Here is a 144,179-nt window from a genome sequence, read left to right as displayed (position 1 = left end):
GTAGGACAAAACACCTGGGGACCCACCTGTTGAGAACCACTGGTCTAGAGCAATTATGGTTCAGACTGAGCATTACCATAATCATGGACACATGTAGAGAGCTGAACCCACTGTGGTGCCATGTTTGTATCCATGTGGTCCAGCCAGGTTCATACCACATAAGCCTCACTGGACTGTCATCTCACCCTCTGTGTTGCTGCCACTGCTACTAGTTGGCCACAGTGTTTCATGTGAGCCTCTGGTCATCATTTGTCACCTCTGTGATACCATTCCTTCTTGCTGGTTATGCAAGCATCCCATTCTGATGTCACAGATGCAACCATGATGGCCAGGTACTTGGAATTAATCTCTGTGGCAGAGATGATACAGGGATGAGTAATTTCCTTCTTCTATGCTGATCAGTAGAGTGATGGTGAAAAGTCTATCTGGACAATGGATTGGGCTGAAATGGACCCAATCCAGATGTCCAGGCTGCTACATAGCCCCAGGACACTTAAGAATTTCTAATGAGCTCCAAAATATTCCTTGACTTTGCATAAAACTGGGCAAAGTCAGAGCAAAACAAGTAAACCTATGATCATAGAATAATAGAATCATAAGTTGGAGGAAACCTCAAGAGCTATTCAGTCCAACCCTCTGCCATGCAGGAACATAGAATCCAGCCTCTACTTAAAAATCTCCAGAGAAAGAGACTTCACCACTCGGAGGAAGCATATTCCACTGTTAAACAGCTGTTATCATCAGGAAGTTTTTCTTAATGCTTGGGTGGAGTCTCAGTGAAAGTTGTGTATATCGTGGGGATAATCAGTACTGGGTGTGAGATAAATCCAATTTTTTTCTTCCCCATATAGACTCACTCTAGATCTTTCACTAGCATTATGATGCCACTGAAAACAGATGCATAAACCACAAAAGACTATCACAAAAACATAGACAAGGAATGTAAGTTATACAATGACAAAATAGATTAGGGTATTATATGCAATCAATATTGATAACAAATGAATAGGAATATGTTCAGAGCTAAATAAAATACCACAACCTACAATCAAAAAGAGAGAAAAATGCAGACTACGTGAACAAAAGCAATATAATCAACATAGCAAGGAAATCAAGATACCATCTCAAAAATATAGACAAAGGATTCAATAATATAAATGAGGATCTACCTCAATTTTCTTTATACACAGTGGTTATATTTTCTGGCAGTTTCTGAGCATCCATATTCAGATAACTGTTCTGCAAATGGAATTCCACAAGGTCAACTGTTGAGAATGCTTTTGCATGTATACCTAGATGAGAAGGAAAATGTTACCACATAGGCCAGAACAGCAGACAAAGCACAAATAAATAATACACAAAAATATGTTGCCTCCATTTATTCCAAATGCAGGTAAAGCATATTTTCCATTTTTTAAACAAACCACCTTTTCACTACAGCTTCAGAGGTTGTGACCCTAACTGAAAGTCAAAATATAAATTTAAGTTGTTTTTTTTTTTAGCAAGAGAAAAAAAGCCCTGTCATTTCTGAGTCCCAGTCAGGTCTGGCCTTAGGTAATTTTCAAGTGTAAGCAAACAGTATTTTGCCCCCCCCCCCAAAAAAAAACAAAAACAAAAATCAGGTTCTAAGATATATATATCAACCTTCAGTTACCAAGAGTAAAATAAATACAAATTAAAACTTTGGAAAACAAGAGTCAATATGAAGAAACACTAATTTGGGGGGCGGGGGGACAATTAACTTTTTGAGAATGCAGTGTATTTTTTTTTGAATTGTTGTAGGTTTTTCGGGCTGTAGGTTCTTCTGGCTGTAGGTTGTGGATGCCTGCCATAGATGTGGGCAAAATGTCAGTAGAGAATGCCTCTGGAACATGACCATACAGCCTGAAAAACCTACAGCAATCAGTCGCATACAGCCGGGAATCCAGTTTAGTTGATCAATGCAAATGGGGAGAATCGGGATCCCTCTATCCCGATTGCATGGAGGAGAGATCAAGTCCCCTCCCCTCCTCCCAATCTAAGCTGATCCTTTACATGCAGCTTCCTACAAACTCCTGAGAACTCCAACAAACTCCTTAACCTAGAACAAGGTTCTGCGATTGGTGCAATTCCCCCCCTTCCAGGTTTCCAATTTGTTCCAGGATTTTCTGTATTTTCCCCCTTACAATACTGGTTTGAAACTCCAAAAAAATGTCAGTGTTGATAGATTATTATGCCTTTAATCCTCCTGTATTAAGAGCCCCACTTTCCATCTGAACTTGCTCTAAACAGGATATCCCCAAAAAGGTATACACCCTTAAAAACTGATACCTTATTTGAGGTTTGTTTTTCCCTCATGTTAAACCTGTTGGAATTAATAATGGAAATCAGGCCCCTTCTACGCTGCCTTATGTCCCAGGATCTGATTCCAGATGATCTGATTTAAAGTGGATTATATGAGTCTCCACTGCCATATAATCTGGGATAAGATCCTGGGGTATAGGGATAGTGTGGGCCTCAGGCTGGAACTACACTGCCCTATATCCCAGGATCTGATCCCAGATTATTTTATCCTGGATTATCTGGCAGGATAGACTCATATAATCCAGTTTAAAGCAGATAATATGGAATCAGATCCTGGGATATAGCAGCAGTGTGGAAGGGGACTCAGGCTGGATCTACACTGCCCTATATCCCAGGATCTGATTCCAGATTATCTTTTTATCCCAGATTATCTGGCAGGGAATCAAATCCTGGGATATAGGGGCAGTATGAAAGGGGCCTCATGATGAATTTACCCTGCTCTATATCCCAGGATCTGATTCAAGATTATCTGATTTAAACTGGATTATATGAGTCCCGACTGCCATGTAATCTGGGATAAAAAGAAAATCTGGGATTAGATCCTGGGATATAGGGCAGTGTAGATCCAGCCTCAGATTTAAGTTTTGAACAAAGGAAATTAATTTTAAAATGTGACTGGAAGTGTGAAAAGGTAGTTAAAATTGAAAGAGCGTTGATGAGGGAGTTTCAAGGAGACTTGCCATGAGTCCAGTGAGGAAGTCCGGTCCTCCAAGGTCTGAGGGATAGTGAACTGGCCCCCTGTTGAAAAAAATTGGGGACTCCTGGTGTATACAGATGGGGTTTGGGGGTGATTGCCCTTGGAATATGGGAGTTGTAGTTTGCTCTTATCTAGAGAACATTGAATTCAGCTGATAATGTATCTGGACCAAACTTGACATACAGACCAAACATGGCCAACTGTGCATACTGGCAGGGTTTGGGGAGTGATTGCCCTGGAAATCTGGGAGTTGTAGTTCACTCTTATCCAGAGAACACTGAACCCAGATGGCAATGTATTTGGACCACACTTGGCACAAAGACCCAACATGGCCAATTGTGAATCCTGGGGGAGTTTTGGGAGAGTGACCCAAGATTTTTGGGAATTGTAGTTCACCCACATCCTTATACATTTTCTCATGGGAGCAGTCATTAAAAAAAAAGATGGATTTTTTTCCTAAGACATGGTGGGTGTAACATGATATTACCTACTCTAACTTCCAAAAAACAAACAATGTCCCTTTCAAATAAATAATAATAATAATAATAATAATAATAACAACAACAACACGCAAAGATACTGTGGGACTTCCAAATCCAGACTGACAAAGTTCTGGAACACAACACACCAGACATCACAGTTGTGGAAAAGAAAAAGGTTTGGATCAATGATGTCGCCATCCCAGGTGACAGTCGCATTGATGAAAAACAACAGGAAAAATTCAGCCGCTATCAGGACCTCAAGATTGAACTTCAAAGACTCTGGCAGAAACAAGTACAGGTGATTGGCACACTGGGTGCCATGCCAAAAGATCTCAGCTGGCATTTGGAAACAATAGACATTGACAAAATCACGATCTGCCAACTGCAAAAGGCCACTCTACTTGGATCTGCGTGCATCATCTGAAAATACATCACACAGTCCTAAACGCTTGGGAAGAGTTCGACTTGTGATTTTGTGATACGAAATCCAGCATATCTGTCTTGTTTGCTGTGTCATACAATGTTATTGTGTCAATAATAATAATAACAACTTTATTTTTATATCCTGCCTCCATCTCCCTGGAGGGACGCAGGGTGCCTTACATGGGGTCGAGCCCAGGTAAATACAATAAACAAAATAAAACACATCAAATGAAAAAAAAAACATGCACAGTTTATAAAATTTTAAACATTAACATATAAAAATAAAATGGCAAGCTTAATAAAACATGATTTAAACATCAAAATAAAAATCATAAAAATGAACTGGGCAAAGTGCACCGAATGAGTTTTGTAAATAACCCAGGAATTGCCAGGTACCCAAGCTAGTTTTTAAAAAAACTGAGAATAAGAGGAGGAGAGGGTGGGCGTTAGGACCCCGAGACCTCGGCCAGGGGAAGAGGGAGATATGCAGACTCATTCACAGGGCACGAGGGAGTCAAAGGTGGGAAGGGGGAGGAACTGGGCACTGCCGCAGGAGCAAAGGCAAAGGCGGCAGCAGCAAGAGACTTTCTCCCAGGTTTGAGTGCTGCTCTCGCTCTTGAGCATCTGGCTGGGGATTTAGTCAGAGGCAGAGGCAGCTCTGAGGCAGAGAGGTAAACTTTTGTTTGCCTCTCTCTCTCTCTCTCTCTCTCTCTCTCTCTCTCTCTCTCGGCGCTGAACCGGGTGCGCCTCAACAGCGCCCCTAGAGGATTGGCGCCACCCGCAAAAGCTTCCCTTGCTTATATCTAAAGTCGCCCCTGGTCCCAGTGGCTTGTTTTCCACATTCTAGCAACGTGTCACATTCGGATATATTTCTAAGGGAATGTACTGAGCACATGAGAATACATAATAATTGCACTGGAGATTATCAAATATTATGATAGAAATCTTAATAGAGACTCAATTAACCTATAAGATGATTAACAGTATATACACACTAGGTAAGTAAAGCAAGTACATAGATTTTTTTTAAAAAACAGCTCCTTGAACCAGGCTTTTATTCAGGTAGTATAAGTATGTCAGAGAGCACAATGTTGTGGGCATGGGGTCTATGAGGATCTATAAAGCCAGGCTATAAGCCTGAGTTTTGTTTACAGGGAAGTGTAGTGGCTAAAAAAAAAATGTTGTTCTGTAACTTCTGGGAACAGAAGGGAAAGAGAAGGAAGCATATAAGGAGGGCAGAAGGGAGGGAATAGAAAATCCAGGCTTTTCTCTTCATTTTGAAGGAGAATAGAAACTGAGGCTTACCAAGGTCATCATGTAGTCAGTATGACTGTGAAAATGCTCAGGGTTAAGCATCCTTAAGGCAAGTCACCACAAGGGCAGAGTAGTGGTGGCACAATGGACTGCTGGACTGCTGGACTGCTGACCTGAAGGTAGGGTTTCTGACCAGAAGGTTTCCAATTAGAATCTGTGAGATGGGGTGAGCTCCCGACTCTTAGCTCTAGCTTGCGGAGACATGAGAGAAGCCTGCCAGGAGGATGATAACACATCCAGGCATCCCCTGGGCAACCTCTCTGTAGACGGCCAGTTCTCTCACACCAGAAGAAACTTGCAGTATGTTCTCAAGTCGCTTCTGACACGATAAAAAACCATAAGAGCAGTCCAGTCCAACCTCTACCATGCAGGAATAAACAATCAAAGCACACCTGACAGATGACTATCCAGCCTCTGTTTAAAAACCTCCAGAAAAGGAGACTCTGTCACACTTGAAGTCAGCATATTCCTCTATTGGACTGCTATTACTGTCAGGTCTTAGAAAAACTGTTGTGCTAAGAGACTTCAACATCTGCATGAAGACTGCTTTGTTAGGAGTGGCTCAGGACTTCACCTGCTCTTTGATGACCAATTTAGTCAAAAGTAATTCAGCAAGTAACCTTTTTGGACTGCAGTAACAGTAACAAATTATGATCTGTTGGATAATCAAAGAAGCACATAATGTTATGTGTTTCTTTTAAAGATTTCAAGCTCTGCTGAGAAATCCTCTGTTGAGAAACAAGCTACGCCAAAAGACCATTTTCTGTTAAAACAGACAAACGAACAAAATTTATTAATTTATAAATAACATGGGCCAGTACAACTCTGTCTAGGTTTTTCAGGCTGTTTATTTGGGCACTGATTCAGAAAATTGCATCAGCTCTAGTTTCTTAGATATAGTTATTATGATTTTCTATGGACAAGAAGATGAAGACTGGTAAATGGCATATGTTCTGCATAATATCTCAAAATCTAGAGCTGATAGGGGACTTTTTTTTTTGAATCAGGAGATCAAATATTCCCTGAAACAGGTCTAACATTTGAGGCACCAAAATGTGTGTTGGCCAGTGTAATCTTTTAGACTTTTTCCTTATATTGTTGTAAGTTACATAGATAGATAGAATTTTTCTATTTCGTTTTATATTTCCTTATATCTTTTTAATACAAAATGATCCAAAGACATTTCAATCAGACAGAAACAACTTCCAACGCAGCAAGAAGGATGTTTTGGTAGTATATTGACAGATTTTGTCTTGCATTATTAACATGCAGCTGCCATGGAAAGGTCATGGGATAACTGAGAAGGGAGATGCCAGCTAACTAACCTGGTTCTGTGCAGTGAGGTGCATAGATGTATCTGTGGAAAAAAGAAACAGCAACAAGAGCTGCAGTAGATAGCTGTGGGACATGTAAAGCAATGCTCCAGGCAGTTCTAACAATTTTGGCAGATCTGATAATTTAATACATCTCTAAAGCAATAATTCCCTTGCTTGAAATCCATGTTTATTCTTCTTAGATATTTCTTATGTCAGCCTAAAGGATAACTAAACCTTTATTAAGCAGTGATCAAAGCATACATTGTTCTTTCAAAGGATTATACGATACAGATGTTTGTGTGTAGTAATTATCTTTTCTTAATACATTTTCTTTATTCCTGTGGATTATCAACTGGATGTTGATTACCTAGTGCAGGGGTCCCCAGACCAAGGCTTGCAGGCTGGATGCAGCCCTCCAAGGTCATTTACCCAGCCCCTGCTCTCAACTTTAGACTTAGGGTTGGCCTAAGTATGAAATGACTTAAGGCAAACAAAACAACAATCCTAATTAACTTGACTATCTCTTCAGCCAAAAGCACGCCTATACTTCCCAATGAAATACTAGTAAGTTTATGTTGATTAAAATTGTTCTTCATTTGAAATATTATATTGTTCCTTCGTGGCTTTTTTTTTTTTGCACAATGAATAAGATATGTGCAGTGTGCATAGGAATTTGTTCAATTTTTTCAAATTATAGTCTCCCCTCCCCCAGCCCAACAATCTGGGGGAATGTACATTGGCCCTTACTTTACAAGGTTTGAGAACCCCTGACCTAGTGCCTCTGCTATTGTTTGCCATACAGAGCACTGATTGTTGGTGTGTGATACATGTTGACACACAAGAATGTATTTTTCTCTGTGTGTAGGTGACTGTGTTAAAGGGGCCCCTGGTGCCACAGTGTGTTAAAGCACCGAGCTGCTGAACTTGCGGACCGAAAGGTGCCAGGTTCAAATCCTGGGAATGGAATGAGTGCCCGCTGTTAGCCCCAGCTCCTGCCAACCTAGCAGTTCCAAAACATGCCAATGTGAGTAGAGCAATAGATACTGCTCCGATGGGAAGGTAATGGCGCTCCATGCAGTCATGCCGGCCACATGACCTTCGAGGTGTCTATGGACAATGCCGGCTCTTTGGCTTAGAAATGGAGATGAGCACCAACCCCCAGAGTCGGTCACAACTGGACTTAACTTCAGGGGAAACCTTTACCTTTTAGGTGACTGTGTTAAGGCAATGGTACCGCTAACTTATTTTTCCTATAATAGGGGAATGGGAATCATGGAGTATTGTAGCTGTTGTTGTATGTAACCCCAAGCATTCTTCATCATTGGCACTTTTGGCAATGGCTGTTGAGAGTCCCAGGCCTATAATATTTGAAAGACTAAATAATTTCTACTCTTGCTATAACATTTTGAGCCAACATGTCACTGGTTTCTCATCAGCCTCATCAACATTCTGAATTCTATGTTGCTGTTTTGTGTTGTATTTTGCTTCAAAAGGACATTAGGGATTGGTTAGCTTTCATTTGCATGATCTTACAAGTCTGTTACCAGATACAGTCAGTCCATATCCATGGATTCTGTATCTATGGTTTCAACCATCTATTGTTTGAAAGCATTTCAAATTCCTACAGAAAAATCACTTTCAGAAAGTTGCTTTCTCTGACTAATGGGCCATGAGAACAGTTGAGCTAGTTCCCAACTGGAACTGGCTGCAACTGCCCAGATTGACATCTTGAATCCACTGGGCTCAGGTGGCCTGAGGATATGGTGTGACAGTATTTTGTAACCCCTGCATTTCATGCAGTAGTCTTCAACTGTGATATGTCATAGTCCTTTCTCTGATGTCAGACACAGTACCAACACACTAAGAGAGAAGTGTGTGCTTGTACTTTCCTCCTCTCCCTGCTCCATTTTCTCTTGGCATGCCAGCACTTTGCCTGACAACAGGCAGGGCACTGGGAAGAAGGTAGATACAAAAGACCTCATCACATTGATGAGATCCCCCGTGCCAATTTGCCAGCCACTGTGTTGAATCAGCTGGGCAGCAGGGCAATCTTGGTGCCCTGCACTCTGGCTGGCCGGCAGCGATGCTTCCCCACCACATGTGGGGAAGCTTTGCCATGTGGCTTCCCCTCTTGGTAGCCCTGTTTTTTCTAATGGAACATGAGGAGGCTACCATGTTGCTGGCACAACATATTAGTTGAACAATGAAGTCCCACCGGAAGTGGAGCAACAGCATGTGATGGGCAGCATGAACTGGGACAGAAGCATCCTAGGACACTAAACATTCTTTGTGTGATGAGGTTCTATGTCATGACTGGAGACCACCATAACATGGGTAGCACAGTGGATATTCAGGGCAGCTGCTCAGTGGTCTAAACCATGTTTGATGCAGCTATGCAGCAGGGAGTCCTTCTCACCTCTGAGGTTGCTGAGTGAACTCCAGTGAAAACTTCTTGTGGGCCAAATCCGATGGCCAGCATGGCGAACTGGACTTACATCGGCGGTCAGTGTGGAAGGTTCCTAAAACACAAAGCCATGGATTCAAATGACAGGAAAATTCCACTTAATCTTCTGGAAAAAAAAGAGCTGTTGGGAAGTGGAATATGCTGCCTTGGAGTGTGGTGGAGGATTTTAAACAGAGCCTGGATAGCCATCTATCAGGAGTGCTCTGACTGTGTATTTCTACATGGCAAGAGGTTGGATTAGATGGCCCTTGTGGTCTCCCTTAACTCTGTGATTCTATGAAAATTTTTCGTTCTGTTGGATGTGATTAATTGTATAAATGTTAATAATAATGTATTAAATAATTATTAATTAATACATAACGTGATAAATTATTCATAAGGCTTTGAGTATCAGTGGGAGGGTGAAAATGCAGTCCTATATATGTCTCTGTGGAAGTAAATCTCATATTGTTCAACCAGGCCCACTTCAAGAAACAGGTTTAAAATTCTAGCACCTGTATTTTATCACCCAGTAATTTTGATATTATGGGACTTTTTCCAAGTTGTAGTCCAGCTAATGTTATTTTGAAATCCATGTAACTGATTGCAAGACTGGTGGCAATATAAAATTGCAAAATTGTACCTAGTCTGATCAAACTATATTTAATCGCATTAGATATTAGATGGAAAAAGGAACACATTATGTTATAACTTTGCCAAAAATGAAATATGATTATTTCTTTTAAATGTCAGTGGAGCCTACATGTAAAGATCAAAGTAAAAGCATAGCCTTTAATGAACCTTATCTGTTAAATTACATTTCTGTTTTAGCTCCCAAATGGACTTGTTCTTGGGTTAATGAGCAACAGTGTAACTTGTTCCTCTGTTATCTGGTAATCCACCTAAAGCACTAATGATGACATTCCTTATAAGCAGTAGAGATAAAATTTCATTGGAAAGAAAAACTCAGATGTTATCATACTTGAGCATTGGAGACATAGCAATGGAGAACATTATTTTTTTTTCATTTATTTAAGATATTTTTACCCCACCTTTCTCCAAAATCAGACTCAGGGTGGCTTACAACAAAATCAAAACTTACAGTACAAAGTTAAAACATGGTTAAAATCACATATTCATAAACTCGTTACCACCTCCCCTGTATAAATCCCATCAATATACAAATGATAGACCTTAAAACTCAACCCAGCCTTGACAAATACAATCTTTAGTTAAAGCCTTCTTAAATAAGAAGGTCTTTACCCCCTTCTGGAAACTTTACAGGGATGGGGCAGGTCTTAATTCTAGTGGGAGTCCCAAAGTGCCTGTGCCTGCCCTGAGAAGGAGCCTTCCTTGGTCCTACTTGAGCATATATAAGAAGGGGTCCGTGTGGAGATAAGGGCCTACCCACATGACCTCAATGCTCACCCCAGTATGTATAGGGGACACAGTGTTCCAGATAGCCTGGACCGAAGCCATTTAGGGCTTTATAGGTAAGAACCTTGAATTGGGCTCAGAATTGAATGCCCAGAGGAAGATGCATCAAGCCAATCGGGACCACCATCCATCTGGAAACCGATGTTCTCACTGTGGAAGAACATGCAGGTCAAGAACAGGGCTCCATAGTCACCTATATATCCACCGCCAGGATACTACACCTGGATGACAATCATACTTGGACAACGCGGGATCGCCTAAGTAAGTAAGGAGAAATCTCAGTAACAGAGTAGTATAATTATAGACTGCAAGTTCCAGAATGCCTCCTGCCAATGCTTCCTAGTGATTCTGGAAGTTGTAGTCCAAAAACGTAATTTCCTAAAGCTGTCATCTGAAAATAATGACAGTAGGGTAATATAACATAACATTGGGTGAGTCAGTGGGGAAGAACTAAACCAAACTCAAAACAGAATATAGCAAAAACCCACATATTTGCAAAAGATAATTCCAAGAAGGTCCGTGGTTGCTTGAAACTGCAGATAGAATTGGATGATATTAAATTAAATGACTTCTGCTGTGGAGTTGCCCTTTAGGATCCTCAGATTTTTCTGTAGGAATTTGCTAGGTTCTTCAGTGTGACTCTATAACATCTGGCAAGGTGGAGGCACACCATAGAATTGTTTGAAGGGACCTAGCAAATTCCAAGATGGACTATTTCTCCCAGGCAAGGATAAGTGAAACCATAGTACCACAGGATATTACTGTATTGAAATTGATTTCCACTCTATCTTTTTGGTTATGAGTCTGTGCAGTCCTTTTCTCTGGCAGTTATTATTCTCTTATAGGTATAGATTAGGAGGGTAAACATAGTCTTCTTGATGAATACGACTCCATGGCACTGAGTGGCATATTGTCAATAAAAACGTATCTCAGAGTGTGAAGGCAAACTATTGTTCCTTAGTTGCAACCTTCTACACACTCACTTAAGATTCTGCTGAGATTTTGGTGAGAGTGTTTCAGAAGACACAGCTTTTCCCCATGATAACACATTCAGGAATGATTTTTTCTTCCTAGAGGTAGATTTCTCTCACTTCCTGTTGTCTCATCCTCGTTCATAACTATGAGTCATTTGTAAGCCGGATGTTTGTAACTCAGGGGCTACCTGTATAGGAAACTGTAGACTGATGAGCACAGTTTAGAAAAATTACTTTTTTGGATCACAGTTTCTATCATTGCCATTGTATGGAGAAGGGCCGTAGCCAGGATTTTGATTGGGGGGGGGGGGGGGCTGAGTCTGAGTGAGAGGGGATCTACCCTAGCAGACCTTTTGTATCATTATCCCAATACCCCCATGCATATGGGATATACTGAGCATGATGATCAGATCATGATATGAATAAACATAACAGTTTAAATAATAAATGTAAGGCCTTCTCGCAGACCACCCTGAGAATTTCGGGTGGGGGGCAGAAGCCCCTCAACCCCCCCCCCCCGGCTACATGCCTGGTGTGGAGGATTCAGGGAGTTTTCGCTCAAAAATTAACAGACTAAAAAAAGCTTTGCTGATGAGTATCAGGTTAATTTGAATAAAACGACCCAGCATATTAATTCCTCCCAAAGATCTCAGACAATTTGCAAATTAATCAAAAGTCAGCTTTGGTGAGATTGCCTGTCTCTGTGACAATTGCACACATACCACAGTGATATAGGAGAAAATAATGAAAAAGCAACACTCACAGCTCAGAATGCATTTCAAGGTGGCTCTTTCTTGACCTTTGTTGCAGCGTTGGTCTAACAAACACAACACTTCAACATCTAACATTCTTATCTATAATTCCATTGCACATAAAAATCTTTCATAACTTGAGTGCATAAAAGATGAGTGTATGTAATGCAAAACGTTATTTGCAGTTCACACCTTAAAGAGTTTATATGCCCATTACTGGGAAACCAAGTAACCACTGATCCAAATTACAGTAAAACATAAACAATAAATGGATTATTTATAACAAATACTAGTGAAGCTTGTAGCTGGAGACCAACTTATTTATTGGCCTCGGCTGGGATTACATTTGCTGCATTACTCAAGTTGAATGATTAGTATACAGCCTGCTCATTTTCTATATAAATATATTCAAAACAGAATGCTACATTTCTGCACTGGATCCAGGGAAGGGGAAAACCATGTACAGAAAGTGTCTACACTATCTAATATGAAATATAGATATTTATAAAAAGAGCATTTGGTACATTAAATTCTGACGACTGAAAAACTGAATCATTAAAGGACATAAATTTTCTCTTACCAAGCCACAAGTGCATAATTTAATCTTTATAAAGACTTTTAACTTTACTGTTTAGTTCATTTAAACAGTGCATGCTGTACAAGAATCAAACTCCTTGTACAGATAATAAACACATTAATGGCTCAATTGAATGCCGAGTCAATTTCCCTCTGCCTTCTCTATCCATTTTTTCCTTTGGTGACCTCTCATTTTGCCTATATGACAGTGGACATGGAGTTACATGATTTTGCTCATCATTAGGCAAGTTGATCTAAGAAGTCATTTTAGTTAAACAGAAGATAAAAGTGCTATCAGTTAATGCTTATAGCTCATTGGAATCTCCATTTTAGAAATGGCATTTTCTAGTAACTAGATGGTAAGAAATACCCTCCCATGTGTCAAAAATTAAGCCCTACTGTCATTGAATCAGCATGTTGTAGTGGTCTAAGGACTGGGTTGTGATTTTGAAGACCAGAGTACAAATACGTGCCCAACCATAGAAACCCATTGTGTGATGTTGGTCAGGTTACAGTTTCAGCTCAGAGGAAAGCCCCTCTTTGGCTTTTCTAACTTTATCCCTACTCACACCAAAAAGTGAAAAGAATAGCCAGCATGTGTAGGGTTAAAGTTAGAAAAGCCAAAGCACAAAGCTATCTTAGGCTCATTAGAGAGGTTAAAAACAATAAAAAGCACTTTTATGTCTTTAGCAAAAGGAAGAACAAGGAAATGGTAGGGCCATTGCCTAAAGGTGATAGTGAAATGTTATCTGAGGATAGAGAAAAACAGAACTAGTCACCTTCTTTGCCTCAGTCTTCTCCCAAAAGGTTAACAGTGCTCAACTTAGGGGTAATAGAGAGGTGAATGCAATAGGGCAGTGGTTCTCAACCTGGGGTCCCCAGATGTTTTTGGCCTTCAACTCCCAGAAATCTTAACAGCTGGTAAACTGGCTGGGATTTCTGGAAGTTGTAGGCCAAAAACATCTGGGAACCCCAGGCTGAGAACCATTACAATAGGAGGAATGCAGTACAGAATAGGTAAAGAGGCTGCACAGGAATAGCTGGATAAGATAAATAAATGTAAGTCATGATCAGATGAACTACATACATGGATATTAAAAGAACAGGCAGAAGTAATTTCAGAGCCACAGGCAATCATCTTTGAGAATTCCCGGAGAACAGGAGAGGTTCCAGCAGACTGGAAGAAGGCAAACATTGTCCCCATCTTCAAAAAGGGAGGAAAAAGAACCCCCCAAATCAACCTGACATCAATAATAGGAAAAATTCTGGAGCAGATTGCAAAAGCAGTAAAGCTCTTAGCTCATTCACATTACAGATTTATTATACTGCAATTCCACTTTAACTGCTATGTTTCTATCCTATAAAATCTTGGGATTTGCAATTTACGGAGAGGCATTTAGAATTCTCAGTCAGAACACTTGTACCTCACCAGACTACCAGTCCCAAGGTCCCATAGTATGGAGCTATGTCAGTATAATACAATAATAGTACTACGTTTCGGTAGCCTCTGAGCACCAAATGCTGGGATCAAACAATAAGAAAGAAGCCTCCATATTGTACACTTCTAAAGGATGCGTTGCTGGTGCTACAGGAAACACAACACTGGATTAAATGCACTTTTGGTCTTATCTGGTTTGGTTCTTTTGTGCTCAGCTTTGAGAATCTTCTGTAATTCCTATTCTCCTCACAGAAAATTATTGTCAGGATCAATTATCTGGGGAAAAAATGCCATTAAGATCCCCAGAATGAATACAAGCACAGCATGGTTCCCCACTTTGGTGATTATACATTTTATGCAAGGAGTTATAATTAAAACCAGCTTTCAGCATGCTTGCAAGGATAATGCAAGCAGCTTGAACCCTCTGTAAAAAGCCAGGCAAAACAAAAACAATGTCAGCATCTACAATTGTGCATATTGAACTGAATAAATGGTTCAGAGTAGCAAAACTGGCTGACCTACTGCCAAGTTGGATTGTGTGGCATATGCACTGACAGACACCACTGGCTGCGCTGAATGTTTTGGCATTAAAGGTTTTGACTGGAAATATTAAGAATAAGGGAAATATTTCTGTGAGCATAAGAAATATTTAACATTGTGAGTCATATCTTGACGACTGGCTGAAAAAACTGTTTTCTTCTACTGTTGGCAGGAGCATCCACATGGAAAATCAATTGGAATAACTGAGGAATATATCCTAGGTGGTGACAGAGAAAGGAAGCAACAGAAGAGACTGTTTTGTTTTGGATCAGTCTTGGATTTTTGGGTGTTGCCAAACATATTATTCCAGTTATTCTGGAAAGGGGATTTTGGAAATCTTAGCCCAATCCCCTGCTCCCCCTGAAGCACAGATTGAGGGCACGTCTACAATGTAGTTTGATACCACTTTAACTGCTATGGCTCAATGCTATTGGAATTCTTGGATTTGTAGTTTGAGGAGGCACCACTATTGAGTTGCTGTGAGTTTTCTGGGCTGTATGGCCATGTTCCAGAAGCATTCTCTCCTGACATTTCACCCACATCTATGGCAAGCATCGTCAGAGGTTGTGAGGTTAGTTGGAAACTAGACACTTGCCTCATTTCCAATAGTTTCTGGCCATACAGCCTGTAAAATTCACAGCAACTCAGTGAACCCGGCCATGAAAGCCTTCAACAGCACCAGTATACTTTGGCAGAACAGGCAAAAAACTTTGTGAAATGGCTGGACCTGAAGGAAAACTTCCAGTCTTTCTCGCAGATCTTTCCCATCAGCTAAGAGCTCAATTTCCCTTGGTTGGTGATTCCCATCATTCCTCCAGAGCCCAAGTGAAAATGCACAGGTTTCTGGAAGGAAGATGAAGCTTGTCAGCATGTGAAAATGGTGCTGCCTGATCCATCGAGTGCCCCTTACTGCAAAATCACCTCGTAGTGTTTTGGGAAATATGCTTCTGTTCAATTTTTACATTGACATGTAATCTATGGCCTTCTAGACATCCTTTTTTGGCTGTTTTTAATCTCCTTTCCAAGGTCCTTTTAATATTGAGTGGAAAGCTGAGAGTGCTCAATGCTACAATGAATTTATGAAAACGAGGCCTTCCTAGGGAAATCTGATTAACTTCCTTGGGTAAGTGACAATAAGAACTGACAAGAAGGAGAAAATAGATAAAATCTGGTCAGACACCAAGGTTTTAATACAGTACCACATAAAAGAAAAAGGTTGTCGGCATTATCAATGGTGAAATCCTCAACTGGATACAAAACCATTTTTGAGAGCAAAGGTCTCAGGGGAGAAGGGCAAGAAATATGAAGAGAAAAAGGAGGTCAAGAGGAAAACACTGTTGATGGTTATCAGGTCAGTTGGGCAGTAATTTTGATGAAAAGGTGGTCACAGGTTCTTTAATCATAATTGGAAAAAAAGAAACACAAGATAGAATTATTTCAAAATGTCCAGGATCGCCAACCATGCAAAATAACTCAGCAGTCTAGATAGTTCATCTTTAATCTGTAATCAAAGTTTTTTACAATGCAGCAAACAACATTTGTCAAGCATTAATTTTTCAAGCAATATAGAGTAAGACAACCATTTCTATGTGACCCATACTTGTACTTTTATTTGTGACATGATACTTTCTCTAGGCATCTCCTAAGACTTCCAACACAACCTCATTTTATGCTTCCACTGGACATACAGTTTTGCATATTCATGTAAAAACCTGGAATTGATACAAATACGTTCCCACTTTTTGCTCTTCTTTAAGAGGAATATGCATAATTCTTTTTTATTCTCACATAGCTTGGCTGTTATGAAGATTAACCAGCCTGCTATTAACTCATTTTGCAATTGCAAAACCTTATTTTGAAATCCCTTTGAACTAATAACATTAAATGAGCCAAGTAGATAAAATCAGAGAGCAAGCGGGGATTCTTTGAAGAACTGCTGGACTTGCACTGGACTCTTACACATCTTTACATGCAAATTATGGCAAACTCTTTACTTTCCGATAGGGCTCACTTGTCTTTCATGGCCCCATCTGCACTGAGCATTTAACGCAATTTCAAACTGTGCAGATGATTACACAGGAAATTACACAACCAGTTTGAGACACGGATGGTGATTACATAAACCATACAGCATTGCCACACATTAAGGGCTTTCTTCCACATGGTTTTTTTTGGGAGTTTGTTGTCTAGCTGCCACAGTTTGAAGCCTGCTTTAAACTGCACTAAATGGACAGTGCAGATGGAGCCCATGTTGTGCTTCTTTCAAGACAACATAATTTGACTGGTTTATGGGACAGAAGTGTCCAAATTGATTCATGAGATTTATTTTTTGCTACCTTTCTTTGTTTCCTTTTCTGCCTCTTTAATGTAAAACCTTGAGCATGTTTCACAATTGAAAAATATGCATTACTTAAAAAAAGATACTGGTGACATCACTAGTATTGGTTGATGTTCTAATGAATGGCTCATAAATCTAGCCTGTTTCTCTTGTGGATAGCTAGACCAGGGTGTGTGTCTATATGCCTTTAATGGCTGATTTTTATTCCCAGCATTGAAGAGTCAGGATGATCTGGATGGGAACACAAGTGAAAAATGGGATAAACGAGTACATGCATTCTTTAATTCATACTTTTATATGCACAAGCACATTTTCACTGATGCATATATTTTTCACATGAAATGTGTTGTGGTTTTTACATATACAGTACAATTCTTGTATCCACATAACTGATATAACATATATACTCATTTATAGGTCAACCTCATATGGCACAAGTCAAGGGCAGGTTTTTGAGGTAAAATTATGAATATTGATATGACCCACAGATAAGCTGAGAGTGATTCAATGGAGAGGGGAAAGCACCAATGCCCCCTGGCTGTGCCTGCTATTTTCTCACCCACGCATTCAAAAAGGCCAAAAGTGATGCCCACAGTGGAGATTGTAGAGGGTTTCAGTGCTTCTTTTAATTCCCAAAGACATATGAAACTCTTGTCTTTCATCAGTCCTTGTAGAGAAGGGGATGTCTCCTTTTCTGGTAAGAGTTAAGGTACATTACTCACATAGACCTGTGTTAAGTTGAGCCACGTATTTTTGGGTGGCTATTTTGACTCAAATTTCTAGGCTTATATGGTATATGAGTAGAAAGAGTATGTGGTTTCACTTATCTACAATTTCACTTGTTCACTTAGAGTCTTCTATATAAGCTACATCCTCATTTTGGTACCTTTGACATTTGTCCCATTGAAAATAATAACGTTCACTATTATCCACAAGAAGTCTGGGATGAATCCCTCTCAGATATGGGGGTCATAAGGCACAGTGCAATCCTATTAACCTTTAGTGGGATTGCACTGTAAAGACTAGCAGCATTTTTCTAGTTCTGCACCTTTCTAAGGATAGGACTAATTCTTTGCTTATGATAGATGCATTGGTAGAACACATAATATGGTTGGCCTCTTTTTTTTTCTAAATTGGGGAACATGCCTCTATGGACCACATGCCCTACATATTCCAGTTCAATGAAGGATGCTATTCTACTGCCAACTGCAAGGATTGTCAAACTTTCTATGTAGAATGTGGGGGAGATTGCTATGTTGCCCTTTGCCTCAAGCACAATTTTTTTTATGTCTGCCAAGAGCATTCCAGATGCCTCCTGTTGACAGGCTGCATTTTAAGAGACTTGATGCTCTGAGAGGCCTCACAATTTCTTTTGCCTTTCATCCTGTTCTTGAATAAATTGTAATGGGACTTGGGGTTCTATATATTCAGAAGATATGAACTTGGCAAGCCAGAAGTATGTTCATGAGGGAAAATAAACTCTTAAAGACTATAAAAACATAGAAACATGGAAACTCTGTAAGTACACCTACACTGTATAATTCACTGCCATGGCTCAAAGCTATGTAATCCTGGAAGTTGTTTGGTGACGGACCTACACTATTTGGTAGAGAAGGCTAAAGACTTTGTAAAACTACAACTCCAATGGTTCCATAGCATTCAGCCATGGAAGTTAAACTAGTGAAATTCTTTGCCACAGGTTACAATGATGACTGCCAACTTGGGTTGCTGTAACAGGGGATTTGGCAAACCCACTGAGGTTAGAACCATCAATAGGGGTAAAGATCACGTCCAGTATCAGAATCAATGTGCCACTGTGTTTTACCAGAAATAAGATTGACAAGTTGGAACATGTCCAGAGAAGGATGACTTGTTTGATAGTTTGAAGATCTGGCCTCACCAAATAAAGAATGAACTGACTGTGGATATGGCTTTTAGCTCTGTTGTTATTGATTTGTGAAAAATGTTTTATTAGTCTTTTATTGTGATTTGTCTGATGAAGCCTCAATGCTGCTTTTTTTTCTTATTTTTAATTGTGTTTATATGGATTATTGTGTTTTACAATACATTTATTTTATTTTAGTGGTGGTTTTGTTTTAATGAAGTATTGCTTATATGTCTAATGGACTTTCTGTCCCATATGTAAGCCGCCCCGAGTCCCTTTGGGGAGAAGGTAGCAAGGTATAAAAATAAAGTTGTTGTTGTTGTTGTTGTTGTTGTTGTTGTTGTTGTTTTATTATTGAATGTGTTATACTTTTTATCTGTATTGTTTAATTTATAGGTTTTTTTCTGGCATTGAATGTTTGCCTTTTATGTTTAAGTGTCTCTGAGTCCTCATGGGAAGATGGGGAAGGATATAAATAAAGTTTGATGATGATGCTGATGACTGAGATTGTCAAATGTCTGGAAACCAATCCTTATAAGGAAATGATTTAGGGAATTTTGAGACGAGACAATTGAGAAATGGCATGAGAACCGTCTTTAAAAATCTGAGGGTATGTTGTGTAGAAGGAAGAAGTGAGCTTGTTTTCTGCTACTATAGAAACACGAACATGAACCAATACAGTAGGATCACTGTAAATAAATCCCCATATCCATGGAGAATACATTCCTGGTCTTTATCACAGAAATGTGAAACCACAAATAATTGTGAATGCTATTGAAATAATGTCTTCTGTCTTCTTCAAACACAGGTAAGTGAAATCATGGGTCCAATGGATATGAGATTCAAATTATAAGAAAAGAGATCCTACCTAAATATTAAGAAGATTTTATTTACTGTAAGGGCTATTTGAGGATGAAAGCTGGTGGAGGCCCTATTTGAAGGTCTTTCAACTGAAAGTGGATGGTCATTTTTCAAGGTTCTTTAGTGTGATGCCCCATGGGCCTCGGAGTTCTGACCCCAGCACCATCATGGATCATGATGATGAAAACATGGGATTTTTGCCGTCTCAGCAAGAGATGGAGCCATTCCAGATGCCTGTTGTGGACAATTCTTGCCAAGAACTCATTAAAACAGACCTTGAACAAGTTCTTCCCAGCGCTTCTCCCCCCTTTGCGAGAAGGGAGTTCTACGAGGCGAGCCGTTTCCAGAGAGAGCAAACAAGGAGAAGCGCGAGATTAGCAACCAGACAGGGCGCTAATTAGCTAGTTTCCCCTGGGAGCTTTCAGGGAGGAACGCATCTGGATGAAGATGTGTTTCGCTTCTTTTTCCCTTGGGAAAAGAAGCTCTGGACACCTGCTCTGCAGGAAGATTGAAGTTCTTTAAAAGTTCCCCGCACTGGTGAATCCATTGCGGAGTCAACAGATCAGCTTAAGGATTAACTTCGGTTCCAGCCAAGTGTGGACTGCGTTTGAGTCTGCAAACTCCAGTTTCTTCGTGCCTTGCCTTGCCGTGTTTCGTGACCTATCTTAACGTGTTTCCCAGCCTTGCATCTTGTGCCAAGTATCCAGTCTTGTCTCCAACTCCCTGCCTTGGACTTACTTTGAACTTCAGTAAAACTTTTGGACGCTTTCCCCACTCTAACTGTTTGAAAGTTGAGTGTGTTTCGGTTTTGGGATTACAACTTTGGACTCTAATATTATATACTGGACAATATATTTCTGGACTATATTTGACCTTCCCTGAAAGGTCTTTGGCTGTTCTACATCCTCTACTTGCTTTTATCCTACTACAATATTTCCTTAATAAAGATATTTGTGATGACTCATGGGCCTTGTAGTCCTGCTCATGACATTGTAATGCCTGATGAAGAAGAAAACTTGGGTTTTTTACCTTCCCAGTCAGAACTGGATTCTTCTCAGCCAGATCTTTCCCAGGCAGATCTGGGAACCTTGCACCTGCAAGAAAGTTATGTCCCAGAAGTATGTCAAACAAACCCTGAGCCTACATCTCCCGTGTTCTCTCGCCATGAGTTTTGTAAACAACAGAGGGGTTTGGAAGCAGCTTCGCGCAGGAGTGCGAGAATAGCAGCTAAGAATGTACCCAATTAAGTCTGTTTTTCGTGAGAATCTTTAAGGAGTCAGACATCTGGTCTCAGAGGTTAGCTTTCGTTTCTGGTTCCCAGAGAACTGCTTCGGCGGGAAAGTTAGACTCTATATAGGTGTTTTACCCGCGTAGTAACTTCGCGGAGTCAATTCGTCAGCCTCCGGAGTGAGTTGTGTCTGGACAGCGCGCTCCGATTCAAGCCTCGTTCCTGCTCAAGCCTTGCTGTCACGACCCAGGCTGCAGAGCACCAATAACCATACACAGAGGCCAGAACCTATCTAATATCTTTATTGAAGGAATATATAAAGTTAATAAAAACAAATGTAGAAAATAGTTCAGAATTAGACCTTTCAGGAAAGGTCAGAATTAGTCCAAAAAAGCAATGTCCAATAAGAAATATTAAGGTCCAAAGTTGTAATCCAATAACCGAAACACTCACTTTGCCAAGCAAAGTGAGGGGAGATGACAAGGTCCTTTAGTCCATGAAACTTGAGCGAGGCTAGGAAATAACTTGATACTTGAAACAAGGCTTGAACGTGGAACAAGGTAACTAAGAACAAGAACAAGGTCCGTGGAATAACTTGATAAATCCGTGGAACAAGGCAAGGAGTGATCCTGGGAAACAAGGCAAAGTCCGTAGATAAACAAAGGCTGGGAAGCAAGGCGAAGGCTGGATAGCTAGGCAAGGCTTGAGCAGGAGCGAGGCTTGAATCGGAGCGCGCTGTCCAGACACAACTCGCTCCGTAGGCTGACGAATTGACTCCGCGAAGTTACTACGCGGGTAAAACACCTAAATAGAGTCTAGCTTTCCCGCCGAAACAGTTCTCTGGGAATCAGAACCGAAAGCTAACTCTGAGACCAGATGTGAGACTCCCCAAAGATTCTCACGAGAAGCAGTCTTAATTGGCCACATTCTTAGCTGCAATCCTTGCACTCCTGCGCGAAGCTGAATCCAAACTTCTCTGATGTTTACAAAACTCCCGGCGCAAGAATACGGGAGAAGTAGGCTCTGGGCTTGTTTGACATACTTCTGGGAGACAACTTTCTTGCAGGTGCAAGGTTCCCAGATCTGCCTGGGAAAGATCTGGCTGAGAGGAATCCAGTTCAGACTGGGAAGGTAAAAAACCCAAGTTTTCATCTTCATCAGGAATCACAATGTCCTGAGCAGGACTACAAGGCCCATGGGTCATCACACTATCCCCCTCCTCAAGGCCCCTCCCAAACTGGGGCCCTCTCCCCGAGGCGCGAGGTCGTGGTTTGGTGGGATAGGTCTGATGAAAGCGACGGGTTAGATCAGGAGCATGGACTGTGGAGGCGTCTTCCCAAGAGCGTTCCTCAGGGCCAAAACCCACCCAGTCAATGAGATATTGTAGGCGGCGGCGGTGAAAGCGAGAATCCAAAATGTCCTCAACCTCGAACTCCTCCTCCCCATCCATCAAAACAGGAGGGGGGGCCGGTTGGTCTGTATCAGGTCGCACACCATCCGCCGGAAGGAGCAGGGAACGGTGAAACACTGGGTGAATGCGCATTGAACGCGGAAGTTGGAGTTTGAAAGTCACGGGGTTTAATTGCGCCACCACTGGATAGGGACCAATGAAACGGGCATCTAACTTCCGGCAAGGGCGGTGGGAGGGCAGAAAGCGAGTGGACAGGAAAACCCGATCTCCTACCTTGATTTCGGGGCCCGGCTGGCGATGTTTGTCAGCGTGGCGTTTATAGTCCTCCTTGGCTTGATCCAGTTGCTGGAGCAAAAGTTGTTGCACCGCTGTGAGTTCCTGCAGCCAATCCTCTGCTGCGGGAACCTCTGAAGTTTCAATGACAGGGGGGAAGAAACGTGGATGGAAGCCGTAGTTTGCAAAGAACGGCGTTTCTTTTGTAGAAGCTTGAACTCCATTGTTGTAGGCAAACTCAGACAGTGGTAACAGAGAAGCCCAATTGTCCTGTTGATAGTTTACATAACAGCGAAGATACTGCTCCAAAGTGGCATTGGTGCGCTCCGTTTGCCCATCTGTTTGGGGATGATGAGCTGAAGATAAGCGAGAGTCTATGCCCAATAGTTTCTGTAGTGCCTTCCAAAAACGAGAGGTGAATTGAGATCCACGGTCTGTGACTAAACTCTTGGGCAATCCATGTAGTCTGAAAACATGTTGAAGAAATAGATCCGCAGTTTCCTTGGCCGTGGGGAGGCCTTCGCAGGGAATGAAATGGGCTAACTTGGTGAATAGGTCCACCACCACTAAGATCGTGGTGAATCCACAGGAAGGTGGTAGGTCAGTGATGAAATCCGCGGAAATTATTTCCCATGGGCGAGATGGGGTAGGAAGGGGGTGTAAAAGCCCTGAGGGCTTCTCCCTTCGTATCTTGGAGCGCTGGCATACTGGGCAGGTGTTGACATATTTTTCCACATCCTTGCGGATCTTAGGCCACCAAAAATCCCTTAGGATCAAATGCATAGTTTTAAATAGTCCGAAGTGTCCTGCTGGTTTGCAGTCATGACACAGACGAAGCGCTTTTTCCCTGCCCGGTCCGGGTGGGATATAAACATGATTTCTATAGCAGAGCAGCCCATCTTTAAGCGAAAAGGGAAAATGCAGACCTTGGCGAAGTTGGTCCTGCGCCCAGGCATCTGCTTGCTGACTAGCCCTGATTTCTTGAGCACAGATGGGTCCTGGAGTAGGGGAAGTTGAACCAATGGGAATGGATTTGGTGTTCCCCACCGTGAGCGTGGCAAAGTTCTCAGGTTGTAGCAGTTGGGATTCAAAGGTCTCCTTGCGTCCTGCAGCGTATTCCGGTTTACGTGACAGGGCGTCTGCTTGCTTGGTTTGGGCTGGGGTCACATAATGGATCTGGAAGTTGAAACGTTCAAAGAATAAAGCCCAACGTTGCTGCCTCTGATTTAGTTTGCGGGCAGTTCTTAGATGTTCTAGATTACGATGATCAGTGTGGACTTCAATGGGAAATTTGGCCCCTTCTAGCCAATGTCTCCAAGTTTCAAAGGCTGCCTTTATGGCCAGTAGTTCTTTTTCCCAAATGGTGTAATTCCTCTCTGGTGTGGTTAGTTGACGAGAATAAAAGGCACAGGGGTGGAGGTGATCTCCCACCGGTTGTAAGAGTACAGCCCCAATTGCCACATCAGAGGCGTCCGCTTGCACCACAAAAGGGGTTCCAGGATTTGGGTGCTGTAGAATTGGCTGGGAGGTGAATAGTTTCTTTAGTTGCTGGAACCCTTTCTCTGCTTGATCAGTCCAGCGGAAAGGCTGCTTTCCACGGATGCAGCTAGTGATGGGGTCGGACCAGCGGGCAAAATCTGGAATGAACTTGCGGTAGTAGTTCGCGAACCCCAAGAAACGCTGCACCTCTTTCTTGTTAGTTGGCGCCCGCCATTCCAATACTGCTGAAACTTTGGCTGGATCCATGGAAAGCCCTAGAGGCGAGATGCGGTAACCAAGGAAATCTACCTCTTGTAGATCAAAAGCGCATTTTTCCAGCTTGGCATAAAGTCCATGATCCCGCAATCGTTGTAACACCATTTTGACGTGGTTCTCATGTTCTGATTGTGATCTGGAAAACACCAAAAAATCGTCCAGGTAGATTATCAAGAACCTGTCTAGATAGTCCTGAAAAATGTCATTGACAAAATGCTGGAACGTTGCGGGGGCTCCGCATAAACCGAAATTCATAACTCGGGACTCAAATAATCCGAATTTGGTCTGGAAGGCGGTCTTCCACTCGTCCCCTTCCCTGATGCGAACTAAGTTGTAAGCCCCCCGAAGATCCAGCTTGGTGTAAACCTTGGCTCCTCGAAGCCGATCCAGTAGATCCGAGATTAAGGGCAGGGGATAGCTGTTCCGCTTGGTGATATTGTTCAATGCTCTGTAGTCCACCACCAAGCGTAGTTCCCCTGACTTCTTCTTCACAAACATCACTGGGGAGGCGGCTGGGGATTGAGAGGGTCTGATGAATCCCTTGCGAAGGTTTGTCTCTAGGAATTCCCTGAGAGCTTCTTGCTCTGGTTCAGTCAGGGAGTAGAGATGCCCTCGCGGGATCGGGGCCCCCTCCACCAAGTCAATGGCACAGTCATAAGGTCTATGTGGGGGTAATTTTTCGGCTTCTTTCTCATTGAATACATCCCAATACTCGGAGTACTTCTTTGGCAAGGTGATGATGGGCTCGGTGTCTGTGGCATGGCATACCTTGGCTACGAGGCAATGGTTTTGGCAATACGGTGAAGTAAACTGCAGTTCTCTGTTGGACCAGGAGATGTTAGGGTCGTGGAGAGTCAGCCATGGAATTCCCAAAATCACAGGGAAATGGGGGACCTCGGTAACAAAGAAGGAAATCTCTTCCATATGTTCCCTTATCCACATCCTGGTGGGTTCCGACCACTGACTTACGGGGCCCGTCTTGAGGGGACGGCCGTCTATGGCTTGCACCACACGGGCATTCTTGAAATCATGATATTGTAATCCCAGAGAGTCGGCATACTCTCTATCGATGAAATTGTTGGTAGCTCCAGAGTCTATCATGGCGTGGATCATGACGGGTCCCCTTTTTGCTGACCATAATGTGACCACGAGAAGGAACAGGACCCCGGTTGGCGGCTCTTGGATGGATTTTTTGACCGGGTTGGCGAGCCTCTCTACACCCGGTCGTTGGCTTCCCCCGCCGGCTGTGTGCCAGTCGGCTCAGACGCCTTCGTCTCCGTGGAGGACGCCGCCGCAAGACGGGCGGCAGGCTTCCCTTTGGCTGGGCACTCTCTGGCGAAGTGGCCCCCGTTCCCGCAGTACCAGCAGAGGTTTAAGCGTTGACGACGGGCCTTCTCGGCGGCATCTAGTCTGGGACGCACATTGCCCAACTGCATCGGCACCTCCTCGCCTCCTCTGGGGTATGGGGTTGGCGGTGGGGGTCTCCACACCGGACGTGGCTGAACGCTGGCGGGAGCGGGGGGTTTTGCCCCGGCTCTACTGCCCTGGCCTCGAACCCACTGTTTCCTGTTGGCAATCATGACTTCAGCCCGTAAACATTGATCAATGAGTGCCTCGAGGGTCTGGGGAGGATCCACCTTGGAGATTTCTTCCAGCATTTCAATGTTGAGACCCTCCCGGAATTGTCCCCTGAGGGCTACATCGTTCCAGCCGGTGTTGTGGGCCAGCACTCGGAACTCGGCTATATACTGAGACATAGGTCTGTCTCCTTGGAAAAGGCGACGGAGTTTGTGACCGGCTGCCTCCAAATTGTCCTCGATTCCCCAAGTCTCCTTGAGGTGGTCCAAGAAGTGTTGCGCTGATCTTAGGTGTGGAGAGACTTGGTCGAACAGTGCCGTCGCCCAGCTGGCCGCTGGCCCGTCTAGAAGACTGTAAACCCATGCCACTTTGATGTCTTCTTGGGGAAACTCGGCAGCACGGGCCTCCAGATAAGCTTGACATTGGCGACGGAAGACATGAACCTTAGAAGCTTCTCCAGTAAACTTGGTTGGCAACGCCATGGCCGGAAGACGAACTCCGCGTTCCTTCAAACCCCTTATTTCTCCATCCTGTGCATTGAGCTTATCACGGATTCGGTCCACCTCTTCCTTGTCGATGGTGTAGGTAATCGGCTGGCCGCTCGGCCCAGGTACGACTCCGGTAGACATTCTGGCCGAGGTTAATTGGTGCTTAGGGTGGCGGAGTCAAACTGTCACGACCCAGGCTGCAGAGCACCAATAACCATACACAGAGGCCAGAACCTATCTAATATCTTTATTGAAGGAATATATAAAGTTAATAAAAACAAATGTAGAAAATAGTTCAGAATTAGACCTTTCAGGAAAGGTCAGAATTAGTCCAAAAAAGCAATGTCCAATAAGAAATATTAAGGTCCAAAGTTGTAATCCAATAACCGAAACACTCACTTTGCCAAGCAAAGTGAGGGGAGATGACAAGGTCCTTTAGTCCATGAAACTTGAGCGAGGCTAGGAAATAACTTGATACTTGAAACAAGGCTTGAACGTGGAACAAGGTAACTAAGAACAAGAACAAGGTCCGTGGAATAACTTGATAAATCCGTGGAACAAGGCAAGGAGTGATCCTGGGAAACAAGGCAAAGTCCGTAGATAAACAAAGGCTGGGAAGCAAGGCGAAGGCTGGATAGCTAGGCAAGGCTTGAGCAGGAGCGAGGCTTGAATCGGAGCGCGCTGTCCAGACACAACTCGCTCCGTAGGCTGACGAATTGACTCCGCGAAGTTACTACGCGGGTAAAACACCTAAATAGAGTCTAGCTTTCCCGCCGAAACAGTTCTCTGGGAATCAGAACCGAAAGCTAACTCTGAGACCAGATGTGAGACTCCCCAAAGATTCTCACGAGAAGCAGTCTTAATTGGCCACATTCTTAGCTGCAATCCTTGCACTCCTGCGCGAAGCTGAATCCAAACTTCTCTGATGTTTACAAAACTCCCGGCGCAAGAATACGGGAGAAGTAGGCTCTGGGCTTGTTTGACATACTTCTGGGAGACAACTTTCTTGCAGGTGCAAGGTTCCCAGATCTGCCTGGGAAAGATCTGGCTGAGAGGAATCCAGTTCAGACTGGGAAGGTAAAAAACCCAAGTTTTCATCTTCATCAGGAATCACAATGTCCTGAGCAGGACTACAAGGCCCATGGGTCATCACACTTGCCTTGTTTCCAGCCTTCGCTCCTGTTTCCCAGCCTTTGTTTACCTACGGACCTTGCCTTGTTCCCAGGACTAAACCTTGCCTTGTTTCACGGATTTTACCAAGTTATTCCACGGACCTTGTTCTTGTTCCTCGTTACCTTGTTCCACGTTTCAAGCCTTGTTTCAAGTATCAAGTTATTTCCTAGCCTTGCTCAAGTTCATGGACTAAAGGACCTTGTCATCTCCCCTCACTTTGCCTGGCAAAGTGAGTGTTTCGGTTATTGGATTACAACTTTGGACCTTAATATTTCATATTGGACATTGTTTCTTTGGACTAATTTTGACCTTTCCTGAAAGGTCTGCTTCTGGACTAACTTTTACATTTGCTTTTACTAACTTTATATATTTCCTTAATAAAGATATTAGATAGTATCTGGCCTCTGCGTATGGTTATTGGTGCTCTGTAGCCTGGGTCGTGACAGTTTGACTCCGCCACCCTAAGCACCAATTAACCTCGGCCAGAATGTCTACCGGAGCCGTACCTGGGCCGAGCGGCCAGCCGATTACCTACACCATCGACAAGGATGAGGTGGACCGAATCCGTGATAAGCTCAATGCACAGGATGGGGAAATAAAGGGTTTGAAGGAACGCGGAATCCGTCTTCCGGCCATGGCGTTGCCAACCAAGTTTACTGGAGAAGCTTCTAAGGTTCATGTTTTCCGTCGCCAATGCCAAGCTTATCTAGAGGCCCGTGATGCCGAGTTTCCCCAGGAAGACATCAAGGTGGCGTGGATTTACAGTCTCCTAGACGGGCCAGCGGCTAACTGGGCGACGGCTCTGTTCGACCAAGCCTCCCCACATCTAAGGTCAGCGCAACATTTCTTGGACCACCTTAAGGCGACCTGGGGAATCGAGGACAATTTGGAGGCCGCCGGGCACAAACTCCGCCGCCTCTTCCAAGGAGACAGACCCATGTCTCAGTACATAGCCGAGTTCCGAGTGCTGGCCCACAACACCGGCTGGAACGATGTTGCCCTCAGAGGACAATTTCGGGAGGGTCTCAACATTGAAATGCTGGAGGAAATCTCCAAGGTGGATCCTCCCCAAACGCTGGAAGCACTCATCGATCAATGTTTACGGGCTGAAGTCATGATTGCCAACAGGAAACAGTGGGTACGAGGCCAGAGCGGTAGAGCTGGGGCAAAACCCCCCGCTCCCGCCAGCGTTCAGCCGCGTCCAGTGTGGAGACCCCCACCACCATTCCCATACCCCAGAGGGAGCGAGGAGGTGCCGATGCAGTTGGGCAATGTGCGTCCCAGATTAGATGCCGCCGAGAAGGCCCGCCGCCAACGCCTAAATCTCTGCTGGTATTGTGGGAATGGGGGCCACTTCGCCAGAGAGTGCCCAGCCAAAGGGAAGCCCGCCGCCCGTCTTGCGGCGGCGTCCTCCACGGAGACGAAGGCGTCTGAGGCGGCTGGCACACAGCCGGCGGGGGAAGCCAACGACCGGGCGTAGAGAGGCTCGCCAACCCGGTCAAGAAACCCGTTCAAGAGCCGCCAACCGGGGTCCTGTTCCTTCTAGTGGTCACCTTATGGTCAGCAAAAAGGGGACCCGTCATGATCCACGCCATGATAGACTCAGGAGCTACCAACAATTTCATTGATAGAGAGTATGCCGACTCTCTGGGATTACAATATCATGACTTCAAGAATGCCCGTGTGGTGCAAGCCATCGATGGCCGCCCTCTCAAGACGGGCCCCGTAAGCCAGTGGTCGGAACCCACCAGGATGTGGATAAGGGAACATATGGAAGAGATTTCCTTCTTTGTTACTGAGGTTCCCCATTTCCCTGTGATTTTGGGGATTCCATGGCTGACACTTCACGACCCAAGCATCTCCTGGTCCAACAGAGAACTGCAGTTTGCTTCAAAGTACTGCCAAAACCATTGCCTCGTAGCCAAGGTCTGCCTTGCCACAGACACCGAGCCCATTATCACCTTGCCAAAGAAGTACTCCGAGTATTGGGATGTATTCAATGAAAAAGAAGCCGAAAAGTTACCCCCACATAGACCTTATGACTGTGCCATTGACTTGGTGGAGGGGGCCCCGATCCCGCGAGGGCATCTCTACTCCCTGACTGAACCCGAGCAAGAAGCTCTCAGGGAATTCATAGAGACAAACCTTCGCAAGGGATTCATCAGACCCTCTCAATCCCCAGCCGCCTCCCCAGTGATGTTTGTGAAGAAGAAGTCAGGGGAATTACGCTTGGTGGTGGACTACAGAGCATTGAATAATATCACCAAGCGGAACAGCTATCCCCTGCCCTTAATCTCGGATCTACTAGACCGACTTCGAGGAGCCAAGGTTTACACCAAGCTGGATCTCCGGGGAGCTTACAACTTAGTTCGCATCAGAGAAGGGGACGAGTGGAAGACTGCCTTCCAGACTAAATTCGGATTATTCGAGTCCCGAGTTATGAATTATGGATTATGCGGAGCTCCCGCAACGTTCCAGCATTTTGTCAATGACATTTTCCAGGACTATCTAGATAGGTTCTTGATAATCTACCTGGACGATTTTTTGGTGTTTTCTAGATCACAATCAGAACATGAGAACCACGTCAAAATGGTGTTACAACGATTGCGGGATCATGGACTTTATGCCAAGCTGGAAAAATGCGCTTTTGATCTACAAGAGGTAGATTTCCTTGGATACCGTATCTCGCCTCTAGGGCTCTCCATGGATCCAGCCAAGGTTTCAGCAGTATTGGAATGGCGGGCGCCAACTAACAAGAAGGAAGTGCAGCGATTCTTGGGGTTCGCGAACTATTACCGCAAGTTCATTCCAGATTTTGCCCGCTGGTCTGACCCAATCACTAGCTGCATCCGTGGAAAACAGCCCTTCCGCTGGACTGATCAAGCAGAGAAAGGGTTCCAGCAACTAAAGAAATTATTCACATCCCAGCCAATCCTTCAGCATCCAGATCCTGAAACCCTTTTTGTGGTGCAAGCGGACGCCTCTGATGTGGCAATTGGGGCTGTGCTCCTACAACCGGTGGGAGATCACCTTCATCCTTGTGCCTATTATTCTCGTCAACTAACCGCACCAGAGAGGAACTATACCATTTGGGAAAAAGAACTATTAGCCATAAAGGCAGCTTTTGAAACTTGGAGACATTGGCTAGAAGGAGCCAAATTTCCCATTGAAGTCCACACTGATCATCGGAATCTAGAACATCTAAGAACTGCCCGCAAGCTAAATCAAAGGCAGCAACGTTGGGCTTTATTCTTTGAACGTTTCAACTTCCAGATTCATTATGTGACCCCAGCCCAAACCAAGCAAGCAGACGCCCTGTCACGTAAACCGGAATACGCTGCAGGACGCAAGGAGACCTTTGAATCCCAACTACTACAACCCGAGAACTTTGCCACGCTCACAGTGGGGAACACCAAATCCACTCCCATTGATTCAACTCCCTCTACTCCAGGGCCCATCTGTGCTCAAGAAATCAGGGCTAGTCAGCAAGCAGATGCCTGGGCGCAGGACCAACTTCGTCAAGGTCTGCATTTTCCCTTTTCGCTTAAAGATGGACTGCTTTGCTATAGAAATCATGTTTATATCCCACCCGGACCGGGCAGGGAAAAAGCACTTCGTCTGTGTCATGACTGCAAACCAGCAGGGCATTTCGGACTATTTAAAACCATGCATTTGATCCTAAGAGATTTCTGGTGGCCCAAGATCCGCAAGGATGTGGAAAAATATGTTAACACCTGCCCAGTATGCCAGCGCTCCAAGATAAGAAGGGAGAAGCCCTCAGGGCTTCTACACCCCCTTCCTAACCCATCTCGCCCATGGGAAAAAATTTCTGCGGATTTTATCACTGACTTACCACCTTCCTGTGGATTCACCACGATCCTAGTGGTGGTGGACCTTTTCACCAAGTTAGCCCATTTCATTCCCTGTGAAGGTCTTCCCACGGCCCAAGAGACTGCAGATTTATTCCTCCAACATGTTTTCAGACTACATGGATTGCCCAAGAGTTTGGTCACAGACCGTGGATCCCAATTCACCTCTCGTTTCTGGAAGGCACTACAAAAACTATTGGGCATAGACTCTCGTTTATCTTCAGCTCATCATCCCCAAACGGATGGGCAAACGGAGCGCACCAATGCCACTTTGGAACAGTACCTTCGCTGTTATGTAAACTACCAGCAGGACAATTGGGCTTCTCTGTTACCACTGTCGGAATTTGCCTACAACAATGGAGTCCAGGCTTCTACAAAAGAAACGCCGTTCTTTGCAAACTACGGCTTCCATCCACGTTTCTTTCCCCCTGTCATTGAAACTTCAGAAGTTCCCGCAGCAGAAGAATGGCTGCAGGAACTCACAGCGGTGCAACAACTTTTGCTCCAGCAACTGGAACAAGCCAAGGAGGACTATAAACGTCACGCGGACAAACATCGCCAGCCGGGCCCCGAAATCAAGGTAGGAGATCGGGTTTTTCTGTCCACTCGCTTTTTGCCCTCCCATCGCCCTTGCCGGAAGTTAGATGCCCGTTTCATTGGCCCCTATCCAGTGGTGGCGCAATTAAACCCCGTGACTTTCAAACTCCAACTTCTGCGTTCAATGCGCATTCACCCAGTGTTTCACCGCTCCCTGCTCCTTCCGGCGGATGGTGTGCGGCCAGATGTAGACCGGCCGGCCCCCGTCCCTATTTTGGTGGATGGGGAGGACGAGTTCGAGGTTCAGGACATTTTGGATTCTCGCTTTCACCGCCGCCGCCTGCAATATCTCATTGACTGGGTGGGTTTTGGCCCTGAGGAACGCTCTTGGGAAGACGCCTCCACAGTCCATGCTCCTGATCTAACCCGTCGCTTTCATCAAACCTATCCCGCCAAGCCGCGACCTCGCGCCTCGGGGAGAGAGTCCCAGTTTGGGAGGGGCCTTGAGGAGGGGGATAGTGTGATGACTCATGGGCCTTGTAGTCCTGCTCATGACATTGTAATGCCTGATGAAGAAGAAAACTTGGGTTTTTTACCTTCCCAGTCAGAACTGGATTCTTCTCAGCCAGATCTTTCCCAGGCAGATCTGGGAACCTTGCACCTGCAAGAAAGTTATGTCCCAGAAGTATGTCAAACAAACCCTGAGCCTACATCTCCCGTGTTCTCTCGCCATGAGTTTTGTAAACAACAGAGGGGTTTGGAAGCAGCTTCGCGCAGGAGTGCGAGAATAGCAGCTAAGAATGTACCCAATTAAGTCTGTTTTTCGTGAGAATCTTTAAGGAGTCAGACATCTGGTCTCAGAGGTTAGCTTTCGTTTCTGGTTCCCAGAGAACTGCTTCGGCGGGAAAGTTAGACTCTATATAGGTGTTTTACCCGCGTAGTAACTTCGCGGAGTCAATTCGTCAGCCTCCGGAGTGAGTTGTGTCTGGACAGCGCGCTCCGATTCAAGCCTCGTTCCTGCTCAAGCCTTGCCTTGTTTCCAGCCTTCGCTCCTGTTTCCCAGCCTTTGTTTACCTACGGACCTTGCCTTGTTCCCAGGACTAAACCTTGCCTTGTTTCACGGATTTTACCAAGTTATTCCACGGACCTTGTTCTTGTTCCTCGTTACCTTGTTCCACGTTTCAAGCCTTGTTTCAAGTATCAAGTTATTTCCTAGCCTTGCTCAAGTTCATGGACTAAAGGACCTTGTCATCTCCCCTCACTTTGCCTGGCAAAGTGAGTGTTTCGGTTATTGGATTACAACTTTGGACCTTAATATTTCATATTGGACATTGTTTCTTTGGACTAATTTTGACCTTTCCTGAAAGGTCTGCTTCTGGACTAACTTTTACATTTGCTTTTACTAACTTTATATATTTCCTTAATAAAGATATTAGATAGTATCTGGCCTCTGCGTATGGTTATTGGTGCTCTGTAGCCTGGGTCGTGACAATATTAGATTGTTATTGGCCTCCGTGTGTTGGTTCTTAGTGCTCCGCTGCCAGGGCGTGACATTTAGTCATGTATTCCTGCATAGGAAGGGATTGGACTAATTGGACTTTATAGTATCTTTCAACTTTTGAGAGTCTATGGTTAGTTGCTGGGGAATATGGGCAGCAGTTGCATTCTTCTGTTGCTGGTGGCTTTCCCTTCTGTAACTAATTGATCACAATGTGAATAAAATGGCGGATTTTCTTAGGCTTCTGATCGAATTTAGCAAGTTCATGTTTTCTTATATTTGTACAGATTAGTGATCAAATTCATATTTTGGAACCAGGTTCATCCTGACCTCATAGACAAAAGTACAAGGTAGAAAGTGATAATAATAAGAAAAACTTCTCTTGATTGAGACTCTGGAGAGCTACTGTCAGAGTTAGGGATCTCTGAATGTATAAGCTCTGTCTTACTCAGATCTTCCTTCTTCCCCTCCAAGCTTATTCTAACTAAACTCCACATAGGACTGCAAAGCTTCTGCACACACTTTTTCAGCATGGATTCATGTTTAAGTGTGTATTTAAAATGTATCAATTTCTTCATTGACTGCATTTTGTTTATACATTTTTTTCAAATGTATGCATATTCCTTTGTGCGTTTTCTGAAGTGCACATTAAGAAAAACATGTCTGTCTGTTTCACAAATCAGTCTGGAAGCCTTGAAATTACACAGCAAGTGCAGAAATAAGTGGATTTTCTGCTGCAGATTATATTCAAATTTATGTTGATTTCTTGGGCATGGCAATTCCTGTTAAAATGTGAACCAAATAAATATCCTATGCAAAGTTAATCAACAAGTAGCCAGAACTGATATGTGATGGCTTCTTATGTTCTAATTCCCACCCTGCTTGATGGCCATGAAGGAAAGCCCAAAGAGGAAGCAAAATCCCACTGGTCAAATTAGAGTTAAAATAAATTGAACTACAACTCCCATAATGTCCTATTAATCTTGATTAGTTTGGGGATTTTTGGATCTACAGTACAAGAAGAAACACTGTCAAATAGTGGTAGAGCCCATGAATCTCATACAAAAAAATCCAGGTTCAATGTCTGGTAATAAGGGTTTCAGACAGGAGAGGTAAGGACTATAGTCTCAAGAAATAAGCATGATTGAACTAGATAAACCAGTGGTAACATATAATAAATGCAACTAGCCAGCCACACATTTTATAATGTAATGGAGATCTGAGGAGAAGAATAAACCTGGTAATCACAGGGACAGAGAAAATAGTTTAAGTCCCAATGCCAACAGTGTTCTTGCAATTAGATTTTTAACATATGTAGCAGAAAACTATTCAGTGCATGTCTCTCTTCAGAAGAAATGGCAGTGAAATATCTGTCGTAACGGGTCCCCCATGCTGTGACTTCCACCTATTCAGTTCTTCCAAAAGCTAATTTAAGACAGCCAAGGTAGAGGCAGTAATAAGAGTGGCCACAAAGGAATCTGCCTTGGCTACCAGATAACAAGGCAACTCTGTTTCTGATGCACAGTCTGTTGCTCTGCTAGAATACAGCTGTCAATCCCAGTGTTTATCACTGAAGTAGAGGAGATTGATAGTCAGATGTGGAGGTGCCACATTCTCTCCTTGGGGAGACTTACAACAGAAATTCTTCAGGTTGCATTGCACTGGTCAATTGCCAGTTGAAAATGCGAAAACAGATGAAAACAACCAATTATTTCTTTCTGAAGTTGAAGGTTTGATGCCTTCATCTACTGTATTTGTATTCACTGAACACTTTCAAAAATATTTCATAGCTCCAACTGTTGACCTTGGAATTTTTAAAATGCATGCGGTTAGTGTAAATATTGTAATGTGTGCTCAAGAGATGCCATCCCAAAGGATGAAAGGGAATTGATTGGGGATGGGTTTGTGGCAGCTTGAATGATTTTGGTAAAGTCATGGAAACAGAAGGTTGTATATGGAACACAAAACTGGCTTTGCTGAGGCTGGGATGCAACTTCAGTGCTAAAAATATTGTTTCATTTATGGATTGCCAGTTTCAAACTGAGACAAACAAGAGATTTTTAAAAATAAAAAACCATGCACAATCTGCTTGCATGAGTATAAAAATAAATGATTCCAAATTCTAAAAATGTTGTTGGTATTAAATTCTTTATAGATTAAGATGATTTTGGGAGAGCAACCAAATGCTGATGTCCTTGCCATCACATGTGGTGAACTAGACTTTAATTAAGCGTTTTTGGAGAGAAAAATAATGTACATAATTTGCATTTGCTCATTACTTTACCCTTAAGCCCACTGGATATACTACTCCAATAGCTGAATGAAACTGAATAAACCAAGTACAGTAGAGACTCACTTATCCAAGCTGCGCTTATCCATGCCTCTGGATTATCCAAGCCATTTTTGTAGCCAATGTTTTCAATATATCGTGATATTTTGGTGCTAAATTCGTAAATACAGTAATTACAACATAACATTACCTGGAATACTGCATCCAATTCTGGGCACCGCAGTTGAAGGGAGATATTGACAAGCTGGAATGCATCCAGAAGAGGGCAACTAAAATGATCAAAGGTCTGGAGAACAAGCCCTATGAGGAGCGGCTGAAAGAACTGGGCATGTTTAGCCTGCAGAAGAGAAGGCTAAGAGGAGACATGATAGCCATGTACAAATATGTGAGGGGAAGTCATAGGGAGGAGGGAGCAAGCTTGTTTTCTGCTGCCCTGCAGACTAGGACGCGGAACAATGGCTTCAAACTACAGGAAAGGAGATTCCGCCTGAACATCAGGAAGAACTTCCTCACTGTGAGGGCTGTTCGGCAGTGGAACTCTCTCTCCTGGGCCGTGGTGGAGGCTCCTTCTTTGGAGGCTTTTAAGCAGAGGCTGGATGGTCATCTGTCGGGGGTGCTTTGAATGCGATTTCCTGCTTCTTGGCAGGGGATGGATGGCCCATGAGGTCTCTTCCAACTCTACTATTCTATGATTCTATGTATTGAACTACTTTTTTCTGTCAAATTTGTTGTATAACATGTTTTGGTGCTTAATTTGTAAAAGCATAACCTAATTTGATGTTTAATAGGCTTTTCCTTAATCCCTCCTTATTATCCAAGATATTCGCTTATCCAAGCTTCTGCCGGCCCGTTAAGTGATAAGTGAGACTCTACTGTAGTATGAATTCTGGAAAATTAATGGCAGTGAAGTTACTAATCAAAAGTCATCAAGCTCTTATGCTGAAGGAATCCAAATATTTGGAGATTGGTTGGCAGGGCAAAATTGACTGGATCTGTGTGTTTAAGCAATGGCAAATAATGAACAGAGACAGATCCACAATTAGGGTTGCCCTTTATTACCTTTCATGAACCCATGGTTCACTTGATTAATATGTATTTAACATTTCCCGTGCTGTAAATTTACTTTCTTAATACAAATACATATTACATGTTACACCTAAGTGTAACTCATTTTTAAAATAAATGGAGACTCATTTAATTTATTTCAGTTTGGAGTTTTGTTTGTTTTTGAAGCAATCAATTGTTTCTAATTCTGCTGACTGTTTTTATACTTGTTGTTGCTAGCCCTAATGCAAGCCAGGCTTGCTTTTGTTGTCTTTTGAGGATGAGAGAGTGTGACTTGCAAAAGGCCACCCAGTGGGTTTACATGGACAGAGATTTGAACCTTGGTCTTTTAGTGTCTCAGTACAACTCTTAAATCATGTCACCAGGTTGGCTCTCACATTTTATACATACAATTTCAAATGTATTATTATATAGAATAGTCTTAGAGTGCCTCTATTATGATATTTGTCATATGAACAGTAGAGGGGAGGAAGTATAGCTTACCACATTTTGTGATTTTAACCTGACACATATAACCAGATTCAGTTATAATTACATGAAAGTGTCTCATTCTCAGTTTTGTTGTGTTTTCCCAAACTACACCTTAATTTTCTTTCCATTATATCTCTCCCAAATCCCTCCTTTTCAATCACCTTTTTCATTCAATATCAATCTGTAAGAATTTTGTATTTCTTTCCATTCTGAAATCATATGGGGGATTGTGTATTTTAAAAAGCATTTATTTTACATTTATTATATTTTAACTGTATTTTTAACCTAACACACAGAGAACAGTTTGTTTAATTGTTTTCTTACTTTTTGTATTTGCTTTATTTTATATTAATCAAAGTGTGTGGCTGTCAACCTCCTTGAGTCATCCCGGGGAGAAAGGCAGGGTATATCTAAAATAAATAATACAAAATAATATGGCGTTTCCTGTAGTTTTTGTATTTTTATTAATTTTATCTAATGCATGTTTAGTCATACCTACTGACTAAAACATGTTCCTTTGTATGTATGTTGTCAGCAGTTCACATACTTACCTGTTCATAGTCTGAAACATCTCAGTTGCTTAGCTTCTCCATACCAACCTTTTAAATCACCAGATTCTTCAGACAAGAATATGAACAGGTGCAAAAGGACACTTCCATTGTTGACTCTAGTGAAATTCGTATTCAGTGAAATCTTTTTCCATCGCTACTTCATTATTTTGTGAAAATCACACTTCTTTGACATATTCATTGGTGTGTTTCAATTATTTTTTCACAAACACATGTATTTATGGAAATGCATATATGCTGTACAAGTGAAATAATGTTCATACTCTGATGGGAAAACTGTTGGAATGGAATCTACTCCTTAGTAAACTTGTGTGCAGAATTCGTTTCTTCTGTTTTCTCCACTTCATTTGGTACCTTCAGTACTTCAGGAGCACGTAAAAGTAAGGGCCCTCCTGGTATGAAAACCAACCCAACATGAAAGCAGGTGGGAGCCGATCTCTGCTTCTCCTATTTGACATCTCAGTTGAATCTTTTAGATTTTCCTTTATTTTCCTGATTCTTTCTATTTAGTGGGATGACTGGGAGTTAGGAACCTGAGGGACAGTTTTCCTTCCCTTCCTCTCCTTCAGAAAATATTTCTAAAAGATAATATTAATAATGATAGTGAGTAATCCTAGCAAACAAAAAGAGAAACCTACCTTTCCTCTAGAGCAAAAAGTAGAAGCAGCTAAAGGAAGCAAAACCCCAAACGGAAAGGAGATTGCAGTCTTGCAGGCAAGACTGGGGATTTTTAAGGTAGTCCAAGAGTTCCCTGATCATCGCTCTTCCCCTGAGCCTCCTTAACATGCCTTTGAAAGCTGTGTGTGGTGTGTTGCTGTTAGTGCTGGCAATGGGAGATAAGAAAGTGCATGCCTGCCTCTCCTCTAGAGTAGAACAGGCTGGGCTGTGGCACAGGCTGGTGAGCAGCCAGCTGCCAGCTGCAACAAATCACTCTAACCAAGAGGTCATGAGTTCGAGGCCAGCTCGGAGCCTGTGTTTGTCTTTGTCTTTGTTCTATGTTTAGGCACTGAATGTTTGCCTTATATGTGTAATGTGATCTGCCCTGAGTCCCCTTCGGGTTGAGAAGGGCGGAATATAAATACTGTAAATAAATAAATAAATAAACAGCTTTAAGAAGCAGTAAACCTGGTCTCTCCTCCTCTACAAACAGAAGGGAAAGGATCCAGAAATTTAAGAGTGTTAATTCTGATGCTTCTTTAAATCCAGGTCTTAATGAAAGATAGGAAGGGGAGCCTGTGGGAAGCTCAATATAGGATGCTTTCTTAATCTTGTTGCTGAAGCCCAGGCTCCCTTGAAGGGAAGAAAGGAAAGGCTCCCAGGGGAAAGGAGAGCCTCTTAAGTTCTACATTGCTGCCTATGGGCAGAAAAGAACTGCTTTTTTCAGATGAGGAACAAAAACACCCATTCAGCAGCACACCCATTTTCAGGAGGTGCCAGAAAACAGATATGGGGGGCTTCCAGCATTCGGCAAGCAGAAACGGATAGGAATTCACCTGAAATACACAAACCTCCTTTCTAGTGACAAATAGTATTTGTTGAGGATGGTCAAATATTCGTCATTGAGCCCAACACAGCAACAGTATGTTATACTGATGATGAAAAAGAAAGAAAAAGATCTCAGTAGAGCTCAGTTGAGATTTTTGTTAAAATGTGAGAAGTGTACATGTGTGTCTGTGCAAAAGAGAGAGAGAGAGAGAGAGAGAGGGATAATGACAGTGTCAAAAACTGTATAAGCCTGTAATGTAAATCATTCAGGGCTGGCAATGAAGTTTGGAGGTATGGTATTTCATTTACTTCATTGTGTGCATCCTTATTATGTTGCCTTCTTATTCCAAACTTTAATTTTAATAGGCTTTCCCAAACCATTAATATACAATTAATTGACAATTAATGAGCTTTTTGTTCAGTAATCTTAATCCGTTAATGGGTTATGTGCCATTTCTAGGACTCAGCAGTTCTTATAGACTTAAAAGGGAGGCAGAACATTAATAATTTTAAACAACTAAAAGAATGAATGTTACCCTTTAAAGTATTCCCTGATAACTAGCACATTAAACTGATCTGATTTCTCCCCCTGTCCTTTCTAATGTATCTGAATGGTTTGAATAGCTAGAATTGCCACTATTATGTTTAGTGAACAGAGAAATAAATAAACTTTGTAATTCTATATGCACTTACTTGAAAGCAAGCCCTTCTAAACACACAATCACATGAATGGGAGCTTGATTCTTAAAAACACATTGGTATTGGAAACGTTGCAAGAAAAAAAACAGCATTATATACAGTGATTAAATATAAGATGGTTTAAATTAAACAATTGAAGTCAGAGCTATAATAGAAATATGATCAGTTAGATCATTTTTATGTTGTCAAACGAATCTGTAGCACTTTATCTATGTTTTGAGTTTACAACTTATAATGTGCACTCTGCTAATCTACTATTACAACCTCAATGTTTTTAAATTCTATGTTTTTAATAATAAGTGTGTTTTATTCTTTTTGGTTAATGTGCAAATATTACAATTGGTGCATGTTATTGTTTATTGATGTATTGTATATTGTTATTGTTTTGTATTTGATATTTCTGTGAGCTGCCCTGCGTCCCCCCCGGGGGAGATGGTGACGGGATACAAATAAACAACTTCTTCTTCTTCTTCTTCTTCTTCTTCTTCTTCTTCTTCTTCTTCTTCTTCTTCTTCTTGAAAGAAGAAAGGTTGTGTAGTGGTTTGAACATTGGTCTATAACATTGGTCAAGGCTCAACTTCCCAGCCAGCCATTGGGTGACCTGAGCAAGTCACACATTTCCAGTCCTAGAAAACCCCATGATAGATTCACCTTAGGGTTCCATAAATCAGAAAACAACTTGAAGGCACACATGTTGAAGATACGTAATACAATGACATAAGATATGAGGAACAAGTCTGATATTCATATTTTTGAAACTTAGGGCCCTTCAACACCACCATATAATCTAGAATCTCAGGGCAGAAAACCCCACAACATCAGCTTTGAACTGGGTTATTGAGTCCACACTGCCATATATTCCAGTTCAAAGCAGATAACGTGGAACTCTATTCAGCTGTGTGGAAGGGGCCTGTGTTTGCTCTTTACTGATGAATTTGTATGTCTGTTATAATCTTTTGTTGCTCAAGTGTTGCCACTGCATGCTTTTCTAAAAACACTATAAAGTGGGTTTAATTTCTTTTTCGGGCGGAATGCTGGGCCACCAAGTCAAAATCTGGTGTTGCACCATTAAATAAACTGCTGAGTTCAGTCTACTATCAGACTTTAGTCACGAACGTTGAAAGACTGAAAAAAACAACCTTCACACGTTATTTTGAGACACATTTATTGTCCCCAAGGTGAAATTCAGTGCAATTATATAACCTGCTATGGACAACATTCAACAAAAGGTTCTGAACACCCTTTTAAAGCTTCTTTTCTTTGACTTTTATTTTTTGATCTCTAAGTGCAGTCATAAGTCACTAAAATCTAGAATCATCCAGGTTGTTTGAGCTGGGGATCAGCTAGTTGTTCCTCAACTGCCCCCTACTTCAAGCAACCTGGATAGCTTTGGCAACAGAACCCCTGGGTTGAATATTGTGCTGGTGAATGTCAGCTAGAGAATAGGAAGACAGCTGTCATTCAAGACTTGGTTGGGGAAGAGTATGCCAGTCTGGAATGTATTAAAGAGGCCTGAATAGATAATATGGGAATTGGAGGGGGGGGGGTCATTCTCTTTCACACTTAGTTCACCTGGGGTCTCAGTTCAGTGGAAGGTGAGGTGTAGGGCCCTTCCACACAGCCATATAACCCAGAATATCAAAACAGAAAATTCCACAATATCTGCTTTGAACTGGGTTATTTGAGTCCACACTGCCAGAAAATCCAGTTCAATGTGGATCTTATGCAGCTGTGTGGAAGGGTGCATGTGATGGAGTTGCAGTAATCTATCAAAATTCAATTTCCCCAATCAGGTGAGGTGAAAAGCATGATGCCACAATTTAAAAAGCCAATGTGATTCTGCATCAATAGGAGTAAAGTGTGTAGAACATGACAAGTGATAGGACCACTTTATTCTGATTTGGTCTCACCTCACCTCAAATACTGTATCCAGTTCTGGGCACCATAGCTCAGAAAAGACATTGACAAGCTGAGGCCTGTCCAGAGTTTGGAGAAGCCATGCCCAATGAGGAGTGGCTTAGCGAGGTGAGTGTGTTTCATAGAATCGTAGAGTTGGAAGGGTCATCTAGGTTCATCTAGTCCACTTCCCTGCCATACAGGAACACACAATCAAAGCACTCTCAACAGATGGCCATCTAACCGGTTTAAAACCCTCCAGAGAAGGATACTCCACCATGCTCCGAGGCAGCATATTCTACTGTCAATCAGCTCTAACCAACAGGAAGTTCTTCCTAATGTTCTTCTTTAGGTAGAATCTGTTTTGATTCAGCTTGAATCCATTTCTCTGTTTAGTTTGGAGAAGAGAAAGGGTGAGAAGGGACGTGTTTCAATATTTGAAAGGATGTCACATTAAGGAGGGGGAAAGCTTCAGGACATGAAACAACTGGGTCGCAATTTGGGCTGGCTACAGGGAACTCACTTCTGGGTAGAATTTAAAGTGCAGATATTGACTATAAATCACTATACTGCTCAGGTCCAGGTTGTTTGAAAGAATGTATTTTCCCTTATGAACCACTTTGTGTATTTTAATGCTTCTGTTTTAATTTTTTGATTGTTTAATCTCAAATTAATTTTTGTATTTTATACATTTTTAATAATATATTTCAAATTTGCTGTAAGCTGCTTTTCATCTCAAATAATAACAATAATAAATTTTGATAGAAAAACCTACAACACCAAGAATAGGTTTACATAATCTCCTGAATACATTCATAATCTTATTAAAATCCTTTGAGAATAGAAAGACATTCTCTTCTGAGATTAGGCCATTGCTTTGCCACTTTTTCCAAGAAGGGATCCTTTCAATTTTTTTCAAATAATGTTGAACTTGTTGTTTTCTGAACCTTTCATTGCTCAAGTGAATGCTGCAATAAAGTCATCTGAATCCAATCTGGAAAAAAAAATCAAATTAAATGCAGTGCCCCCCATGTTATCTAATGGGGTTTGGTTCCAGGGCCCCCAATAGATACCAAAATCCATGAATGCTTAAGATTCAATAATGTAGTAAAATGCTGCTCCTTATATAAAATGGCAAACTCAAGTTTGGATTTTGAATTTTTAAAATACTTTAAAGACATGGATGGTTGAATCTATGGAAACAGAATCCATGGATACGGACGGTCAACGGTAACTATGACGTCGTTTTGGGTAAACTGTTCTAAAGTCTGCTTCTGAGCTTTGTTTACCATGCAGATACTGCCTGTTTTTTGTGTGCATGCTGTTTCTGCCTATGTATTATAAAATTTAGTCTGCCATCAGTTTTTAAAATGCATATCAAATAAAAGTAAACAAAGTACTAGGGCTGTGCGATTGATGAAAGAAATGTTTCAAAACTCATTATAAAATTAGGGGGTGTCGGCATTTCATTTCTATAGTATTTAGTAAAAACTTCGTTACTGTAACGAGAGTAAAGAAATTTTGTTACTTTTTCCATTAAGCAATTGAGCAAGTGGGGAAACTTCAGGGGCTCATTTCTCCCTCATTTTTAGAGCTATTGTGATGAAACTTATAGAATCATAGAATAGTAGAGTTGGGCGAGACCTCATGGGCCATCCAGTCCAACCCCCCACTAAGAAGCAGGAAATCGCATTCAAAGCACCCCTGACAGATGGCCATCCAGCCTCTGCTTAAAAGCCTCCAAAGAAGGAGCCTCCACCACAGCCCAGGGGAGAGAGTTCCACTGCCGAACAGCTCTCACAGTGAGGAAGTTCTTCCTGATGTTCAGGTGGAATCTCCTCTCCTGTAGTTTGCTATAATTTTACCACACATTGTCCACTATTAACCCACCAAGTTTCAGAATGTTACACTCATCCATTAAGTTTTGGGGAATTTGTGAATTTGTTACTACACACACACACACACACACACATACAGTAGAGTCTCACTTATCCAACATAAACGGGCCAGCAGAATGTTGGATAAGCAAATATGTTGGATAATAAGGAGGCATTAAGGAAAAGCCTATTACACATCAAATTAGGTTATGATTTTACAAATTAAGCACCAAAACATCATGTTTAGCAACAAATTTGACAGAAAAAGTAGTTCAATACGAAGTAATGCTATGTAGCAATTACTGTATTTACGAATTTAGCACCAAAATATCACGATGTATTGAAAACATTGACTACAAAAATGATTGGATAATCCAGAACATTGGATAAGCGAGTGTTGGATAAGTGAGACTCTACTGTATATATAAAACTATAAACGCTATTTACTTTTAAAAGCTACAAGAGCTATCTACTTGAACTTTATATGCAATGCACAATTTAACCAGGGCACCTATCCCCCCAATTTTCAGAAAGATTCACACATCTATTAATTTTGGGGATTTTTAAAAGTTTAGACAAAAACATTCCTCCCCAAAAGCCAAAACAGCAATCCCTTTGAATGTCTGTCTACTAGTTTGTCCATATGACACACAATTAACCACATAACTTCAACTAAGCACAGATTTATACTATTACTTACTTCCTTTAGCCCTCTTTGCAGATTCAATAATTTTATTTAATTTTATTTATTATTATTAGACACACTCTAAATGGCTTGCTGTTGCAGCCCTTGTTGGAGCTTTCTGATGCTAAGCACTGCATTCTGGGAAATGTAGTTTAGGGTTGCGCCTTTTGCATTCTCTGCCACAAGGGGCCTCGCCGCCCCAACTACATTTCCCAGAAGGCTGTGTTCTCAGTCTTCCACCCAGTTTTGCTTGTCCCACCTTCAACTGCCCTTCCTTATGGCGACCAGCAAAAAAAAGCAGCCTGGAGCTTAATTTAAACACAAGCAATGGCCTTTTGGTCAAAGTTGCTTAATGCTTATATTGGAAATTAAACTTACTTTGGGAGGCATCCGAATGATACAGAATCTAACAAAAAATATTGGTGAATGTTTCGATTCTAAAAAATTTCTCCCTTTCCTGCATGTTTCTAATATCAATTCATATTGCCGAATTTAACCAATTTGATCTGACTTATGAGGAGTAACGATGATTTTGCACAACCTTAATAAGTACATGTTATGAAAAACAATTGGAAGCTCATTCTTTATATATTCAAGTCACATAATAGGAAATACTGACAATATTAAACAGTGGACTTTGATGTGAAAAATGGACTTTGATGTGAAAAATGCATCTGATTTTAGAAACACTCAGAGATGTGATGAAGTGAAACCAATGTTTTTGATGCTGGGAACTTTTCTCCATCCCCAGATTTTCTATTCATGTGTTTCTTTAATTGTGTTTCCTTTCCTGATTTATATGTGTAAACAGAAATCTCTATTAAAAGTGACGCTGCTTATTCTCAAGTTCTGGATCTAATAGGTAGTTTGGAAAGAGTGACCTTCATTATGAGGTGGAGATTCTTTAGTAAAGGTAAAGGTTTCCCCTGATGTTAAGTCCAGTCATGTCTGACTCTGGAGGTAGGTGCTCATCTCCATTTCTAAGCCGAAGAGCCGGCATTGTCCGTAGACACCTCCAAATACTAACATCATTAGTATTTAAAACAATTAATGTAAATCCATAAAAACATAAAGGTATGCTTATTTTAAATAGTAAGGTGAATTGAGGGAAAGGTGATGTAATAATAAGGAAAGTGAAGGAAAAGGAGAAACAGGAGAACTGGGTTGCTGTGAGTTTTCTAGGCTGCATGGCCATGTTCCAGAAGCATTCTCTCCTTATAGTTCACCCACATCTATGCAACATTCACACTTGCCTCAAACAGACGAGTTATTTCTCCCACCCTGGCATTCTACAGATATCTAAACCCCTCTTGCCTAGTTTCCAACTGACCTAACAATCAAATTGTGAAAGCCCCAGAATAATGATCTAGCCTCATTCAGTCTTTCTATCATCGCTGTAGGGACTAATTGATTAAGTGTTTCCCTCCTGGATATATCAAAGTCACCCTTGATCACTTAGTAGTTAAAGTTTGTGGCATGAGGTTATTGACTCATTTCTAAATATACAGTTTAAACTCAACCTTTTGAGGATGGTTTAGATCAGGGGTCCCCAAACTAAGGCCCGGGGGCCAGATGCGGCCCTCCAAGGTCATTTACCTGGCCCCAGCCCTCAGTTTTATAATATAATATTTTATATCAGTTTTAATAATATAATATATTGTATATACATATAATATTGATACTAATCTTATGTTATACAATATAATACTAATAGTAATACCATGTAATAATATTAATTATATGTTATATATTACATATTATATAATAATATACTGGTATAGTTCAATATAGTAATATATAATACTAATATTGTGTTATGCTAATAATATAATATATTGTATGTACATACAGCTGCTCTGAGTCCATTTTGGGGTGAGAAGGGTGGGATATAAATGTAGTAAATAAATGCAGTAAATAAATAATTAATTTTAGACTTAGGCTCGGCCAAAGTCTGACATGACTTGAGGGCACACAACAACACAACAACAATCCTAATTAACAATCCTAATTATCTCATTGGCCAGTAGCACGCCCACACTTTCCATTGAAATCCTAATAGGTTTATGTTGGTTAAAATTGTTTTCATTTTTAAATATTGTATTGTTCTTTTGTTGTTGTTGTTGCACTACAAATAAGACATGTGCATACTGCATAGGAATTTGTTTGTATTTTTTTTTCAAATGATAATTTGGCCCCTCAACAGTCTGAAGGATTGTGGACTGGCCCTCTGCTTAAAAGGTTTGGGGACCCCTGGTCTAGATCAACATCACGTTTCTATTTTTTCTGTGAGCCGGGCCAGTATATCTGACCCCAATCTCTTTCTTTCTTTTATCAATTTCTATTGCTTTATTCTTCATAAAAATAGCATTGCTATTTCCCTGCCTTGCCATTTAGTAGTAGTAATAGTAGTAGTAGTAGTAGTAGTAGTAATAATAATAATAATTTGGAAATAATAATTTGGAAACAATAGACATTGACAAAATTATGATCTGCCAACTGCAAAAGGCCACCCTACTGGGATCTGTGTGCATCATCCGAAAATACATCACACAGTCCTAGACACTTGGGAAGTGTTCGACTTGTGATTTTGTGAAACGAAATCCAGCATATATATCTTGTTTGCTGTGTCATATAATAATAATAATAATAATAATAATAATAATAATAATAATAATAATAATAATAAAGCTTTCTTTGTATCCCGCCACCATCTCTCCGAAGGTGAGCATCACTGTCCCCCTCTACCTGGCAAGCACTAACATTCCTGAGTTTAATCTTTCTGTGTCCTTTTCAATTAATTGTCTGAGGACTATTAAACCGGACCATGTTTAAAGGATTAGATAAGTAGATATATTAACAAAGCACTTTTTCTCCTTGAAAACACACACACACACACACACACACACACACACACACATATATATATATTATATATTAGTTGTATATACTGTAACCTGTAAGAATAAAGTCTATATGTTCAAATATAGTGAGCTTGCCTGTTTAAAAGTTTAGTAAGAGCATGACACATACATTGACTATATCTGTACCACTGCTATACTAAAGCCTTCACTTAAAACTTAAATTGTTGCTATATATGGATGTTACGACTCTGTGTAAATGTAGTCATTTGCCCACAGCCTCCACTTCACGTGCCTGTTCATTTATTTCTAGCTTGAAAAGTTTCTATCTCTCGCACTCTCAAGGAGATGTGAGGCTATTCATAATATAATTTATGAATCATCTCTATTGCAGACTCGCTGAAGCTGTCATATCAGCAAGTGTTGTTGTCATCCTTAGTGTATATGGTCACGGACTCTGAAGAATAGATAGGAATTGCCAACATGTATTTGTTCCATAGGCATGTGTTTGATGAGACCATAATCTTTAAAACACAGTGGGGGATCCTGTACTCTAACTTCACTCCTTAAAAACCGGAGTGAACTATAAATGGTCAGGGTGATTGGAAAGAATATAACTCAAAATCTGCTTGTCCTCTAGTACGTTTTTTCCAACTACTGTAGTGTGTTTTACCACTCTCTTTTGGTTTTATAGGCAAAATAAAAACATCTGGTATATTATAAAATGGAGAGAGATTTCTGATTGCCACCAATAATTACAAAAATTCTTTCGTGCTTTTAAATGGTGTGGAGGGAGGATTTATAGTTGATTTGTTTGTGAAGAGCAAGATGTTTCAAAACATGTATCAAACTTTGCATGATACCCAGATTAATTCTGCTGCAAGATTTGTATTGAAACCACTGTGGCAAATGATGACTTTTGCTTTCCTGCAATGATTGTTGCCATCAGAAGCATTGGCTTTCATTTGACTGTGCTGCAATGCTTCAAGGTCATTGAACAGCAGAGAAACTTTCACTTTTTAAACAAGTGATGATTAAGAGTCATGCTAAGTAATACTACTTCACCTTTAAGTGTTTGCACACATAGTTCCAGGTCCAAAAAGATTTTAGCTGTAGTAGTACAGTTATGAACTGATACTTGTTCCATGACCAACTTCATTTGTTGGAAAATATGTTTTTGAGCTAGCAGTGATGGCTAGTTGATTCCATATTTTTGGTAGGGGGAGAATAATAATAATAACATTTTGTTTGTATTCTGCCCTATCTTCCCGAAGGGACTCAGGGCGGATTCCAATCACAAAAAGGCAAACATTCAATGTCTAAATATAATAATCAATCTTCTATTCTGCGTTCCAGATCCCAACAAAAATAGGAGTGCTGAGCTTCTTTTGGGGAGCTCCCTTACAACTAAGGCTAACATCCAGAGCAGTTCAACAGACATAGGAGCCAACCACCACTGCTGTTAATTGCCACTCTCTGGGACTGGCTACAAGTGATAGCATATGATGATGATGAGTTACAAGTAACTAAAGTATTATTCATTTCAGTCCATGATTATACTCTAAATGGGACTAATGTTAAATGAATTCCTATTGTTATTGTAAGTGCTTGCATTGAGGGTACCATAAAAATATTCCTCGTTCATCATAACCTTTCTCTTTATCAGGAATCTCATTGGCATTAACAGGCAGAACAAGGTGGATAGGGCCCTTAGCCTTGATTCAAAGGAGAACTATCTCAGGAGGGAAACTTATGACCCATCTTTTGTGGGTAACGTCAGTTCAAATGTATGCTATTTTAATATTTTATGGCTCTGTGACTGAAAGAATCGTTTTATTGTTATATGCTGCCTGTGGGTCTATTTGACAAAAAGGTGGGCAAAAGGGATAACTACTGAACTAATAATTGATAGAGCAGTTGGCGGATTTGGGGCTGACTTTAGTACATCTGACAGAGCAACAACACTTAATCCTCCCTTGTGGTGTAAAGCCCACGTATGCTTTAAAGGGACTCTCTGGATTGAAGCCAATAAGCTTTTTTTGGCTTTCATCTGCTGACTGATTAGTCCTCACAGTGGAGACTCTTTTAATATACATCATCCTCATAAATGAAAAAGAATGTAAAACAGTAACACCACGGGCCTGGTGCAAGGGAGGTATCTAAGACTGATTGCTCCCAGAATAGAATAGAGACAGATAGTGCAGAGGCACAGCTAGGGCTGTGAGTAAAGGACACTGAGTTACTAATAGATCCTCCCTGTGTCAGAAGTTTGGCAGCTGGACTGTGGCTGGGAGGATCAAATTGTTCAAGCAAGATAATTGCCATGGTTGAATAGAATCAACAGGCTCACTGTCCCAGCCCCAATATGGTACATGGTAGACAAATAGATGATGGAAAATACAGCAAGATGCTCAGCCAAGAGTTCTGAGTGGCAACTGTGAGGAGCAGGGCCTCTTTCAGGAAGATTCTAAGAGTTAAAACAGATTATGGGATCTTCTGGAGAGTTTTATTATACTCTGTGGTCTGAGGCTTCATTCCCAGCTAGCCAGCAAAGACAGTTATGGGAAAGAATGAGAGACTTCAAGAGATAACAAACAGAATGGAAAACTTAATGAATGGCCCACGGCAGCTTCAACTGTCGTGGGCTTGATGTTCACATAATCACGTAGATGACACCAGCATGTTGGGCCAAACTATTTGTAATAGAAACTGTGAAGGTGATTCTGATATGTTTTAAGTGGTCTTTCTCTTGAGTTAGAAATTTCTTGTTAGGGAATGGTATGTGGAGCTTGAAATATCAGTGCATACAATACATGTGCCTTTGTACCTTATGTACAATCAAATATGCCTTTATCATCTAGTCTAGGCTTTTATCAACATGGTTTAGCATTGTTGAGTTGTTGCAACATTTTAGGACACAGATGGACAAACTGCAGCCTCCAGATTTCATTGGATCACAATGTCAATCTCTCCTAGCAAGCATAGCCAATGGCGAGAACACTAGGAGTTGCAGTCTAAGAATTGGAAGCAAAGAGGTACTAACATTTGTATAGTAAGATTGGAGAGTAGGAGCTCTAGATTGATTGCCTACTCATTTCTCTCTACTAAAATTGATCTATGTACCAATTTTTTTCTGCTGCCTTCTGTCTGCAGATGTCTCTTTCCCCCCCTTTTCCAAAAAAGTTAGTTCTTTTATTACCCTAGTATTAAAAAGATAGCAAACAATGAGGCTCCTTTCTCAGAATGACTCATACTCACACATGAGTCAGTTTTTAGGGACTCTTATATCAAAAAATTAGCAATTCTTCTTTTCCTGACTATTTTTCTATTCCAGATGGATTTCTTGAGACAATAAACATAAGCTGAACTTTTTAAAACTTACCTGAAAAATTTGCATATCTTTTATTCTGAGCATCTTGCATATCGTCAATCCTGTTTTTTAACTTAAGATCAACTAATGCAGTGGTTATGCTGCACTCTGGCTTTGGTATAGATATACTAAATATTCCTACACTAACTAAATCTAGAATGTTGCGCTTTGTCAGATTTGAACTGGAAGGGAGCAAAATATGAAAGTTTATTTAAGGATCTCACAGGAGCCTCCTACAATAGATTTGTTCATAATGCCTGTTCATAGACCTGCTCTGAGAAGTGAATGTTGGTCTAGCTGGGCCTTTGGTTTGATTCATTGTAGTGTTTATTACATTCTTATAAATGACTCTCACTTATCCTGCTGGCCATTCACTGACTGCATCAGAAAGGTCTACGACAGGCATCCCCAACTGCGGCCATCCAACTGTTTGGGCCTCCAACTCCCAGAATTCTAGACAATTGAACAAGCTGACTAGGGCTTCTGGGAGTTGGAGGCCCAAATAGTCTGAGAGCTGCAGTTTGAGGATGCCCGGTCTACAAGAACCAAGGTTTGACCAATTTTTTTACTGGCTCTGCACTAGGCTTCTGTTTATGACCTCCAAGCTTTGGCCTAGTTCCAGGATCTTATTCAGCATTTGCATCAGTCTGAATTATTTTTAAGATGATGTTTTGTTTGTTCTTAGTTCTTGTAGACAAGACATCCTCATATTGCAGCCTGTTTTTCTATGCTGACACTTGAGTGGTGATAAACATATAAAAAAGAAATCTTTTCTGTCACCTGTAGCTTTATGCCACACTGGAGCATGCAGTTTGTTCTGACTTGATTCCTCTAAACATGTTTTGAAGTTGTCTCTATCATCTAGATTCCTCACCTAAACCACTACTGAATCAAATTGGGGAGATAGCAAACAGACCAACATATGCATACACCATTGTACCGTTGTCTCTGAGTACACCACAGAGAATCTATCTTCCTTAAACCAGGGGCTGTTGATGATGCAGTGAGTGCTTGCAATTAAGGACTTGATTGTACAAAGTGTTGAGTGCCTTCTATTGCCACTAAAGCCAATTTCCCACAGAGTGGATGTGGGTGGAATCTAAATGTAAGCTCAATGACAAATGAGTTCTTAGGAATACCTATTCTTCAATGAAAAGTGCTCATTGGTAGGGGTTTTGTAATTGCAATTACAATGATAAATGTAAAGGGGAAAATTAACCGGCTTTTATAGGGTGTCCTCCTCTCCAGGGTTATCACCAATATACAACATAGGTGATGGGAGGAGTATATGGGAGGGAAAAAAAACATTTGCATACTCAGATGGAAAACAAGTAATAGTAGGTAAAGGTTTTCCCCTGATGTTAAGTCCAGTCGTGACTGACTCTGGGGGTTGGTGCTCATCTCCATTTCTAAGCCGAAGAGCCGGCGTTATTCGTAGACACCTCCAAGGTCATGTGGCCGGCATGACTGCATGGAGTGCCGTTACCTTCCCGCCGGAGCGGTACCTATTGATCTACCCACATTTGCATGTTTTCGAACTGCTAGGTTGGCGGAAGCTGGAGCTAACATCAGGCCCTCACTCCACTCCCTGGATTTGAACCTGGGACCTTTCGGTCTGCAAGTTCAGCAGCTCAGAGCTTTAACACACTGCGCCACCACCAGTAAAAGTAGCATTTATTATAAAAAGTGAAAGAAAAGAAGAAGATAACATGAGTATTAGGGGACACTGGCAAATTTAAGAGCAACTAGTATTCAATATCTTTTCTTTGTCAGTGCACTATGAATATGTACATGGAAACGCTGTGCAGAATAAGCATAGGGTGACACTTGCTATACCAACTTGTTGGTGGTGACTGTTAGATTCAATTTGAAATGTGGTAGAGGTAAATCTATAGTATGCATTTGGCTGTAGAAACAGAAGGTTGTGTCTAGATTGTTACATGTGGAGCCAGTTTTCCTCAGTCTTCTAGATATGTTGCACTATAACTCCTGTAGTCTATTAATAGCAGCCAAATGGATGCTACACCTACCTGCTGCTGCAGTGAACTGTTCACGGTCATCATTAACTGTAATTTATTTTAGACTAGATTTTCGCAGTCACTCAGCTGTATCTTGTTTCTGTCGTAACACTTCTGCAACTATAGTTTGACTTTTAATTAGGCTCAGGTTTAGTGATAGTACTCACCAGCTTATTTATTATTGGTGAGACTAACAAAATTGCAGCCCACATGAGCCACTGAGAAAAGGTAACAGCATATGGGAGAAACATAAAGATTTTTCAAAGTAGCTCCAATGAGACTGATCATCTACTAGAATGCATGTTTTCTTTCTTGTGGAGTTGGGGAGGGGGGGATAGTCCCCTTACTGAAGATGAAGCAGTCTTTTGTTTTCTGCTGCTTCATAGGGTAAAATCCAAACTAACCCAAATCCAAACTTTAAGAAAGGGTATTCTGACTAAACATTAGGAGGAACTTTCTTACTACAAGAGCTTATCAACAGTGGGGTGAACTACCTCAGATGATGGTGCGCTCCCCATTGTTGGAAGTTCTTAAACATAAGTTGGATAACCATGTCTCATGCTGATCTTTAGATGCTGATTCATGGAATCATAAAGTTGGAAGAGACCACAAGGACCATCTAGTCCAACCCCCTGTCAAGCAGATATATAAAATTAAAGTATTCCTGACAGTGGCTATTAAATCTGTGTTTAAAATCTTCAGAGAAGGAGACTACATTACACTTCAAGGCAGCATATTCAACAACTGAACAACTCTTATTCTCAGGAAGTTCTTCCTAGCGTTTATATCAGTGGTTCTCATTTTGTGGGTCCTCAGGTGTTTTGACCTACAACTCCCAGAAATCCCAGTTAGTTTACCAGCTGTTAGGATTTCTGGGAGTTGAAGGCCAAAACATCTGGGGGCCCATAGGTTGAGAACCACTGGTTTAGACGGATCTCTTTTCCTATAGTTTGAATCTGTTGCTCTGTTTCCTAATCTCTGGAGCAGCAGAAAACAAGCTTGCTCCATTTTCAGTATGACATTCTTTCAAATATTTAACCACGTCCCTTCATACCCTTCTCTTCTCTAAGTTAAATATGCAGCTGCCTAAACTGATTCCTACATTTGTAGGATGAGTTGATCCTTGAAGGATCATCTTACAAATCTAAATTTCTGTGATTCTATGATGGAATAAAATATAATGGAAGAGGGTATGTCTAACTCAAACCCGGAATAATAATCATCCATACTGCAACATTTCATTGCAGGTCCCATTTATCTCATTCAAATACAACAATCTCAAGCCAAGACTCTTGGGAGAGCATCCTTATCAAGACTAGTGGGACGTATATTTGAATTCAGCCAAAAAGCTGCTGTTCCAGTAATTGGACTTAAGAGCTGTGCTTGTCTCTGAATACTATGGTGTTTGAACATGATTTGCTACCTGAAAAGCATGGGAGATTTTTCTATTAATATGCTCTGCTTATTGTTGCACAGTGCACCTGCTCAGATTTTACAGAGATGGCACTGATGAATGAGCACAGCAACTGCAGCCTGTCACACAGTGCCCATTGTCAGGAATCCAGACTAGTATCTTCTTTGAAACTACAAATGCCATGATCATTGCCTCTGATCATTGCCCCCCTATATTATATCCTGAGCCTTACGTTGATCCTGTATAATTTTTGCCTCTATATATATTGCACTATGCTCAGACTCATTGTACTGATATGCTGTTTTATCCTGTTATATGGTTTTATTGTTTATATTATTTATATTGATTTTAATATATGACTGTTTATTGTATGTGATATTGGGCTTGTTCCCCATGTGAGCCGCGCCGAGTCACCCTGGGGGAGATGGGAGCGGGATATAATAATAAATTATTATTATTATTATTATTATTATTATTATTAATCAGCTTTAGTAAATGTACAGGAACTACTATAGGATATAAAAGACAGGAAGTCTCAAGTACGAATATATATTGGCTAATTCTAGCTTGAAATAGTCAAGGTACATGATCTATGGATCATGGTACCAAAACCATTGATATGGGCAATAATATCACCAGATGCTCTTGATGGCACAAGAACAAATACATAGACCATTCAGAGGAGAGATAAAAAAAATAGAAAACATATTGCCTAGTTGTGATGATTCAGAAAATCAAATACACACATGAATGCAATTCATACTTATTTATTCATCTCTTGTTAACAGCTCCAATTTCTACTCTATAACTGTGGTTTCTTCTTTCTTCAGTAACATGCCTTCACCCTGGTGGTCAGCAATCTAGTATATGTTCAGTAATGTTACTGGGAAAAATAAGACTTGTGATCTTTTAATGTTTATGTAGTAGAGGGTTTAATGGTTATGAGTAGAAAGCCAGCATGGTGTAATGGCTTGAGTGTTGGACTACAACTCTGAAAGCCACTCAGCCATGACAAAATAGTGTGTGATCCTGGGCAAGTCACACACTTTAATCCCCAGAAAGTCCTGTGATAGGTTCACCTTAGGGCAGTGGTTCTCAACCTGGGGTCCCCAGATGTTTTTGGCCTACAACACCCAGAAATCCCAGCCAGTTAACCAGCTGTTAGGATTTCTGGGAGTTGAAGGCCAAAAATATCTGGGGACCCCAGGTTGAGAACCACTGCTTTAGGGTCACCATAAGTCAGATATGACTTTAGGGCACATAACAGAATCAATGACAAGCAGAAGGAATTTCAGCAGATGTTGGCCATATGATAAGGAACACTGTCTTTTATTTTACCTAGCAATCCTAAGTCAGAGAGCTGGCATGGCCCTTGCCACACAATGATCTGCTAAGTTAGATCTCACCCTTTTCAGAAGAACACAAAAAGTTAGACAACTTGGTGAGCTAGAGATACTTTTTATGAGACTAATTGGCTCTGGTTCAACTCTCACTTCAGTTGGTTGTTGTGGGCAAACCATCCTTTCTTAGCTCTGCTGGTATATAAAGCTAATAATTCTAAACTACCTGAAAGGTTTGTTGAAAGAATTATTGGACATGAATTCTCTTGAGCACCAGAAAGGGACTATAAAAATCTTAAGTATTTCTGTGGCAACCTTTTGGGACCAATTTGTAAAGCCCTTTGCAGATAAAAACTTTCCCAACCTGGGCTCTGAGTTAATTGTAAAAATGTTTTAGATACTCTGCTGATCTCTCATTTATCATGGTGAGAGGAACCCATTTAGAGTCAGGAAAAGATACTGATTTGGATATAGCTCCCAGAACCCTCAATGCTGTTTGGGAAATTCTGGGACCTGCACTCCTAAATATTTTCCACCACTTTTTGGATCGTTTTTAGCTTGTTCCTTTTGGGAATATGGGCAAGCCCCTTGTATGGGTGATATCCTACTAAGCATATACTTGCCCTTCAAGCTAATTAAAGCAGACAAATGGCCATGACCTCTCTACCTAATAATTATGCTATTTCCACATCACAGAATCATAGAATAATAAAGTTGGAAGAGACTACATGGGCTATCAATTCCAACCCGCCATGTAGGAAAAACACCTTTAGGGTTCGGTCACTTAACCAATTACAAATCCTCCTAACATTAGTATTATCTAACCCATATTTTACTAGTGTGTTTGCAAGAAGATCATGGGGGGCTTTGTCAAAGGCCTTACTGAAATCAATACTGTATATGTTACATCCATAGCATTCTCTGCATCTACCCTTCTTGCAACCCTATTAAAAAGAGGTAAGATTAGTCTGGCATGACTTGTTTTTGAGAAATTCATGTTGACTTTTAGTAATCACAGCATTCTTTTCTAAGTGACTACAGACTGTCTCTTTAATTATTTGCTCCAGAATCTTTCCTACTATTGATGTCACATTGACTGGACGGGAATTCAGTTCTCTTTTTCCCATTTTGAAGATAGGGACATTTGCCCTCCTCCAGTCTGTTGGGACTTCTGTCCTCCAAGAATTCTCAAAGCTAATTCCCTGTTTTTTTTAGATGACTTCTGCTGGTTTCTTCAGTACTCTAGGTATTCCTGGACTAATTTTTTTGCCTATTTTGGGTTGCATATCCACTATTACTTCATCCACTCCATATTGCTCAGGTTGAACACTGATCACCTTTTGTGAGAAGGCCAAGGCAAAGAAGATGTTAAGCAGCTCTGGCTTTTCTCTCTCCCTTGTTACCATTTCACCACCTTCTCCACACATACTGTTTCCTTTTTCTTCCTTTTTTTATCGACATAACAAATAAACCCTTTTTATTGTTTTTAATCTCTCTGGCAAGGTTGAGCTCATTTTGCACTTTAGCATTTTGGACCTTTTCCCTACACATGTTGGTTATTGGTTTGAAATTTTCTTTGGTGATCTCCCCGCCTCCATTTCTTGTACATGTTCCTCAGTTGAAAGCTCTTTGGATATCATTTTAGTTTCTTTAGATTTATCTTGTTTTTTCTACTTGTTAGCGTTGTTTGCATTTGTGCCTTCAGTATCTCGCTTTTAAGAAACTCCCATCCATAATTAACTCCCTTTTCTTTAAGCATTCTTATCCTATCCATGGGATCACACTCAGTATTTCCTAAGTTTCCTGAAGTCAGCTCTCCTAAAATCTAGAATGCATGTCTGACCACTCTTAGTTTCCCCTTTCCTCTATATTATAAACTCCAGGAGCACATGGTCACTCTCACCTAAAGATCCCACCATTTACCAGGTCCTCAATATTGGTTACAATTAGATCCAGAATAAATGATCCCCTTGTTGCTTCTTCCATCTTCTGGACAATAAAATTATCTGCAAGTCAAGTGAGGAATTTGTTGGACTGTATACTCTTGACAGAGTTTATTTTCCAACAAATAGCATAATAGTTTAAATCGCCCATTACAACTATATCTCTTATTTCTGCAAGTTTGCCCATCTGTTCAACTTTGAGAATAATTAATAATAATAATAATAATAATAATAATAATAATAATAATCAACTGCAGTAGTAACTCATGGCAACTACACCTATTGATAACTGGCAAATAGAAGGAGAAAACATGAAGGCAGTGACAGACTTTATATTTCTAGGCGCAAAGATCACTGCAGATGCAGACTGCAACCAGGAAATCAGAAGACGTCTACTTCTTGGGAGGAGAGCAATGGCCAACCTTGATAAAATAGTGAAGAGCAGAGACATCACACTGGCAACGAAGGTCCACATCGTCAAAGCAATGGTATTCCCCATAGTAACCTATGGATGCGAGAGCTGGACCATAAGGAAGGCTGAGCAAAGGAAGATAGACGCTTTTGAACTTTGGTGCTGGAGGAAAATTCTTAGAGTGCCTTGGACCGCAAGAAGATCCAACCAGTCCATCCTCCAGGAAATAATGTCCGGCTGCTCACTGAAGGGAAGGATATTAGAGGCAAAGCTGAAGTATTTTGGCCACATCATGAGAAGACAGGAAAGCTTGGAAAAGATCACAATGCTGGGGAAAATGGAAGGAAAAAGGAAGAGAGGCCGACCAAGGGCAAGATGGATGGACAGTATCCTTGAAGCGACTGGGTTGACCTTGAAGGAACTGGGGGCGGTGATGGCTGACAGGGAGCTCTGGCGTGGACTGGTCCATGAGGTCACGAAGAGTCGGAAACGACTAAACGACTGCATGACTGCATGGAGCGCCATTACCTTCCCACCAGAGCGATACCTATTGATCTACTCACATTTACATGTTATCGAACTGCTAGGTTGGCAGAAGCTGGGGGTAATTGTGTGAGCTCACCCTACTCCCCAGATTTGAACCACTGACCTTTTGGTCAGCAAATTCAGCAGCTCAGCAGTTTAATCTGCTGTGCCACCAGGGGCACTCTATATTTCCTTGTAGCTTATTAAAATGAATTGTTTTTAGGGATGGCAATACAAAGATCAAATTGTGATCTCCTGAACAACAGGCCACCAACCAGACTACTATGCCACATTGTTTCCTTGCCATTTCCCACCAGCTTTGCTGTGGCAAAGCAGAAATGATAAGCTCTGGAAATTGTTGGACTAGTCCAAAGTGGGCCAAAATGCCAGTTTTGGGTGCTCTTTTTTGAGGGTTGGTCCAATTGGGGGAAAATTTAAACTTTTTCCATTGTGGGAACGTTGAAATTCTTTGGGATTGAGAAATACACACAGTACCACCAATTGTGTACATTTACTTTGTTTCATCTTCCATTTACATCTATTTCACCTTATTGTGTTTCACTTTTTTGGGTTTTTTTTTGGAGGATACTCATTTATTCTTCACATACAAACACTTTTTTGTACCTTGCAATAGATTAGAATCTGATAAATACCCTCATCAAATTGTAGTGTTTTCATAGCAGTGCAAGAAGAATAAGTTTCCCTTCTTCAAGTTCTTTCTTTGTTTCTTCCACTTTAGAGCTTTGGCTTTGCTTTTAAAGTGAGCCAGCTGGATGCTTTGTTAACCATCCGACAAGACAAAGTAAGCTGGTCACATCTCTTTCTCTGTGGGAATCCATCTCTGGCTAAGTCTTAAAAGCCCAGTGGATTCACACTTCCCATGAACCTCCTGTGACAATAGGTTATCTATTCAATGGAGCCTGGAAACTGGCAAGTGCTCCATTTAAGTTAACCACCGAATGTTTGGAGCTTCAACTCAGGAGCATTGCTGACTGGGGAGAAAAGAACAGTATATGATTAAGTTTTATGCATAATCTATTCTTACAAACTTTATTTGGTTCTTAATAGCATCTCAAGAAGAATTGGTGGACTATTCTGTTCCTTCAAGTTAATTCTTCCTTAAGAAGATCCTATCACAGGACTTTTTTTGACATGCTTTATTCAGAGGGTGGTTGGGAGTCATCTTCCTTTGAAGGTGGGAGGATGAGCTTTGCCCAAGATCTCCCAGTGGGTTTCCATGGCTGAGTGGGAATTTGAACCCTGGGCTCCAGAGTCCTAGGCTGCAACTACACTGTATAATTTATTTAGTCTGACACCACTTTAACTGCCAGAGTTAAATGCTATGGAATTTGGGGTTTGCAGTTTGATGAGGTATCAGCACTGTTTGGCAGAGAAGACTAAAAACCTTGTAAAACTACAATTCCCAAAATTCCATAGCATTGAGTCATGGCAATTAAAGTCATGTTAAACTGCATTCTACAGTGTAAATGCACTCCTATCCAATACTCAAGCCACTATACCACTCTCATTCCTCATTGCTACTTAAGTCTTTCCTGCATTGATCCTTCTTTGGAGACATTATTTACAGGCTTAGTTTCTATGAGAGAAAAATGTACAGAAGTGCTATGGATTTTTGAAATGTCAGTTGATTTACAAATATAACACATTGCATACAACAGAGCAGGCAAACACTTGGATTGTGTTAGTATTTAAGTGTCCCCTTGTGTGCTTTCAGAGCCCATTAGAACAGCTGCATAACTTCTCTCTCACCAAGTCAAATGAAGCCCACCAGCTGTGTAGTGGCATCTCCTAGGTGCTTGAAACCCTCATGCTTTTGTAGCTTCAGGCAGGCAGCAATATCAGGAGATACTTCTCCATCCCAGTTGGTGGGCTTCACTCCATAGCTATTGGGCTTTGTTTGGATTGGCAGGTCACACGTGGTTCAGGCTTGAATAAAAAGTCTATTTTACTACTATTTCATCCTATACTTTTTCACAGGAGTCTGGGAAGTCTGGGTACATGTTTCTCTGCTCATATTATCCACTCAACAATGCTTAGGGAGGTTATCTGGAGGGACTAGTGACTGACCCTAGGCCACCCAGTGAATGTCATAATGGAGAAGATATTTAAGCCAATTCCAGATTGTTTTGTCTTTTGCATGAATAATAATGTTATGTTTTTCTGAGATCTTATTTCTTTCCATGTCTTTCTTTCTCTTCCCCTTGCAGTTTTTATCACAAAGCCTCAACAATTTTTCTCAAAACCACATCCACATTTGTTGTTAATTGCTGTCAAGTCAGCTTTGACTTATAATGACCTTATGAATGAGAGACCCTTCCAAGTCACCCTATCATTAACAGAGGGCTTGCTTGTTTGAGTCTATCTATCTAGAATTTAAGACCCTTCTACACTGCTATATAACCCAGATTATCAAAGCTGATAATTCACATTATCTGCTTTGAACTAGATTATATGAGTCTACACAGCCATATAATCTGGATTTTATATGGCGGTGTAGTAGGGACCACAGTCATACTCTTTTACTATTACCTTCTGCCTCACAAAATACAATTGTATTTTCTCGTCTAGTGATATGGTCAAAGTACAACTGTCTAAGTTTAATCATCTTGGCTTCTAGAGAGAGCTCATATTTTCTTTGCTGTAGGGCCCATTTTTCTTTTTAGAGTCCATGGTACCCACAGAAATTTTACCCAACATCATATTTCAAATGAATCGATTTTGCGCCTTTCAGTCTTCTTCATTTTCACAACAATATATGGAAATTGGAAATATGGCAGCATGGATTATCCTAACTTTAGTATTCAATAATATATTTTTAAGTGGACACATGTACACAGAATATATATTTTACCTTTCCAACAAATTAATATGTTCGCAAGGATTGTCAAATTGTGTGTTTTGCATTTGATATCTGCTCTTTGCATTCTTTGGGATGGAAATAAAGCAGTTCTAGCTGGGAAGGCCTTCTGTTAATTTTCCTAATTATTCCAGATATTATCATTAAATACAGCTGGCATTAACAATTGCATATTGTGTTTTGCAGATTTGTTTAAAAAGTTCTATCAAGGAATCTCTAAATCCTCAAATACAATTCCATGGATGTTAACCATAGATTTGTGCTGTAGGATCTAGAGACTCCTAGACCCTTTCTACACTGCCATATAAAATCCAGATTATATGCTTTGAACTGGATTATATGGCAGTGTAGACTCATATAATCCAGTTCAGAGCAGATAATGTGAATTATCTGCTTTGATAATCTGGGTTAAATCAAATTTGCTTGGAGACACATAATGACAAAGGTAATACATTAACTAGCCATTGATTTGTTAGCCATATTAAATATGTTTAAGAGTAGTAAAGGAGGAGGTGCCAAAAACTGCTTGCTGTTATTTCTAAATCACAGATGAGTAGCTTGGGCTCCTCAGACAGTGCAGGACTCCAACTCCTATCCATCCCAGGTAGCATAGCCATTATGAAAGGATGGTGGAAAATAATCCAACAAAATTTAGAGGGATACAAATTTGCACAATAAGACCCAAATCCTCATTAGTTCAGCCTCAAAGTTGAATCAATTGAATTTACCTATGTATCTATTCACCATCAAACAATTGATTCAATAGGTCTGCTCTAGTTGAGACTAATGACCAGAATGTCAGCCAAGAAGTGCTCTAAACTGAGCTGTAGTATTTCATAGACTGCCATGCATGTGTTTGAAGAAGAGAGAGAACAGCTGTTTTCCTGAAGCTAAATAACTTTTGAACCAGTATGTGCAACAGCATTCATAAACACATTTAAAGCCTTTGGCCGTATACTAGCAACAGAAAAGATTGCAAGTGACAGAAGGCCTCTTGAAATATATAGATATGCACCACACACACACAGAGGATATAACAAAAAGGTTCAAGGGGATGAAAAGTGCTGGGTGCAGTCCAAAGAAGAACAAGTGGATCTTAGTCTTATACTTTTGTAGATTTTGGAAAACACATTTTCACATTTTTGCTACCCCTTTATTGAAAGACACAATGCTGGTCCACCTGCATTTTCTACCCTGTTTAGTTGTAATCTTCACAGTTACCTATTCCAGGGATGCCGCATGTGAAAGGTATGGGAAACATGAGCCCTTCCAGGTGTGAAACATCAAAAATTGGAGAAACTCAATGGCTTCCAGAAGAATAGTAGACAGAGTCAGATACTGGAAAACTTACTTTTTTGGATGAAAACATCATAATCTCCTCAAATAACATGGAATTGCTCTGCTGATGGATTATGGCAGTGATCCCCAGGCTCTGGTCTCCCAGGTGGCTTGGACATCAGCTTGCAAAATCCTTGATCATTGGCCAAGACACCATATACTTCTGGCTGTTGAAGTTTTAAATACCAGGAGTACTAGAGTTTTGGAATTATGGGACTTCTATAATTTTCACCACACTGAAATCTCTGGAACTACCATGCTTGGCTAAAATGACAAAAAGTAAAATTGGGAAGCTTGTTGCTATTCATGTAAAATCTTAAAATATACCATGCAATTTTTGGCTATTGTTTCATAGGCAATACCTCTATTTTGCTTCTGAACTGAAAAAGAGCTTGTCTTTAGCATTTCTTAACTCACATTTTCATTTCAAGATGGATGATCAGTTGGAGAAACCTAGCATCAACATGATAAAAGTCTTCTGAATGCTTAACTATGACTCTAGAGACTAGGATTTGAATGCTTGCTCAACTATGGAAAACCACTGGGGCAACTCCCTCTGAAGAAATCTAGCCAAGAAAACCATACAATAAGGTTTATTTATTTTATTAATTTATTGAATTTATATGCCACTTTTCTCTCAAAGTGAGATTTAAGGCAGGAGTTTGTCTTGGGATCACCAGAAACTGGAAGCAACTTGAAAGTACACAATCACAGCAATGAGCAACAGCAGACTTGAGAGCCTTACTTTCTGTCTGGACCTTAGAGCATGGAAACATTCATTATTCAGACTATAAATTCCAGAATCCCTCAGCCAGCATGCATACTCAGCATGATAGTTGATACATTTAGCATAATGGCATCTTATATCATTTGATCTTGGACACTGAGCAGAGTTGACCTTGGTTAATACTTGAATAGGAGACTGCGAATGACCATCAGTGATGTAGGTTAGGTTTTAGAGCAGTGGTTCTCAACCTGTGGGTCCCCAGGTGTTTTGGACTACAATTCCCAGAAACCCCAGTCAGTTTACCAGCTGTTAGGATTTCTGGGAGTTGAAGACCAAAACATCTGGGGGCCCAAGGTTGAGAACCACTATTTTAGAGGAAGAAACTGATAAAACTACCTCAGTGTATTCCTACTCTATAATAGTAATGCATACTAGTGTTTGGTATGGAAATAACTCTTTGAAAGGCTTGGGATCACACCTTGTTCTGGCACTGAAAACCTTGTATAGACAACAGGATTCTAGTCAATACTTTTTTACTGGGATTAGTCTCCTATGTAGGATTAAAAATATTCTTCGAGTTGAGTCTAGATTTAGGTTGGACTCTGAACCTGAAGTTAGTTTTCTCAAATCTTTTCAATTTCTCTGTACTTTCCAACCCACTGGAAATGATGCACAGAAGGGATGACCTGTGTTGAGTAGTACAGTAACCATCATTTTACCTAATCACATCCAACAATATATGTCACTTCTAGGAATTGGCTAGGTTCTGCAGGTAATTCTATGATATGTTTCTATCAGAAGTTATCTTAGAGATGCCCTGAAGTACCCAGCAAATTCATAGATAGAGGCTTTTTCTATAGCCAGATGGTCCATATCCAGGACTGGTTATAAGTCACCTCTCTGGGAATTTTCTATATCATCCAGAGTATTTTATAGTAACGTCTGGTGGGAGTTGTACTATATGCATGGAAGGGAATCCTTGAATATCAATGGTACCTTTTGTGAGATCATTTCCATCCATGCAAAGCAGATTTTGCTTATCAATTCTATGAAGTGTAGCCCTTTTAAAAAGCCCCACACAGAAGAGGAACAGCAAGATAATAAATGCTCCCACCAGATTGGGAAGTATGAGAATAATTAAAGAATCAAGCCGCAAAGGACCAGAAGGAAGTCGATATATATATATATATATATATATATATATATATATATATATATATATATGGGTCACTGGTGGCACAGTGTGTGAAAGTGCTGAGCTGCTGAACTTGCTGACCAAAAGGTCCCAGGTTCAAATCCCGGGAGCAGAATGAGCACCCACTATTAGCCCCAGCTCCTGCCAACCTAGCAGTTCGAAACCATGCAAATGCTTCTCTGGCGGGAAGGTAACGGCGCTCCATGCAGTCATGCCTGCCACATGACCTTGGAGATGTCTATGGACAACGCCAGCTCTTCGGCCTAGAAATGGAGATGAGCACCAATCCCAAAGTCGGTCACGACTGGACTTAACATTAGGGGAAACCTTTACCCCATATATATATATATATATATATATATATATATATATATATATATATACACACACACACACACACACACTCTTTTTTATAATTTTCTCTACAATTTTTTTTCTTTCTCTTCTATACATTCTTGCCTTTCTTCACTTTCTATACTTGAAGGTTGGGTTGCTGATCTGAAGGCTGCCAGGTTCGAATCCCACCTGGGGAGAGTGCAGATGAGCTCCCTCTATCAGCTCCAGCTCCATGCAGAGACATGAGAGAAGCCTCCATACAAGGATGGTAAAACATCAAAACATCCGGGCGTCCCCTGGGCAACGTCCTTGCAGATGGCCAATTCTCTCACTCCAGAAGCAAGTGAGGTTGCTCCTGACACGAAAGCAGGTTGCTCCTGACACACACACAAAAAAACATTCTATACAAACTATGTTCTCACTCTTTCAATGTATTCAATCACAGAAACTTTAACAAAAATAAAAAAGCCCCACACACAATAACCCAATCTACTAAAAAAGTTGAAAATAACTATTCTTTATTTGATGCTCACAATAAAATTCCCATATTTATTCCCACACTGTACAATTAATGCTTCCTCTCTTAGCAATGAAGAAAATTCCTAGGAGACAAGAAACAGGCATATCAGTCTATTTCTGCTTCATGCAAATATCACATGTGTTTGTTTGCCCACTCCTTCTCATTTTTGCATTAATCAAAAATTTTAAAATGCACAAAAACCTCCCAAATTTACAGAACACACTTCAAAGGCATTTTCTGAGAAAATAAATATTGCTAATCCCCTTTTATTTCTAAGTAAATATTTCTTAACTTCTGTTACAGATAAATGCCACATGTCTTTTCCATCCATTCTTATTTTGCATTCATAGCTATTTAAAATATCTGCACTGGAAAATTCCGGAAATGGCAGTACACAGTTTGAAGACATGTTCAGAGAAAATACTGAAGGGGATTTTTACCCCTTTAAAGTTCATGAATGGCGCCTGATAGTAAATTAAAGTCAGCAGTTTATTTAAGGACACAGTGCTTGATGGCTTGGTAGTGCAAAGTTCCACTTCCAACCAGCATTTTAAACTATTTCATATAGAATTCTTTCTGATGGAGGGTGCATCTGCACTGCTGAATTAATGCAGTTTGGCATTACTTGAACTTCCATGGTTCAATGCTATAGAGGCATGGAAGTTCTAGTTCAGTGAGGCACTAGCATTCTTTGGTGTAGAATCCTGAAGACCTTGTATAACTGTAACTCCCACTTTTCTATAATATCAAGACATGGCAATTCAAGTGGTATCATACTGTATTATAATCCTATTATGTAGATCCAGCCTACATTTTCCAAAGGTTAGGAGATCAATTATGAATTAGTTTTCTGTTTTAATATTGTATGCTTCATGTCGATTTTATCGATTGTTTTACTGATAATTGAGGTTTTATTGGTATAATTATTTTATTGTTTTATGATTGATATTTGATTGTTTTATCGGGCTAGGCCCCATGTAAGCCGCCCCGAGTCCCTTCGGGGAGATGGGGCGGGGTATAAAAATAAAGTTATTATTATTATTATTATTATTATTATTATTATTATTATTATTATTATCATTATTATTATTATCATCATCATCATCAATTTTTAGCCAGGAACTGAATAATGGAGAATATTGTTTTCATCCCTAGTACAGTACAATTAGTGCAGATCAATCAACCAGTAAAGAGTTCTAAGCAGTGTGTGTTAGGAAACCATGCTAAGCAACTTGGTCAAAGAGTAGCTTCACATAGTTCAATCCCAAAGTTATCAAATCATTGATCACTATAGCCAGATGGTTCCTAATCAGGATTGGTTGTAACTGGTTTTCTTCACACTGCAAAATTATAGCCTCTTGATACCAGTATCCGCCAAGGCTGTATTCCCTGTAGTTTGTGGTTTGATAAAGCACAAGAGCTCTCTGGTTGTACATTCTGGTCCTCCCTAAATGGATTTCATTACATGGAACCATGACATTAAAGGGGTATTTTTTATAATTGTGAAGTGTGAAAGACACCATAGCTCAGGGGTCCTCAAACTTTTTAAGCAGAAGGCCAGTTCACTTTCCTTCAGATTGTTGGGGCGGCATACTATAATTCGAAGGGGAAAAAACACAACAAAAACAAATGCACACTGTATTTGTAGTGCAAAAAAAAAAAACAATGAAAGAACAATACACTATTTAAAATGAAGAACAATTTTAACCAACATAAACTTGCTACTATTTCGATAGTGTGAGCCTGCTTTTGGCTGATGAGATAGTCAAGTTAATTAGGATGTGTGCCTTCAAGTCGTTTCACACCTAGAGTGACCCTAACTCTAAAGTTAAATGGCCTTGGAGGGCTGCATCTAGCCCACTGGCCTTAGTTTGGGGACCCCTGCCATAGTTGATGCTGATGCTCTTTGCCACTAAAGTATCTCCTGGACTAGGCATATGTTCCTATAACTCCATCTGCAGAAGTCAAATTATCCAACTCCTGAATTCAGAGGCCACCTATCTACAGAGGCACCATATTTCCAGGATTAAGTCTTAACTGATTAGCTCTTTTCTAGTTCACCACTGTCCACAGTTCAGAGTCCAGGTTGTGTGTGGTCCTAATTCTCAGGTGTCTAAGAGAAGTAGAACATAAAAATCCATATGCATATTAATGACAGCCACTTCAGATTTCCCAGTGATCATTCCAACTGCTCCACTTGGATCATAGATGACATAGATGCCTATGACATTCCACAGCACAGTTGCCAAGGTGGCAAAGATTCTTTGGGATTTACTATGAAAGAACAAACAAACAGTAAAATTGTGCTCCCCACTCCAATCTCACTGAGCTGTTCTAGGATGGTACCATGACCAGCAGTATCAAAAATCTTTGAGAAATGAAGGAGAATCTACAAGATTGTTCCCCACAACTTATAAAGGTTATCTCCCAAGGCAACCAATTTCATCCCCATATTCCACATCCCAGATGTGAATACAACCTGAAATGGCTCAAGCTCAGTGATCTCCAAACTTTGGACTTCAACATCCAGAAGCCCCAGACAGCTTGCCCAACAGTCAGGAATTCTGGAAGCTGAAGTCCAATAAATCTGGAGGACCAAAATTTGGGATCCAGATAATCTATATCCTCCACCTGGAAATTCAACACTGCCCCATAGTTAAAGTGTTAAAGATGTCTTACAAACAGCAGCAGTGACAAAGTTATGTAATTTCTAGTGACTCCAGATCATCTCATTTCTAATCCAGGTATCCTAACCTCTCTGAGATATATGTAAACTGATACTCCTAGGAACTTCACACCCTTTTTTCTGCCTCCCTTATTCTCTCACTTCTACTAGAAAAGAAACTAGCTTAGTTCAGTGTTAATTTTAACACCCTTGAAAAGCTTTTCTAGCTTTAGTTCTTACAATAAAGGCTTAGTTTATTTCTTTAAGCATTGATGTCTTTACTTTTTAATCATAATGAAGCTTTGCTACCACAGACCTCTCACGTACTTTAGCCAAAAAAGGGGGGGGGATTTGTAATGGGACAGCAATATAATATAATAATAAAAGTTTATTTTTAACCTGTCCTATCTCCCTGAAGGGACTCAGTAATTGAAATAAACTAAGATGGTCTAAGATGGGCTTTTCAAAATATATGGTTATGCCTCTTTAAAGGCAGTTGGTGTAACTTCTGTGAATTATTCATTGACTTCAGAGAGAGGGGCATTGCTGGTGAGAGAAGGAATTGTCAGGGTAAAGATATTTTCAATCATATATTTAGGTTTGACATCACTTTCACTGCCATGCCTTATTGCTATGGAATCCTGGGAAATGTAGCTTGGAGTCACCAGCACTCTCTGGTAGAGAAGGCTAAAAACCTTGAAAACAATTCCCACAATTCCATAGCATTGGCCATGGCAGCTAAAGTGGTATCAAACTGCTTTAATTCTACAGTATAGATGCAACCTAAGATTCTGGAAATTAGATTCTGATTCAGTCATTGAAACCCATGGGGTGATGATAGGCATGTCTCACTCACTTCTGACCAAATCTTACTAATAAAACCCCATAATAGGTTCACCTTAAATTTGTCATAAGTTTTAACAACTCGAAGGCACACAACATCAACAACAGGGAAAGTTGCTTATAGAGGACTTTTTGCCATGCGTTTGCAGCTTTAAGGTTGAGCCAGAGTTGCAATATAGCATATGGAGAAGGGTCCTTCAGTAAAATTCTATACAGTAGAGTCTCACTTATCCAAGCTAAACGGGCCAGCAGAAGCTTGGATAAGCGAATATCTTGGATAATAAGGAGGGATTAAGGAAAAGCCTATTAAACATCAAATTAGGTTATGATTTTACAAATTAAGCACCAAAATATCATGTTATACAACAAATTTGACAGAAAAAGTAGTTCAATACGCAGTAATGTTATGTAGTAATTACTGTATTTATGAATTTAGCACCAAAATATCACAATATATTGAAAACATTCACTACAAAAATGGCTTGGATTATCCAGAGGCTTGGATAAGCGAGGCTTGGATTAGTGAGACTCTACTGTACTTGATGTATACAACTTTAGGGACAGTTATATATATAAGATATATTTTATTGCTTTGTCTAAAAATGGACTTAAACTGTGTCAGTGTTTGCAATGTTCATTTATCATTGGCTCCAGAGAACTCAGAAAGATGATCATTGGCACTTCTTTCTGGATCCACAACCCGCATAGCTAGCTCTAATATATCCAAATGAATCTGGTTCAAGAGGACATATAGTTGTGTGAGTTACTGGACATTTTGGATTGATATCCTGAAGCTGCATGTTATTCCTTTTAGATAAAGATTTGTAGAAAGATTACAGTATATGTGCAATTCTTCCAATATTGTGGTTCTCAATAATGTAGGGAAATTAATTCTGGGGTGGGTGAGGACTATGAGTAAATGAGATTCAGATCATTCTAACCTAGTATGATCCCCTTGCTTTACTATTCCTTTCTTAATTAATCCAAATTAATGAGTAGTTAACATGCATCCACAGCAATCCTTTAGGGGATCATTACTTGAGCAAAATCCATCCATTTTCAATTAACTTGAATATATGTTTGGTGATGAGAGATCATTTTCATGGGGATAAAATTAAACTGATAGAATGTCCTGGTGGAAAACTGTGGGAAGATATCTTGCAACAACTGATTTTCTAAATAAAATTTAAATATTTTTAAATATAGAAGTATACAATTTGCTTTACTAGTGCATCAATTGGGACAACTTGGAAGAATTTGAAATCACAATACATGTGCCGTCCGCCGGACAATAAAAAACTATAAAACTGAAACGTGCTGTCCTTTATCCGGGCGAACTGCAAATCCCTATAAGCTCTCCTATAGATATTGAACGACTGAGTCTGGATAACTTCAAAAAGGATGTTTATTCATACAAGGTTGTAAACCTGGCACAGATCTTAAAGTTGCAGAAAATGAAACAAATTTCTATAGGTTTTAGGTACAGAATTATCCCTGGTTCCAGAAAGCAAAGGTGATTATAAAACCACTATACCCTAATCACGCTGCCTATATTAGAAGGAGAAACTCTTTCCTTCCCTATCTTTACAGCAAAGATTAGTTCTAGAAGCGACAGAATAACCCTGCTCCTCCAACTAGATTTCCTATTCCAGATCAATATAATTCAATACTTATCTAATTTGGATAGGCTTAGATTGGCCTGGTTTTGAGGATGATTTGTCCCAGTTAGCCTTGCACAGCTCCAGCACGTTGGAAGACTATAGCCAGAATGAAGCTCTAAAATGGAGACTAGACCCTGGTAAAAAGGGCGGTCCTAAGATGTTGCACTCTTTGACCAATCACTGCAAAGAAAACTGCAGCCAGCTATTGCAGATTCCGAGCCACTTTTCCTAGGCTTTTGCAGCCAGAGGCTCAAACAAAATGCAAAGGAGGGAAAACAAACAAATGACCAATAGGTAAGGCAAACCATCGTCCTGGGGGACGGAACACTCCCCGCTAAATTCCCAGGATATGGGAATTTACCAATCAAAAACATACAAACACCTTTGTATACACAACAATACAAACACTAGAACTTTAAACATCTCCAATAAGCAACACGAGGTCACTAATTGGTCTGTCCAAAATGGACACTTTGCCTCTGTTGCAAGTCTTTAATTGAACTTTCCTGACCTTACCGTCCGGGCAAGGAAAGGTCTTTAATACAATGCCCATGGGCCATGCATGGCGGGGCAAGTCTTTGTCCTTTAACAACACAACGTTGTTAACCTCAATGTTGTCCTGTGGGCTTTGCCAGATTCTTCTAGCTTGAAGCTGGCTTAAGTACTCAGCTTTCCACCTTTTCCAAAAGTGGTTGGCCAAGGACTGCACCTGTTTCCACAGGGCACTGTGAGTTCCGTCCGGAACTGGCAACATGACGTCCTTCCATCCTGGCACCTTTTGTGTCAAAATAAGTGCAGGAGTCAGTGGTTGTAAGTTCTCAGGGTCACTGGTAAGGGGAACCAGCGGCCGGTTGTTGATAATTGCGGTAACTTCCGCCATAAGTGTCACCAAAACATCATGCGTCAATGACCTATGACTCAAAAACATGGCGTTAAGGATTTTGCGACTAATACCAATCATCCTCTCCCAAACACCACCCATGTGGGAGGCGTGAGGAACATTGAAAGTCCACATAATTTGTTCAGTATTCGTAAAGTTCTGAACCTTTGGGTCTCTCCCAAACCTAGACACACAATTGAGTTCTTTGGTCGCACCTACAAAATTGGTGCCACAGTCCGACCGAATTGACTTAATTGGCCCTCTGAGGGCTATGAACCTTTTTAATGCGTTTAAAAATGATGAAGTGTCCATCCCTTCTATGACTTCTATATGGACAGCTCGTATTACTAAACAAGTAAACAAAACTGCCCACCTCTTGTTATTTACAACACCACCCCTGGTTTTCCTAGTGACAACCTCCCAAGGACCAAACACATCGATTCCCACATGGGAAAAGGGTGGGTCTGTCAAAGTCCTATCCTGAGGTAGTTCTGCCATTAACTGACTTTGACAGTTTCGCCTAAGGCGCCTGCATTTAACACATTTGAAAATACAACTGTTGACCAACCTTTTGGCATTAACTACCCACAGACCTTCATTTCTAAGGGCTGCCTCAGTTAGAGTTCTACCCTGATGATGGATCCTTTCATGGTGATGCCGAACGAGCAGCAATGCAGTGTGACTATTAGGGGGTATGATGATGGGGTTTTTTATGCACGCCTTGAGTTTAGCTTTGGCTAACCTTCCTCCAACTCTCAAAATACCCTCCTTGTCTAGAAATGGGTTTAACTCATTTAGAAGACTTTGATTAGGGATGTTGAGCCCTTGCTCTAGCCTAGCTATTTCCTGCTTGAAAGCAGATCTCTGTACTGACTTGAATATGACGCTCTTAGCCTTTATCATATCCTGGACCTGTAAAGGCTCACTATCTTTGCAAGCTAAACGATGTATAAGCCTAGCTACTGCTCTAAGAAGACTGTGCCACTCCGAAAAACGTTCAAAACGGTGTGGTTCCAGGCAAGATCTTTGGCCCATCTTGATTTCTGTGGTTGATTTGCAGGCTTTCACCTCTGCACTTCGTGAGACTTGAGCATTCATAATGTCCGAAAACCTTTGCTCATCTTTCGAGAGCGCTGTGGCTTCGTCTCTCTCAGAGACTTTGAAAATGGAGGAATACTCTGGAGTTATTGCTTGGCAGTAGACTGAGATGTGACTTAGGCAACTGCGCACAAGTGTAGGACGTCCACCTTTAAGCACCTGTGCTTGATTGGAGTCCAACGACGATGGTGGGTGCATCTTGTTTATGCACACTGGGCCTGTAACTGTCCAGCCTAGTGGTAGCAGCTGAGCAATGGGCGCCCCTGGAGGTCCCTTAACTTGGTCGTTCACATAGAACAAGTTCGGACAGTCCGCACCAAGCAGAAGGGCAATGTCCACATCTGGACGGAAAGCAGGTAAGGCGTTCTTCAGCCTTCGCAAGTGGGGATGAGCCTCCACAACTTCTCTAGTTACAATCTGTTTTTTGTTCCGAGGGATGGAGGAACACTCAATCAGGTCTGGCAACTTGAACTGTCTCTTCTGGTCGCAAGAGGAAACAACAAAGCCGGATGCTATGCGACCCTGCAACTTCTTCTTCCCTACACAGGTGGACATGGTGTAGTCGACCGTCTGGGTTTTTATGTCAAACAGTTGGAAAAACTCTGGAGTCGCCAGGGAGGCGTCGCTTTGTGAATCCAAAGCCACGTAAAGTCTCTTTTTAAGCCAAGGTCTTCTGGCTGGATATACATCTGCTAGGCAGATGGGATGGCAGACTCTGAACTGGTGCACGTCAGAGCATAGTTCAGTGCAGGCGACCGATGGAGCATCCTCCTGCATCCGTGACGTGGCCTGCATGTTGGTGGCTTCAGTAGATGACCCTTCTTTGGAAGACGTGTCCCCTTTGGCGCGGGAGACAGCGTCAGAGTTGTGCATCGCGGTGCAATGCTTAAGGCTGTTACACCTTGCGCATTTGACGTCCTCTTTGCAGTTGGATGCAAAGTGAGGAGTTGCTCCACAGCACCTAAAACATATGCCCAGCTTCTGTACAATCTGTTGTCTTTCTTTATAAGGCTTCTTGCCAAATTCCCGGCAGTTGGCCAAACTGTGAGGCTTTTGGTGAATGGGGCAGAGCACCTCCTTCACCTCTGACTTGGATTCGTTGGCCCTGCGCTGAGTTTCAACAGCCTTAACACTAACCGGTCTTTTGGCCTCTCTGGATGGTTTTTTCTCCACTTTAGGTGCCTTCTCTGGCTGGGTCCCTTGGTATAAGGTGGGGAGGCCCGTCTGCGGATCATTCCTTTCTCTGGCCGCCCTGGTGATGAACTGGACCAAATGAGAAAATGGAGGGTATGCCTGGGAGTGGGCCTCCTTGTAGTTGAAGACCTCCTGTCCCCAGCGTTCTTGCAAAGTGAAGGGCAGCTTGGTCAAGATCTGCCTCTGGGACAGGTGCTGATCGAGGCACTTCAAACCGGGCAGTTCTGGATTCTCCTTGGCCGACTCTAATTCCGTAAGGAGATCGCTGAGGTCCCACAAGAGTTTGAAGTCTTTGAGTTTCAAAGCTGGGAACCTTTGGAGCTTGTCCATAAGAGATGCTTCAATCTCTGTGCTGGCCCCATACCTCTGCTGCAACCTGGCCCAGGCCTTTTCCAGGGCTTTGTCGGGATCGGCTACGTGGGCTGCGTAGATCTTCTTAACTTGTGAGGATGAGGCTGGGCCCAACCATGCAGCCAGAAGAGTCAGTTCTTCCTCAGGCAATAACTTTAAGTCTCTGATTGCTCTCTGGAAGGTGGCCTTCCAGAGAAGAAATTCCTCAGGCTTGTCCGAAAACTTTTCGACACCCTTGTCCTTAAGATCTCTTCTGGGGCTTCTGATGATGGAGACAAGCTGGGACTCTGGCGTCGAAGGGAACAATTGAGGAGTTTGCTGTTGTGGAGTGGACTCCCACCGTGCACCTTGCGTCAACCTTTGGCCTCTTGGAGGGATGACATCGACCACTGACGAATCGGTGGCTCCCTGTGCAGCTGTCTGTAAGGGCCAACTAGCACTTGGCCTTGAGGCCCTGATTGACTGACCTAGGGATTTAGCAGGAGGCACAGGTAGCTCGGGCAAGGGTGAGCTCCCCGCTATGACGCTCTGCTCTGCAGGAAACTCAAAAGTGACTTTGGGGCCCTGCTCTGGGTAAGGAGAGAAGTCTTCCTGTTCCTCATCCGAAAACTGGCTGTTTAAGCTATTAAGATGCACAAGCACCTTGGAAGAAGGGTCCTGCTTCGGCAACTGACTCACATTTTCTTCTGTGAGTGGCTCAATTAGGGCCTTGGCCAAAGTCTCAGCCCTTACCTTTTTGGCAGTAGCATCCATCCTTATTCTAAGCATTTCTATTTCACCTTGCCTTTGGGCCTGTTCCATTTGCATTTCGCTTTGTCTACGGGCCTGTTCTATTTGCATTTCGCTTTGTCTACGGGCCTGTTCTATTTGCAGTCGTTGCTCTTCTTCTTTAAAGGGAAGGGTGAGATCAGCTGCCTTAGCATCAGCCTCCGCCCCCGCTACCTTGCTCTTTAGCTCCAGACGTGCAGCCTCCTTAATGTGCAAGGCAGCTAGGGAAGAGATGGCACTCCCAGCAGCAGAAGACTTGCTAGAGTGGCTGTGTTTAGACGATGCACGCTCCCTTAGTTTAGATACCTGGCTAGAGCGGTTGGACTTAAGACTAAGTGCCACAGCAGGTGATTTTAAAAGATTGGTCTCATGGCTGCTTAAGGAAGACTGATTTCCTTTTGGCTCAGACCTTAGATTAACAGATGGAGAACTAAATTCCAAGGCATCTAGAATTGCCCTCACCTTATTTTCTTTCTCATTAGTGTCAGCTAAGACACTCACTATTTCTAACTCTGAATCCTTGGCGTTAATGCGCTCGAGGACCTGGACTATCTTAGACACCAAACCCCTCCAAATACCGAAGGTCTCTTCAAGGTCTGTCTGTAATATGGATGGCACCCTTGTAATACCCAAGCTCTCAATTCTGTCCATTAATGTTGTGATGCGCTCCCATGCCGAACCTAACCTCACATGGAGGAGCTCCTTTTCGTCTATTAGATGGGCTAGCATTTTGGCTGAAGGGTGCTTTATCCTTTGGGGCCTTTCATTCCTACCTTCAGCCTCAGAAGGAGGTATACCATCTGTATCATCTTGAAATTGCATAGACATTATGTATTCTTAATAGCAAGTAAATTTACAACAAAGGCAAATGCAATATACCTGCAAGTAAATTTACAATAAAAGCAAATTCAATATATAATACAATTCACAGCACTTAACCATAGCAATATATATCACTAAGTAACTATACTTTACAAAGATTGTGACCTTTGGCGCCAGACTTTGGTGGGCAAGCTGCAAAATGTCAACTGACAGCAACTTGCCACTTGATACCTCCCTTGCCCGAGTGATGTAAACTGCCAAAATGGCGACTTCGCCAAATTTTCAAGCACCTCGTGCTCTGCGGCTCGAGGCCTGCCGCCGAAGGAGCACCGAGGCTGGCTTTGGAAAGGAGGAGAGAAAAGACGCCTCCTCCCCGCTGTGAAGGGAGGTCACCACCGCAGGACGATGAAGCAGGTCACCACCGCAGGACGATGAGGCAGGTCACCACCGCAGGACGATGAGGCAGGTCACCACCGCAGGACGATGAGGCAGGTCACCACCGCCAGGCGATGAGGCAGGTCACCACCGCAGGACGATGAGGCAGGTCACCACCGCAGGACGATGAGGTAGGTCGAAGCCGGCCGAGTGCTCCGGCCGAACTCGCAGCAGCGTTGCCAGGCCTGTCCAGGTTCTAGCCTGGTTCTGGTGGGCTTCACGCCTCAGAGCCAGCCAAAGAACTGTCGCTGGTGCTCCGCGGCTCGAGGTCTACCGCCGAGGGAGCCCTGGACGTTGCTGGGAACTGCACAGCCTGTGCAAACCCAGAAAGCCACTGGGCCACGTGCGCACACGCGAGCCAAATAGCAAGGAAATAGAGCCCCACTATTTGACTCCTTCAGGTCTGAGAGCGGGCTCCACTGCCTCAGACGCTGGTAGAGTCTTTAGGTATGCAGACTGAGCTCAGGCGGAAAAGCCGCGGCCTAAACTAAACTTCCTAAACTATAAAAAACTATAAGCCGTGCAAGCTAGCTCAAGCGGAAAAACCGCTGATCTACCTCAAAACTGTGCCGTCCGCCGGACAATAAAAAACTATAAAACTGAAACGTGCTGTCCTTTATCCGGGCGAACTGCAAATCCCTATAAGCTCTCCTATAGATATTGAACGACTGAGTCTGGATAACTTCAAAAAGGATGTTTATTCATACAAGGTTGTAAACCTGGCACAGATCTTAAAGTTGCAGAAAATGAAACAAATTTCTATAGGTTTTAGGTACAGAATTATCCCTGGTTCCAGAAAGCAAAGGTGATTATAAAACCACTATACCCTAATCACGCTGCCTATATTAGAAGGAGAAACTCTTTCCTTCCCTATCTTTACAGCAAAGATTAGTTCTAGAAGCGACAGAATAACCCTGCTCCTCCAACTAGATTTCCTATTCCAGATCAATATAATTCAATACTTATCTAATTTGGATAGGCTTAGATTGGCCTGGTTTTGAGGATGATTTGTCCCAGTTAGCCTTGCACAGCTCCAGCACGTTGGAAGACTATAGCCAGAATGAAGCTCTAAAATGGAGACTAGACCCTGGTAAAAAGGGCGGTCCTAAGATGTTGCACTCTTTGACCAATCACTGCAAAGAAAACTGCAGCCAGCTATTGCAGATTCCAAGCCACTTTTCCTAGGCTTTTGCAGCCAGAGGCTCAAACAAAATGCAAAGGAGGGAAAACAAACAAATGACCAATAGGTAAGGCAAACCATCGTCCTGGGGGACGGAACAATACAACTTTAAAAATACATGTGTGTGTGTGTATACATAATCAACACATACACCCCTGCAAATTGAATCAGAGACAACAAATAGAACAACCTTAAAGCAAAGTGAAAACGTTGTAGTCAAACGTTTTTCAGAATATAAATACTTTCACCAATTGGTGAAAGACACCTAGAAAGAGGATTATTCACATTTCAATATTAAATATTTGCCATTACAGTGTTCCCTTGCTTATCGTGGGGGTTAGGTTCCAGGACCATCCGCAATAAGTGAAAATCCACACAGTAGGGATGCTATATATTTATACATTGTTTAGTATTTATACACTATTTTAAGTCTTTATCATTTGTGTGTTGATAAATTGTCTATTTCTCCTCCCGTTGCTGCTTGGGCTCCTTTTCTCTCCCTTGGGCTTCTCCTTCCTCCCTTCCTTAGGCTGTAAATTGTAATTTTTTATGATTTATAATATTCTTTTAGAGTTTATTGAAAAACCGCAAAACAGCGAATCCTCAAAAAGTGAACCACAAAGTAGTGAGGGAACACTGTATTATGTTATCAGCTACCCTGAGTATCCCTGGAGAGATAAGGTGGGCTACAAGTAAAGCATTTTTATTGTATAGGCTAATATTGTCTGCAATACAAGGGCAATCACTGAGAAGGCTCTGCCCATCATTATCACCAACCAAGCTTCCTTCCTACCAAGAACACAGAGCGACTCTTTCTGGTTTTATGGCAACAGCAGATTGATCCAAAACAGCACAATATTTCTAGTGTCTCAGTTGGAATTGTAAAAATTATCAACCCTTTGCATCGAGCTTGGTAGTAAAATATCCATGGTTCAATAAATTTCTACAGGGGTGGGCAATTATGTAGGAAAATGTAGGAGTCCTTTGATTGAGAATTTTAGATACATCCACAAAAACTGTATATTCCAAGGATTCCATGGAACAGAATGACAACAGTTAAAGAAAAGTTACAGCAATTAAAGCAGAATCATAATGCTGTGTTTGTGTAGGTCACTATTCCTACTTTCTCCTACAGTGCTCATGCTGCTTCTGCCTGGTGAGGAGATGAATCAAGAGAAAGAGGAAAGGATAAATGTGCCTTTTAAAAAAGTCTTTAAAACAGAGGAGTTTTGCTGCCCATTGAGAAATCTTTTTTTAAAAATCAGATCAAACATTTAATCCCTTTTAGATGCCTGAAGAGCACTAGGGTGGGCAAATGGTGCTATCAGACAGCAGGGTAGAATGGGAGAAAGCTAAGAGGGTGGTAAAACTAGTGCTTGAAAGCAGAACCTCTCCTTAATTTACTATCTCTTCCTTCTCCACCCACCATAGATAGTATAAACTGTGAGCTTCAAGTGTCAGCACTTTGTTCTAAAGCACACCCACACATCCAGGTACAGGTTGGCACATTTTTCATCAAGCTAAAAATAACCTTGGAGCTCACTGGTATATTCTCTAAAAACACTGATGGAAAGGTTACTGCTGCTTTCCTAGAAGGTGGCACACTTTCATGGAACCTGATAGCTTTTTGGGATACATTGCTTGGTATTATATCTGGAGATGCCACATTGTCATGTTAGAGCACTATATTTCACTTTAGCTGCCAGAGCAACATCATATGGAATCCTAGCTTTCAGAAGGGGCATTTAGGATTCGCAGCCAGAAAGCTCTTAGGCTTCACTAAACTACAAACCCCAGAAGTCTCTGGGCTGCAGCTGTGGCAATGGAATAAGAGCACTTATTGGTGATGCTTTCACTGGAGATCCTGCACTTGAGCAGGGGATTTGATTAGATAACCCATGAAGCCCCTTACAACTCTACAACTCTTTACTGGATAGAACCACTCAATTCTTTGATTGAGATAATAATTTTGGAACTGACTGAAATGTTCTCCAACAGGACACCTTCCTAGAACTGTCCTAAGACATTTTGCTTCCTGAAGTAAAGTAGCAAGTGGCATACAAACACACACAATTGAGGTATTTGGTATCTAAGATGAGTTGGTTTTGCACCTGAGCCATTCATGTAACTTTTTTTCCTTGACACAACAATATTAAATTACACAATCATTTGCTGCCCTTTCATGACAACAGAGATTAATAGCTTGAGCCAGCTGAGCCCCTCTGCCTAGTGGGCCATCAAATTTATTGTTGTTGTTATAGCTGCTGCTAATTGTCAAGCTGGTTTTGACTTATAGTAACTCTAGGAATGAGAGAGCTTCAAGATATTCTATTGGCAATACCTCTACTCAATTCTATAGAATTGGAAGAGATCACAAGGGCCATCCAGTCCAACCCCTTCCATTGCACAAATACACAATCAAAGCTCTCCCAACACATGGTCACCCAGCCTGCAATTTAAAATCTCCAGAAAAGGGGACTCCACCACACTCTGAAGCAGTATATTTCACTACCAAGCAGATCTAATTGCCAGGAAGCACTTAGTAATGTTTAGGTGGAATTTGTTTTCCTGCAGAATCCATTGCTCTGTGCCTTAGAAAACAAGCTTGCTCCCTTCTTGATGTGACATCCTCTAAAATATTTAAACATGACTATCCTGTCCTCTCTCTGTCTTCTCCAAGCTAAACATACACAGCTCCCTATATTGCTCTTCATAGGGCTTGACTTCCACACCTTTGACCATTTAAAATATATCAACATGTTGGTATTTGCTAAAGGCCTCAGTCAACCAACTCATACACATGTGAATCTTACTTAGTTCTGTCATAGCTCTCCTGCCAAGTCATCTTCTGATTTCTCAACTACAGCCTTCCTTACTTATGTTCCTAATTTATGTTCACAACATTAATGTCTTATTTTCCAGGGTTCTGAATCATTCAGACAACCTCCATGAAGAAGAGAGATTCTTTCCTCAAGAAAATTGCTCTCCACATATAGAGGATGATCAAAATGCAGCAGAAATGATGGAGCTAGCATGCTCCCCTTCCTTGAGCATTTGATATGTGAACGTATCATATGTGGCTTCTGCAGTGGTACAATCCCATGAAGACTATGCCACATCACTTTTCTCAATGTTTGAATTGATTTTTTACTTTCCACTTCTTACCTAAGCATTATATCCTCATCAATGATGTAGATGAGCCAGATCTCAAAAGATTGAAGCTGTGGAAACCTTTGAGGAGATGGGATTATAACATCTATCATACCTCTGATTCCATTGTTTCTTTTGAGTTTAGCTGCAATCTCCACAGTAACTGAAGAGGAAATGGATTTTCCCATCAGAAATGTATTGTCCAACCCCTGATTTCATTTATTTGAGAATGGCTTTACAAAAGAACTGTGCCCAGTAGTGATGAACTCTAGTTCAACTCATGAGCAGGCGATCAAAGAAGATGAAGGGGCAAGATCTCAACTTATCCAGAAATCATTACACCAAACCACTAGTCCAGATAATGGGGCGAGACAAAGGGTGTGCCTACACTGACCCCATATCTTAAAAATGGGAGCAAATAATCTCCATGGCTGCTGCATGATCCACAGAGCTAATTCAGATGAACATGTGCCAAGGCCAGTTAACATGGTCTTGAACAATGTTAACCTTCTGTACCTTTGGTATAGTAGAGTCTCACTAATCCAAGTCTCACTTATCCAAGCCTCTGGATAATCCAAGCCATTTTTGTAGTCAATGTTTTCAATATATCGTGATATTTTGGTGCTAAATTCGTAAATACAGTAATTACAACATAACATTACTGCGTATTGAACTACTTTTTCTGTCAAATTTGTTGTAAAACATGATGTTTTGGTGCTTAATTTGTAAAATCATAACCTAATTTGATGTTTAATAGGCTTTTCCTTAATCCCTCCTTATTATCCAAGATATTCGCTTATCCAAGCTTCTGCCAGCCTGTTTAGCTTGGATAAGTGAGACTCTACTGTACTTTGAGTGCTCATAATGGTAAAAGCCCTCCCAGTACAAAAGACCGCCTGACACATAGAATCATAGAATAGTAGAGTTGGAAGAGACCACATGGGCCATCTAGTCCAACCCCCTGCTAAGAAGCAAGTGCGAACCGATCCTGGCTCCTCCTCCCCATCACAGTTGAATCATTTTGATTTCCCTTTATTTTCCTGATTCTTTTTATTTAGTGAGACTGATTGGGAGTTGGGAACCTGAGGGACAGTGGGTGGGGTGCGCACGCATGTTTGGGAGCTTTAGCTACTTTTCTACTTCCATTCCTATCCTTCAGAAAATACTTCTAAAAGATAATAATAATAGTAATCCCAGCAAACAAAAGAGAATTCTACCTCTCCTCTAGAGTAGAAAGTAGAAACAGCTTTAAGGAAGCAAAACCCTAAGCAGAAAGGAGATTGCCTTGCAGGCAAGTGAGGGGATTTTTAAGGTAATCCAGGGAGTACACAGCACTACTGAGCTTCCAGGTCATCACACTTCCCCTGGGCCTCCTTAAAATGCCTTGGAAAGCTGTGTGTGGGGTATATGGAAGGGGAGACTGTGGGAAGTCCCCTCCCCCCACAATGGGTTGGATATAGGGTGCTTTCTTAACTCCATTGCTGAAGCTGAGGCTCCCTTGAAGGGAAGAAAGAAAAGGCTCCCAGAGGAAAGGGGAACCTCATAAGTTTTCCATTGCTGTCAATGGGCCGAAAAGACCAGCTTTTTCAGATGAGGAACAAAAACACCAATTCAGCAGTGTGCCCATTTTCAGGAGTCACTGAAAAATGAATTTGGGGTCTTCCGGTATCCGACAAGTAGAAATGGATAGGGATTTAGCTGAAATGCACAAGCCTATTAGCTGGTATGACTGGACAATTAGAGAAGAGAGCAGGGAAAGGTGGGGTGATTCTTTCTCTCCCACATCATATTTCTGCCTCAACAAATATCATTCCAGGTGATAAGCTGTGATGCCTCATGGGCCTTGTAGTCCTGTTCCTAGTACTATTGTGGCAGATGAAGATGAAAACATGGGGTTTTCGCCGGTTCAACAAGAGCTGGAGTCTCTTCACCTGCCGGATGTTGACGTTTGCCCTCAAGAATTCAGTAAACCAGGCCTTGGGCAGTACTCCCCTCCGTTTCCCAGGAAGGAATCTTATTCTAAAGACAGGGGAGTCAGAGAAGCTAATCGGAGAAGTCTAAGAATCACTGCCAAACAAATGGCTGATTAGGTCTGCTTCCCTTGGGAAATTCTAAGGAGTGTTGCATATGGACAGAGTTGGGTTTCGCTTCTCGTTCTCTAGGGAAAGAGATTGTTGGCGGGAAAACGAGACCCAATATAGGGGTTTGGCGCGAGAGATTCCTTGCGGAGTCAATTGATCAGCTTCAGGAGAGAGATCGTGTGTGGACTTCGTAATCCCAGTTCCTTGCTTCCCGGATCGAGTTTCAAGCCTTGCCCAGCCTTGCTGTTTAACCACGGACCCTGCTCCATGCTTCACGTTTTGCCTTGTCTCCAGTCTCGGACCTAGCCAAGAATCAAGTTTATTTCCAGCCTTGTTGTCAAGTTTCAATGGACTTCTAAGACTCTGACATTTCCCCACACTATTGCTTGGCAAGAGTGTGTGTTTTGGTCAAGTGGATTAAAACTTTGAACTCTAATATCATTTATTGGACAATACATTTTTGGACTATATTTGACCTCTTTTGAAAGGTCTGTTTCTGAACTATATTCTTCACTTGTTTTTATTGATTTTATATATTTCTTTAATAAAGATATTAGATAGAGACTGGCCTCTGTGTAAGGTTATTGGTGCCCAGCTGCCAGGGTTCTGACATAAGCCATAGACAATAGTCATGTCACATCCACTGACAATGAGATTGGGAGGGAGATTTTAAGTGTTCAGCATCACTGGATGGTCAAGACTCCCTTCCCCTGCAGTGCCTGGGAGGGTGTGTGTGTGGTTAAACCCATCCTGTGGACAATCCAGCATTTACCACTCAAAATTGGCCCTAAGATAAAGGGTCTATGTAGGTTTCATTAAATGTAGCCATCCAGAAGTAAAGAATTCCAAGAAATGCATGAATGCTGAAAGCACTGATTGAAGGTTTATGAGCAAAGTGGACTCCCAGCACCACCTAGGAGATTTATAGGTGGCTGCCTCTGGATGCCAGTACCTTGATGGATCAGTGTTTCCTATTTTAACAGATTCCAATAAGGCATTTCTTTCTCTCTCTCCCCAGACTCCAAAAGCTGGGGTGTTTCTTCACAGTTTTTCAGTTCTGTTGAAAAGCCCCTTAGTTGCTCCAGCCATTAGCTGCTCAGATTTGAAAAAGGAGCCTTCAATTCTCACAATCCATCTCCTCTATTTTAAATTCCTCTGATTCCAAAGGATGAGCTATGAGGAGATATCACAGGCTGTTTCAGAAACCATCAAATCTTCAAGACTCCCCAGACCACCATTTTATTTGGTTAAAAAAGCGAATTACTTCTCCTGTAAACCACCAGGAGCAACAATTCATCTCTCAAATAGGGCACAGCTGTTGAACATGAAAAATACTCAATTCCCCTAACCAGAAGTGAGTATTGTTTGTTTTACATCAGTGAGTGTGTGCACACTATTTTGTTGGCAGTTCACGTGCCCAAAGATAGGGAGTTCCCAGAGCTGTTGCCATTGCCCAGTGCCCACCCCTGCTATAAAATATATACCATAAAAAGGATTTACAGTTGTGAAAATTCTTGGTTTTTTCCCATTGTTCCCTTCCCACACTTCATCATCTTTCCCCAGTGTGGTTTCTACATGGCATTTTTTTCCTTGTGAAAAGTACCATTTGCAAGTTTGAACATAATTCACACTGCCAGGACCCATCCTTTGGTAAACCAAACCAGTATGCTTATAAACATGTACAAACAGGAGTGAGAGGTATATATTTTGAGTCTAACATTACACTTTATAAAAAATGAAGGTAAAACATGCTTAAACAAGCCATTATTTCTGAAGCAGAATTGCACAGCCTGCCATGTTAACTCTCAAGAAAGAACAACATTGTGACTTAACAGTAAATGAAGAAAAGATGTCGTGACTTGAGTAGAATGGCATTTAAAGAAAAAGGTTATTGTATCAATCAATCAAGCTCTGTATTTAAATCCTGCCTTTTCCCTGAGACTGGGACCCAAAGCAGCTTACAGTTAAAAAGACATCTAAGTAAAACCATATACTGTGTTTCTTCAATCATAAGATGCCATTGATTGTAAGACACCCACTAATTTCAGCACCACCACCACCACCAAAAATGCATAAGACACACCTGCAGATCTAAGATGCACCCTATTTTTAGAGATGTTTATAGAGGGGGAAAGTGCATCTTAGAATTGAAGAAATGCAGTATACAATAATAGAGATTAAAGCATTACCAAACTATCTGTGCAATGGAAACCATTTAAGACTATACCCTATAAGGCCAGAAAGTATGTCTTCTTCCCCCCCTTTTTTGAAGCAATACTATATTAGCCATGTTCAGTAAGACTGTAAGACGACCTTTGCTGAATGAAACCAAACAATCATCTGGATTCTAGGACAGATTTTTGCTTTGTCTCATTCAGTCAGTTGCTCTTTTATCCATCTTTAGCAATTTCAAGTTTTCTGTCCCACTTAAAACAAATGTGTTAATCCAAATAAGTTGCAAGATGGAAATTCATGCCACCTCTACTGAACACATGGAACATATGCAGCTGCTTAGATAAAATTAAAGAAATATCATGGTGTATTGGTTTGAAAATTGGATTCTGACGATCAGGGTTTGAATCCCCACTTAACTATAAAACCCACTGGGTGACCTCGGGCATGTGACATTCTCTGAGCATCAGAAAATGGCAATGGCAAACTTCTCTTGAAAAAATTGTGTATTGGGGGGATCGCTGTATGGTTGTCATAATGACTTGAAGGCAAACAACAAAATGTATTGATTCTGATAAAGATACAATTTGTAAGTTGATTATCTTTTTGATTTTTAGAATTGTACAAAAGTAAACAGTAGTCAAAAGTATTACAGAATTAAGCACTAAATCAGAATATACTAAATCAAGATTTCCACAGAGGCAGTTTTCACTGGAGGAAAAGAAGCATGGGAAGAAGGAATTTAGCAACTCCTTTGAGATTACCTAATACATTTCTGCATATGATTTTCTGGACTTATGGATAGTCTCAACCAGTCTCCTTCTTTCAAGGTTTTTAAGCAGAGACTTGGTGGTTACCTGTCAGGGCTGTTTTGATTGTGCTTTTCCTACATGGCCGGGGGTTGGACTGGGTGGCTTTGTGGTCTCTTCCAACTTTGTTTCACTTATAGGTCTAAGCTTATGGGGGATGCTGCTGATAATGATGGCCATCATCATAAAATGTATTTATATCCTTTCTTTTCCATGAAATTAAGGCTCAAGGCAACTTATAAATTAAAAAAAATGCAAGGTCATTCAAATCTATATCATGTATCACAATATATGCTACTTTTCTATTACTCTTTCTTTGGAAAATCCAATAATATATGGATAAAGGAGCAGAAGGTATGCAATTGCTTCCTATATCAGTGGGGTGGCAAATCCACTTTAAGTTCATTGTTTGAATCGCCTCCCCACTCTTTCCCTTTTCCATAGAAAGTAGCTGTAAGGACCCCTTCCATGGATATGGATATGATGATGAGGACGACGACAATAATGAAAACCTGTTTAAGCAGCTATATAGTATGGTTCTAGTTAACATTCTGGCAGTAACTCTTTGCACCAACTGAAGTTTCCAAACACTCTTCAAAGGTAACTCCATGTTGCAGTAGTCTAAACAGAATATAACTAAGGCATATACCACTGTGACCTAATCCACCATCTCAAGGAAGAGGCATGTTGATGCACAAACTTTGATTGTGTGAAAATACTGCTGGTCATCACAGAAATCTGGGCCTCCAAGTTCAAATTTGAGTCTTGGAGTTCAACCTAACCTATGTATTGAATTTATATCTGGCCTTTCTCTCAAGATGGGATTCAAGGATGACTTAAAATAAATAAAAATAACATTAGATTATTAATTTGCAGAAATTAGGAGAGAATTAAACAAAAATATTATTTTAGAAACAGTGAAAACCTATAATAGAATTTCTAAGATAAGATTAAAATACAGCATACCACTTTGTGGATGTGTGGGCACACACATGCACATTATTGTCCCATAATTAAAATTCAAAGGCTTGCCTCATCTTAATCTTCTGGCAGAAAGAGAGCAGGAGGGAAGCTGGAGACAGCTCTCTTCCAAGTCCTCACCAAATGCACCTGCGAAGATGGTAGGACTGAGAGAAAGTAATCCCCTGCAGATCTTAAAGCTCACATTGGCTTGAATAAGGCGAGATGGTATTTTAGATAATCAGGACCCAAGCTGTGCAGGACTTTGAAGGTTAAAAACAACACTTGGATTGGATTGACAGCAGCTGGGCATTGGAAGGTTTCCAGATGGAGTGCAAGGGTAAGAAAATAGCTGCCTGCACTCTGTTCAAAGGGATTTATGTGCACATAAGAGATGTTTAAAGTTTTAGACTAAACTTTAGGCTAAATTGATGTGGGAAGTTTAGACTAAACATTCCACATCAACTTTCCAGTGTGCCTGATATATGAAAACAAAAGTCCCCTAACATTTGCTCCCCCACCCCAAAAGTGTGACTGTTTTCTTTATTTCAGTTCCTTTTGTCCTTCAGGAGAAGATTGTGAAGAAATTTCAACCAGTGCTTTAAAATACTAATCAACAGAGTGAATTGACATACATGGCCTTAATTTGGCAGGAGGGCTAAATACTTTGGTTGAATTCCCTATAAGGGGATAATGGGGATTAAACCCAAAACAAATGTGAAGTCTTGGCATAGGGAATTGGCAAAAGCTTCATGCAAATCTGGAAGGGACTATGGACAGATTTTTAATTTAGACACGACCAATTTTTAATGGAAAATCCTAGTTCATGAAGTATTAGTAGATCATATTATAATGCTGTAGAATGTTTAGCCTTACATATCTTTTGAAAAACTACTCACACATTTGTTACCATTATATTTCTTAGCAAGTGGCTCTTAAAATTAGAGTCAGTTAATACTTTTTCATATATTAAATATTCATGCCATCCATATCTTAAATCATGTCCTTCAAATGTCAGTAATCTTTTATTATCTAGATTTTTCCATTCTTTCATCCAAACTATGAAGCTGCAGCTTCATGGTATAGCTTAACATTTGGTAGAGCCATACACCCTCTGACTTTGGCAATGATTTCATCTTAATTCTTCATTTTTTGTCATCTGCAAAGAGCCTCAACTTGATGGTTTCTTTTTTATTTTAGAACCTCCCAAAAGAGCTGTTTCGAGTGGTCAGGGGACTCTTAAATCCTGCTCAACCAGGGATCCCCAATCAATCAGCAGCCCATTTTGAGGAGTTTGCAAGGTTCTTTGCAGATAAAGTCACTCAGATCCGTTCTGATTTAGACATCAGTGTTGATGCAGTCTCTGTGAATGTGGCTGAGGCATCTGCTTGTCATTGTTTATTTGATTCCTTTGAACTTGTGCAGCCCGAGGACGTGAACAAGATATTGGGAGAAATGAAAGCGACCACTTGCTCTTTAGACCCTTGCCCATCCTGGCTCATAAAATGGGCCAGAGGGGGGTTAGCAGGGTGGGTGAAGGTGCTGGTAAATGCTTCCTCAACTCAAGGCCTAATGCCAAGTATTTTCAAGGAGGCAGGAGTACGACCTCTTTTGAAGAAACCGGCACTGGATCCCACCCAACTTAACAACTATAGGCCAGTGTCAAACCTTTCTGGGCAAGGTTCTGGAGAAGGTGGTAGCCTCACAATTCCAAAGATTCTTGGAAGACACTGATTTTCTGGATCCATCTCAATCTGGTTTCAGGCCTGGCTACGAGACAGAAACCCTGTCCAGTTCAATACCAGCCATTTCCTCTGTTCTATCAAGGATTCTAGCCACAACTTCCATTAACATCCCCCCCCCCACTCTTCCTGATGTTTTTCCCCACTTTTGCCTACTTTCCTCCTTTTGTCCAACACTCCAGCCACTACACTACATTGGCTGTCTTCTTGGGGTACAGTGGGATATTTACATGGACTACTTGTAACTGCTGTTCCCTCAACAGAGGAGGTCCACTGGAAGTGTCATCTGACCAAGAATCCTGAAAGTGAGCTTTGATAGTAAAATTTGGCATCAGAATATTTTACATTCCCTTTTCTCATTCTACAGTTACTAAAAGCAGCAGAACAGCAATGATTAAAGACACTGGGTTGTGTTAAAGTGGGGAGGTGCATCACTACCATCTCCCTCGCTGTCTCCTATCACTTTCCCACTTGCTGCTGCTTACCCTGCCTGATAAAAAGAAAAATGAAGATGGCCTTTGTAGCTTTGTAGTATTAGCAGAGTCACAAATCCTGGGAAATTCTGGCCACATGACCTGGTTATGACATCATCTTAGAATTAGGCATCTGGGACATAGATTGCTTTAGAATGGGAAGGCAGCTCCTAATACAAGTGTTTCTGTTTATTAGGGTTTGTTGCTCCTAAAGTTTTTAAGGCAGCCACCACACTTTACCTCATGGATTGACTGGTCATCACTTTAAATGAAACAAAGTTCTACAGCTGGTTCAGAGAGAAAAATGAACTATATTTTGAAAGTAGACAAACTATATCTTTGGCAGCAGCTGTTTTTTAATTGAAAGAAAGAGCCATGTTTGACTGGAACATTCATATGGGAAGGAATCTTATAGCACCTTACAGACTAACAAAAAAGATAAAACTGGTTGCATACTCTTTTGAAGACTATGTGTCCATCAGATGGTCCATGCTGCTGAGGAAGTAGACTTAACCTACAAATCTTATGCTATCAATGTAATTCCCTCACTTAGTATCTAAGGTGCAACAAGATCATTTGCCTATATAATTACTATCACATCAGGTTTGGCCCATTTCCTCTACTGTCAAGTGGAAAGAATTGGCACACTCATCTGCTGTCAATATTTAGTAAATAGACTGTGTGGTGGAATGGGCATCTGTATTTACCCTCAGCCTTAGAAGGCCCACAACTGAAATATTCATCAGTTGGATGGCTCCTTAGGAAATACTGACTGTTTTAAAGCATTGCATGTTATATTAGAAGATATATATTTATTGTAACCTTATTTCTAGCCTTTACTCCTTCAAGTTGCATTTCTTTTATTTAATACATAAGCTGAGTGGGAGATATATTTCAGAAAAAGCCTTCCTGCTTCATTTTACAAAAGTTTTTTTTATGTTTTTGTGCCACCAGTTTGATGGATGAATACATTTATGTATAGCTTAAGAACATGCACACATTCTGTGAGAAGAATAAAGAACTATTTGATGCTGGGTTTCTGTTTCCTTCTCAACTGCCTGCTTTTTGTGGCAGGATCAATGTTATTAAGCATTTTGGATCCTGCACATCAACTAGTCTTCAGGAAAAAGTGTTATAGATTATGAAGTTATGGGCAATGAAGGCGGTGGAGAAGCTGCAATGTGAAATTCCGTTTGAACGCTTGTCTGAAATATTTTCCACTGTACTGTGAAGAAGAAACGAATCACTGGGAACTGAAATTTTGCTAAGCGAATCAATTATTGACACAGGCATTGGATGAATGGGGCAGGGGTGGTGGAGGGCGATATGCACCTGCTGTTAAAAGACCCTCTGTGCAACAGAAGGCATAAAGCTGGAAGTGCTATGTGTCTCATATTTAATGGATGACTGGGAACCTATTAAAAATACATACAAACATTTTTGAAAACAAGAATGGGATAGCATCAAGAGAATCCATGACATGCTTCTGTGTGTGATGCTGCTCAAGCTAACATACTCAACAGAGAACTGGAAGATGTGCTATGAGCCTAAGATTGGGGAAAATTGCACTGGAGGCATGGTTCTCAATTAAAGTATCCACTTCTAATTTTCCTGCAACTTGTTGGGAGACAAAGATAACCTTGACTCAGAAATTTTATTGCTTGCAAAAGCTTGTGCATATCTTATTTAGATATTAAATAAGGTATGTCCAATCTGAAAAGGGCACATAAAATGCATTGATCAACAGGACAAAATGTTGCAGCCAGAGTGCAAACCAAGGTTGGTTACCAGCGACAGATAATAACTGCCCTGTTGCAACAGTCTCATTGGCAACTAGTCTGTTTTGAGAAAGATCTCATAGTGCTGGTTATTAGGGTGTGCATAGTGCTATTTTCAAAACAGAATCCAGGAAATTCAACTGATTTGGCAACTGAATGTCTAAAAATTAGGTGGGCAACTGGGCTTGAATTAATTCGGTTGAAACAGACTATGTGGTGGCTGATAACACCTGCGACATGGCAGCAATCCTATGTGAATGGGAGTTTTCCCCCTTAGCCTTGCCTGAGCCAATCTGAGCAAGAAAGCGGATCGTGTGTCTTTTTTTTTTTGCCAAGCTGGTCTATACATACCAGGGCAAGCTCCTCTATTTTCCTGTGGTGTCCTAGCTTCTGAGAGAGAGAGGGAGAGAGGGAGAAAGAGAGAGGTCATGTACTAGCCAGCTCCGTCTTCTGTCTCAGTGCCACTGCTGTTTACGATTGCTTGCTTTTAGATGAAATTTCAATGTTTTCCTTTGGTAATATAATTATTATTTTTTTTAGTTTAATATTTTTCAGTCTTTCCTTTTTAAACTTTTTCACTAAGGAAGTGAGGGTGGATTGCATTTGGGGGGGACGACTGTGAAATGGAGGTGTTTGTTTAAATACTTTTTACCTTTGTGGGGTGTGGTTTAGTGAAGAGAGGGGATGGCCTGACTCCCATGGGGAGAATTCAATCCCACCGAGTCCTATCTATCTTCTTGCTTGTGTACTCTGTCCTGCACTTTCCTTCCCCCTAAATTTTTGAAAAATGTATTACAAAATGCCCTTTCTTCTCGTTCACCTCTTTGACTGACTCATTTATTCTCCTCTCCCCCCCCACTTGTGTGGCTTGTGTGTACTCCTACCCCAGTTCACCTAGCTCATGTGCTCCTTCTCTCACATAAGAAGCCTGAGCCTATCCCCCCCACCACCACAATATAAAAAGTAATAACTAGAAATATATAATAAAACTTTGAAATTTTCCTATACAGTGTGAGATGTGTGGACCTTTATGACAGTTGGTAGGAATGATGCCCTGCTGCTAGAGAAATTCCAGGGGATACCTTTTGGGGTTTTTAAAAGGGGGATTTTATTTCTTATAAATTTAAGAATTCCCTAAATATTAGTGGATGATGCAAATGTTCTGAAACTTGGTGGGCTTGTGGTGGTAAATGTGTCCTTCAAGTGTGGCAATCTTTGTCCCAATAGCCCTAAAACTGATAGAAAAGGGAGCTATGGAAGTCCCTCCTACTGCCTCCAATGTAGCAGATCTTCCAAAATCTTCTGGCTGCTGGATCAAAAAATAGCATTTTGTCCTCCTAAATTCTGGCAGCTCCTGAAAAAAATGAAACAGGGAAAGCTGAAAATTGAACATCAAAAACGGCATGGAATTTACCCAGATTGCAAACCCCTGCTCATTATGGCTGGCAAAACTCAGTCATAACCAACTTAAGTTCATGCTGAAAAACTTTACAGTAGACCTGTGTATTATGGGTATATTCAAAAACCCATTTCATGGATGAAGGCGAGGGCAGCAGGGGACCAGGTTGCCTGTTCTGAGCTATTGAAAGCAGTTTTCCCCAAACTGTTGGGATGCCCAAGAGTATTTCTCTCCTTCCTCTATGTAGAGAAGCAACAGAAGCCTAGTTGTGCTTCTCTCAGTAGTGGAAAAACTTCATCTCTTTTCTGTGAGAAGTGACACAATCATGACTACTCTTCTCCTGGCAGAAGAAGAAAATGAAATCTTTCCTCTGTCAAGAGAAGCACATTTGAGCTTCCTATTGGATTTGGCACCTGGGGAGGGGGTTGCTTTTGAGAGCTCAGTGTGGGCAGCCTGCAACCCAACATGCGAGACTTCCCATTGGCTACTCTCCCCTCGATGGGCCAGAAAGTGAGTGGGGTGATGTGGGGAATATTTTGAGAACATACCATAATTTCAGCTTCCAGTGGCATGTCATTGATAGGAAAAATTCAACTAGTGAAATCTCTCCTTGGAAAAAAAGAGTTCTAGATTTACACAATTTTCTCACCCATCAGAAGCTGATAGATTCCATTTCATTAGCATGGTAAAACACACCTGCTTTAAACTAGCTTTTCCAGGTGCTAAACTTTTTTGGGGTAGGTATTCACACCTTGGACAACTCTTTTTATGTCTCGAACAATAACTCAGAGCTGATTCATTGACTTGCTGGTAATGGAAACCACCAGCTGCCATATTCTTACCCTTGCTTTAGGTGGCTTACTGGTAAAATGTAGAGGCTGACACTGCATCCATTTCTGCAATCAAGGTTTGTTTCATCAACCCCTTGAGCTTATCCCCTCCATTTTGTTGTAAGTGGCTGCTGTTATTTGAGAATAGGACTTCCTTGTAGGGACCTATCTCGAAATCTAAGATAAGATGTTCTGATGATTGCTTGAACTGCTGATTGCCTGTATTCCTTACACAAAATGACTGAAAGGCTTGGCTTGTTCTGCAGTAAAGCTTTCTTGCTGAACAAAAAAAAATAAAGCCATCTGATTATAATGACACTGGATGTTACTCTCCAGATGCAGAACTGACCCCAAATGTACACTAATCAGAGCAGAGCATATCTTTTTAACCATTACCCTTTATTACAAAATCTTTTTGCTCTCTCCATGTTTTTCTTATCCTTGATATATCCATTAGGACTGTTGGCATCAAGCTATTTCTTCTGCTTCTCATCTAGTAATTTCTCCCTATTTTTATCACCATAAATTCAAGCTTCTTAGTATCTGAGGTTTTTCTCTCTCTCCTCTTTACTCTCTCATTTGAACTATCAAGGATATGTCATTAGCATTCTCCTTCTCATCAGCTGAAAAAAGAGGACTGTGTCAGCCTTTCTCCATTCATATTCAAAATAAGTCACTAGAATTATTCATCTAACAACTTTTAAAAATAGTCTCTCTTATTTTTCCATCTTCAAACATTACTGTGAACTAAGTAACATGGCCCAGTATGATTGTCATGTCACCTGTACAGCCACATTAAAATGTTAGCATTTACTGTTTATTTAGATCCACCTATCTTGTACCCCCTTCTCCACACCACGTCTTTAGATAGTTAGTATTTTGGGTTACTATTTCCTGAATACCCAGTAGACCAGGGGTCCCCAAACTTTTTAAACAGGGGGCCGGTTCATGATCCTTCGGACCATTGGAGGGCCGGACTATAGTTGGCCACCAAGCAATTATTATTATTATTAATAATAATAATAATTAATAATAATAATAACAACAACAACAACAACAATAATAATAATAATAATAATAATAAAAGAGAGGGTTGGAAGAGACCCTTTGGGCCATTGAGTCCAACCCCCTTCTGCCTTTGTGCACCAAAAGCACAAGCAAAGCACCCCTGACAGATGGCCACCCAGTCCCAATGTTAATAATAATAATAATAATAATAATAATAACAATGTGATTTTGTGATATGAAATCCAGCATATCTATATTGTTTGCTGTGTCATACAATATAATAATAATAATAATAATAATAATAATAATAATAATAATAATAATAATAATAAGGGTTGCAAGAGAAGAAGAGACCCCTTGGTTCATTTAGTCCAACCCCCTTCTGCCCTTGTGCCGTGGGGGCCGGATAAATAGCTTCGATGGGCCGCATCCGGCCCCCGGGCCTTAGTTTGGGGACCCCTGCAGTAGACTAATAGTCATGCTGACTGGGGTTTTCTTGAATGTGCAGTAACTTTCCCAAGCTATGGAAATAAAAGAATGTACTTCCTACAAGCACTTCATAAATTCATGGCAGAGAAGTTCCAACAGGAGATTTTCTGAGTCATTGTTGAATTTCTTGGCACTACAATGACCCATGATATTTGTGGTGGGAACACTTTATTGTAGATGTACGGGTACATAATTGCATAGTAATGTTCTATCTTGTCACCAGAAATCATTTTTCTTTAAAACAAGGTTGTTTCTTGTTTGTTAAAGTGTAATCCCCACAGTCTGGCTAAACAGGATGAAATGCTATCTGGATTGTTCCTTGCATAGCACTGAAATATTGCTCGATGTCAAGTCCTAAATTTCGAGGAAGAAAAATACATGTCCATTACTGGATCTATCATTTGGCAGAGTGAAGCAGCTGCTCAGATATTATTATGGCATTAAGTTATCACCACCTGTGTTTCCAAAGACAGTGTTGTGACCACAAACATCCCATGGGTAAAACTTGGTCCTTGAGAAGGAGTAAAGCCCCACCCAGAACTGGCCAAAGTTTTTCATTCAGGAAAGTCAGTTTCCTCATTCATGGTAAAACAACATTGTCTTGTCTTGCCTTCAGAAACTTATCTTTCTACTACTCAGAACATTGCCTACTCTGTCCTCCTTTCTCAAGGAGTTGAAAACCTGGAGGTTTTTGAATAATTTTCTCTGGTGTACCGCCAAACTCTGGCCCATAAACATGCTGTACAAGGATCATCTATCCCTAATAACGGTCCATATCAACCCATCTGATTATGTATTCTTGTTCCTTCTGGTTGTTGTGATTGTTTCTTATGGTCTTCACTGTTTTACAAGTTGTATAGGTCTTTAATTTTGTTTAATAATGTGTGTATTGCGTTGCTTGTAATGTATGTTGCTGTTTTTATGCTTGTAAACCGCCCTGAGTCCCTTCCGGGAGAGAGGGCGGTATATAAATAAAGTTTTACTTACTTACTTCCCAAACTGCTCTTACTATCAAGAATTACCTTCTAATATTAAATCAATATCTACCTTCCTGTAACTTAAACCCATTAGACCTGGTTCTGTCTGCATCAGGAAAGATCAAGTGTCCTTTCTGTAACAGCCCTTTAGATATTTAAAGAGGATAAACATCCCCCCCCCCCCTCTTCACCACATGGAACATGTCCAATTCCCTTAGCTATACCTTTTGTCTTCCTTGTTGTCTTCTTTGAACCTGCTCTGATATGACTATATCATCCTTCAAATGAAGCACCCAGAACTCAATGCAGTACTCCAGATGAGGCCTAACTAATGCATATTGTAGTGGACTGTTACTTATTAATTAATTAATTAATTATGTTGTTAATACTGCCTTTCTCCCTGTGGGAACTCAAGGCAGCTAACAACCATTCAAGGCAGCTAAAAACTTCCCTTGACTTGCAAAATATCATTCAATTAATGCAAGCTAAAATATTATTTGTCTTCTTTGTTGGGTATCACAGTGCTGTCTCATGTTCGATTTATGATCAGCAGTAATTCCAAGATCATTTTCACATGTACTGCTGCTAATCCACATAACCCTCTAAATGGTTTGTTGTGGTTTAAATATAAAATTTTACATTTGACTCTGTTAAATTTCATTTTATTATTTCTTGTTAACATCTTTTTGAATTCTGCTCCTGTCTTCCAGTGTACCATGCTCTCTTCCAGTTTTGCATCATCCATAAACTTGATAGAGATTCTCTGTACTTCATTATCTAAGTCACTGATGCTGAAAATGTTGATGAAATTCAGCATTGAAAACAGTGAATCTGCCAGACAGTGGGTGTCAGAGCATTTAGTTGCATTGTTCTCATAGTGAGACCATGCTGTGATGCATTTCACAAGATTTTGTCATCCTGGTGATGTTGGCACAGGAGCTGCAATGCTTACAATAGTAGCCATGATTCTAGTTGTGTAGCCTAAGGCTGCAAATGATTTGAGGACACTGGGAAACCTGGGGATCATAAAAGGGGGACTCAGGGATCAAATGTGGCCCCAGGACTGCATGTGCCCTAAACCTAAAATAAAATGAGTGGGCTCTTGTGCCCCCAGAGAGTCTAGAAGAAGAGGAGATTTGTCAGATACAGTTTTTGTCATTTCTGAACTAGACAACATTTGTTCTACCATGAACAATCATTTATTGCATTTAAGCAGTGCAAAAACAGAGTCCTATTCATGTTTACTCAAGTGTAAGTACACCTTGACTTAATATGGCTTATTCCAAGGCAAGTATAGGATTACAGCCTAAATACAATGCTTCAGCAGCTAACCACAGAAACTGAATGAGCATTAGAAATTACACCTTCTATCCAGTTGACAGGCTGATTCATAACTTTGAGGTAAGCACCGCAGTGCTTTGTTATAATCAGCTCATAATTAAACAACATCAAATAACCAATAAATATTGCAGTTCCATCCATATCCCTCTTAGCTCCAATTCATCATGAAAGACTGCATTTCCCTTCAGAGCAAACACGGCTTTGTAAGGGGGTGAATCAAATTCAAAATGATTCCAGAGGGCACATTAAACATTATTTCAAGAACATTTGCAAATCTGTATCCTCCTGGACTAAGTTGTAGTCAATGTAGGTTAGGTTAAATGTCAGAGCAAATTAAGAAAAAGAAGAAGTCTCAACTCGGGTTTTCTGTGCTTAAATATTGTGCCATTAGAATTCCTCTTAAATGTGGGTATTTTTAAAAGCTAGACACAATGAACGGTATTCTTGTATTATAATTCAAAAGGGGCACTTGGACAAGATCCTCTTTGAGCACTAAGCTGGTGTAACACTCAAGTTTTTGCCTGAATCAGTGTTTCTTACACATTTGCAAAAGGAAGTTTCCATTATTCACCTGCAAACGCAGCTCCCCATTCAGTTACAGTCTTTTCCACTGCTGCAGATATTGGGACAAGAAATAATGAACGCAAATTACAAGAAAGGAAATTCCATCTCAACTCTACAAAGAACTTCTTGACATTAAGGGTTGTCAGTTGAATAGTCATCTCAAACTGTCCCTACCCCCTTATCCACCATTTCACTTACACATGCTGCAAAAAAAAAAAAAAATGCTTTCCCTGAAATGTCTGTGAACCTCTCCAGGTTCTATAAGGTGAGTGTATGGCATACTTCCAGCCTAAGAATAGTCAGAAAAAAGGATACCATAGTTTCAGGAATCCACAGGAGCTCTTGGAATATATTCCCTCAGTTGTATTGTACTCTCCTCCTTTGGAGATCTTTAAACAGAAGTTGGGTAATGATTTCTTGGAAATAATTTAGTTGTGTTTTCCAACATGGCAGTGAATTGGTTTAGATGGCCCTTGTGATACCTTTCAACTCTATTTGCCCACTCAATCACAGTAAAGAAACAGGCACACATAATGTATATTTAATTTTTGGCTGCTTAATGCAGTGTATGCTGGAACCTCCTCCTCTCCTCCTGACCCCAGAGGCAAATTAATATATCTCATTTTTTATTTATTTTTTGAGGGAAGGTTGGCCCTCACCTCAAGCTCAGAGCCATAATGGAGAAAGCCAATCAACTCTGTTCCCTTTTCCTTTCTTAGGGCCTCATCAGATGGGCAACATTACCTGCTGTACAACACTTACACTTCACTTGCAGCATGGAGTCTCCATGTCGATTTGGTTCTGGCAAAGCTACATGACACAAGTGAACCAAAAGCATGCCAAGCCACTGCAGTAGCAACACAGTAGGCTTCCTGTGTTGCATAGGCTACAATGGAGGGAAGCTGGGCGGCAGATGTGGAATGGGGTGAGGGGCATGTTGGGTGATGTGGGGTGACAGTTTACCTGCATCTCACATCAGTCCCTGCCATAGTTGCCATAATGCATAGCAAATCTCATTCTTAATGTGCTGAGGTCTTAATCCCATGATTCAGTGGTGAACTTCTCTTACACAAATGGTGCTCATACATGGTCCAACCCAGAATGGCCACTATAATATTACTTAGAGAGTAACATTCTGGTGGCTCTCTGGGGTTACTCTATGGATAAAGAACATAATATTGGCCATTGATTGGCAATGGATACATTTCCTTATTTAAACAACAGCTATGTGTGCCATTAGATTGACATAACCACAACTAGACAGACAGAATCCACATTGGGACTATTTAATTTTTATTAATGATAGGAAATGATACCTTTAGCATTTGGTGTTGTTTGTGCCTTCAGGTCAACTCTGAAATATGAAAACCCTGTGATAGTTTTTTTTTTAATTGATTTAGAGGAGGTTCACCATTGGCTTCCCACAAGACTAAGAGAGACACATATCTTCAAGGTATATCACAACAAAGATTATGAGTTGGGTAAAACAAAAACATAATTTAATTACTTTTTTCACATATGTCATAATTGGGAGGCATTGAAACTGGATAAATTATTCAAGCACAATATCCCCCTAAAGGAAAGTTATACTTATTGACTTCAGGTAATTAATATATAGTAAGACCCCCCATGTACAGGGGACTATGTCTGAATTGTGGATATGAACACCATTAAATTACGTGATTCTAAATTTCAGCGTACCACAGAGTTGGACTGGAGGACCTACATTTCTATGTGACTTCCAAGGGATGCATACTATGGAATTGTGTTGGAGAGCCTAGCAAATTCCTAAAAAAAAACAAAACCAATTTCCTCCCAGAGACAAGTAAGTGAAAACAGCTTCTGCCGTTATAGGGGTCTTATGGTAGTGGGTTATGCAGCATGTATTTAAATATTTTTTTGTATTTAATAAAACCTGATTTCCATTTGCTTCAAAGGAAAGTCCAAAAGCAGTTTGAAGGGAACAAATTTAGTTTAGGTTTGAGCTCCACTTGAATCCAGTACACATACTAAATCATTGAGTGGCTATAATTCTGGTGCAAATTGTCATTAGTTTCACCTTCACTGCTGGTGTTCCCAGACTAGAAATGATACTGAAACACTAAGTTAAAATATGAGGGAATTGCATATTGACTCCCTCTGGATGTTTTCAGCTGTGGCTGAAAGACAAAATGTTTTCATCTATAGATAACAGCATTTTCTAGGTATATTTTGCACAGATACATCCTTGTGTTCAAAGAATGGTATGACATGACTAGGAGGAGGAGATACTACCAAACATTTCCATTATCTTCAGTCATACTTGTTGCTATAAGACAAGTTTTACCCAAGCCACCTTATTTGCTCACCTTTAGAGTTCGTTCTGGCGGCAAAAGGCAGTCAATGACAGAAAAATCACACATGTTGCTTTGGATGAGTCAAAGTAACTGTCTGTCTCTGAAATTTTAACATTTAAGTGTAACCACAGCAACCTTATTTTTGTCTCTGAAGAAGCAAGGCATGGCATCAGTTTCAAAAGTACTAGCAATGATTCCAAAGAAATAGAAATGCTGGACAAACATTTAACCAGAATATCACTGTCCACAATAGAATAGAAATACTTACAATTCTATGATAAATCTCTATTAGAAATGCATAGGGGCAACAGAGTTGGTCCCACCTGAGAAGTTTCATTAGTCGGAATTCACTGTCAATGAAGATGACAGTCTTATCTATATTTAATTTGGAGTATGCCTCACTGAATTCACTAAATCTGAGAAGTTCAAATGTGAGTTAATTGCTATCAAGGACATGAATGATATTGTTACATTTATGCCTTTGTTTTGAAGATTAGGAAGCCAAATTTCAACTGTTTTGCTTTGGGAGTGGTGGTGTTGGGTTAAATTAGTGTTGACTTTGCTTGCAGTTATTTGTTTTGTTTTTGTTCTTTCTGTTATTTGTTTTGTGTGCTATAGAACAATAAATATATTTACTTAGTTTATTTTTTATTTTATTAGAAGGAAGCAGAGAGGACATATGCTACCTTTGAGTAAAACAGAACTTGGGAAGAATGCATTGAAGCAACACCCCTCCCTCCTAGCCTTCAAAAGGAAAGTAAAAACCTGGCTCTGGGATCAAGCTTTCGGATAATAGAGCAGTGCAATAATAGATGTGTAATATATGTAATGACCATGGAAAAGGTCTAGACTATGATTTTTGACTGGCGTGATTTTAATTGAATGAAATGTGTTTAATTGTCAATATGCATTAATTTTTAATTCACAAATATTTTAAGCTTACGTTTTATATGTGTTTTAAGGCATTGAATAATTGCCATATATAAGCTGCCTTGAGTTCTCTTTGGGGTAGAGAATGGTGGAGTATAAATAAGGTAAATAAGGTAAATAAATAAATAAATATTATGGAGGCTGACTTTGTTGTCCAGGTCTAAAATGCTCACTTCAAGCCTTTTCTCTGTATCTGATGAAGGGTCAAAAAAACTCAAAGTCAATGAACCACAGGCAGTCTTCACAATGTACAGCAACTTTTGGTGAATATCCTGGATTTTTTTAAAATTGACATTGCCCTACCTTTTAGATGAGCAAAAGATAGCTCAATTAATATAGGAAGCAGGGGGTGTTTATTTGTGAAATTAGGTACATGGTTTTCTATGCCATGTTGTATGGATGTGAATCCTCCACTATTTCTTCCTCCATGCAATAAATAAATAAATAAATCATCCTCAATTTTGAGAAAACAAACACTTATTCCAAACATTCTCTCCATAATTGAACAGTCCTAGGTTTTTCTGGGAAGATTAGGATAAGGAGAAATGGAAGTTTAATTTAAAATTTCTCATATTTCTCAAATATGCTGAGTGGGAAACATGTTTTTGTGCAAACAAACATGTTTCTCCACAGAAAAATTCCTCTAGAACATGTTGGGATGTGCAAATACCAGGGGGGAGCTGTGCAAATGTTCCACTGCTTTATTGTTCTTTCTGACAGGATTTCCTGGCTGTTGGGAAATACATCTTTCAACTAGGAACTGAATAATTGTGAATGTCTTTTCCATTTCTGACTGCCTGAGCCAAGTAATCCTTCTTGGTCTCAATCTCTCTTTCTGTTCTTTTTAAAATTCATTCTCCCATATACCTTGACTTCTGCCTTCAAATGAAAACTAACTCTTCAATGTCTCCTCCATTGTCTTACCTTACAAATGACCTACTATTTCTCTCTCCCTGGTCTCTAATCTAGCATGTCTCCCTCATTGTCCAAAATCTAAATCCCTTCCTCCTTTACTTCCATTCATTCTTTTGCCATTGGTTGAATCTTTCAGATAAACTTTTAAGAAGACACAAACAAGCTGTTTTCTGAATATCGTGTTTTTGTAACAGTGCACTTTTATGATCATATGTATTTGATCCATTTTAACATAAATTTTATTCTCTTTTATTGGCAGATGATGTATCTGACAGGCTAGGAAGTGAAAAGACAGTTTTGGGAAACTGAACACCGAGTATAAAACTCCAGACTGGATATGAATTTTCGATTAGGAGAGTTATATAAGAAAACACCAATGCTTGCCAAAAGAAGAAAAATGGTGAGAAAATCCACAGATTTCAAATGACTCATTCAAATGTCCGCAGTACTCCAAACAATTGTGTCTTACTACAATAATATTACCTTGTGCATAGAAGTACTTCCAAAACAGCAAGATCACAAGGAGCCAATGGGGGAGATATTGTGCCTGGTCTTTGAAAATGATAAGCTTCTTAGACCCATGCAGTGTTAGTTGTACTAATAAAAGACAACACCTGAGTGTTAATTCAGGACATGATGGAACAAACTGTTATATGGTATACAAACAATGTAAGCTAAACTAATTTCAAGTGTACATGGGTGCTAGAAAACAAACAGGGAAAAATAATGTCAAAGGTGACAGAGCGCGGTTCGGATAAACACACATGCAGCAGAAGACTCACGTAGAAACACTGGCACCAGTAACGAGGCTTGAGACTTCAGCTATCTATAAACAGGTTTACTGGTGAACGGAAAACTCTCACAAGACGATACACATACAGACAGAGTGCAGAGAGCAGATAACCAGAGAGAGAATATAGGAAGCAAAAGGCTATATATAAACACCTCTGCTGTATGATGCAACACTCAGTTAACCCTTTACACACTTGCATAGTGGACAGCAGACAGTGCATGATGCAATTCCCAGCTCACATTTTATCACTATAACTCAATTACATTTAAACAAAACTCTATATACAATCATTCCCACTTCAACAAAAGGAACCTATCAATCCCAAGGGAAATGAGAAAAATAGCAGAAAATTATAAAACAAAATATTCAGCATGATGTTAGAAAACCATATCATGTATCAGAATTTTTACAACAAATTTGGTAGGTAGACAGTATATACAGAGAAAACTAGGCAAATAGTACAAGAACCCAACAGTGGAGGAAAAAATCCTTAATTAAGCACCCAGGAAAAATGAGTCAAACTAAACTACCTCACAGAATATAAGAAATAAACTAGCTGAACTAGAACCCTTAATATAGCATGATATAATAAGCATGGCAAAAGGGCTGCTGTCACCACGGAAGTCAAAACTTTTGCTGCTCCTCTTTTAGGGGACTGTAACATACAGTCAGGAGAAATCTAAGAAGCCACTGTGGTGCAATGGGTTAAACCCTTGTGCTGGCTGAACTGCTGACCTGAAGATCTGAAAGTTGACAGTTCAATCCGTGAGATGGGGTGAGCTCCTGTCTGTCAGCCCCAGCTTCCATGCGGTGACATGAGTGACGTCTCCCACAGGATAGTAACACATTAGGGTGTCCCCTAGGCAACGTCTCTGTAGATGGTTGATTCTCTCACACCAGAAGGGACCTGCAGTATATTATCAATTTGCTTCTGACATGATAAAAAAAGGAGAAATCTATACCAAGTATTTATCCCTTCATGCGAAGATGAAATAGTCAAGGGTTTACATCTCTAATCCAAATAGAGTGCCTCCTTTAAAACGTAAAATATAGGAATATTCAGGCTAAATAGCACTGTGCTTGAAAAAGTTACATTTTTGATCTGTACCTTCCAGAATCCTCTGACCAATATGGCCAGTGGCTGAGGGATACTGGAATTTTTGTGTGTGTTTTAAAGAAAACTATCTTTTCCAATCTGAGATGTAGCACAAAGGTTAATTTTGCCTTAGGTTTAACCATGCAGTGGACAAGCAGGAATAGACCTGAATTTACATAGAAAAATAATTTCTAAGTTCAAGTTAAGGTCATGACAATATAAGATGCAAAGGCACATAGAATAGCACAGACTCCTGCCCTTACCCTTCTGTTACTATTCAGATGTCTCGGGGGATAAAAGCTGGCGGATGTGTCACAAAAGATGATTCTTGGATTTTGATTTCAAGGAACTGCCCTTAAGGGAGAATGCACAATAAGGAGCTAAGTTGTGGAAGTGGTTTGCGGAGATGAAATCATGGTAATACAGTACTTTGAGAAACTGTGAGTGAATCTTTATTTGTACAAGGTCAAAAGTTTCATTAAGTTAGCTTACTATTTTGTACCCAAATGATGCATTTCAGAAGATGAATGGTTGGGCAATATTTAAAATATTCAATATATGAAAGTTTTTGATGCAGGTATGCAAAACGAATCTATATATAAGCGTATTCTTACATGAATGACTGATGCAGAAAAGGCCAGGAAAAATTATGAAGATATTTACAGAGAAGACTCATAAAAGTTATTGTGAAATTATTGCATTTACACTGCCAATTTCAACACAGTTCTATGTCAATTCAAAAGAAAAGTCCATCAGATTTGGTGAGACATACTCCAAGGTAAATGTATATAAAACTGTGTGTGTGTGTGTATTTGCTTTCAAATCACTATCAACTTTTGGTGAACTCGTTAATTTCACAGGTGTTTTCTTAAGCATAGAATATTCAGAGGTAACTTTTCCAATTTCTTCCTCTGGCCTATAGTACCTGCTATTCTTTAGTGATCTCTCATCCAAGTATTAACCAGGGCTGACCCTCATTAACTTCCAACATTCCTTCAGAATAAGTAGGTCCTTGAATTAAGGTGGAGTCACTTTTCCTGAAGTTGGAATCAATTATTCTGTGCCTTACTCTGTGCCTTACTCTGTAGAGCACTGCTACTAAAATTGTGAGTCCCAGTCCCAAATGAGGTCCCCTTAGCTAAATGGTTCTCAGCCTGTGGGTCCCCAGGTATTTTGACCTACAACTCCCAGAAATCCTAGCCAGTTTATCAGCTCTCAGGATTTCTGGGAGTTGAAGGCCAAAACATCTGGGAATCCACAGGTTGAGAACCACTGTCTTACCTCAATGTTGGGGTCCTGAAAAATTAGGCATTGCAATAGTAAAAGTTTTCTGACCATCACATAGTAGTTGTTTTAGACATTTACACAAATCTGTTATTAGCATTTACAGTGGTCTCTGCAGAAGATGCTTCAGCACAAAAAGGGAAATCAGCCTGTTCAGCAAGTCTTGTCAATGCTTATTTGTTATCAGTAAATGTTTGATTTTTATACTTATTTTATACCGATATATCTATGGTCACATACTCTAAAAATCCTCAGCTCAAAAGAGGTCTGAGTGGAAAGGTTTAAGAAGACCTGCTCTAGAGCAATAATAATAATAATAATAATAATAATAATAATAATAATACTTTATTTATACCCCACCACCATCTCCCTGTGGGGACTCGGGGCGGCTCACAATGTTACAAAAGTAACAGCGCAAATACATAAACAATACACACAGTTTAAAACACAAGAATATGATAAAACGGAAGTTAAAACAAAGGTTTATACAACAGTAATAATATCAATAGTAATAATATCAAACAACCACCAATGCAATTCAATCAACTTCAAAGGTGGGGGGGACTATAGCAGCAATATAAGATAAAATCATTAGATTAAAATACCCCAATAAAAGGAACCTAATAACATTCAGAATAGAATTATAATGAGGCTGGTCATCCATGATGGCTCTGGGCCAAACTTGCCATACAACCCCAATATGCCCAGTAGAAAACAAACCTGCTTCATCTTCAATCCTTTCAAATATTTGAACATTTGCTCATAATACACTGTTTTCTGTTTTGTTTTAGTGTAAAACGTCACCTTTTGCACAAATGAATTTTCCGTCTTCTCCAAAGTGTGAAAAAGCTCGCTGTAGTGGATTTTTTTTTGTCATGGGGTTTCTTAGTGGTTTAAGACACATTGTTTCATTTAGGATGAGAAAATGTGCAAGAATTCTTTACATACCTAGCTCCTACTCTGGCAGATGAGTTGGACTAATTTTCTCAGTACCTGTAGTGGTTAATTGCCCACCATTCCCAATAAATAGCAAGGCTCTGAATGGTCTATTGAATGAATTACATCTCCACTCTGCTGGCCTCTCTCTGCCAGAATAGTATGTTAATTGAGGATTGGGCAACTTTTTCCACGCTCATCAAAATAATTGGCATCTCATTTTTACTAACCAGGAAGATGAGAAATGAAGCTCCTGTTCTTTGGGAGACAGGTTGTACTTTTGTGCAACATTTATCATCCCAGACTCATAGTCAACTATTACGAAAAAACAAAACCTTGATTTATGAATAGAGAAATCACCTGAAGCTGCAGAAGACATTGTGTTTATTCATAACAGTGATTCTAGACTACTAACTTAATTCCATGAGGATGTTTTCTTTTACATTAGCTAGAATATGTCTAGCAATAAGTTGTAGATGAGTGTAGATTTGCTTGGTTTGTGCCCATTGAGTATCCTAGTTTTATTTATTGGATGTTCATTTCACCTATCTCCCAGTTCAAGATCCAAAGCTACTTACAACAAATTATAAGAAAATATAGCTAAAAACTATTTGATCCAAAAGTTTTTTTTAACTTAAATCAACAGTTTGTAAACATACTAAGCTAAAACAGTTTAAGAGCACTAAAACCAGTTTAAAAATCTGAAAAGATGATATGTCTCATTAAAATATCTCTTTGTCACAGTAAGTGGCTGTCTAAATAAAACGATCCTTGCCTGATGGTGGAAGGAGAGCAGATAGGGGACCAACCAAAGCTTCTGATACTGCCATCTGCCAACCATGAAGACAGGCACCTCCTCACTGGTCCCTGGTGTGGATGAGGTTGGTGAGGTGTTGGCACCAGGTGTACCAGCTACACCTTCTCCCTCTTCACCCCTCTGCAGGTACACTGGCCTTATTGCTGACACCAGCCTGTCCTTCCAGCATGCGACCGAGTTGCTGGATCAGATGGTGCCCTTCATGCATGGATTGCACATGCCAGCAAACATATATGGCAGGCTGCTGAAAAGTGGCTCCAGGTGTTTGGTGATGGTTGCAGTCAAGCACATCACCACCACCCGTACCTGGGATGTCAGCATCCTAGACAAGATGGCAAGCATACTGTCCTCCATTAGCCCTTCCAAGTGCTCCTTCTGTCCCAACACCACAGTAAAAGCATGTTACTGAGAAGGACTGTCGAAGCACTCAGGGTCTCTGTGGCCTCTCCTAGCCTCTGTGTTCTTTCTCATTAATAACTTTTGCCATCTTGATCACACTCTAATATTGCATAGCCATACATGTTCTAGTTTTCATCTGTAAAATGTAGGAAGGCATGCTCTTTCTTCTAGAGGAAAAGTGAATGAGATGGGAGGCAATTCAGACCATGAATACTTGTCTGCTCTGAGTTCCTGGGGGAAGGGAGAGGTTAATATATTCTATTGGAGAGCATACACTCATTTCTTGCTCCTCAACTCTGCTGAAACTAGCTTCTTCTCAAATTGTCTTTCCTTCCTTCCTCAGCAGAAAGTGACTGCAGTTGGGTGCCATCCTGAAGCTTGACAGATGTTGAGTAGTCGAAGGATGCATAAACACAAGTACAGAGCTGTGTGCATATGCAGGATCTGAGCCACCGAGTGAAGTAACTGAATCATTGGAAGGCATAGACTCAAAACATCTCATTTGGCATGTACAGATTCAAATAACAGGACATGCCGAAATGCCACAAATTCAATTGGCACTATAAAACTGCCATGCTGTTGTTGTTGTGAAGCCTAATGACTGTTTATATTAATCTCTACAATATTCTGCATTAACATAATGAACACACAGCCTTGAAAAAGATGTACTGCCTTGAGCTCCTTCACAAGCCTAACTAGGAAACCAGCTATTAAGTGCTGCTGGCGACCAAACCTGCTGGGATTTAGAAATGTGTTACAAATGAAGTTGAGAGCGGCAGCTATTCATTGCAGGAATAAGTAGGTTCACGGTTGTAATTTATTCATATGGTTCACTGTGCAGACCTGCTTTGGTTCACTGAAAGGGTGATAAGAGATTGTTATTATCATTATCATTATCATCATGAGTCTAGCAGTGGTAATAGAGGGTGAAATACTGGGTATGTTAACGTTTGTGTGTGTGGTAAATTCCTGTCGATCTGGAACAGGAGTTGCTCCTACTGGATCATGGTTCAATAGTAGGAAGGTCCAAAGGAACTGAGAACAGTAAATCATGGGGGCATATAAGAGCTAAGAGGTATATTCCCATTTGAAATTAAGGAAAACATTAACTATTCTTTTTTTAGATTCTCAGAAAGAAAGGTAAAAGGAAAAACAGAAAGAGTAGGAAATAATAGATTCCAAGTTTCTGAATAGCATATCGTTGTATTTTGGCTCAGTGGTCTGTAGATGGCAGCCTCCTCAGTGAAGAACTTTCAAGATAACTAGTGGAACATTTTGGGTAGAAAGGGCTATAGATGTCTTTTTTTTTTTTTTTACCAAGAAGCAGTAGCCTATTTCCTCTCTATGGGCCCTTCCACACAGCCATATAACGCAGAATATCAAGGCAGAAAATCCAAGAATATCTGCCTTGAACTGCGATATTTGGGTCCACACTGCCATATATTCCAATTCAAAGCAGATATTGTGGGTTTTTCTGCCTTGATATTCTGTGTTACATAGCTGTATGAAAGGACCCTCTCTCTTTTTCTCTCTCCTGGAAAAAGGAGCCCTGGAGAGGTAAACACTATATGGGACTGCTTACAAGCACATTAGATAAATGAATATATTATTCCTGTAAACAATGTTTTCTGTGCTGATTAGGAAAGGTTAGGTGCTGTACATTTCCCACCTAGTGGTTGAAGGTGGTACAGCAGGCTATAAACAAATTATAATTGTAATTAAAATATAAATTTCTTATTAATTAATAAGACAATTTGCAGGCAGTCTCCAAGTTATGAACAAGATAGTTTCCGTAGGTTTGTTCTTAAGTTGAATTTGTTTGTAAGTTGGAACAGATACATATTTAAGCATATCACCCATTTTAAAGCTTTGGATAGCAAAGAGAATGATTAACACCTCTCTAGCATTTGTTTTGCCGTCTGTGCCTCAGTTCAGAAGATTTCACCTCACTTTCTTTCCCTGTGATAACTGGATTTTGAAAGAATGTGGCTTGTTGTGGAAACAAAGATTGACGAGAAAGCTTCAGTGGATACACCTTTCCCCCATGATAACTCTTTCAGGAGTGAAATTCTCTTTCTAGGGTTAAATTTGTCTCACTTCCTGTTGTCTCACCCCTGTTTGTAACCATGAGTCATTTGTAAGTTGGATGTTTGTAACTCAGGGACTGTGTGTAACGCAGAGATATGCATTGCTGAAACTCAGTTTCAAACACATCCCTCAAACTAGGGCCCCATCCACACTGCTGTAAAAATCCCACATTATCTGCTTTGAGCTGGATTATATGGCAGTGTGGACTCAGATAGCCCAGTTCAAAGCAGATAGTGTGGGTTATCTGCCTTGATATTCTGGGTTATATGGCTCTGTAGAAGGTCCCTAGATTTCAGACACCTATGTTTTGGAGCTATAGCAGAGACCTCTGTTTATTATGAAAGAATTATATAGGAATGCTTTGGCTTAAATACATTTATCATAAAATGAAAATCGGTGACATACATTTAACATGCTTGAATCTTTGCAGTTGTCCTGGGGAAATTTTATGGATGATTTTCTATTATGGCAGTGATATTTGATGCTTTTATTATGTAGTGTTGAAACAAAGTTATTGTTTGTTATTTGTTATTGCTGTTCATACATGCCTTTGAGCAGATAAAAATATCCAAGAGAGATTTGCTAATTTTTAAAGTATGAATTACATGCACAGGTTAAATTCAATTATCCCAATGCCATAAATATTACTTTGTAGACATTTCAATACCCTGAGTAGATTAGAATTTGTCTGGGGATAATACTGTCCCCCTAAAGTTGTTAACATGAGTTTCCTTGCAATATCGCATACCATATGCTGTGTTCCAAAGTAGAGACACTGGAGAAGTTTGTTGAGTCTGAATTTTTGTATGACGTTTTCCAAATTTGGAAGCACAGCCTGAATGCACTTCCATTCAATTTTTGTCCTTTAATTCATTCATACCTCAAAATGTGCATAAAATGCATACAGAAAAATCATGCACAAAATTTACATATCAGAGCAAGAAATGCAGAAAACAGATTACATTGTGAGGACTGCTTTTAAGAAATTGATAGACAGAAATTTAAATCCCAATCTTCTAGGATCCAAATTCACTCAAAGAGCTATTCCACACTGACACTGTTGTATTATTACACATGTGTTGCACATACCTTACCAGTGTAAAGGAAACAGGAAAGGCTAAATTATATGGAAACAGTGTAAAGTTTACCTCTTCAAGTCTGTTCTGATTCATTCTTTTTATGCTTAGCACTGATGTTCCAGATAAGCACACAGTTACAAACTCAGTTCATTCTTGATCATGTACCCTCCAGTTCATATGTTCATCTCTATCACACTTTGGCTATCGTTTTGTTTGAAAAAAGAGGGCTTCTTTGAGCATCCAAGTGATAGGAATCCTACATGTTTTTTGAGCTTCCACTTTGATTGCATGCACTGGGGGGTTACTCAGAGGCTGCAAAGAGTTGAAGGAAGAATAAAGTCCCTCATTTAAAAAGGTATAAGAAAAAGATGACTAGCTCACTTCATACCTTTTAAATGTTTAAATAATTGATCATCCCACAAAAGGAGTGGAGTTCTAATTCCTTATATTTTCTATAAAGAATGAATGGAATCCAGAATGTATTTCCATAAAAGAGTGGCCTGCAAATGTCTCTGAAATAATAAATCAGACCTTTTGAAATATATGGCTCATGTGATCCAGGGGTTGGGATATTGTGAGTCAGTAGCCTTAGAAACAGACATGCAATTTGATGTTTTCAAGAGTAGGTGGAACTGTGTAGGATATACCAAGCATATTTCCTTTTCCACTTGATTCTGTATGGTTAACTGGGTTAGCTGTATTTCCAGATTATTACAGCATAGGGAGGGGAAGAAGGTAATTAAGAAGGTATGGTAACTAAGAAGTTATGGAAAGACTTGGATACAGCAATAGTAGGTTGTAGACACATAATGCTTTGTACCGAAAGTGGCTCCCCAGGTGTTCCTCATTTCCAACTCCCATCATCACTGTGGACAGCAGGGATGACTGGATTTAGAGTTCAACAATACCTGACACAGTAAGTTCATTTGTTTATATAAATGTTTCCTTCTCCTCTCACTAAAGCGTTGTGTGTGAGAGTGTGCCTTCAAATAAACTGTCGACCTATGGCAGTGTTTCTCAAACTGTACTGTGCTCCTCCAGGTGTTTTGGACTTCAGCTCCCAGGAATCCCAGCCAGCTTTTGGGAATTGTGGGAGCTGAAGTCCAAAACATCTGAAGGAGCACAGTTTGAGAAACACTGGACCTATGGTGATCCCATGAATTTCATAGTTTTTTTTTAATATAAGGAATATTAAAGGTGGTTTTGCCAGTTCTGCACTCTGAAACATAACCTCCAGCTTTGGGTATACTTTGGTGACCTCCAATCCAAGTGCTAAGAGATGACCCTACTTAGTTTCCAAGATCAGATGGAGTCTAATCCCTTTACACTATTTATATTGACCTATATTCTATATATCATTACACTTGCTCTACCTTTTACCACTGAGCACTGAAGAATGATGCATCCAGCCCTTCTCTGCAAAAAGCAGGGGTGCAATAGACAGAATGCAGGACTGTTGTAACTCCTCATCATACCCAGTGCCACAGAACCCATATGTTTGGTAGCTTTTGAAGTGATCTTTTAAGGATATTTGTGGTCAAGGCAAAGGTGCAACCATCTTAAATTGGATATGAAACAATTGTGGGTTCATAATCCAAGCCTACAAAATTTCAACTGCCCTACCAATAATGGAGCCTCTGGTGGCTAAGTGTGTTAAAGCTCTGAGCTGCTGAACTTGCAGACTGAAAGGTCCCAGGTTCAAATCCGGGGAGTGGAGTGAGGGCCTGCTGTTAGCTCCAGCTTCTGCCAACCTAGCAGTTCGAAAACATGCAAATGTGAGTAGATCAATAGGTACCACTCCGGTGGGAAGGTAACAGCATTCCATACAGTCATGCCAGCCATATAACCTTGGAGGTGTCTACGGACAATGCCGGCTCTTCGGCTTAGAAATGGAGATGAGCACCAACCCCCAGAGTTGGACACGACTGGACTTAACATCAGGGGAAACCTTTACCTTTTACCAATAACAGTCAACGTTTTCCATTAGATGCTGAGATTGAACTGCCGACAGCAAGATGGAAAAAGGAATTAAATGCTGATCAGAATGAAATATTCTCGAGTTTTTGATGGGCTACAAGTGCCATTGTAATTTTGGTATAATGTTGCTCCTCTTCCCCCAAAATGTGCTTGCAATTACTTATTTCTTCTGATATTAAACAATCCAAAGTATGGCAGGGGAATTATTATGTTGAGAAGAACATGTGCTTATCTGTGTGATTGTGTGTAAGAGGCATTGTGTCTCCTCACACCAACGTACCCCATTTTTTGTGCAGAAAATTGAATTCCTGTGCAGGAAATATGTTTTCTGAAAACAAAACAGTTTTGTTATACACAGAGTGATGCATTTAGTTTTTCCCACAGAATAACTTCTCTGCCAAATGCCTGAACACTCAAATACAGGCAAAATACTTCAGAGTGATACCTGTTTTCTCACACACTGTAATCAATCATGCTCACATGCAAGGATGAAATAGTGAAGGATTTACATCCTTACTCTCTGAATTTGATCAGTGTCCACATGAAATTATTTGTTCTGTTGTTTTCCATAGAAGGCTATACAAAGAATAGACCCAGTGTATTCCCAGCACTGGACAGCCATTTTGTTCATGAAAACATTTAATTTCAACTTTTAGAAACTTTTTCTTAATATATGTGTGTGAATAAAATACATGAAGAATAAGTACAAAAACATTTTTTCTGGCATATTTCTGCATCAGCTCCTGTGCAGTAAGCCACACACTAAAAAGAATTAGGGTGTCGAGGGAAATCCCGCACTGAAATTTTATTCATAGATTTCATTCATATACAAAGATCCATTGTAAGCCTATCTTCATACTATTGGGAGGAAGCATATCATTCCATGAATGGGTATTAGTACTGTGATGAAAACAAAATATGAAAAGAATTTTTCAAGAACAATGGAATCTTTTTGTCAGCATAAACAGACTATAGAATGCCAGATTTGTATTTTTATTTTTTTTAATGTTGGTGCTCATGTATAAATCTAGACATTGTAGTTCGAAAATGAACCCAAAAGACCTGGGTTGACTTATTCACAGGCCAATGTGAGTACTGTGCTTTAACATACATCTATATTAGGGGTGTGCAAAATTTCAGAGGTCATTTCGTATTGTGGAAGATTCAGGCAATTCAGAGTAATGAAGCATAGAAACATAAACTGACAAACCAGCCTCCATATCTTTCAGAAACAAATCATCCCTTCTGAAAGTTTGGGGGGAAAATCAGAAAGATTTGTTGATTTGGAGCAATTTTTTTTACAATGTAACAAAATTGCCTGGGGTCACAGGGAAGGAGGGGGTTGAACACAGCAGCTGCAAAGCTAGTCTCCTCCCCTCAGTATGCACTTGAGATCTGTTCTGTGTTATTAAAACTTAAAATTAGAAAATGGTCTTTCCCTAGGTGTTGGATTGGGTATTTTAGAAAGTGATTTAAAATTAAATTCCTCTTTCCCTAGCCCTAGCTCGAAGATGGAATTACTACATTATTATTATTCATTAATAATTATTAATTCATTATTTATTATTAGATTCATGCAGTTAGAAGGGACCCCCAAAAGCCATCCAGTCCTGACCCATTCTGCCAAGCAGGAAGATGGAATTACTATTATATTACTATATTCATTATGATTTGTTATCATTAATAGTATTCTTATTCTATTTTATTTATTTTTATTATTAGAATCATACAGTTGGAAATGACCCCAAAGGATATTGAGTTATAAATTAGTTATAAATGGGATCAGCCTATACAAGATCATATTTAGAAATTAAATTATTTAGCTATTACTGAATATTTCTGGATCTAATATGCATGTTGCATCAATCATGTTGAACTATGCAGATGGCCAGAAATATGGCAGTGATCAATGTTCAGGCTACTGAAGAAACTATCAGTATTTGACCTAAAGCTATAAAACATCTGACATTTGGCTAATATTCAAGGTGCCACTAGTCTATTTGCTTATCTGTTTAATGGGGAGAGAAATCTATATGTCCAATACCTTCTTGTTTCCATATTGCAAGTCCTTGCAATAATAGAATTCATACTGATTCAGTACTTGCCCTTGATGGAAGTCTTACGATAGAGAAAAAAATGATAGTGGGGATCTCTTAGTTCTTTAATCATTGCAGGTTCATGGCAGAATGACATAAGTTGTCAAGAAGGAGTAAATAACACATATGAAAAAATTGTTTGTTGTGATTATCCTGTTCCAACTATCATAGAATTAATTTGCTTCTCTATCTTTATAGCACTACTATTTGCATTTTGTTGTGTTTCAAGCTATGATAGAATCATTCATACTTCCTATAAAATCACTGCTCTTTATCAAGGTTTTAAAACAGCTTTTCTAATGCAAACTCATATTTTGTAGCTTCCATTTCTCCCCCTTTGTCTTTTTCATTTTGCTTTGTTTTGGCATAATCTACTGTGGAAGAAAATAGGAATTAATGTTATCTACCCTGAATTGCTATCATGCTCCAAAAGAATTCTTCCCTCCAAACTGAGCCACACATTTCAGAAAATGATAGGAAGTCCTTTATAGTAACAAATGAATTTTTAACAGTGATACATTTTACTGCTCGTTCACTTTTATCTTCAGCATTTAATCACATTGGTTCTCGGTTGCTAGGGTTTTTCAATAGTTGTCCTCCTTCTAATGCCACTGCATAATAATATGTTTTGGAAGCTGTTTAGATAATTTCCTACTAATTGCAGTTGTCAATTCATTAAAGATTCCTTGAAGAATAATTAACCCTTGCACCAGCTGATTAAGTGGTTAGATGATAGCTGTATTTGATAACCTGGGGAGATGTTGTTTCATGCCTTTAAGTCATTTTCAACCATGAGGTGAACCTATCATGGGCTCCTTTTGTCAATATTTTTTAAGGAGTTTTGAAAATAAGAGAGTGGCATTTGTATAATTTCACCCACTATCTATGACTGAGGGCCCATCTACATGGATGAAATTAATGTGGGCAGGGATGAATGGGCTCCATAGAATCCATAGGGGTCATTTGCCCTAAAGCCTTTCAAGGTCACTTAACGTAGCTTTGGACTGCATTTTAAAAAAGTTGTGGGATGCCACAGAGTTTTGCTAAAGCTCCAAAGCTCACCTCCACTATGTGGAGGTGTTAACAGTTGGGCCAGTTCCTATTCAGAACTGTCAATAGACCTTTACATAGGATACTACCAGCCACAAAGATGTTAGCATTGTTGGTTGTCACATTCACTTAGACTGGCCAGAGTGACACGAGAGAGGGGAGGGGGGAAGGAGAAATCAGTCCCTCCTTCCCCCACTTCTTTGATCTCTCTGGGGCACTGTCTTGTGTCAGTGGATGTGATGAGCAATGGCTATTGGCAGGTGTGCACTTGGTGGTGGCTGCTAAGCTGAGGACAAGAAAGTAACAGTAAGGATCGTGGTCCTCCCAGCCACCAGGCTGGTTTGGTGTGGCATAGAATGAACAACCCCCAGCCACCTCAAACTTCCAGGCTGCTGATTCAGAGTACTCCACTCTGGATAAGCACTGACATATGTTGCCTTTGTAAATGGACCCTGAGTTGTTTCTCAGAGTTCTCATCCAACACTTAAATGCTACACCACACTGGTTGAAAGATTGCAGTGTTCCAGTATCAAATCCTTAAATTACTTTCCTTCTCATTTAGAGAACCATATATACCTTTTTAAGATTATTGGATGAAAGGCAGCATGTGAAGCTATTTAACAAATAAAATGTGTTTTTAGTTCATAAACTTTGTTGTACTCGGGTTGGTCCTGCTTGTAAGCTGCCACAAGTCCCTTCGGGAAGATGGTGGTGGGATATAAAAATAAAGTTGTTGTTGTTGTTGTTGTTGTTGTTATTATTATATGTGGGTCATGTAGCAGAAAACTTATGTCAAAATACACCCCCTCTCTCTCACACACACAAGTATACACTGTAGATATGCAGCTAACAATACTGTTCCAGATGGACCAATGTTCTGAGTCATTTGCCTAAAACCATCTTGTTTGTCCTGCCTAAAACAGACCCATGGAATTAATCACAAGGCCTGAATGACAAACTGGATCTCACCTGTTTTCTCTAACATGACTAAGGTATTTAAGTTCCCGCAGGACCACAAACAGTTGCTCGCTACAGAAGACCCAAAAGCAGCACATGAGATTTAGCACGGATATGTAAGTTAACACTGGATTTAGCATGGATATGTAAGTTAGCACTGGACTATAATATGTAGACTATAGATTTTATTTAATATAATTAATACAGCACAAGAATTGGGGGGGGGGGTTATACATGTCTATTTTATGTATAGTTGATATTGTCAATGCTCTATAAGCAAATATAGTACCAGAAAGTTTTGTTTTTTTATTATATGAAACAAAGCTGAAGCAAAGCCCCTCTCCAAATAGAAAGGATCAAAGAAGAATATTATAGATTACCTGAGGAAGGGTGACCAAAACTGGAAAAGCACCTGGGAAACCAGTTGTAATCTACAGCACAGTCTTCAGAACCCACGACTGAACCTGATCCTTCATAGACAGATTCTACTACTTCACAGTACTTACAGGACTTACAACTGAACTTGATTTTTTTAAATCCTGATTTTTCCTGTAGGAGAATGTGGTGCACTACAAGAAACATCCATTGGTGTTTGATACCACAATACGAGACTGTTTATGTTAAAAACTTTATATTATTTCACTTATCTGTATGTGGATTGTAATTTGCAATACATTAAGGTTGTCTCGATATAAGAACCATTAGACATAGACGTTATTTACAACCATATTTAACTAAGATTATTAAAACCTGTTAACAACCAATAAAAATCCAGTTTTTACTGAAAAAAATCTGTATATGAGTGGGTGGTGTGTAGGTGAGGAGTATTGAAAAAAAGGAGCTAGTAGAAAGTAGAACGTTTAAGGGAATAATGAGGAGAAATTCTCTTTTTTCAGCTACACTAGATTCTCACTTGTTTCATTTCCTTTTTTTATTCCACAGTCTCAATTGTTAACCTTTTTGTTTCTGGTCCTTACAGAAACACTGCCCCCCCCCCACCTTTTAAAAGATTTCATCCTTTTGTGTTGAAATAATTTTACAACTGGTGAGGTTTTTCTCTGGTAAATTTTCTATACTTTGTACTTTTTGTGATTATTCTTTGTTACTTCCTTCAGAAGCACCCTCCTCACCATCTTATGATTCATTGTAGACAGATTTCTGTACAATTGAATGTCCTGTTTTATCTTTCCTGTTAAACGTGAAAAAGCTTTACATCTAGATGGTATTTTACCCTTAACACAACCATTCTTTGTGTTTTTTACACATAGCTAGCTTTATCCTTGATCGGTTTTTCTTCTTGCAAACAGCTTTGAATTAATCTGTGCTTCAATTTTCTCTCCTCACTTTATTGTTCCTCATAACAGATTTCACCACATTATTTTAAAATATTTTGTTCATTTTGTAGCAGGATTACTACATTCCACCGGATCTTATACCTTGGAATTTGTGATTTCCTCTAAGATCATGTGAGCTCTTCTTGAGAGCATATAAATCATATTTATTCAGTAAGTCTAAAGCCAAATTGATACATTACCAAGAAATATAGTAAGCTTTAAATAGGGGAATAGTGGAAAAGTAGAGGAGGAATGTAGATGTTTATAAAGGGTTAAATGTAGCTAATTTCCCCTGTTGTAAGCCACGTATCAACCATATAATGCAGTTTTAAGCTGCCTCAAGGCACCTAGGCCACCGTGCACACTGTTAATGCACTGCAGTGCACATCAAAGGGTATATCAAACATTTTTAAAAATCTCCAAAATCAAAATGCACTGCAGCAGACACCAGTGTATCCTGCAGCTGTATTCCTACCAGCTGACTCAGCAGCCTCTAAGGAGGGAATATAAAAGGACTGAGCTAAAGGCCTGCTTGACAGTCCTTAAGATTATTGCCTTACTTGTAATTTAACATCTGCCTGGCTGATTTTATATAAGGTTTTATTTGTCATCTGGTGGCCTTCCCCACATAGGAAGGATGTGTTTTTCTAAGGAGGGAGGGAGTCCCCAGAATTATGGGGCAGCCATTGGAGTCATACGGGGCAGAAAGAGATGCAGAAGGGGGGGGGGGTGTCCAGTTCAGCACCAACAAAATGTGGTGTGCTTATTGCCCCCAAACTTTCTCCTATATCTAATGACCTGGATAACCAAGGTAACAGTCTCCCTAGGTTGAAAATGCTGTTGTTGACTGCCAGATCAGTAAATGGAAAAACAACTGTCATCCTGTACTTGATTCTGGATGAAAGTGCTGACCTGGTCTATATCACAGAGGCATGGCTGAATGGGATCGGGGGGGGGGGGGGGGGGTTAGACTCTCTCAGCTCTGTCCACCTGTATTCTTTGTGCAGCAGCAGGGGAGGCCTGGGGGGGGGGGGCGGAGACGTGGTCTGATCCATTCAATCCATTGTTGAACTGTGTGGTGTTTGGGTGAAAAGGAATCAAATAGGTGGCAGGATTGCAACAGATGGCACTTCAACATTCCCCTCCCAGCCCCCAGCCCCTTTTGCCCTTAAACTTACTGGAGAGGCCTAGCTCTGTCCTTAGGTTTCCCTGATGAAGCTCATAATTCATCAAAATGACACATCAGGAGCTTCGTCCAAGAAGCCTGAGGTCAGAGTCAGACTTCTCCAGTAAATTTAAGGGGAAAGGGGGAGGGGGGGTTAAGGGTCTGCTAAAGGACCTCCTGGTTTTGATAATTTTAGATACTACCACCTCACCAAAATAGGAGGATTTGGCCCCTCAGTTTTGCCCAAAACCTGAACATTAAAAGTGTGAGTAGAGTGGTGAAACTGATCCTTCAAAGAGTTGTAGTACTCTGGAAAAATCATTTCAAGATTGAACTAAGACCCAAAGTTGATGACCATGCCACTGACGCAGGAGTAGCCAGTTTGTTCACTCAAAACTGCTTTTTCACCCAAAGTACAGCAGATGGATTATCATAAGTGATGGATGTTAGTTCAGAATTGGTCATTTTAAAAGCACAGGTTTATGGAGAAGTCATGTTCAACAATTATTAGCCATGGCTTTGAAACAGAACTTGTTGGTTGAGAGTATACCATTAAGAAGGAACAGACTTCTCAATCTGTTTCTTACTTGGATTATTTGCATACATTTGATTATAAATCTATCTTGTCCTGTTTTTTGCATCCATTTGAAATTAAATATATAACATGCACAGAGATATGCAACTACACTGAATACGATTTAATCTCCCAAATGCAATTTCTCTTAAAACAAGAGTGGATAACTTCACCAGGGAGAGGGGCATTTTACAATGTCTCCAGGCTACACTTCTACGGTTTGATGTACCTGAAGAGACTTTGGACTTCATCAGACAAAGCTGGGGGAAATGGGGGAAAGTGAGAGAAATGGACTTCTTTGTGTGTAGAATCATCTTCTTTAAATTGTAGTCAGTCTTTAAAGAAGATGAAGAATTTTCTTAGCCCCTATCACACAGGATTGCCTCCTCCAGCCTGTATTTGGTTTTAAAAAAGGAAAACAATAAAAAAACTAGCAGTAGCACAATTTTGATAGCCAAAATTACCGTATTTTTCGCTTTATAAGACGCACCTGATGATAAGACGCACCTAGTTTTCAGAGGAGGAAAATGGGGAAAAATAATTTGAACTAAAAGATGACCCACACGTTCTTGTGAAATGCCAATTATGCTTGAAATTTTTCTCTGAGTGATACGACTATCATCCTGAGTCAATCTGTCAAACTTTTGCTTGTGAAACTCGGTGGTTGTTGTCATAGGACGTCCAACTCTTTGTTTGTCACTTTCCAAATTGACCGGCGAGCGGGGGTCCCGGATCATGGCCTCCAGCTTCCTCCGCCGGCCCGGGAGCAGCGCGTCTTCCCCGCTGGCGGGCACTTGCGGGGCGGGCATTTTCCCCGCTGAGGCCGCCGGCTGCTGTGGGGGCCGGTGGTTCATGCCTAGCCCTTCCTCCTCCTCCTCCTCCTCCTCCGCTGGCTTCCTGGCGATGGCGGCTGCTCGGCCTCGAACTGAAATTGTGGTATCCCTAATGATTAAAATTATTTACAAAATTGCCATGCCAAGCTCATGATGCAGAATTCTGGGAGAGAAATGTCAATGCTCAGTATGAGACTGCCCATAGGGATGCCCATTATTTGATGTCGCCAAAATGGTTCAAGAGGGACAAATTTGACAGAACCCATCCACATGTTTTTTCACCATTTTCTCCTGTTTCCATGCAAATCAGGAGCTCAGAAGACAATTTCTCCCCATCTCTCCCCCCCCCCCCCCCCCATGAAGCATCACCAATGACAGGCGGATATCTGTTTGCATCTGATGAGCACTGCAAAGCTTCATCAGGGAACTGTTTTAGGAGTGTTTATGAATTGGGGGGGGGGGAGCTTGCATGTGATGAAGTCCATTGTCTTACTGCTAGACATCATTTCAGATTGAATGAGGACACAGATTTTGAGGAGAGGTTGGAATGATGGGAGGGCAAACTGCTCTACAAGCTAACTACACATGTAGCTTCTTTTAATGGAAGGCCATAGGGGTGGCATAAAGGTGATGTTGGGGGGTATATGTGGGTTGTGGACCATTTAATGCAGTTTCAAATCAATATTGAAGAAAGTGGTTTTGCTATGCAGATGATTACATAGGAAATCCTAGAACCATGTGAGGCCTAGGTGGTGATTACAGAAACCACAGAGCACCAATACACATTAAAGGCTTTCTTTTGTGTGAGCTTGTTGTGTGACAGCGGCAGTTTGAAGCTAACTTTGAACTGCATCAAATGGTCATTGTAGATAAGGCCATAGAATTGAGAGATACCCCCAAGGGCCATTGACTTCAACCCCATCTTGCCATGTAGGAACACACAATTAAAACTCTGTCTTTATTTAAAAACTTCCAAAGGAGGAGACTCCACCACACTCCAAGGCAGCATATTCGACTATCTCTGAGTACCAGATGCTAGAAGGACGCAGTGGGAGAAACTTATCTCTGTCTTGCCCTCTTGTGAGCTTTCAGAGACATTTGCTTACAAACAAAATGTTTTCTGAGATCAACATTTGGTCTGAGCCAGCAGCAGTAATTATGTTATTATGATATAATTACTTAAATGTTCCACAGTATTTGTCATAAAACTATTCTGCAATAGACTTAGAAATGCTTAGATTTTGTGGGATTGTGTCTAATATTATTAAGTGAGATTTTATGATTTTAGCAAATAGGGCAGAAACAAACAAACCCCAGCAAATATCTATTTCTCTTTCAGCAAAATGACAGGAAGAATGATATGGGCCTTAACAACAACAAAAAGGCATTAAAACCACATTACAACATGCTATATGTTTATCTAGCCTGCTCAGTCTTTGCATGATCTCATCATATCTTCCATCATTCACATTCTTTCATTTCTGAATGGTGATACATTATGCCTTAAATGATAATGCTCACTTATTGCCTTAGTCCAGGGACCTTATCTTTTATTCATGCTTTTTACATCTTTTAAATAACACAATTTGTTTGCCAGGTCCCAGAGTGGATCAGGTAGTATCTACATAAAAGCATTTGGAGACCAAAAGTGCAAAGCCTTGTTCTTTCTATTCACAAGGTCATATTTATAGAAAGTTCCCTGAAGTGTCGGCAAAGTACGTGAGCATCTGCTGAGCCTGGGAGTTAAATTTGGAAAAAGCCATAGAATTCTGCAAGGTAGCAGAACATGCAAATTTGCAAATGTGGGGCTTCAGCAAAGAGACAGAGAAAGGGGGAGGGAGAGAGAGAGGGAGAAGAAATGTAAAAAGGTTACTGTACATTGTAGAGTATGGATCCATTTTAGCAGGAAAAGAAATCATGGCAGGTTGGGATATGAACATTCCACAGTCTTATGAGAACTTTATCACACCAACTCACTATTCTGCAGCAATCAAATTAATGTAGATAAATATGGGCATATACTGAGTTGAACACCTTTGATTTCGCACCTCTCTTCAGTAGCATAATTGCACCATTCTGCCAATTCATGGTCCCATGATCAGACTTACACACACCCTTGTAACCCTGACTTTCTGCTCTACCAGCACACCTTGCAGTTTTAACGTGCACTTTGAAATTCTTAACTTTTCACATATGAAATGTATTTTCCCTAACATGTGTATTTATTGATGAAATTGGTTGTTTGGTTGGTGTAAGAGAAAACAGGAGGGGACCTGAGCATACGCTATGGAAGTACCACCTTTGCACTTCCTACTTTTCTCCTCCCACAGCTATATTAACAAGTATTTTAATAGTTTTAGTGGTTTTATGTAATTTTTAACTAGTAAAGGTAAAGGTTTCCCCTGACATTAAGTCTAGTTCTGTCCGACCTTGGAGGTTGGTACTCATCTCCATTTCTAAGCCGAAGAGCTGGCGTTGTCCAAAGACACCTCCAAGGTCATGTGGCCAACCAGAGCGGTACCTATTGATCTACTCATATTTGCATGTTTTTGAACTGCTAGGTTGGCAGAAGCTGGGCCTAACAGTGAGAGTTCATCCCACTCCCCGGATTCGAACCGCCAACCGTTTGGTCAGCAAGTTCAGCAGCTCAGTGGTTTAACCTGCTGTGCTATAGGGGGCTCAATTTTTAACTATTTAATTATTTAAATATTCCTGTATGGCAAAGGGTTAGAATGGATAGTTCTTGTGGTCTCATCCAACTGTATGATTCTAGGACTACTTCTCTTAGTATGTCAAGGTGAAGGGAAAAGTTTTTCCCTTTAAAATTTAAACATTGATTATAGCAAACCAAACAAAGGAAATTATCCAAAACCAGAATCACACAGAAAACTCAAATGTTTCCACAGCTCTGTTTTAGCACCATTACAAGCATTATATTTAACAAAACTTGGGAGTTCTAGAACATTTTCCAAACTTTAGTTTGAACAAAAAAAAAATGTTTTCCCCTAGACCAGTTGAACACTTTGGCAAGCACTGATTTTAAGTCAAAGCCAATTAGGAGACAAAGCTCCACATGCTGATATATGGTTGCTTTGTTTATTTGGTTTTCAAAGTATGCCAGGCTGAAAGACCTCTGGCCTGTTCTGAAAGTACTGTTTTTACATCCCATCTTTGAAGATTCAAGAATAGCAAAGTATTTATCTATACCATTATGTTCTTACTGACGTCATTTCTGCATGATTTGTGCAAGCATATAGCTTCTAACAACTGTTTTTCTTTATAAGGTGCTAATGCTGTCCCTCAAACTGGGAAAGCCCATTTGCTGCAGCTTAAAATCAAAGGACACTGCAATTATTCTGGAGCCTCGTCCTGCCTCATTAATTCATAATTAAATAAAGTGAGCTATTTATATGCTATTATTCCTTGTGGAAATCATGACATTGCTTAAAATTGGCGGCTGCCACCATGCTGAGTCAAAGGTGGCTTTGATCATGAACATTTCCAAAGACCCTGCTCCCAATCCTGCCACAGTTTCACTTCTAATAATCTTGATTTTAATAATATGCTCATTCTGGATTATTACTCATGACAGAGTCGTGAAACACAGAATTAGTCATGCAGTGAAGCACAAGAGGAATCTAAGGCCTGCTATACTATGACAGGGGTTGTTCTTTTCCCAGTGCTGTACAGAGGCAATAAGATAATGCACATAAAGTTTGGCATCCTATTGACATACAGAAGTGTAAGAACTTGTACACTAGGCTTGTGCACAGATTCAGATTGGTTGGTTTCCTTTGACCAATCAAGTTTGTTCGGCTTGTTCGGATGGCCCTAACGGTAAGGGCTCAGAACGACCCATGTGGCTGCTAGGCACAGCTTCTTCTTCTATTCGGGAGCATGTGGCACAAGCTTCCTTAACCTCTTTCCTCAAACCCAGGCTCCCTCGAAAGGAAGAAAGAAAAGGAACCCAGGAGGGGTGCTTCCTTAACCCTGTTGCTGAAACCCAGACTCCCTTGAAAGGAAGAAAGGAATGGATCCTAGGAACGGAAAGGGGAGCCTCACAAATTCCCCATTCCCACCAATGGGCCAGATCTTCTTGGATCTCCTGGCTGCTTGGCCGAAAACAGATTTTCCCATTAGCCAATTATTGGTATACCAAAAATGGATCACTGTCCAGCTGAATTGTACAAGCCTATTGTATGCTGCATTTTTCTAGTCTTCATTGACCCCATTAATGCCATACACATCACATGCATTGTGGCAAGATTGCCATATCTAGCCACGTATTCTCCTAAGGTAAACTCACCTTCATATAAGGGGGTTGTTAACAATCTCTACTCTTTCAAATTTTTGATCATATAGTAGTGGCCAGTCTTCTTTTTTACCCTCATTGTGCATGCGAATAAACATCTTTCCTCATAAGCTGAAGTGCACTAACGTTAATATATTGATATGCAAATATCTGTAGACAAGTGCCTTTTACAAAAGAATAAAAGATCAACCATACTGGCAACCTTAACATTTCCAAAAAAAAAAAAAAAACAGTTCCTGATATGAAAACTTATTTGGCCCAGATCACTAATCACCAACCCGTTCCTTCCCTGACTCCATAGGGATGTGAGGCTGCCTCCAAGGGCTGGCCACACACACACACACACACACACACACACACACACACACAATCCAGATTTTCTGGAAAATCGAGGGGCAAAAGGCAAAGTTCTTTGAACCAGATCAAAGATTGAAGAACCAAACTTCAAGTGAATCATCAAGAACATTGTGTGTTTGGATCACACAGAATTTTTTGTGTCCATGTAGCCAAGCATAAAGTCTAACTAATATGTTTTATTTTGTTTATTGCTGGCATTCTGATCAGGCTGTGTGCAAAGACATAGCAAAATGATCCTCTAATACCATAATCTCGACCAATCACTGAATGTCTGGGGCAGGGGAAATTTAGGACTATTATGCTATGCTGCGCCATGCAAGATGTTGGCTGAACTCTATAGGTTGGATGGACCTATTTCTCCAATGCCTTACTCCATTGTGTGTTCTGGGTCTGTTGCCTTTTAACTTACTGGCATCATATGATACATCAACATAATTCCCACAGGTGTTCATCCATGCACTATTTATGCACTGTGCTCAGTCTTGAGACTTTTAAGAAGCTGCTTGCATTGCACTGATATGGTTTTCTCATGTATGCAAAACCCACAAAACACATCATGCAAGCTTTCAACATCCCATTGACTTCTTCAACAGGAAAAAGATGTTTTAAAAACCTTTTTGTCTTTTTTTTCTGAATGTTTTTAAAACATCTTTTTCCTGTTGAAGAAGTCAGTGGGACATTGAAAGCTTGCATGATGTGTTTTGTGGGTTTTGCATACATGAGAAAACCATATCAGTGCAATGATGGTGTTGGATTCATGGGCCTATATTTTGTATCAGATATTGTCTCCATTGTAGTGTGATTGGTTTGGAGGGATTTCAGTGTAGGCAAAGGCCATTCCATTCTTGGCCATATGGGGACCAAAACAAAGCGCAGAAGGAAAAAAAAATCAATTAGCAGAAGTAAAGTAATTTCTCTTGGATTCAGGTTGTATCTGTTTTTTTGTGAAATTACAGACCACTTTCTTAGGCAGAAAAAAATGAATTCCAAGAGCAAAATGGATGGATAGTATCCTAGAAGTGACTAGCTTGACCTTGAAGGAGCTGAGGGTGGCAATGGCTGACGGAGTTCTGGCGTGGGCTGGTCCATGGGGTCACAAAGAGTTGGAAGTGACTGAATGAATAAACAACAACAACACATTACTTATTATATTTGATGAGACCACTTACAATTAATTTATAGTTTTGGATACAGACTTTTAAGAAATATATCTTTATTGAAGCCAAAATGCAGCTAACCACTTAAGGAGCAGTATGGATCTATCGCCCTATGTGCCCTGCTACCTTGATAGCCAGATTATGAAATGCAGACCAGGTTTGAAGGCAACAAACACAGATGATTTATTATTATTATTATTATTATTATTATTATTATTATTATTATTATTATTATTAATGCCCTGCTTTATCTCCCCTAACGGCGCTCCATGCAGTCATGCCGGCCACATGACCTTGGAGGTGTCTATGGACAACGCCAGCTCTTTGGCTTAGAAATGGAGATGACTACCAATCCCCAGAGTCAGACATGACTGGACTTAACATCAGGGGAAACCTTTACCTTTACTTATTTCCCCCGAAGGGGACTCAAAACAGCTTAACATAAAAGCATTACCATTTAAAATATACAAATAAACAAACATTAAAACAGGATTAAATATAAACAGTATTGAAACAATTTCCAGTTAAAAACTATTAAAACAAATCCAAAGTTAAAAACCATAGCATCCCCTGAACTGATCTTAAACATTAGCTTTCAGGCCTGAAAGGATGTCTGATACAGTCTCCACTCTAAAATAATTGGACTTACCTGTCCTGTTTTGCTCCAGAAACAGTCTTACAAACATGAGCAAAAGTGACTAAGAAAACTTTACTTCAGAATAATGATGATGATGATGATGATGATGATGATGATGATGATGATGATGATGATGCAGCAAACAACAGTTAAGGAAACAGAAGGTAAAGTTACAAAGCAATGCAAGGTCTTCCAGGGGTAGAGTCTTGGTGGTGGGTCCACAAGTGACTGTAGGGATTAGGGATGTGTATAATTTCATTTTTTACTTCATATTTCAGTTCAAATTAGTTAAATTTGTGCATATAAATCGAAATTAGAAACATGCAGGAAAGGTGGGGGGAATTTAGAAACACTCACCAGTCAGCTTTGTTAAGATTCTGTAACATTCAAATTCCTCCCAAGGTCAGTTTAATTTTCAGTATAAGCATTAAGCAATTTTGGAAAAGCCAAGAGAACATAAGATGCTTAAAAAACCAGTCCTTTTTTCTTTGACTCGATTGCCATAAGGAAGGCAATGTGAGTGGGAACAGCAAAGTTAATGTGAGAACACAGTCATCTCAAATGTAGTTTGGGAAGGCAAGGCCCCGTGTGGCAGGGAATGCAAAAGACCCTGCCCTAAACCACATTTCCCAAAATGCAGCACTCAGCACATGAAGGCGCCCATGGCACCAGCCATTTAGAGTCAGTCTAATAATAATAAATAAAATCATTGACACTGCAAAGAGGACTAAAGTAAGTAAGCAATAGTATAAATCTCTCCTAAGTTGAATTCTATGGTTAATTGTGTGTCATATAGACACACTGTTGGGCATATATTCAAGGGGATTGTGATTGTGGCTTTTTAAAGGGTGGATAAATGTTTTTTAAAATCCCCCCAAATCAGTAGATGTGTGAATCTTTCTGAAACTTCTGGGGATTGATAACCTGGTTGTCTTGTACATTGTCTAAAAAGTTCAAGTAGGTAGCCTTTGTAGTTTTTTAAATGTTGTTTATAAACAATTTGAAAATTCCCAAAAAAATCCATGGATAAGCAAAATGTTCTGACATTTGGTGACCTAACAGTGGTAAATGGGTTCTACCATTGTAGCAAGTTTCACTCCAATAACTTTAAAAATGGGGGAGAAAGGAGCCCCTGAATTTTGCCCAATTATAGTAATTATGTGCCCTTACTATAACAAAATAATGTGTTACTCTCATTTTAGTAATGGAATTTTTGCCAAGTACAATTTAGAAACAATTTGGAAATGAAGAGCCAACGGCTCCCCCCCCCCCCCCACTCCCAAATTTTTTAAAATTAATTTAGAAACTTTTTTTATCAATTGTACCTCCCTAGTAGGGACTTATTCTGTATAGCATTCTTTTGGAAATGGATGCTGGCTACAATATGGACTGGAGAGATCCTCCAATTAATCTCCAGTGTCCTTGGCCAGACTATCTGAAGTGATTCAATTTCAGAGCATATGCATGTACATCTTCATAGGGATGTTGTGGAATTGGGACATCTTAGGCTACAGAAAAAAAATCAGAACAGCCTGGATTATGGAACACTTTAATTTATTCTGTACTCATTACCATGCCCTTATCACCTCCAATATGGGCTGGTGGAGAAGATGACCCCATGAGGATGTTTGTGTATTGAGCAGATAATTGACTCTTTTCAGATCACACAGGGTAGCCTGACCTTCCTAAAGACACCTCTAGCCTAATTATATGATGCGGAAGGCCTGCAGCTGGCAAGGACTTCAATGGGATTTATGGGTGTTTAGCACTTCAGAAATATAAGGCAGTAATTATTCTCTTGGTACTACAGTTTCCAACCTTTACTGGTATGTACAAGGTGAACAATCATAAATGGTTACAAAAAGCATTGTGATCTCTAATAGAAATTGCTAATGTGTTTAAGTACAAAGGGGTGTCATTGTTCCTGTAAACAGAGCAAGAAATCCTTTCTCACTGTGAATCTATGTACCAGTTTTTATTTGCAAATTAAAAGCTTGGAAGGGTAGAAATGTAATTGTCCAAAGAAAATTTATACCTTCTAGACATAATAACTATTTCTGTTTGTTGGGGAAAGCTTTACAAATTACTTGAATGGGTCATGGGTAATAGTCCTTCCATTCTGTCACATCCATATATTACTTGCTGGTATGACCTTGTTATTCTGAGCTATAACTCCAAACAGAGTAAAGAGGGCATGGTAAGATGGAGCCGTTGTCATAGAAGGTATTGAATTCAACTGACAACCATGAATGTCATGTTTCTGCTTGAGTCTCTGCTCCAATATAGTTCATGAATGTATATAGGTATTCCAGAATTTGAAAAAAAAGAAGAAAGAAAATCATTCTGGTCTCAAGCATTTTGGATAAGGAATATTTGACACATATGTGATATGAGCTATCTTGGGAGATGGGACCCAAGTCTAAAACCTAACTTCATGTATGTGAAGAATGGGGGTCCAGGAAGACATCATACCATCCTGTCTCCTGTTCCATCAGTTGGCAGCCCCTCCCACCAAGGAATAACTGACACTCTGGGACTAGAATGAAAAATGTGTGTGTGTGTGGGGGGGGGGGGGGGACGACGACAGGAAGACATCATACCAACCTGAGAGCCAGGAAAATGGCTCCATCTTGTCTCCTGTGCCATAGCAACATGCTATGCTAATTTTACATACATTTATATAATATACAATAATTTATAAATGTATAATATATTGTATATACTTATAATATTGATAATAATATTATAATGTAATACAATATTATACCAATAATAATATAATATAATAATATTAATTCTATATTATAAATTAAATGTAATATTACTAATAATATTACCATATAATGATATAGTATAATAAAGTAATTTAATGCTTATATTGTTCTATGCTAATAATATATTTTGTATGTGCATTTGATTTGTAAGCAGCTCTGAGTTGCCTCCGGGGTGAGAAGAGCGGGATTTAAATGTCGTAAATAAATAAATAAATAAATAAATAAATACTTTATACATATAGTTTGAAGATAATTCTATACGGTAATTTTTTGCATGAAACAGTTTGTGTTCATTGAACAGATTCAGAATTCAGATTCTGAAGTATTTCACATTTCAAAATTCTGGCTAAGGGATGTTCAACCAATACTAGGCTCTGGACTTGAGCATAATGAGGTAAAGTGGCATAGGTAAAGAGTTACTTTTTTAGGGAGATGAGTGGGATGATGAAGAGATAGCAGGGCGATCCTTAACTACTGTAAGAATATGAAATGGAATTTCATTTTTGATGTAGCAAGTACTTTTTCTACCTGGTTTAGAAATTTACTTTCAAAGGACATTTTAAACAAATTTAAAAACACATTCCAATAGATTTGTGTCATAAGCTGTATAAAAGTCCACTGTTTTAAGGGTGAAATAATACCATACGTGTTGCCAGGAGTGGGCATGAGTGGGAATGCAGCAGAAGGGCATTATCTTAGAAGGCAGTGTGATGAAAGAAAACTAATATTGGAATCATTGTCAGGTTTTTTCTATAAATAAAAATAAGCGATTCAGTCATAATTCAAATGTTATGTGACTACTGGAGATGCATGATGTTTTGTGTGGTAGGTTCCAGTGAACTTTATCAGCCTCATGCAATAGAGTCCTAAGAGAATTTAAGACAGTTGGGAGAGAGTGACTGTAGTCCAATGGTCAAACCACTGCACCATGCTGGCTTTGCACCCTGCACTGTAAATTCTGCATTAAGAAAGGGATTGAATTAGATGACAAATTTCAACTCAATTTGAAAACCATTGGCCTGGGCTTCTGAAGCAGCTAGTGGCATCTGTAGGCATTTATACCGATATTCTCCACAGCCATTATGCATGAATGTTTCATCTTTACTCAAGAGAAAGAGACTAAGAACTTTAACCACATAAGGGCAGTAAATTGCAATTGCAGCCAGATAATAGTGTGTTTGGTTGCACTTATTGCACAACATTGTTTCTCTCTCATTGCTGCTTTGTATTTCAATTGTTAGCAAAGTGACTCATTTCACTGATGGGGAGAACTCACAAGTGGGTCCCAATATTGCTGTTGTTTGAATACAGCCTCTGGTGCAGTCGGTCCCTTCCACGGTAGTTATGATATTCCAGCAGTTTTGTTGTTTCAGTGGGCATGATTCTTCTCTCCCGCTTTCTATTCCTAAGCAGAGGGAGGTTACAAATACTCAATTTTCCTTTTCTTCTCTTATTTTATTATTTGGTCATAATACCATAGCCATAGCAATATAAATAAATAAATATTGAAAGGCACACATGCGCTGTGTAGGGCATAATGGGAAGGAAGGTGAGGCTAACAAGCCAGTGCAAAAGAGTGATTGTGGCATCGTATATCACCAATGCAGCACGATAGCCCAGGCACGGAAAAATGTGATACTGATTGTTACCATACTGGTAGTTTCCTATTTGCTTCAACAACATGATTGCTGCAAGACAGCAGGCTGGTGTGATAAAGACCTGAATCTTGGGAGTGAGTGTTGTGTGCTAAGAGTCTCTAATAATTCACAGGATTGAAAGCTTAATGGGGCATCCTCTCAAAAACATCCAGAAGGATAGAAAACAGAGGTTATCCTGATTATAAAAAAGAAACACTTGAAGCATATAATCTTGTGGCTGCGAATTACGAAAAAAATTAGCACTCTATTAATTACTAGGATCTCTTCATAGCTCTTAATCGGCACCTCTAATTTTCACTTTGGGCTGTTGGATTTCTATGCTACTAGAAGTTAATTATGTTTAAATGGCAGCTTAATTTCCAAGAAAGAGTGCAATCTGAGTATGTGACTTATGTAATGGCTGACTAACATAAATGCCTGTGTAGTGTAAATCTAGGCTCACATAGGCTACACAGTAGCTGTGCTGCGCCACTTCAATATTTTTAATATTGATGTTGTGCAACTGATTATGTATCTACCACTACCAGTAGGCCTGAAGGTGGGAGGATCACCAAGAGCTCTGTGGGTGACCAAAAGAGGTTGTGTTCCTGACATGGGCACAATCCATCCTCTACCCTGCACCAATGAGTACAGGAAAAGAGTGATGGCATCAGTGTCCACTTCGGACAGTAGATCATACCAAATCAAACCTGATCTAGCTGTTCAAACTGCCTCAAAGTTGCAGAATATTATGGAGTTTTAAGCAAACTCTGGAATATCCCTGGACTTTGCCCAAAGTTGGACCAAGTTGGTTCTAAATCAAAAGACTCCAGGATATTCACCAAAGTTTGTTGTCGTAAACACATTCTGGGTGAAGTCAGGATTTTTCCCCCAATGTAGGCAATACCTTCTTTCATTCTGATGACTGTATCATATTCTACACAGAGCTAGTCTGAAACTGTATTTAGAAGCTATATCTTTCTTAAAATGCAGCAGCCAGACTTCTGCCCAGTCTCTTTTTCTAGTATCTAGTCATTTTGCCTCCAAGTGAAATCACATTGTTTGTCCCCCTCATTTCCTCCCTCCTCTTCACTTGAGCTATTGAGATGGTACATCAGATTACATACAATAATAGATCTGTGTTCAGGATTTTCACTGGGATTTGCAACTCATCACACCAAGTCAACTGCATACCTCTGAGACCCTCCATTTCTCCATTTATTGTTTTGAATTGTCATGCCTGACCTCCTCTCTTTCTTTATACTGTGTAGAAGGTAGAAGGTCTGCTGCATTTTGCAGCAACTGAGCTTTGACTCTTGACACATTGAAAAGCACAGGGAAATGACAAGGGATTCATGGCAGAATAGTCAGGAGGATTATAGCAGGAAGAAAATGAATGATAAATCCTGTTTTTAATGTGTGAAGTTCTACCAGTAAGCACATTTTATGAATGGTTTGTGATTGAGGAAAAGAAAGTTATATTACTGTCTAAACATTAAACCATGTTTATATTTATACTTAAGTTGGTTGTTGATTATGTTAATGAAAAGCTCACTTGATCAACCTGGGCTCAGCCAGAGATCAACATTGTATAGAGACAAAACTGCAAATTGCAAAACTGTAAATTAGTAATATGTAAACGTAAAAGTAAAAAAAAAAATCACAAGCAGAGCAGTAATGGAAAGAAAGATTATGGGAAGCACATGAAATAAATCAGACTTGCTAATGTTAGACAGTAAATCTGGGTCAGGCTAGAGCCTAAATTATCTGGCCTGACCCCAAAGGTAGTCTAGCCACACTTATGCTCCCAAATTTGCTACAGCAGCAGGTTGGAGGAGGTTACCCAATCTAACTGGCTGAGACCACAATGGTCCCGCTGGACTATCATTTTACCTTCCATCACCATTCCCAGCTGGCTGCAGAACTCCATGTAAGTTCCTGGCCATCATGGGCACCCTCTTCTGGCATCCACTAGAGTTGCGTGTGGATTTGTTTTCCTTCAGTACCTTTGGTAGCTTCAGGAGCACATAATGGAAAGGGCCCTTCAAGTACAAAAATCCGCCCGCAACTAAAACAAGTGGGAGCCGATCTCAGCTCCTCCTCCCCTAGAGTAGGAAACAGTTTAAATGCCTAAAATTATGGGAAGGGAAGCCTGGGAAGTCCCCTCCCCATAATGGGCTGGATAGAAAACTACCCAGAACAAAAATGGATTGGGGCCCCACTGAAACCCAGGACACTGAAACAGATTGCGGTTTACCTGGATTGCACAAGCCTAGTATCCATAGAGGCACTTGCACAGCCAGGTAGGAGAACAGAGAAAAAAAATCCCTACTTGATAAAAGGACAAAGACATTTATGCAAAGGCACAAAACAGCCACTGCAGAGTTTCTTGGCCATGATGAATGCAGAGGCAAAAGGACGTGGAAGCTGTTTAGTGCTGATGTAATCAGCAGAAGGATAAAGAAACCTTCCCTTTTTTCTCTATTGGATCATAAATCTCAATAGAACATGATGATGATGATATCTTTCCTTTCTCCTAGTTTGGGACTCACAACAGCTTATGACAGTTAAGACAATGTTAGTTAAATTTACCGCATATAATAACTAGAACAAAATTAAAATGTCACAAAATTCTAAAACAGTTAAAACATATTAAAACAACAAATCCAAATCCAAAATATCACACTACGCATATTTCCCTTCAAATAATAATTCTCAAAGGCCTTCTAGAATAAAAAAGGATTTTACCTGCTTGTGAAAAGATAGTAAGGATTGTGACAGTCTAGCCTCTCTAGGAAGGGAGTTCCAGGGCCTGGGAGCAGCCACAAGAAGGTCTTCTCCTGTGTTCTCATCAAATGTGGCAAAACAGAAAACATTGCTTCCCCAAAAGACCCTCAATATGGGCAGATTCGTTTGGGAGAATACAGTCCTTTAAATAACATGAACCATATAATATATTGTAGGGAATTTATCACATGAGACAAGCAAATCACACTAACACCAGGACAATATTGTCTTTGGCTGGGACTTAACACATGATGCATCTCCTCTTTTCTCACTATGTTGGCAGGAGATAGCTTGGATAGCATTTCTTTTACAAACACAAACAATCCATTAATGACCTCCTTTTGTAAAAGAAATGCTTTCCAACAGCTTCCTACTGGGAGAACAACTGAAGAGGATGACTCTGTGTGATATGTCCCACTGTTATCCTGCTGTAATTGTGATTTGCTTCCTTGTGTGATAAATGCCTAGGTTATCACCTCACTTTGCGTTCAGGCCAGAAACAAGGAGCCAATTGAGCTTTTGCAACAAGATATTCTCAAACCCCATGGCTATTAATGGTTCAAAAGAAGTCTTACCAGGTTTCAGTGAAACTACTCAGTGCAGAAAAGAATCCCAGATGAATGGTTTCTGATATCATTGCAATAAGTTTATTCTTTGGCTTGCTCAGCTTTGGGGCAACATATTAACATTTCCTCCTCAATCAGCTAAAAATTGCATACCCTGGGTTGCCCCTATCATTATTAAATTAAAACACATGCCTAGAAAGTCTAAATTAATTGTTTCAATTGCAACTTTTTAAGTTCAATGGTTTCCTTGGAAACAGTGCAGTTCCTCAATAAGTAATTCTGTCACCTATGCCTAGTACAATGGTGGTTCTGTCAGATACTGACAATACTCCAAACTAAAGCAAACCCTTATTAAAAACACAACAGATGTCTTTTTAGTACATTTTTTATTCCCAGCACTCTGGAAATCATTTTTTTAGAAAAAAAAATCTGACTTTTTATTAAGCTTAAAGAAGTTACTGACTATCAGTACCAAGAAGATTATGGCTTTATATTTTCACATATGTAGTTGAGTAGTGGAAAAACTGGTGTAGCAGTTTGATCATTGGATTAGGGGGATAATCTACATTATAAAAATAATACAGTTTGACACCACTTTAACTGCAATAGTTCAATGCTATGGAATCCTGGGAGTTGTAGTTTTACAAAGTCTTTAGCCTTCTCTGCCAAAGAATGCTGGCGCCTGACCAAACCACAAATCCCAGGTTTCCATGGCATTAAGGCATGGCAATTATAGTGGTATCAAACTGCAGTAGTTTTGCAATATAGATATGCCCTAAGGCCTCTTTTACACTACCATATAATCCAGAGTATCAAAGCAAACAATCCACATGATCTATTTTGAACTAGATTATATAAGTCTACACTGCCATATCATCTAGTTCAAAGCATATAATCTGGACTTTACATGGCAGTGTAGAAAGGGTCTTCGACTCTGGAGATGAGGATTTGAATCCCTGCTCTGGCATAGAAACCTGCTTATTGACAAGGCGCTGTTTCCAAACCTCATAGAACGGCAAGCTCTTTTGAATGATTTTTGCTATTTCTGTGGTTGAGCAGAGATTAAAAACCTGGTCTCCAGTGTTCAAACCTCCACACCACACTGACTCACTTTTATCTCTGAATATTGCAGAAGCACTCCAACCTTTCTCTGATTAAACAATAATATTTTTTTCAATAAACATTGAGACCTTGGTAGATAGGGCAATTTTTGTTGCTAGACTAGTTTTTATGTGAACAAATCATTAAGGCTAAGTAAGGTCTTTCTTTATTACATACATTGCATCAGGAAATGAGTGAGAGGGGCTCTTGGAACTCGGCATTTGTGTGATGCATCGGAGAAATAAACACAGGTGCTCAGTACTGTATTTTTCACACAAAAGAGCCCTATTCATTAGCAATAAGGGCTGCAGAATACGTTCATCCAGGAAACACTACAGTGGCTTTTTTTAAGTACCATGGCAACATGTATTCTATATTGGAGAGATATTTTTATCTTTGTGAAATGTTAATCAAATCATGAAAGTTTGGCAGACTTCCTGTAGTGATCTCATCTAATCCCATTATATATAAAAAAAACATTCTTCAGCACCTATCAGGAATGCAAAGCAGGCAAGAAAAAAAACTCTATATTTCTTCAGGGACTGCATCACATTAAGTGACCTAACACGGGCGGCAGTGGGGGGATTCACTGGGTATTGTGGCAAATCCATGGGCAGTGAGGGAATCCATCATCCTACATCCCACAGCACATGCAGCACTGCCTTTCCCATCACATGGGGGAAAGCATCACTAACCCGCTTCCCCCACACTGTCCCCATTGCTGGCAACAAGAACTTGAGAAGCCTTCCGTGTTCTCCTTGCTCTGTCACAGGACGTTTCCAGCACTATTCAAGGGTGGAACCCCACCAGCTGTGCATCATATGATCGGATGCAGTGGGCTCCGTCCCTGAACCGTGTTGGAAATGTCCTAGGATGGATAAGAAAGCCCATGTGATGGAAACCCATGGTAGTGTGCAATTAGGATCAAGATATATATCTTAATGTTTTTTGGTTTTTTTAAAATAAATCTTTATTGAAAATTTTCCACAAAATTAGATATAATAAAATAAGAAACCACAAGTACAGGTAGAAAGGAAGCAGGATGGATAAGATATGAAAGATTGGTAGAGGAGAGCAGGGGAGAGGGCAGGGGGGGAGAAGTTTAGATAGGGGAGAGAAGCATAAGAGGTAGAAATAAATAAACATGTGTTTAAAATTAGAGAGAAGGGGAAAAAAGGGAAAAAGTATATAAAACATAGTAGTGGGGGTAGTTCTTCCAAGTCTTCTTCGGTGAGGTTTGTTTCATCTATTCTTTCTTCTTGCTCAGTCTTCATCCGATTCATCTTGCTTTTAAATCTGTTTAAATGTGAATATATATCTTTTTCCTTATTATCTAGTAGATAGATCTGTCTGGTATCTTATTCAATGGATTATCTCTTCCTATATTATTCATTTTTATTTTATTTTTATTTATTTTTACCTTTCTCCTTCTTATTTATGTAGTTCTCCACTTGTTGCCAGTTTGTCTCTTTTCTTGGTTTTCCCTGCTGTTTAGCCATCAAAAAGGTGTTAATTTTTTATTTCTGTAATTTTGATCAGCCAATCTGTTTTGTTAGGTATTTCTTTTTGTCTCCAAAGTCTCCCATATATAATTCTGGCTGCTGTTGTTAAGCATGTTACTATTTTTTCTTCGTTTGAGCCTGGAGGGAGATTTGAGATGCCTAATAAGTACATTTCAGGTGTCTTATTTAACTTTTTATCTAAAATTGTGTATATTTATCTTAATGTTTTTACAGTCAGTGGGTGACCACTGTTAGCCCCAGCTTCTACCAACCTAGCAGTTTGCAAACATGTAATGTGAGTAGATCAATAGGTACTGCCCCAGTGGGAAGGTAACAGCGCACCATGCAGTCATGCCGGCCATATGACCTTGGAAGTATCTACGGACAACACCAGCCCTTCGGCTTAGAAATGGAGATGAGCACCAACCCCCAGAGACGGATATGACAAGACTTAATGTCAGGGGAAAACCTTTACCTATATTTATAAAGTGATTTAAAGTATTAATTATTTCTTTAAATGATTTTAGAACTTTTTATATTTTATGATATAAACTGTCTAGATATGTTAATGCATCAAATGGTAAACAATACTTAATAAACAAAGAGAAATATAAATCAATAAACAGCAAGGACTTCAAAAATACTTTTTCTCAGCTGAATTGCCCATTTCATGCTGACATATTTTGAGACAAAACCCAGCTTGTCTCAAGAAAATCACACATTTGTGAGGCTTGCCATACATTTTAGAGAAATAAAATATGCACAAATCATACAGCCATTTGGGGGGGGGGGAGGTGGAAACAGGTAAAAATGTATATAATTGACAAATGTACTCAGAAATATTTTAGACAGTGGAGAGAAATGATGCAAAATGGCTCAATTATGAAAAGCATGTGGATGGCTGTTTCTATTATAGAAAGTGCATTTAAGAGTCATGCAAGAAGGAAAACAAGGTTTTGTAAATTGACATGAGCAAACAATAGCATAGGAATGCAAAGTGCATTCAAAGAATGAAACATTGAGACTGAAATGTTCTGGTTCTGGAATTGTGGCTGCTCTCTATCATTCTTTAGTTACAAAGTAATTGTTGTGTGCATTATTTACCTTGGGTGCAGTTACAGAACCTTCGACAACTTTGTATGCTGCTTGAACAAAGTTTGGGAAGTGTTCAGATGTGGAGCAATGTTTAGGAGTGGTTCTGATAGATATCCCCCCATCACTGTCACATATAAACAAATGAATACAGTAGAGTCTCACTTATCCAACATAAATGGGCCAGCGGAACGTTGGATAAGCAAATATGTTGGATAATAAGGAGGGATTAAGGAAAAACCTATTAAAAATCAAATTAGATTATGATTTTACAAATTAAGCACCAAAACATCATGTTATACAACAAATTTGACAGAAAAAGTAGTCCAATATGCAGTAATGCTATGTAGTAATTACTATATTTACGAATTTAGCACCAAAATATTACAACGTATTGAAAACATTGACTACAAAAATGCGTTGGATAATCCAGAACGTTGGATAAGTGAGTGTTGGATAAGTGAGACTCTACTGTACTAACATAAGGCTTTTTTATCCAGACAAAATCTGAATCTCTTAAAGGAAGTCCATATTGGTTTTGGATTCAAACTCCATGCAAAATAAATGCATGTTTTTAATACTGATGTTCCAGTGTGCTCCTCTCAAAATAAATGGCACACCTTTAAAAAAAAATGCACTCTACGTTGAAACTACAATTCTTAATAAAAGCAGCAACTGGATTGGAATCCAAAAATATTTCAAGGTTAATCTGTCCCTCATTGGCTGTTGTTTACTGACCCATAAAGCATACCTGTCTGCACATCTGGCTTAGCTAATTCACCTTTTTAATACCATGAAACTAAGTACCTTAATCACATTAGTGATGCTTGACCATTCAATTGCAATTCCCACAGTGGCTGAGAAATGATGAACAATCTTGGATGTGTCTGAAATGAAGCCAGAGTTTCTAGTTCACCTGTGACTTATGGGTTTTTTCTTCCCTGATTGCCAATATATAACTGCATTTTTTAAATTATCCTTCTAACGTTAAACACCAAATTCATAATGAGAACCAAATGGTGCATTGAGCACTTGTGAATCAACCATGAGCTGTCAGGGATATATTTGTGCTAGTAAAAAAATAGATGTTAATAAAAAATAGTTTATAATACAAGTACTACTGTAACTTTAATTCTTCCACTCATTCCCTACTGGTCTTTAACATTTATTCAGGGTCAGCAAAGTAGTAGGCACTTTACAATGGTAAAAAGAAATAAAGTGGAATCCCTTGATTTCCGTAAGTGTTGCACTTAGGCTCCAACTATGCAAAACTTGCCTTTCTTCTTTTAAAAAATGGTAAAAACAATTGACAGATTGGGTTTCAACCAGAGCTGGAAAAAATATTTTCTTTGGAATACAATGTTGTACAAATACAATTTGCAAGAACATTTAGCATAAATTGTATCATAGTTTTTGAGTCCAGTAACAGTATTTACTGAAGGAAATATCCCACAATTGTATTTGTTGTTACACATATTCTATAAAAGATGTCTACAGACTGTTGGGACTGTAATGGTCCTTACAAAGAAATTTCACATAGTTGCTACTACTGCCCTACAACAAAAACAATAGGGATGGATTTGTGACTTATTGTGGAATTATGCTAATATACATTCAATCTTTGCTTCACAGATATTGGAATGGACTGCCATAGTGGCTGATGAACTGTCCTTTCTAGATGGTCAAAGTGCTTCAGATTTCTATTCCTGCATGGCAGAGGGTTGAACTAGGACCTCACCACACTTGAGCATTTATCCACTTTAAATCAGGTTTCTGCTTACTGCAAAATTCTGGGGTTTGTAGTTTGGTGAGGCCCAGAACTGTCTGGCTGAGCTGTTTAAAGGCCTCTCCCTAAAGTGGATTTAAAGTGGATCCAAACTCTAGTGTGATGAGGTTGCTAGATGTTGCTCATGCTCCTTTCAATTGGCTGGGGTATGTAAGCCTGGAGTGTTCTCACATGCAGTATAACTCCTAGGCATGTGTGATCCATAAATATGGTTCTTACAAGTACTTACAAAACTAGGGGGTGCTAGTGCTTCATTTTAAAAGTGTTTCTAATGTTTCAGAGGTGAAATTTTGGAACTCTAACAAGACTAACAAAATTTCATCACTATTTCATTAATGGAGACTGTGCATATGCATTACTGCAATAATTACTACTATTGGGGAAATTTAGGGGCTCCCATCCCCCTCATTTTAAAAGTTATTGAGGTGAAACTTATTATAATGGTAGAAAATATTTACCACTGTTAGCACACCAAATTTCAGAAAATTTCACTTATCCACATAATTTTGGAGAATTTTTAAAGTTTTTATAAAAATCATTTTTAATAATAAATAAAATCTGTCCCTGGTTTAAAAGTGTTATTTCCTGTTTCACTGTATAGTCATTACTTTGAAAATAGTTGTTCTACTACAAAAACTTTATTTTTATAGCAGAAACTGTGTTAAATTGGTGGAGACTCAACAAAAGAAAATGTGCTATAGGGTGAGGTCACTTGCGCAAAGACAAAGTTTTTGCAGTGTAATAAACTTTTGCCATCTTTTTATGACAGAATCAATTAGGAACTGCCATTTATAATCCAGGAACAGAAATTATAGTACAGACACCATCAATGAGTAGAAATTGGAAAATCAATTAGAGAGAGATCAGTCAGTGTCTTTCATTTTGCAGATTCCATGGTAAGGAGAAGCCTCTCTCTCCTCTATCCTGATTGGTGCCTTCTGATACTGATGCAGTCTGGGTATATGTAGTTTAGGGCATGCCTCACTTCCCAAACCACGTTTGCACATGTGCATAATTAAATTGCTATAATTTGAAAACTTCAGAGGCTCCTGGCTCCCTCTTTTTAAAGCAATTGGGGTGAAACTTGCTACAGTGGTACGTTTGCCCATCAAGTTTCATAACATTTTGCTGATCCATGGATTTTTGGAGAATTTTTAAATTTTTTATAAACAACATTAAAAAAACCCCCACAAGAACTATCTACTTGAATTTAATTTACAATGCACAAGATAACCAGGGCATCAATCCATGAAAGTTTCAGAAAGATTCACACATCTAAAGATTTTGGGGGATTTTAAAAAATTTAGACATAAAACAATTTATCCCCTCAAAAAGCAACAGTGATCTCCTTGAATCTCCATATGTCTTTATGACACAGAACCATCCATCCGTTTATATGGACATTTCAAATTAATGTTTTTAACTGTAATTGTTTTAAATATTATGTTTGTCTAGCATCTAATGATTCCTGATTGTAAAGCCGTCTTGAGTCCCCTGTCAGGGGTGAGAAGGACGGGATATATATGTTCGAAATAAATAAATGAATTAATAAATAAAACCTCATAACTTCAACTTAGCACAGATTTATACCATTATTTACTTTAATCCTCTTTGCAGATTCAATAATTTTATTGATAGACTAACTCTAAATGGTGACTGCTGCAGCCAGTCCTCCTTTGGGTCCTGAGCAGAATTGCATTCTAGGAAATGTAGTTTACAGAAGGTCCTTTTGTATTCGCTGCCATTGGGGGCCTCACTTTCCCAAACTACATTTAGGTTGACTGTGTTCTCAATCTCCATTATGTTTTTAAAGTTATTGTATGAATTTTAATTTGTTAATATTTTAAACGTGTCTCTGATATGTATTTTGAAGGCATTGAGCAAGTGCCTATGTAATTTGCCTTGAGTCGCCTTTGGGGTGGAGAAGAGCGAGGTACAAATGGGGTAAATAAATAAATAAATAAATCCAACCCATAACCCTTATGGCAATGATGATGGCAAAAGTGCTTTATTTTCTCTTGAAGTTGCTTAATGGTTGCTTAAAGTTGCTTAATGGTTATATTGAAAATTAAACTGACTTTGGGAGACCTCCAAAAATTAGAGAACATTAACTAAAAAAAATGGTGAGTGTTTCAATTTCTAATTTCCTCCCTCTTTTCTGCATATCTCAGAAATCCCTTCGTATGCACGAATTTAACAAATTTAATCCGATATACTATTATGATCCGAACTTATGCACATGCCTAGTAACTACACCAGCTTAGTTTCACACTCTATCAATGTCTGGGATCACAATCAACATATTCTTCTAGGGAAATACATTCCTTTCATTCTGAGATGACTGCTGTTCAAGAGGAATCAGGCAAGGGGTGGGGAGTGAGAGAGAAAGGGGAGATATCATTGTCATCATTCATTGTGATATAGCAGCATGGATAAATGAAACTGGTGCAATCAAGTCTGTACTGTATTGAATGCACAACCACAATGTAGAATATACAACCACAATGTAGGTACAGAATGCATAAAGAGAAAGCACAATATGCAATTTTGTGAAGAAAAGACACAGAGAATATGCTATCTGTGCGACTCGGCTTCTGGAGGCTCTTTGTCTCTGGACACTAGTATGATTTTCATATGCATATGACCATGTCACAAGTGGCACTATGGGCCAGGCCACATGCCTGATAATAGTATTTCATACACACAAAGAAATGTGCAGTGATTAACAGTCCTATCCCATCCTACCCAATTTGTTGTCAATCCATTCCTTTGGGCTTTGCCAAAATCTACCATTTGCCAAAAAATACAATTTTGTGCTTTTCTTTTCCACTTCTATCCTTAACCATTGGGTCATCCCATCGAGTACGAGGTCCGCCCAAAGGCTACTTGTGGTCGCTTGGTATCCTGTTTGTTAGTCGACATGTCCATCAGTTGTTTGTGCTATATGCCCATCCCATCTTCTTTTTGCCTCATAGATTTCATTGACCACGACATGTACCCCAGTTCTTTGACACTGCTCTTTATTGCTAACTTCATCCCTTATTGTCATGCCACACATCCTTCTTTCCATTGCTCTCTGAGTCACCACCAATTTTCCCTCCTCTACCTTTGAAAAACAATACTTGGAAAAAATTATTCTGTGTGCAGTGGCTGCTCACAGACCAAGTGGAAGTGATGGAGCTTCAAGTGAAATGGTGGGTATACTCCCTCCTCAGGTCTCTATGTATTTGCTGGGCTGCTGCGTTGCAGTCATCCACCACAGGTTATGCTTCCCTTTCACTTGTTAAAAAAATCCTGAAAATCCAGTGCTTTCTCAGTCACTTAACTTTTTCAAGAGAAGCTTCTTAGAAGCGTGGGCGTCTGTCATGTCAGCAGAGAGAGAAAAGTGAGAGAACAAAGTGGTGATTATTTCTTTTTGAACACTTTGAAGCTTCCTCTGGCGACAACATGCAGGGCTCCTTTTCTGGTTATGTGTGTTTGTGGGTGCACACATCTGCCTATTTATCATCAGTTTGTTTTACAAAAATGAACTTTTGTTAACAGGGACCTCCTTAATTTCTCTCTCATTGCTGACACGTCTCAAGCAGTCAAAGGCATGCAGTGCCATCTCACTCTCAATGCCATAAATTATCAACACTGATATTCTGCATTAGCAAGCTCATGCATCAGAATATGTTATTTGTGTTAGGGAGATTAATAAAATTCAATGGAAAACCTCCTACTCATTTTTGTATTGTTGCATATTTAACAGTTGGGGATGATTCACAATAAGCAAGCTGCCATTGAGACTGAAAAAAGCAGATTAATTTGATAACAGTATTTATAGTTGTATTATTTTGTGATAGCTAATTTGGCAGGCATGGTGAAGATCAGTACTTATGATACCATGGAATTCTGGGAATTATATTGCAAAAAGAAACTTTTCCAGTTTCAGATTCAGATCATTGTCATATTATTATGAACTGTATTTATACCCCGCCTTTCTCCACATGGGGACTCAAGTAGGCTAACAATCCCACACTTAAGTCAAATTTAAAAGATGTAATACAGCAGTTAAAACAATTAAATAGTACAGTGTGGTAAAGAGAGATTAGAATATAATACAAACACTTAAAATAGTATTTAAAACTCACAGTCCCCCTTCCCCCAATCCCATCCACAACTTACCCAAAGCCTACCCCTTATCCTTCACCAAATGCCTGCTGGTAGGAGAAGGTTTTAACCTGTCTGCAGAATACCTCTTGGGAGAGAGTACCACAATCTGGGAGCAGCCACTGAAACAGCCCTCTCCCGTGTCCCCACCAAGCATGCTGTAGGTCCTCTAGCATGATTATATGGTCAATTCGGGCAGAAGTGAACCACAGAATTTACCTGGAGGACCTAGACGTTTCTGGAGAGGATATAATAGTCAAATATGCAAACAATCAAATATACAAAAGTTAAACCTACAAATGTAAAGGGCCTGCCATATAATTTGCATTGACAATTGCTTCCACCTTTGCTGCTACCTGAGTTTCTTTTGCTTCTTCTTTTAAACGAGACTATTGATTCTCAAATGCTGATCCTCCAGATGTTCCATCATAGAGATAGAAGAGGCTGCAA

This window comes from Anolis carolinensis, chromosome 3, assembly GCF_035594765.1.
Source record: "Anolis carolinensis isolate JA03-04 chromosome 3, rAnoCar3.1.pri, whole genome shotgun sequence".
Lineage (NCBI taxonomy): Eukaryota > Metazoa > Chordata > Lepidosauria > Squamata > Dactyloidae > Anolis > Anolis carolinensis.
The sequence above is the reverse complement of the archived record's forward strand: the minus strand, read 5'-3'. Positions refer to the sequence as shown.